The sequence below is a fragment of the Molothrus ater genome, chromosome 1 (genome assembly GCF_012460135.2).
Source record: "Molothrus ater isolate BHLD 08-10-18 breed brown headed cowbird chromosome 1, BPBGC_Mater_1.1, whole genome shotgun sequence".
Lineage (NCBI taxonomy): Eukaryota > Metazoa > Chordata > Aves > Passeriformes > Icteridae > Molothrus > Molothrus ater.
Window position 1 is genome coordinate 85,211,765 of NC_050478.2, and position 144,179 is coordinate 85,355,943.

The window sequence follows — 144,179 nt, forward strand, 5'->3', positions numbered from 1 at the left end:
TTGATAAACAAAAATTTATTATGTGATTAAGTTACTCCATGTTCTTCCTCTGAAAAAAAAATCTTAAGCAAATGAAAATTACTAAATTGATCTTCAAGTCAAGCCTTTAAAAATAATATGCTGAAATTCTATTTTTGGGACTGGTGCAAACATATATTTATATCACTGTATGGTGAAATAGGGCTTCTTGGAACTTCCACCCATTATCTCTTACAGATTAGTCTATGATGCAAAAACACAAAAGCTCATATTGTTATAAAAACCAATTACTACTTCAGGAAACTGACCTTGAGGAAACTATTTTCTCTCTTCTGTAAAAAAAAAATGGTCAAGATTTAAGTGAACCTGGTGTACTAAGGTGAGCAATTTGACAAGAGAAGAAGAGGCAGTAGTGGAGAAAAAGGCAACTATGACTATCCCATTCCCTCACTTCTGATCATCCCTGATTGCTAACTAGAAACTATCCATAAAAAAGAGAATGGAAAGTTACTCTCCAGTCTCAAAACTGGGACCTTAGTTGTGTAAATTGTTGTATAACACAGATATATTTTACTAAAACTTTTTTTTCCCTGTTACCATTAAATTGTTGTAGATTAAGCAAAACTTAGAATAAAGCATGTATTAAATGAAGATCCTTAGGCATTTGGCTAAAAACAACATTAGCTTCTCTCAGGCTACTAATTCTTACTGTGAAAAAGGTCAGTATAATGATATTAGCAAAACAGAGATATTTCTCAGCCTCCTACTTTGTCTACCACATATAAAATAAAGTAAATTGTACGTTATTCTTTGGCCAGCACAAGAGCATGACCTGTGAAGGAAAGCTGGGTTGGAAAGAAAGATTAAAATATTTGAAATGAATGAAAGCAAAACCAACCAAACAAAAATAAATAAACTTCTGGACAATCGTATTTTTATTCTCAGGGTCAAATTATTCTGTCCAGGAATGAGTGAGTTGATATGAAGAAAAAGTCTGAGCATTTCATGGATGAGTTTGGATTCTACATGTTGACAAAGTATCTCCTTTCTAGTCTCTAGAACCTGAGGTATTATCTTGTTTATTAACTGCCTACTTGTGGATCAAATGAAAAAGGTCACTTGCATTAGTCAAAAGGTCTGTAATGCTCTCAGGAGTCAGAAATTATCTGAAATTATATGCTTGTTCTTTATAAAACTACTCCTTAATAGGCAGCAACACACAGTAGGAGCAGAATATCATTTAGGTATTCCTACTTTACATGCTATGCACAGTTACAGTGCACTACCCTGCCAAATGATTTGGAAATTCTTACTGTAATTCTTTGAATTACAATAAACCACATACCTTCATGAGTATGTGGCGCAAAGTCACTTGGTCTGAATATTTTAAAATGCGCTACATAATTTTAACTCAGCTTTCAAGTAATACAGCTGTTCCAGCTACACAAAAATCATTCTTTTAGAAACAGCTAATTTGAGCTATACTGACACTCAGGTATCCTTCACAGACACCTTACAAATAGCCCATTGACTCTTCTCTAAGCTCTAGCTCACAAGAAATCAGAATAAACCAGATGCAGACAAGTACTGTAGCTGGCCTGGTGACAGAGACTTCACATCTTTGGATTTTCAACTCCTCAAAATTTTTCAAATGGCCTCAGCAAATTACACTTGCAAGTTTCTCCCCTGCCATAAGCAAGATGTGGGTGATAACTTTCTTTTTGCCATTTACTCTCCTTAACAGAACAATTGTTTTGCATTGCCTAGTATGGGACAAGATGTGGGGTTATGGTCCCATCTGCTCTTCCACATAGAAAAGAGCTGCCTGAAGGCCTGGACAGTAGCCCAGAAGTGAATGCTAACACACTCCCTGTCACATTTCTGGTTGATGCTTGGCCTTTGTATCTTTTATTTCCATTGACTGATGGAAAGGTACTTTACTAACCCTGCTTTGCTGGAAGGGCTGCATTATACACGTCAACCCAAGTATTAATCTTTTTTCTATATAAATAGAAACAATACATCTACATTGCCTGCAGCCCTGGAAGCATTTTTTGAGCAGAATTTGGAAATTTAGATTAAAGGAAAAAGATGTCATATTAAAGAGCAAGCCTAGAGCTAACAATCTTGTCCTATGGCATGGAACTTTTTGAGACACAAAGTTCATTGACAATAGAGCAGAGTACTACAATATTTGCAATTTCTTTAGAGGGTTACAGCACATAATGTGAATAGGTCATCCAAAGAGAGCTTTTCCACAGGAGTTCTTTATTATTACTATTGCTATAGTTATTACTGTGAATCTGTAATGATTGTTTTGTTGCTGTATATTTCCCACTCTGACTCCCAGGTACAGAAATGACAAAATGCTTCAACAGATGATAGGCTGTCCTTAGGGTATCTCCTGCTCAGTAAGAAGTGGCAAGTACAAGACAACTCACAAGAAAGCTTATCTTTTAGCAATTTATACCTGTATTGTGCACAGCCTGAATCTTTTGAGCAGGATCTTTGGGCCACTCTCTATCTCCTTCCTTGTTGTTCATCTTTTGTCTTTTTTTTTTCCCCTTTCCCTACTTCTTTCTATAAACAAGGGTAGCTGCAGGCTGCTTCTTTAGTTTCACTAGGGCTTTAGACTTCAGTATTAGGTCAGATCTGTGAACTCTCCTGTTATGTTGGAAACCATGAGACAAAACTTAGGTCCCTTACAACCAATGAGAATTTTGCCTTTGACTTCAAAAGGACATGATAATATACAGATATACAGGAAAGCAAGAATATATTTTCCTCCTCATTTAACTCTTTGGCACTTGATGTTTTTGGTCTTCGAATATTTAACGTCTTCAAAATAATAAAATTATATAACTCTACAGTGTAGACTTTCTCACACACATTTATTAATCCACTCTGCTGAAGGGGGTGAAGATCATTAGCTATACTTAACAGACATTAAAACTAAATGAAAGAGGCATTTACTTATGATCATCATTGTGACTGCTAAAGGGAAAAAAAAAAGCTAAGCCCAGGGCTTCTCATTTCAAGACCAGGAGTTAACCCTAAGGAGCCAGCCTGGACGAAATGTATTTACTGAGGTCTTTTTCATTGTGTTAATTTAGTTAGTGAAAAAATAATTGCTGCTCTGAAATAGGAGTCAAACTACTACTTCTGTGTCCAATTCTCATAAAGTATATCTCATATTGCAATAAAGACAAGGGCAAAACATATCTAAATTTCCCTCAAATATCAAGTCCACAATTGAACTCAACAGGTAATAGCTAGTAATAATTTATCAGATGCATTTAATAAAGAAACATCTTTAATACAGTCATGTTTAAGTTTCTGCATGGATCAGAAGTGGACCCATGGCTCAATTAAACTGAAGTGTCTAAACACTACAGCAGTAAAATGCTGCTGTGATTAATCCTGTGTCTCCTGGAAACTCATAATTTTGAAAACTAGGCCTTGCTACTGTAAGGGACTCCCAAAAGATGAATATCTGTAGATTCATCAACATCGGAAGTGCTGCAGGTGCTAGAACTGACTATTCACTAGCTAACCAGTACTGAAAGTTAAATAATTATTTAAACATGGTTCTGTAAATACAATAACAAATACTAACAGAAAGTATATCTTGCATCTTTCTGAGAGCAATTAGCAGCATGTCTCTGCTCAGAGCTGCCTTGCAGCATGTCAGCTTTCCACTTATCTGTCCTCTACTTTATGCTCTCTTTTGAAAATATATCAGTTGAAGATGCTCAAAGTTATGGTTTTCCAGTCCAGTACTGCAGAGCAAAAGGGGATATCACAGTTTAAAGACACACAGAAATTTGGGAGAATCCTGCTCCTTGTGGAGTTCTTGTGCCACTCCAGAAGGGCTTCAGAGGAAGTAAAAAAAAGGTAAGAATATTACTTCTGGTTTATTTTTATTGAGTTTATATCCAGTAAATGATACCAGTATGTTTTTTCATTGGCTTCTATGAATTTTGTAGAAGGGAAGAGGTCATGCATTTGGGAGCATAAGATAAGCATTGACAGAAGTAGAGAAGAGTATGTGACAGCATGGTTACAATGTTAAACACCGTAATTTACAGTATTGATTGACTGTTGCTGTGACTCACCACGGCTGTGCTGGCTGCACAGTGTGCTGCTGTCAATACCACACTATCCTGTGTTCCTGTGAGTACCCAGCTCTAATGTAATACTGTACTGAGACATTAGGAAAAGAAAGGCAAGCACACATATATTAGGAATACGGATATGGATTTTACAGAAAAGGGTGAGCTACTGGGTCAGATTTTGCCATTGGCTATTCACCTGTAACATCCACAGTGAGTGAAGAAACTGTACAGTTGAGGCCTGCTTATCTGTACACAGCATTTTATATTGCTGTTACACTTTCAGCCTGCACATTTCCACCTATAAAAAAATATGCCTGATTGCAAAAAGTTAATCTCTTAAATCCTCATATGAGCTGGCAAATGTGGGTCCTGTTTTACATAACTGTGAAGGAAATGCAGTCCTCACTTATTTCAACAGGACTTTAGGATGCTTACTGGAAAAAAAAAAAACAAACAAAACCGTGACAAACAAAACCATGACAAACAACCTAGGAAGAAATATGGATATGTTCTGAGATGTAGTCATACAATCCCTCTACAAGGCTGAAGTTCCTCCTGGTTTGCCCTGTTGGATGACAACTTCATGTCCTCAAAATCATAAGACACGGCATACCTGCACAGTGGGCAGACCCTGCTATGTAGCATAAAAAAGAGTAAGGACAGACCGGGCATAACTCACAATGCAGGCTCTTTTGCAATACTACAGATTCCCTCTGGCTCTGGAGAAACCAAAACGAAGAAGTATGGCAGGTGTGTATAAGTTCCCTGCATTTCATACAATGGTGGAGGAAAGCTGAAAGAGGGCCTAGGAGAGAGACTGGAATACTAGAATTCCTGTACTTTAGTTAATAAACATATAGTTACATTTATTTGATCTCCAAATTCTGTTTGAGTAAGATTAATAAAAAAGATTGCAATCAAAAATCTTAATGGTTGATTGAACTTCAATTTCACCTAGTGAAAGTCAAGATAAGTTATAGCATGAAACTGGTTTATTGACTCTGTACTGGACAAAGATCAGATTGCCCATGACGTAAGAATCATTAAGAAAGCATTTCTGATACTGTGGCTCTACAAAGTAATAAAGAACTGCCTCCAGACTTTCAAGAGAACAAATTATCTCACAACAACTTGTCATGATTCCTGCCTTCCTGTTTTAAGAAACAACTCGGGGTGGGGTGGAAAAATTATACAGCTGTAAAACAAGTCTTTTGTCAAGATTTTTGCAGCTTTCCTTCAATAACAAACTTCAAACACCTTAATTACATTAAAAAGCACACACTACTACCATATATCCTCATGTTATGTGCATTTTTTCAGTTCAAGGGAAATAATCAAGTCTTATCCATGGTACATTCAGTGCAACCACAGTATTTATCACAATGTCTTCTTTGAGCCTTCAGCAGAACAATTCTTGCTGAAGAAGGTGCTTGGCTGATTTTGAATAACCAGTAAGAAGAAGCTGCTTAAGACTAAAGTATAATAAATAAGGACAGGTATGTACCATAAGCTGGTGTACAAATGAGAAGGAAACGCTGAAAATATCAAGTAACTTGTTCAGTTTGAAATCTCAAGATTATTTTTGCTTTACTTTAATGGGAAAGAGTTCTGCTTGTGTGTCTGACTGCAAAATCAGGTTTTTTTAGTCCTACTGCCAATGAAGGAATTGAGCATGACAGTCTAATATTCAGAAGTGTAGAGGCAAAATGTCAAAACTGAGCTCACATTTCTGAGTAGAACTTTTTTGCATTTTTAAAGACATGCAGTCATGACTTTTGTACACAAAGGTGGCAGGTTGGAGTATATGCTCTATATTGTAAAGACATCATAGCTACGGGGTTTGTTAAAATAATAATTAAACTCTTAAAGTAAATTGAATAAATTAGATGACAGAATGGAAAGTATCAGCACCCGCTTATTTTGGAAGGGAATCAAACACTGGTTGGTATAAAATAAAATTAAAAAAAAAGTCCCCAGCTTGAAAATGTATTTATCTTTCATTTGAACTTTGTGATGAAACCATCCCAAATATTTTTCCTGGCCTCTTAATGCCACTCTGAACCTAGACTTTTAGAAGTAAACAGAATTCTGATATCTGCCTCTTGCACTATCTCCTTCAAATTCCTTTATGTCTGAGGGCAAATATTTTCAGTCTTTGTCTCATTCTCACAATGTGAAGAGCTTTGTGGAACAGCTTTTCAAGTAACATTTCAAAGAACAGAGCTCTAATGATTTCGTTAACATAATGTCTGTTCACAGATTTAACTGTAACTGAGCCAACGCATTGCCATTGCAGTGAGATTTGAAAAAATTGATGAAACCTGTATGTGTTTTTTATTACCCCTTAACTTAAATTTTAATGTAAGAAATGTTCAGGACATTAATTTACTTGCTAATTTGACAGTTTTCATATGTAAACATTTTCAGAAGGATTGAATAAATTTCTTTTTTTAGAAAAACTGTCTTACAGAGAATTGGTCAGTATTGTACATTCTTCATAATAACATATGAAAATCTAATGAAAATGGGGAAGATGATTGCTAAAATTATCTTTATTTTCTGTATCAAGTCTGTAGAGTTAGTAGCCAAAAATTATGCCATCTTCTGTTTTATTAACAAGTACAGTTTAGTAATTTATTCATTAATTTTATTAATATTAGCAGGGATGATTTAAAAAATACCAAAGAAAAATCCATCACATTTTAAAAAGGGCATCACCTCTTTCTGACTCAAATTGGATTTCATTTGGGGTAGATATCATACCAAACGTGGCAAGGAAACCCATTTATGTTACTGCAGTTCTTCTAACTAGACAGTAGATAAGAACTTCAATTGAAGACTTTAAATTGCTTCAGATGCTTTTTGCATTATAATTGCTTACATAGGTGGTCGGCGGAAGCATCACTCTAATTCTGTGCTTCATTTTTTACCCCTACACTTTTCTAAATTGTACCTGTTTCTAGTAATTATTCCTCCACAAATACATCAAGATTTTTAGAAAAGCACTAAAAACCACCTTGAAGACATGAGAGGCTTGACTAGCATGGCAGTTCAAGCTCCATGTTGTTTTCTTTCTGTAAAATCAAAAAACACTAACTGGCATCTGATTTACCATGGCATAAAGACCAATCTTCCCAATTTTAATATTTTAATAATTTTCTAAAATCTTCCATTGTGTGTCACAACAGGGATTTTTTTTTTAATTGTTTATGAACAAAATTTTGACAAGCATTATCTGAATTTTACATTGTTCCAATGGATCAGTGGACCCACCCATGGCTGCCAGCATCCTGCAGCAGCTGCTGGATGTCAGCCTCCTTCAGCTGCTGGCTGTAATGCACTACCTCTTGCTGTGCAATATCCTTGCTGAGCAGGTCAGAAACATGCTAAAAGGGTCTTGTGTCCTTTTAATGATAGCTCACACTGCAGCAGTTCAATGGTTTTTGCTATCCTCTTACTACACACTCTCTTCATCCATAAATGTCCTCTCTAACTCTTTCCCTTCTGCAGTCATTTGGAACTCCTTTTTCCACAAAATCCTGCTCATGCAGATTTTTGGGGGAAAAAAAAAGGGAACTCAACAGAAATCTCCTTTGAATCAATCTCATTGAATCAATCTAATTGGAACAGATTCTTGAAAAAAGTCTCATTTTCCCCCTTTTTCAGGAATCCTTTCTAAAACTCATCTTATAATTGCCTGTCACAATAAGGTATTATTTTTCTCTCTAGAGCTCAGAATAATTTTTTTTCCCCATTCATACATGTGGTAGATCCATGTTTAAACTAGCTAAAGAACTTTTCAAAATTTCAACTGGGCTTATATTGAAATTTATCAATTTGGCCGCCACATTTTCTACATCTTTTCATCACACTTTTACAGGTTTGTTTTTTATGTTGCTTCATATTCAAGCTATTGACAATAGTCATGGTATCTTTTTTGCAGGGTAGGATGGCTTAATGGAGCTAATACTGTTCAATCTGTGCAAAGAGAATCTCAGCAACTAGACAAGAAAATGGAACTAACCATCAGTTTCTCATAATCTAACATCTCATTGCAAAGTACTCATACTCTTTATACAGCAGGAAAATCCATTTCTGAAATCCCAGACAGAATCTTGACATCCTCATTACTCTAAATGTCACAGATCCTAGTGGCTTACATAGAAAAATGTCCTTCTTCTAATGATTTGGGTCCTCCTACTATTGCCTCCACAAGTATTCTGGGAAGTCTTGCATGCTATAGCCAAGGAAAGTAATTCTGCCATGTCTTTGAGTTGAGTTTGATGCTCAAAGTCCTCAGGGCTGAAATCCCTCAGGCATGCTTTGTCCAAACTTAGGTTTTGTTTCCTGGAGCTTTGTTTTGGCATATTTAGCTGCAACAGAAATTTCTCCAATGACCAGGTAGATATGCCTAATTTTATTTCTTACTTTTCTATGGTATAACCATATTTTTAATATATACAGTAGTAACAAACAGCTATTCTGGGTAAACTAGATTATCAAGACTGCGCCATAATGATGCAAGGTAGAGAAACAGAGACCTAGTAGGACAGCAGAGCTGTTGAAGTGGAGGACAAGGGATAGAATGCAGGAGAGAGCAGGCATGGGATCAGAAGAGAGAGGCTGGCATTGAAGACTCCAGAGTTAGAAACAGCTCACCCAAGGGAAGGCAAGGAAATGCAACCCATGGGATCTGGGTAAAATAAATCTAAGGGTAACAAAAAGAACAGCAAACAAGTACTGAACATCTCTAACCCACACTGTATACAGGAACTTTCAGTGTGACGTGGACTCGCAGACCAAGGAAGGCAAGGGTGTAAAGCATGCTACCAGTTAGCCCCATGTAGACCCTATAGTGAGGAAAAGGACATCATTGTCATTGATTTCACTTTTTTTTCTGAGGAATAAAATAATGAACATCATCACTGTCTTCCTCTTAAACAGTTTGGGACACTGTCAGATCCTTTTAAATAAAATGCCCTTCCACCTCCAGTCAGACTGAAGTTGCTTACCTAAGGATTCAGAGGGTTTTGGATGGATGAGTGTAAGAGCAGAGAAATTAAATCAGTACATGAAATGAAAAAGTGCATATAAATTTTTGAATTGTATTGTACTTATTGTACTTACTTATTTTTGTTAAACATTTTTTATGTTTCTCTTTCTCTTTTGTTTTTCATAAACTAATTAGATCTGTACTAACATTTATTTCATTAGGCTTTTAAGATTTCAATGACACTAGAGATAAATTTGTAGCTTTGCATGTAAGGTATGTTTCTGTTTTGCCAATATTTTGAGTGTAATGGGTTATCTGATTAATGTAGAAATATTCAACCAGAAATCTATATCTCAACTACCCACCTTAAGCTTCCTTTGGAAGCAATAAAAATCAGTCCATGATCAATGGAGTCAAAGAGATAATTCATCTTAAAGCAAATATTTAAATTATATTGTGTTTCTGGTGATTATAAAGGGATTTTCAATTTGTAGCTTTGACAGAACATTTACACTGAGGTCTTCTGAAGTTAGAGATGAATTTCATTGTGTTTAGTACATGAAAGTTAGCACAGCTTTTGTTTTTATATTGTGTCAGAAGCTTTTACTTCAGCTCACACTCAGCATAACAAAAAGAGTATAGCTTTGAAGTAGCTAATACCACGTTGCAGGGATTGAAGCAATCACACTGGTTCAGTATTTTAATCACTAGCACCAAAAAAATAACCACGGTGGGCCTTTATCTGCCATATACACCACCACAGTCTTTGGAGACTGTGTACCCACATAAGTAAACTTGGGAAGGTTGCTCTTCTCCATGTTCCTGACACCCTTTTCTCTCAAACTTTCCTGCAATTGTTTAATTCTTACAAGAGCATGTCTCAAAAAAGTAAATCATCAGATGTTGTAATCAGAATATGATTGTTTGCTGTAATGCTATGGGAATAATTACTAGAAACAGGTCTGCTCTAACATACAACATAATGCAACAGAAAAGGAAAACAGTTGCCCAATCTAACATTTTATTTCCCCTTTTCCAGCCTCCCTAGCAGCAGAGGTAAGAAGCAGTCTTATAGTTTCCCATTCATAAAATACACAAAAAATTATCATTCAATTGAGTGTGACACTGCTCGTCTCTCATATTTTTACTTCGGTAAGGGAGGCTTCCAAACCTCAAAGATAAATAACAAACAGCAATTTTGAAGTTAAAAGTAAAGATGTACTATCCCAAATATTTACAAAAAGATAATTGATAATTCTACTCAGCTCTCCCTTCAAGAAATAAATTAATCTGGATCCTGTATGTGCTAAAGCAATCAGCATCCTTTCCAAACAGGACCAACAAGAGAACACTGCAATTAGTAAGTGTGGGCACAGCCTTGATTTATAATGAACCATGAAATAAAATACTTTATATACAAGAACAGAGAAGACTTTGCATTCTTGCAGTGATTTGATCTTTAAATGTCAATTTTGTGCTTCTGAAAGAGTGGCTCAGATCTTTGACTGAAAAAATTTTCACAGGCGAAGACTTTTTTCATGACTTTCACTAGCTTTCTTTAAGTAACCAATAAGTGTTCCTTGCTTTTCATTAACAAATGAAAGATGAATATAAAAATATTGGTGAGAAGTGTATTTTGAAACCACTTACAAGTTGGAAATACCTAGCCTTATATGTATTTTATTACCAATTTGTTGCACCAAGTTACAGAAGGTGTTTTATTTTTACTGGTTAATTAGAATCAAAATCTTCTATGGACAAAAGGAACATACCCGAGAATTATATTGTCAGTCTGATTAAATCTTAACACAATAACCACAGAATTATTATTACTGTCCTACCCACCTACTCTTCTCTGCCCCTCTTACCAAGTCATGCCCAAACTTCTCTGCACAGCATTTTTAGCCAGGATCATAGGTAGCTGCTTTGCACAGAATAAGTGATTATTATTACAACCTCTATGTTATATGTCCATAAATGTGCATTAAAGATACGTATATTTTTGTATCTTAGTAACATATATACACCACAGAGTTGTACAAGAGTTTAAGACGTATGAGTCCTTCAGTCATTAGAGAATTGTTTTTAGATGCACAAACTAAAACATGGCTCCAGAAAGGCCCAGAGAAGTCCAAATATTGTCCAACAAACAGTGAAGCATGTTCTGTGTGCTTAATGTGGTCTGTTATTTTCAATGGCAACAGCATATTTACTGCACTTCAAGGCTATAAAGTCTTCTAAACTAAAGATTACTCATGGGGATATAATTTCAAAGAATTTTTTTTCAAAAAAATGAAAAATTTTCAATTTTTCTTGACCTCATATTGAGGCTATATTAGAAAGAAAGACCATTTATTGAATTATAAAACACAGATTTCTAGTAACAAAAAGAAGATTCATTCATGAAAAAGATCAATATTCTAAGCAAAGTCTCATTGATAAAAATTTCAGGCTTGTGAGACAGGGTGGAAAAGCATGAAGTTGTAGACACAGAACACTGGTAGTTTCTGCTGATGAAGAGGGTGGGGGACACTTCTTCATGCACCAGGCACAGAACAAAATGGAGCAGACTTCATTCAAAGGAAGGAAGTTAAATGTATTTATATTTATATTTATATTTATATTTATATTTATATTTATATTTATATTTATATTTATATAAAATATATACGTGTAATCACATAAAATTTCACAGTAAAGAATGGGAAACCGAATAAATTGCTTGAGACTGCCATTTCTGAATAGAGAAGCAGTCCAGAATATGCTGGAAAAATAATTAGATACAACACATTACTATATTCCTTGGACATAATTGTTGGAGCTAGCAGTCTTTAGGAATCCTTCTAGTTTTTCTCTCAGATTCAGTAAAGAAAATAATTATATTGTTGGTGCTTACCAACATTCAATGTTTCACTGTAAGAAACTACTAAGACTTGGGTTAGTATTGTTTATTTCCTATGATATATTAACCTAAAGGGGTGATGGCTCTTGCTGTTTTTAGAGTCATGCCAAGTTTAAGTAGTAACAGCACAAAAATGTTTTACTCATTGTGTTTTTTCACTACAGCTCTGCAGAATCACCATATGCCCAGTTTTTATTTCACCAGCAGTGCTTAAGTTCTAGTAATAGGACTGATTCCAAAGTATATATTCTTGGCACCCTGTAAGTAGTTCTTGTCATTTTCAGCATACGTGGAGATTCAGTGAAATAAAATTCATTATTCACTACTATTTTGCCAGGAATTTTTAAATTTTATTATTATGAAAACACATTTTTCAAAGCTTATTAAGGTGAATCCCAGAGTCTCATCCATATACAAATATGAAGCAGACATTTACTGGACAGAAATTTAAATGGCTTGTTGCTTTAGATGAATTCTTGGAAATATGTTGAGTGGAATGACATTTTCCAGTGAACTATTACATTCAAAACATAATTAAGTCACAAATGCATACAAGGTTCATTTTTTTCAAAGGAAATTGCAATGTATGTACCATAAATATATACACACATGAACATCTGCTTATGCTAGGCAGGAGAAAATGTTGACTCTTCACTCTGAAGAATCAATGTAGAAAATCTAAGGCTAAAAATACTGAGCTAAAGCATGTCATGTTAGATATTAGTGTTATGACAAAATATGCTGAATTATCGTATGCATCTGAACTGTAAGAGTAATTGGCGGGGGGGGATTATGTATGTGACATCATGAAAAAAATAAATTTGTACTCTAAATATAGTTTCAAGTGCACCATTAGTACATAAAACTCCCCTTCTTTCACAATCAATTGCTTTCTTAAGAAGAAGATAAGTGAAATGCACTGGCAAGAAATGCTTACCCCAGGCAGAGGGTGGGTCGGTGGTTAGCTGCTGATGATGTTTGTTGAAGCACTTACTATATTACTTCAGGGTTTGAGTGTGATCCTCTCCTTTATGGCAAAGCCAGGTGTGTTAATATACCCTGCAGTGATGTTGAAAGGTTTAAAGTGGTGATGCTGTCAAACTAGCTGTGTCACCACTTTCAAAGCTTTAAAGCACAGTTACAGATTGAAAAATATTTATAAAACCCCCATATTCATACCCAGTAGATCTATTCCCCATATGTAAATGATGTATATCTGCTTATTTTACTGAATAAAACAAAGGTTTTGTAATATTAGCACTGTGAAGCCAAGACAGTTTTCAAAGACTGCATGGGATTTCACTCTGATTCATATATCGCCACCAAACTTGACAGATGAATTCCAGCTGAAGAATATTTATTACTGATGATGATGTACAAGAGAAGAGCAGAATCCTAGTTTAATTAGGATTCTAAAGGCAGTTATAAAAATTAATCTTTTGACTCTCTTTCTCACACATACACACACACACACACATAAACCTTAAACAAATCAAAGTAAACAAAACCCCCCAAAACCAAAAAAAGCAATCAGGAAATAATTATGAGACAATGGAGAATATTTATCCGACTAATTTTGCTCTTGAATGTCAGAAGAATAAAAGTGGGGAGCTCAAACTCTCTGTCAGTCAATGACAGATTCACAGAATCACATAGAATCACTAGGCTGGAAGAGATCTTCAAGATCATCGAGTCCAACCCATGCCCTAACCCCTCATCTAAACCATGGCACCAAGTGCCACATCCAGTCTTTTTTTAGGCAAGGTGATTCCACCACCTCCTGTTTTTAGGGATGGTGACTCCATCCTCCCTGGGCAGACCATTCCAGAATTTTATCATTCTTTCCGTTCTTTCAAAACATTTCCCTAATTTCCAACCTATATTTCCTTTGGCACAGCTTAAGACTGTGTCCTCTGGTTCTGTCAGTTGCTGCCTGGTGAAAGAGACCAACCCCCTCCTGACTACAATCACTTTTCAGGAAGTAGAGATTGATAAGGTCTCCCCTGAGCCTCCTTTTCTCCAGGCTAAACACCCCCAGTTGCCTCAGTCATTCCTCACAGGGTTTGTGTTCCCAGCCCCTCACCAGCCTTGTTGCCCTCCAGTGGACGCACTCAATGCGTCTCAATGTCCTTCCCAAACTGAAGGGCTCAGAACTGAGAATAGATAGTTGTTTGTCTCTAAGAAATATGGTATGTATGTGTATTGTAAATGTGAATTCCCAGTTAGATGTTTATAAGAACCTAAATGTGGGATGTGAATTCATACCAACATTACTCTCCATCACTTCAACAGTCTTTTTGTGAAGTACCAAAATTGTTATGAATATTCCCAGGAGAAATTTCTTAAGTATAACCTTCCTTACCAAGAGAACTGACAATTTTTCTGTGTACTTAATGACATTAGTTTCTGAAGCTTTTTTTTTCAGGCAGTAGCACATATTGTTTCACTAACTAACCATCTACTTACCTACCTACCCACTTAACTTTAATTTGCAATTCCTTCTTATAACTTGTATCAGGCAAAAGCACTCTGCCATAACAGTTTTACTGGACTGTTTATTACTCTTGCCTATTTGTTCCTGCATGTTTAACACCATGGCCAGCTAAAGAGAGATAAAGGATATGGATGCTGTGCATGTCCATACGCAACTATTTCTGAAATTCTGGACAACACTGTGCAATACAAGTCTCAATACATGTTTGTGTAGGTTCCTCAAATTTGGGACCTCGATGCACTGTACACTGGCTTTTTTCATTTTGAACTATACCTCTGTACCTTAAAAGAACCTTAATATATTTCATTGTCAAGAACCAGGGTAAATCAGTAGCTCATTGTAGCCAAAAATCCTTAAGTTATATTTATATAGTCTGCTTTTCAACCCTCCTTAATGTGATAAAGTGCAGCAAGTTTTTTCTTGGACTGATGGAATCCACAATCCACAGCTGACACCCAAGGACTTTGTTCTTCCAGCTACTTCATTTCTAAGCAGTACCACTAATTGTGATATGAATGGATTAGATAAGAAAGCTACATAAGGCAATGATTCTTCATTTTCTCTTTATAGTCAAAAAAGAGATGCAATTTCTCAGTATAAACTTCTCTCTTAAGAACTTGTCAAATTTCAAGCTCAGAAGAAATAAAGCACACACAAAAAAAAGGCTGTAGATAACAAACGTTAGAAAGAAACCAATGTGTATCTTTAATCAGCATCAGTTGCTTTATCTCATACTGCTTCCATGAAGATGTAATTCCAGCATCTGGAATTCAGTCTGTTCCCAGTTTAAGGCAAATCTGCTGGTCTTTGGAGGGCTTTGTGAGATCAGATCTATTTCCCAGACATCAGTTCTCACAGTGACCGCAAGATCCCAGCAATAATGTTTTCTCACTAGAACAAATAAATTTGCTGTGCTGCAGGAAGAGGTTTGTGAATATGGATCACAGAATTTGCACAGGTGCTTGGCTGAGAAATGACCTTTTATTGCTTTCAGCACTAAATATAAAATTCATTTCTTTCAGCTGACACTAAATACAAAATTCATTTCTTTCAGCTGAGCTTTCTTCCATCAATTCTTCACACATGTAAATCTAATAACCCCTACCCCTTAGCTCCAAAGAGAATCAATCTTTCTCTCCCAAAGGATATAAAATAAAAAGGATTGTTCATTTCTGTTTTAAAATATTAGAAAGGTTTTACAGGAATCAGGACTCAAAAAGCATGAAGATTAAAAGAAAAAAAGACACTGAAGCAAAGGCTAGAATCATACAGAAAATTTAGATGGAACTATATGTTTTCCTAATGAAACCAGAAAAAATGCATGATTGATGACTATTCAATGATTTTTATTTCTTCCTTTTGATTTTTTCAGTAGGCATCTGACTTTTCTACTCCCATTTTATAGACAAACAATACAATGTGATACATGAGGGAAATTCAGTGGTTTATCTCTGGAAACCTGTTAGCTCACACTTGACCAAAAGTCCAGTAAAATTAAAAAAAAAACCAAATTCCAAAATGCAAAGCCTATTTCTCACTCTCCTAATTGGCTATTTCAGGATAATACAGAATCTTGTGGGTCTAAATATGTGCTAGACACATGAAAAAATCAGAAATAGTGTTCACACAATTCAATTTGGAAAAAAAGATTAAAAATATTTCCATCAAGATGACATAACTGGGAAATTTATCCTAAATCCCATGTACAAGCTACATCACACCTTTCCCTCTGAGGTATTTTTCTCTGTTTTTGATTCACTTGCCCAAAGCATCCATTTTTGTACGGCACCATCCGTTGGATGAAAAGGCATGATTGTTTTTCTGTGGGTGTCCTAATTTCTCTTTTGAAGTACATTCTGAGGCTACAGAAGGGCTTCTCTAGAAAACATAAGGTAATATGTGGAAAATATAGGGAGAAGATTCTCTTTCGTTAGTGGCTCTGAAACTAATGGAGTGCACCCATCAAAAAATTTTGGCAGATGGCTGGTGATACCAGGTGACTGGGATTTTACCAACTCCTTCAGCCACCATATAATTTGTCATTGCTAAAATCAACTGTTAAGACCTTGACCCTTAATTAAAAAAAAATATCTTGTCTTTGGATAGAATTAACCAGAAAAAAAAAGTAAGGTCACAATTTTTCTTAAGTTTTTGAGGATTATAATATTGAGAGCACAGTTAACTTAATTTTCATATTAGCTTGTATGCATATTCCCCACCTATGCCATGTTAAAAACACCCCCAGAGCAAGAAAATAAAAGCAAATGACAGACATGCAGAAAAAGTCACCTCTGTAGCATTAATTCAGTGTTGTGTTTTTATTACTTGGCCAATCCTTACACATGACCCCAGTTTTACACCCCAGTGTAAAAAGATGGATTACATTCAGGAAAGTAATGAGGTGCTCAAATTTTTTTTCTCTTCTTATTCTGTAAAGTATGGCCTTAGGTCTTGTTTGCACTGCATTATTCAAACTCTCCTTTGAAGCCTTTTGTTTAGACTTCTCTGTGGTACCCATAACTATATTTCATGAACGGCAATGCCTTTAGTTTTACAACTGCCTATAAAGTATGACTGCAATATTATTCTCATTTTACACTAGGTAGCTAAAGCACCAAGATTGAGAACCACTGATTTGGGGAACTCACTGTCTGGGGTGACTCTGACTTGATTGTTCTGCCTGCTTACCCATCTTGGATCTCACCTCCACAAGGCTGCAGCCTCCACATCAGTCCATCAACGCCAGCTGCTTTGCCATTTGGGGAGCTCCTACCACCAAGTATCAAAAGCAGGTCTGTTGCAGTGCATTTTTATACTTTGTAATACTTTGAAGTAGTTTTGTTTTGTATTCCCATATTTTTCCCAAATGGTTTATCCCAGACTGTACCCTCCTCCCTTTACCTGTGTTATCCCTCTCCCGGGATGAGATCATCCCCAAACCCCCACCCTGGCTCTCTGTCAATCACTCAGCCTCCCATCCCTCCATCCAGAAGTTTCGGTCCAAGTCGTCGAGTGAGTAGCCAGAGGCTGGGAGTCAGCCCCCCAAGCCTTGCCCCATACGCTGTCCTATATGTCTATCCCCCAGTACCCATCCCTTAGAGTTACTTATTGGTTGGTAAAATGTTATCTGCTTTCAGTTTCCACCTCCCTTTAAATGAGACCTTGGCACATCTCCCGGGGCTCTCGGCAGGAGGCCCCTGAGGTGCAGGAGCTCCTTCGGGACTCCTAATAAAACCTTGGATTGACCCCTGCTAAGAGTCGGCCCTTTCTCTTCTACCGATGTCTCTGGTGTCTCTTGTGCTGCACAGGCGACCAGCCCAGGTGCCCTCAGCACCCTCGGGGCACACAGAGAGTGTCTCCCTGCCAGCCCAGGTGCCCTCAGCACCCTCGGAGCACAGAGAGTGTCTGCCTGCCAGCCCAGGTGCCCTCAGCACCCTCGGGGCACACACAGACAGTGTCTCCCCGCTGTCGGCCGTGTCGGGGCTGCCCTCCCCGGTGTCTGCCGACTCAGGACTGGCCCAGGGTTCCTGAGAGGCTCGCAGAGAGACAGAGACACAGGTCTTACAGAAATAGGAAAGGTCATTAATCAGCACTGTAAAAAATGTATTTTAAGCAGCTTGCCTTGCATCAGGCAAAAATTCTGCAGAAGTATCAGGGACAGAAATAGAAATCAGCTTTTCAATGACCTCATCAGGAGGTAACCTTTGTAGCCTTCTTCATGCATGGTACAAGTTCCAGCTTCTGTAAGACAGAGGCAGGGGGCCCTGAGGAAGTAGCCTCCCTCAGGCTCCAAGGCATTTCATTCCCAATTTCCAGTCTGCCCTCTCTGAGATTGAAGTTGGGTCCTGTGGTATCAAAGAGTGCAGAGATGTGTCATTAAGTGCATAATGGGACCTATGCTGGAACAGACCAAAGGTCACCCAGTATTGTGTCTAACAATGGTTAATAAAGGTTACTTAGAGGAAAACTGTTAGAAAACGTTGAAATATGGACGGACATAACTTTCTACCTTGCAAAATAAGAAGATTAAGATTTCTCTCACTCATACACTTTTTTTTTCTTTTTTTCAAGGCAGAGTTCTGTCCACAGCAGTGTATTTAACAGCCACCAATGAACATTCATTAAATAGAGCTGCCTAATTAATTTCTAAACAATTTTGTTTCCTTCACAATATCTTACAACAAAAACATTTATAACTATAAAATATATTTATCCAAAATAGCTTACAGACCTGTTTAGCACGTTGTCCTTGTGGAGCAGAATGGAACATTTGAAACCCTTGGGTTCAGAAGAGAAATTATCCTGAATCCTGCACATTAAAGGATGATTGCTTTAACCCAAATGTACAAATCAAGATAGTGATTGCCATGTGTAACCTAAGACAGTGAATGTGTCAGGTAAGCTGTTTGAATGTATAGACTGTTCTGGCACTGCAACAGGGGGGAGTTTCTCTGATATACACTGTCTACAGGAATAAATCTTGATTAATGTCTTTTACAGTTCCCAGCTAATACAAACACAAGGTGTTCACAAATATTCAAGGGGCATTATAGACTTGAAAGCAGATGATATCAAGAAAGCTTTGCTGATATTGTTTAATAGACCTGAATGCCCAATAGGAATAGTCCTACCTACTTTATTCCCTTGTATAAAGATACACAGAAATTTCATGGCCATTTTAATACTAAAGAATGACTGATTTTGTCTCTGAAACAAAATTGGAAGATGTTAAAAATTCTTTAAAATAATACATATTTTTTCAGTCTCCTCTGCAGATACACCAGATACCATTTCACCATATGATGAAATGTAGAGAGCTTAGCCTTAAATTTCTTTTATGGAGTCCATGCAGGTTGCTAAACCACCAAATTCCAAATAAATTAGGAATATTCAACTCATATGATTAGAAAGGTTCTGCTATGTAACCTTGAAACAATTATATCTTGTCAGTATATCACAGTAGTAACCATACACCAAAACCATACAGATATCAATTAAATGAACCCCAAATCAAGGAAATTATGAATGACTGACCTTTGTCAGGTAGTCACAAAAAGGAAGAGCAATTATACACCACCCCCAAAAGCTTTGTTTTAAAATTTCAGACACTGTTCAGTCCACTATAATTATCCTCACTTATAAGCAATAAAATGATTAGTGGGACAACTTAGGGAAGCAGAATCTGAGAGAAATTATGCAGTTAAGGGAGAATTGCTCAAGTTACAATTTACTAAATATTGTTGTAGATTCCTCGTGTCAAGATGCAATAAAAAGAAGATGTTACTAAATTAATTTATACTGGTTTATTAACTCCTAGATAATACCTAATTATACTTTTATGCAATGCAAATCCAGTATTTTAAGCCAGATACCTGAGGTTAGACATCCAAAGTCTCATAGTAACAGGTGTTGTGCAGATCTTAAGCTTATGCATGGACTTAAATGGTTGACAGCAGACAGTATTTGAATATTTCTTTGTCACAACACTGCTGTACTGATTCAACAGTTAATACGATCTGTTAATTCATTCTGATTGTCCCGTGTATATCTGACATACTTGCTAAAAGATTTGTTCCCTGAAAAATGAAACAAAGGATGAAAAATGAAGACTGGGCTGTATGTTGGTTATTATAAACACTGCCCAAGAGTAAAGAGGAGCATAGTGAGTAGTTATTTATTTGAGTGGCACATATTTACTTGAGAGTGCTGGACATTCTTCAATAATGCATAGCACCTCAAGCTAGGAAAATGTGACTAGCTAAAGGCAGGGATGCAAATGATGCTGTGTAAGCTTTTTCTTCCTTTCTTCAGTCCTTTATTTGCAGTGGGGAGGGGGGCAGAGAGAGGTGGGTAAAAAGGATTTATAAGAAAAGGCTTGGTGTGCTACATTTGCTGTCTGGACTTGCTCCTGCTGTTTGCCTTTAAAGTGGTCTTACATGGCTGTTGCTCTAAGAATAAATAAATACCAATAACTTAAAAAAGGCCACATTTTCAAAGAATTTGTTTTGTGAAAGGCCTTGACAGATTTTTAGAGCTACTGTGGAAAAGTAGCAGGAAAAAAAATCACACCTGCACCCCAGATTCAAAGAGAATCCAAACCAAATTATAGTTAATATCTGAAAAGGTCAGTTTTGCCTTTTTTTTGGGCATCCATTTTCTATTCATTATCCTTCCAAAGTTTTGAAGAAAAAAGTTGCTGATAAAAATATATATTTTTTAAATCTTGCAGTTAATTCTGTCCCAGTGCATTTTTAATAGTAAGACTCTACAAGACACAAACTGAAGCAACTCACTCAAGCTGACAGGCCCGAGGATATCACTTAAGGTTTTTTCATGTTGTTCCTCTGACATATGGCATTCCCAGGAAGGGCAGTACCATGCCAGAAAACCTCAGTTACACCCTGACATTACAACATCACTCTCAGAGGAATTGGGCACAAAAAGTAATGACACAGTGCTACAGCAAGCAGGCCATTTTAGTGAGTGACCCCTGACAAGTTACACTTAGGAGCAATGCATTAGCTTTCATCTGTGAATTCCAGAGTCCTTTGGACAGAGTTAGCATCTCTAACTCAAATCTGGATAAAGGACTTCTAATTCTATGCAGCATTCCCAATGAAGGGAAAGTCAATGCCAGAACAGAGATCAGAGCTGAGCTCCTCTGAATTTAGGCCTGATAGGATTTAACCAGCTGGTTGGACTGTAGGGTTTTGTCAAAACATTATAAAACTTAATTTTGACATGTAGATAGTTCACTAGGGGGAAGAAATTCACATTCTTGGTTGGTTGGTGTTTCCTCTTGCTGGGCATTTCAGATCAATTTAGGAAAGGGGTGGAGGCTGGCCCTTTATTTTCTTTGTTGTTCAGTGATAGATCAAAAAATATGTATGATTTCACAAAGTCAGTTTCGCCTTCACCAGTCACAGTGCTAAAGTCACCCTGCTCTCTGCTCTCCATCCTTCCTGTGAGCTGCTGGTGGAAGGCATTTCTCTGCAAGCACCACTTTGTGCTTTTCCAGGACAAGGATGGAGCCATCTTTTTTTGTAAAGCAAAGGTAGTTTCTGCTGCTGGGCAACTTTTAACTTCCTTATTGCTCTTCACAGTACCTGCAGAAATGAGACCAGTGTGTTCCGAAGAAAAGTCCATCTTTCTTTATTTTGTGCTTTCACAGTCCTTTACAATTTACTAAATGCTCCCCAGGGGTCAACTTGTGTAGCAGTGCTGTGCATTATGTGGTAACTGCTGTGGCAGTACTTACACCAGCACTGGAGAGAATTACACCTGAAACGCTCCCTTTGGTTTTATAGTACAGAGCAGTGCCCTCTGCAATGCCTCCAACTTTACAGTACAAAGAGCTAGAATGACTCACTGTCCTACTTCAGATTCAAGAGAAAGCAGACTTTTGCCTTGCTATTAAGGAAAGAGAAAAAAAAAAAAAAAGCTTTTAGGCATCTCTTGTTCCAGCTGTAAAGATGTGGCAGGCAATGTAAATTGAGCATTCTTGGTAGGTAGCTTCTTCCTAATGTTTATGGGTCAGGTTGTCAGACATGAACAGCAGGGTCAGCCAACTTCTTTCCTACAATAAGTGACACACATTTTTACTTGTAGAGATCTAAATGATTTTGTGCTCTGGCCATCTTTTCCCTGTTTCTGTTTACCAAGTAAAATTTTAAATGAACTTTTAAACATTATTTTAAATTATCTGCAATCAGATGGGTGTCTAGATGCAAAAGACATTTTATTGTATATATTTCTGCTTCAGGTTCTGTGCCAATAATTCGTATTTTCTTAGCTTTACTTTGTAATAACACAAACCAGCCACCAACAAATATATTTACTGCTTGTGCATGTAATTGAAAACAATTAAAACAATTAAATTGAAAACAATTAAAAGCATTCAGTGGATGGGAGTTTCTTAGGAGCCTGTACAGGGGTGTGAAATCAAAGTTAATTTTTATCTTTCAACTAAAAATTTTTTCTTCAGTTTCTTCTGAAATTATAGAGTCAGGTTATTAGGAGTGCAAGACACCCTTAGAATTCATGGTGAAACACCAATGATATGACATCTATCCTGGCACCAGGAGGCAAAGCTTTTTAAAGTTTAAAGAGATAACTTTTTCATCCAAAACCCTACCAAAATCTTCCTGACGAAAAGAATTCTTATATTTCTAATCTAAGAGAGATGTCAGGTAGTATCACGTGACCTCAGCAACAGAAGAATCATTTTCCCAAAGCTTTCCTCTGTTACCAAAGCTTAATATCATGCATTTGGGGAGAGAACCAACAGCATTCTTAGAAAATATTATTTCCATAAGGATTTTTTTATTTTTTATAGATTTCTCTATCTGTGTTCTATCTTATGTTTTTTCATCCTTTAAGTGATTATATTAGTATAGATAAAAGTTAATGTCTTTCTCTTGGACATTTATTTTATGGAAGAATGGACAGAACCACAGAAATCTTATGAGTGCATTGGTTGCCTAAGCATATGTGCCTTGTATCCAAATGGCACCTTAGAATATCCTGACTCATGTCCAGCTGCACTCAAACAGATTTAGAATCCCCCACTCAGTCGTGAAACTGCCAACCCTATGCCAACACCTGGAATACTCTAGAAAACCTAGTAACACCAGTAGACACCTCTAGGATATGCAACTGCATTGCTCTATTTTCAAAGAAGTGTTTAAGATCCAAGAACTGCCAGAAAAACATGACTTAAGTTGTTACTTTCATAACCCTTGTACCGAGAGTGCAGTGGCAGAAACAAGGATGAAGCTCAAAACACCTTCTGGTTGTCCTTTTAAAATCCATCTCACGTAGTCAGAGGAAAGCCCACTGTGACACAAGCTAGGTCCCAGAATTAAAGAATTATCTTGGACAGACATCTTTTCACTCTTCCAAATGCTGTATTAATTAAATTCCCTTGTAATCTTCTGGAGTGGCAGCAAAAAGCTGCTGTTGTGGCAATCCTAGAGCTGTCCCTCATGAACAGGCTCATGCTGAAAAATTCAGTTTATAATAGCTTCTAATAGCTCAGATACTTGGCTTAAACTGGTATTGCAGTTTTCAGAGTAATTGTGACATTTTATTTGTATGACTACAGAGAAAAATATAAATATTTCAACAGAGGAAAGAGCCAGTTTCCATTTAGATCAATTAATATTCTCAGGTTATCCTTCTGAAATTTTACTAAGCCCTTAATAGATAAAATTTTATTTTACTTAAATGGACTATGAAATGGTAGTATTCTACAGAAAGTAAAAGTGGGGTTTTTTTGTTAAAATGCCTGTATCTGCAGTTTTCTTCAATTTTCAACAAATGCATTAACTTCACTTTTTTTTTTTTTTTGTACTTAATGTCATAATATGATATTGAAAATTCCAACCCTGGTTTCTCATTTTGCTGAGCTTTACTAGCATAATAATTCTTCAGGCTTCTCTTAATTATATGCCCCACCATGTGCTACTTTTCAACATCCTAAAGTGATACCACCTTACCACTAGGAATATTAAACAATGAAAGGTAACACTCTTTTGTTTGGTTACACAGCATGCTGTGTTCTGAATTCAGTCTTCTCTCATAGATCCCCCCTCCCATCTTCTGAATTATATCCTTTACAAGGTTTTAAAGAAGGGCACTTACAGTCATACTTGCTCTAAAATGTTAGGGTTTGTGTGTGGTTTTTTGTATTTCCTGTATCCCAGATATTCCCCAGTTTTTCAGAAACAAATTTAGAAATAAAAAAAAAGGAAAGAGAAGAATGTAAAAAAATAAAGAAAGAGACTACTATTCAGAAGGTTTATTTCAGGTAATTTTTTTCTTACCCTCTCAAAATGACAAGCTAGTAATCAAGGTGAAAAATAAAGCATTCAAAAAACTACTTATCTGCAAATGGTATTTCTTAGATATGCAATGTGTTTACCTTAAAGAATGGAAATACTTTAGAATTAAAAAAAAAACAAAGAACCCCAAAAAAACCCAGAAAGTGATTAAAAAGATATCAAAGTTCTTGATCCAGTTAAATTGAATCATAGAATCACAGAATCAGTTAGGTTGGAGAAGAACTTTACGATCATTGAGTTTAATCTAAGACCTAACACCTTCAAGTCAACTAAACCGTGGTAGTAAGTGAGTGACATATCCAGTCTTTCCTTAAACACCTCCGGTCCATCTAATGTTGAATGAGAGTTCTAATCAAGACTTTTACATCCCCAAAGTCTTTTCATTATAATCCAAAAGCACAGAACCTACTGACCACACAAGTGTTAAACATTGACAGTTTGACTAACCAACCCAGAAATGCTATTTTTAAATGACTGTGGTTTTTCCTGAGAATGATTTTAAAGAGTTTGACTTAAGAAACATATTGACAGTGTCCAAGCAAGTGAGACAAATGGAATTTTTATATAGTAAACACTCCTCTATATCATCCGGAGAAGCTGTAAATCCTTGGCCACTGAAGTCAAAAAAACACCTCCCATTATTTAAATAATCTTTTTTGTCAAACTGAAAATGAGGAGATATTAGAAATGTCACAAAGACAGAAAGCTATTTTAGTAGGCTAGACCAAATAAAGTAATTTTGCTTTAGTTTGTGGCTTATTTTCTTTCACAATATTCCATGTCATAATTCTAAAACATGACCTCTCAAAAACAAACAAAAAAGAAAACCTACCAACCAAAAAAACAAAAGCTCAAATTAAATCTTATTGATAAATCATCCTGGGAAAACAAAGTAACCTGTCAATCATTTCCAATCAACAAATCCTAACATTTAATCACAAGCATACTCACACTTCAACATGGATCCACTTCTGTCTTTAAGCTTCTAATTAATAATTGTGTTGTCAAAATGCAGAATCATGAATAGTCCTTAAGGTTTTTCCTGTACAGAAGATGATGAATACTTGTACTTAGCCAATCAAAAGTTCATTTAGTTGTTAAAGAATATTTGCCTTTAAAGTAGAATCATTTAATTATAAAATTATTATGATTGGAAAAAGCCTTTAAGATCATCAAGTCCAACCATTAATCCAGTCCTGCAAAGTCTAAACCATGCCCCCAAGTAGGTTCAAACATTCAAAACCTTCAAGGCTTTTTTGCCATTTTAAATATGATTTTGTATGGTGAGGAAAGTGAATATCTAATTAATGATTATTGGAAAAGGCATTTCTCTCTAGACTGTAGACAACCGTTCTGTGCGTCTTACTTAGTACAATGGATTTATTGTACCGGGGTGAATACTATGGGGCAAATTATGTCACCCACACTGATACTACATATCAAGGATGTATTTTTCTTTACAGAGTGTAGATGTGTGAAAAAACAGTGGGACAAATTCTAACTGATGCACTGGATAATGAAGGGAGTGAGAGAGAGAGAGAGATAAAAAAGAGATTGTTTCTATGGTGCATATGTCTAATACTGGACAGTTCCTTTCTGCTAAAACTCAGATGAAAATTAGTGTTGGATGGGTTTCTGCTTACCAGCTACCTTTGAAAGAAAAGCTTTCCCATTTTGCAATGATCTCTGGAGCTTCCAGTTCCCTTTTGGCTTCTCTTTCCTGCATTGCGAAGTACCTCCCAGTTATCAAAGTTGTCTCATAGGCAGACAAATGCAGTAAAATAATGCCCGAAGACAATGCTGACACTTGCTTTTTGCCTCTCCAGAAAATTCCTTTCACAGGCTGAAACTGCTATGGTAGCTGTTTCATTGATCTATATAAAAATTAACGCAAAGGAAATACCTGTAGTTAAAATGACGAAAGTGAATTTATTTACTGATAAAAATTGAATAATTTGGTATGCAAATATCTGAAGCTTTGCCATGTTTTTCATCCTTTCCTCTCTGAAGTTTTCCAATGTGTTGAAAAGGCATTATAGTAGGCATTTTGCATTGTCATTGGCTTACCTCAAAGGGATATGTAATATCCATTGTTGACAAAACAGCCTATTTTATTTTGAAATTCTTATATTTGCTACCATCAGCAGCATAATGAAAGATTACAGTTTTATTAAATCAGAGCTCTCTCCCTTTTCAAGCTAAAGGTACTTCACTACATTGGTTTATGAAGCATGCTTTTTTTTGTTTGTTGTTTTTAGAATTAAAAAAAAATGCATAAAGGTATTAAGGGAATAGCTAAAAGGAATTGAATTCCTTAGCTGAAAAGATTTGTACATGCCTTATGTTTTCCTGGATAAATAATCAGGAATAGTGATCTTGTCCTAGCTGATCACAGATAGATAATGATCAAATGGTACTTTTCACAGACTGTCTTGTTGCGGACTTGCACTGACTGTCTCACCTTCCAGTTTGCCAGTTTGCTGGGAAAAGCTGCAGTAATCTGTTCCTATCCTCAGCTTTCTCCTTCCTTAAAGAACCATCCACAAGAGGGCTAGGCATAGCACAGACTAAAAACACAAAACAAAATTCCTTGAAAATTTAATGACGACAGTAATGTCATAATTTAATCTCGATATGGACTGGGATTTTTCTGAAATGCAACATCTATAGTAGATATAAATTCATAAGACTGTAATATGGTTAAATTTGTATAACTTGTGGATGATCATAAAATTTACCTGACAATTGAAAATTACAACATAGCAAAAATGACCACAGAGCAGCATTGTTCATAAAGACTTATTTGACTAAGATTTTGTTCCAAAACCAGACAATCAGATAACAGATACCTTGAAAAAACAGAAGTATTTTCAAGTGCTAAATAAGGAGCTTGTCTTGCAAGAAAACAGTTTTTCCCTAAGGCTACTCTCTACTTTCATGATTTATTGTAAACCTTCAAAATTGGAAGAAAACAATAACAACAAACAAGCAAACAAAACCAACCAAAAAGCAAAACAAAACAAAACCACCAAAAAAACTCCAAAAAACCCCAAATAACCAACCCAAAAACACAAAGCCACCAAAAAAAACCTCAATGCAACATCTATTCTGCTTTCTTTCCTGCTTTTTCAGGGTTCACTTATACCCAACATGCCCGTGCTAGTGAAGACAGGAGAAGAAAGGGAAATTAACAATGTGAAAAATGAAAATACACCAGGATTTATCCATTTTTACTTCTTTAAGGAAACTAAATATGCTTTTTGAGCTCTATGACAACACTTTTTCCTTCATCAAACTGACAGGTTTTCCTAGGGTGACTTTTTTGATGGCTGTAAATTTGTAATTTTTCAACAAATGAAAAAATTTGTAATTCTCCTCCCAGATTTGCTCTAAACCAGGACACAGGTCTTAAGAATAAAGCAAAGTTTGTAGCCAACTCTATACACAAAAGAAAATAGAATTCTTTCATGGACAGAATGTGTTTGCTTTAGCACTATTCAAAGAAGGGAATGATTTTTTCTATCTGGCCAGCATGACAGTTGTCTCCAGCCCTTCCCATTTTTTTAGACATGGTGAGCACATCCCTCACCAACACTGCTCTAAATAGCATGGAAAAAACAGCCTAGTTACTGTCCAGCTCTCCAATGTGGCTTCCTTTCAAGAAGCACCCCCAACTTCTATTTTCTTTGGGATACACCCTCAGGGATACCAAGAGCTAAAAAAGGAGGAAATCAAACTGAAATATCAGTGCAGGTTGAATTCAGAAAAAATGCAGTTAATACACATAATTCAGGCAGTATAAAATCCTACCCTTACACTTCTGCATCTCTTTTTTTTTTGTTTGGTTTGCTAAAAAGTTCTGATCACATGATTTTAAAAAACTTAGGAACTCCAGGTACCAAAAACATTCTTAAGTCAAAGTGGATGTATCATACCACAAAGATACTTCTACATTATTCTGGGTAATATTCTGCCAGTAACCAACCTGGCAAAAAAAAAAAAAAAAAGAAGTTGAAAAAAGTAGGAGGTTCATAAGAAGAGTAATACAGCATAAAGGTTTTCTGCGTAAAAAGCTTAGTTTCACATGTTTTCTATAAACTCAGGGTACAGACTATGCTTAAAACAGAATTTTTTTTTTTTTGCTTTTCTCTTATAAAAGCTAAGAAAAACCAGGAAAAAGCATTTGGATTGATGCCTGAAGTTTCATTTTAAGGTTCTGTGAGCTTTTCTCCCAGCTGCCTAATGGTACAGAGACAATGGTACAGAGAGAGCTATAAAATGTTCTACTATACGTAAAAAGCTGTACTGAAAGACCATTTTTAAAGTTTCAAATCAAGTACTCAAGAGACAGCAAAGCAAGAATTAACTCCCTCTCTTCATATCCAAAAGCAATGTAGTCTTTAAATATACCATGACACAGGGATTTTTTCTAGATCCTCCCCCCACCTCATTATTGGCACGTGAAAAATGGAATTAAATTAATCAGCAGGTTTTCAACATTTGACTTATTTTTATTTTTCAGTGTGTGTCCCTAGGCCTCAACCAAGCACACCACTCAAACACTGAGCTGAAGACAGAATTATTCATTCCCTTCTGGGCTTCCCTATGGTGCTCATCATGCAAAGCTCTGAGAGCTTCCTGAAGGTTAATTTATCTTAACAAAACCTCTCTGAAGTGACAATGTAATATATTCCACTTTACAGACAGGCAGCAGAGACACATAGACAACAGCTAGTGCTGAACTATCCAGGGTCCAAGTCGTTGGATTTTGTCACATTTTATAATAATCTGCATCTTTAATCTTGGCATCCCTTCACTTTAATTGCAACTGTGACTGCTCAATGCTTCTTCACCGAGCCATCAGGGTCCTGAGTCCTAAGGTGGGCATTCAGAAATGAGAAGCACACTGTTATTGGCCCTGTGTGAAACATCTGATGTAAGGGACTGTGGGGAGTCCCTCAGGAACTCTGATGGTCAGAGACAGACCCTGCTTCTAGGCAGAACTTAACTGCCCTAGGAGGAAGGCATTCATTCTCTTCCAATGCATGTAAAGTATACATGCATATATATAGGATATATATATATCCTTTACTTTCCAGGCCTAAGCAAGAATCCATTCTTAGACTAGCAGAACTTTGTCTAATGAGTGAAGTATTAATCCAGGTTAAAAATAGGAGGGATTCACCTGGAATGAAAGGAATGGATTAAGATAACGGGCAAACTTCATAATATTTTCTAACTTTCAACCCTTTCATTGATGCCTCATTTTGTTGTATAATCTTTCTTTTCTCTTACCTTTCTGCTGTTTCTCCAGATACTAATTGCAGGGGATGGGGGGATTGTGCAGTGCAGCTAGATCCTCTGCATGTCTGTTCACTCTGTGAAAATGTCATATATGCGCTAAGTCAGCATTCAGGGCTCTGAGGAATTCAGGCACCATGAATGAATACAGATTCTAAGGGATGTGAGCTGCTATTGAGCATATGCAATACATTTTTATTCACATTTTTGATAATGGCGAAATGTGCAGGAATTTTCATAAGAGTTAAATGTCCAAATACAAATGATATCTCTGTAAAATACCATGTCTCTGATTTGAGGAGGAACAGTGTAAAAGTATTTAAAATAAAAGATCTTTAAAGTAAAATAGAACTAATTTCTAACATTTTTATAATACTGTCCTCTTCCACTGCTGGTTTCACAGATAATTGATATACACTTGAATAAGTGGAGAAAACCCAAAGGTAACAAACACCACTTGAAACCCTGAAAGGCAAAGCTAGCATAGAAACATGCTATACACCCAAATGAATAGTTTCACAATGTACAGATCTCCAAACTATGAGTATGGCTTGTGTTTATACAGAACAGTAATCAGGACAAGCAGTCTCATGGAAGTAACAAAAAGCATCACCTGGCAAGTGTTCTTCAAACTGGCAATTGTCTCAAATGCTACTAATTTTGAAGGATTCTGCATTTATTCTAGGTCATGAGTAAGGTTATGATGTTGCTTTCATTATGAAATAGCACTCAATTGTATTAAATTTCAGGGAGCCCACAGTGACATCATATACAAAATGTGAGAAATTCTTGTCCCCAAAGAACTTAAGATACAAAATTTGTTTAGATTTTCTCTCTTTAAAGATCACAAATCCTCTGAGCATAGACAAGGCTCTCATTGGATTGGGTAGTAATAATTCTATGTGTGTGTTACCTTCTTTAACGGCATAAATATGCAATTGTGTAAGAAGTCCTGGTACTCTCAGGTTTGATAGTTAACCCTGCACAAGCTGTTTTCCAAATTATTACCAAAATAATTACTACTGAGTTATGGTGCTACTTCCGACACATAATTGCATACTGTTGAAAAGAAACAACAGTGACATGCTGGGAGAACTTCATATGAGCACTTGGGTTAACAAAACCAAAGAGCAATTCCCAGTGAGGAGAATCAGCCTCCATTTCAACTTTTATAAGTCACAAATCTCATCAGACAATAAAAAAAATTGCCTTGAAATTGTAAAGGAATCATTGAAATAATGATGGAAGAGCTGAAAATATCAAACAGTCAACATAAAAATAATTTTAAAAATAACTTTTTTTGTTTTCATTTTTAGTTTGACTTGTTGGATAGCAACACAGTCATGGTCTCAAACATCAGCTGATCAGTTTCCTGCAGGGCAAAGCAGCCTATATCAGTCCATGTCTTTATGGGACCAAAGCACTCCAACCTTGTTGCTGATTAGCCAAAAAATAACTTTCATTTCTAAGCTTCACTGATCTTGGAATCTCCAGTTCCATAATCACTTTTTTCCTTAAGAGCTAGAACAGATGCATAGACCTGGGATCTGTAAGCTGGGCAGAGTGACAAACATGCAGAGCCATTAATGATTTTGAAGGAGCATTTGATATGGAACATGTATTGCAGTCAGAATAAGATACAGAAGACATCTACATAATTCAGCTCCAAGGCATCATAAATGGGTCTTCCATTTTTACATTTCATTGGCATGTTTGAAAAGTAATTCCACTGTGCATGGACATTTTTTTTCTGACCTGGGAGGATGTTCTGTGATGTCTCATCTGTTAGAATCATTGAGAGGGAGGAAAAAAAGCATCAGGAAGCTCACATGAGCCATATCATTCGTGTTATAAAGCACAACTGGTACTTCTCACTTAAGGTAGAAGATTAAAATATAATCTATATTAAAAGTCTTATTAAAAGTCTGTATTAAAAGACTATATTAAAAGTCTTTCTACAGTACAAAAGGCAGACATTTCACGCAAGGTAACTAGAGAAATTCACTGCCCAGATTCATACGGCATGATTGATTGTGGAGAAGTCACACCCATCAGGATGAATTTTAACATTGATATTGCAAGGTGGATTATTTCTGCTTTCTCTTTAAGGTATTTCATAGAATCATATGGCTTGTTGCAGCACATGAAAAAAATAAACATAATAAACGTGTAACCAAGTTAAAGGATTCTTTCCATTAAATCCTTTTCCTAATACATCCTCTGTTCTGATATTTTAATTACCATATATATTATTTTATATGTCCCTGGGACATTAATTTAAGATTTCATTAGTTCCATTGACTACAAGTTATTTGGGATAATTATTCTTCCTTTTAAATAAAAAATTGATAAAATTAAATTTACCTATCAAGTGTCTTGAATTGGAAGAAGCAAATAAAAGAGAAAAAAGTGACCTGTTTTTGTTTTCTGCTTTCCTTCTAAACCAGGTGATACTGCTTAGATTCTTTTTCCTCCTGTCTAATTTACATTTAACTTGGCTGCTGATAATATGTCTCTAATTTGTAATTTCAACTGATTACTGATGACGTACATGGGTTTGAAGTGAATCCTATAATCAGCCTTCATTTTCAGGAGTCACTTAGGATTTTGGCTACCCATCTGAAAAGGAACTGAGTTCTTTTATAGAAATTATTGAAACATTCACCATCTGAACCTGTAAAGATCTCTAAAGTGTGTATTTAATCATTGAATAACTGACAAACCTTGACTATTTCAGATAATTTAGGTCTACCACCTTTAAAGACTGGTGCTTCTCTTTTGTTTAACAGGCTTTCTTTGGTTTTGAATATATCCATCATGACCTCCTTTAGAGCAATTAAATCTCTGTGCTAATAGGAAATCTTTCATGTAACACAATTGTTTTCCCATTTGGAGGATCATTTTAATAATTTAAATTATATTTGATTTATTGTATTAATTTTTTACTCAGAATTATTGCTAAGCTTAAGTTAGGACATGAGTGGACTAGGCTAGTGCCATGGAGAAATGGCTGCCTTATTTTCATAAATAAAAATGGGAACTCATGCAATTATGAAAAAGAAAAAAGAAAAAAACTAAAATTGAGACAAAAAGATAACATTAGTCCTATGAACGAGATCTCTGCAGCTATGTCAGATGTTTTGTATGCATGCAATAATTTGGCTAGTGCAGTGAGTAAGGTGAAAGTTGAATTTTGTGCCATTGTGCAACTGCTGCACTCACATTGCCAGGAATGACAGAACTTGTCCTGTTCCAGAAAAACATACTGCCTGTACAGATAAAATTCTCTTAATTTGCTACCATCTTGTAGCTTTTTTTAGTTTGTGATTAGCAGTTAAGTTCAGCTATTTGGCAGAGTGATTATCAGGTGCTCTTTTCAGTTTCTATTTAATCTTTGTCTCAGCCTTCAGAAGGTACTTGGTGATTGCTTAGTGCAACAAGCACTTTCTAGATGGCTTCTTACTGCAAGCAGCAGGGCGATTTCAGCCAGAGAACTTCTCTCAGTGCAGATGTGTGTCAGGGTGGTTTGAATACCTAACAAAGTCAAGATTAGTCTCTTATCTGAACATTATTAATATACATAGGCAGAAAACAGGAACAAGGAAGAAAAGATTCACTGCAGGAGGAAGCATTCTTTAATATACTGTAAACACCTTCTCTAGTGCATATAAATATATGCATTAAGGTGAGTAATCTGTAAGATATGAAAATCCATTTTTATTTAGTTAAATATTTTCTGTAGAAATGTGTATAAAGTAACCTAAGTACACTCTAAGTATCATCCTCTTTATCTGTCTTTGAAGACAAAATGAAGTAATTTTAATGTAAGATGCTAGAAGCATAGTTATTTGGAGCAGGCAATAGCAAGTGCGACAGGATTACTGAGCTACTATTTCCCCCTCAGATCCTGTAAGAGGGAAAGAAAATGAAGAAAACAGAAATAGCTTAACTCACCTAAACTCAAACCACTGCATTGCCTCTTAGCCACTGAGTGTTTTGGGATGAAAGACTGAAGATTACATCAGTACAATAAAAGCTCCCTCTATCATAAGCAGTACACTATTCACCCCCCCCCCCCGCCCAAAACCCCAAAGAAACAAAAAAGGAAACCCACCAAAAACCCCGCAGATTTAGCCCAGCATCAGAGGCAGTAGAAGTTAGAAAGGTAGAGGTGTAGAGTATGAGGAAAGAGAGGGAAGGGTTAAAGGCATTATCGCATCCATTAGAAGGAAAAGTTGTAGCAATACAAGCACAGTAGACTTCTCTTCCCCCCCCCCCCCCCCGCCCCCCTCCTTTTCTTTCCCCTACTCCTCTCTTCCCAAGCTGGATCAGTGTGTAGGGAGGGCAGTCATCACGCCATCCTGAGCAGCGAGAGCTGACGTTGGATGAAACTGCCAGGTAGCTGAAAAAAGGCACAGAAGGCAGCTGATACCCACTTTTCAACGGTTTGTGTTTTTTTTAGTCTGTATCTGGACTTCAAGCAACACAGCGCCTGAGACAGCTCATCTGAACCACGCTGTATTGCAATACTCACTCTTCTCAAAGAAAAAGACTCCACTGAGCAGCAGAATGCTGCCAGTGTCGCAGCCAGGTCTACAATACAGAGCCTTTTTGTAACATTGCACATTTCTTTCTGTTCAGATATTTGAAATACATACATACACTTATATATCAGTTCTTTCTTTTCTGAGGACACCTTTGGCTTTTTTTTTTCCCTGATGTGACTTCTTCATCTTGGAATGATGGGGATCTTTCTAGCTTATATTGGATTCATTTTCTTTTCAGTTATGTATATTCAACAAGGACTTTCTACCCAAGGTAAGATCATTTATTGTCAAATATGTATGTGTTTGGTTTTCTATGATAAAACAGACAGAAAACAGGCTGGGGGGGGGGGGGGGGGGAAGGAAGAAAGGGGAAAAGAAGAAAAACAACAAAAATGTGTAAGAGATTGTAAGAGATGAGAACACCAAGCATCAGGTTTACATTTAGTTTGTACAGACAAGATTGCCTGTAAATAGGAAAAGAAGTGAGAAGTTTCCCCAAAGTAGAAATAGAAAAAGCTTCCTTTACCCAAATGTAAAGAGGGACATAGCAGGCACCTTGCAGAAAAGTGAAGGGGTGCTGGGGAATGGGCATGCATATGTTTGAGTTGTGCATGTTGTTATAGAGGCATGTTTGCATACAATAAACACCTACCCGTGCATGCATAATTATTGCATTCAGACCAAGTACCGGCTGGCTAAACCTACTGCTTCTCTTAAAATATTGCAGTCTCCTTCCGTGCTGCTTTCCCTTTCCTCTCTTATTATCCTGCAATCCTCAGAGCCAGACCTTCATTCCTATTCCGTGAATATGTTCATTTCTACCACTCTCACCCCCACCAAAAAAAAAAAAAAAAAAAAAAAAAGAGGGAGAAAAACACAAAATCGACTTCTTTGAACACCTCCCCCACCCCCGTCGCCATCCTCCCTCCCTCCCTCTCCGCCGAAAGGCGCGCCTTGCATTCCAAGCAGCCCCGGCGCTGCAGGAGCCGGTTGTTCGGGACCCCGAGGCTGCGGCGCCGCCGTCAGCACCACGGACAGATCGCGCCCGCTGCCGCTGCCCCTGCCTGGTCCTGCTCCCCTCCTGCTGCCCCCTCCACCGCCCGCTGCCCGCTGCCCCTGCCTGGTCCTGCTCCTGCTGCCCCCTCCCATCGCCCCTGCCCGCTGCCCCTGCCTGGTCCTGCTCCTGCTGCCCCCTCCCACCGCCCCTGCCCGCTGCCCCTGGCTGGTCCTGCTCCTGCTGCCCCCTCCCACCGCCTGGTCCTGCTCCTGCTGCCTTCTCCCACCGCCCCTGCCCGCTGCCCCTGCCTGGTCCTGCTCCTGCTGCCCCCTCCCACCGCCCCTGCCCGCTGCCACCGGCTGCCCTCCCCTGCCCGCAGCTCCCCATGGCTTCGCGCTTGGCGGTGCCACCGGGGGGATGCCGGCAGCGTTCCACTCCGTGTCCCCACGCCACTCACGCGTACTGACCAGGAGGGGAGAGAAGGAGCAAACGGAAAAGAAACCCCAAAACAAACTTACTATCACCAAACACACAAAATGCACGGTCCTTTTGTCAGTTTAAGTCGGTGACTAGCAATGGCTGGCTGGTGGGGGTGGGGGTCTGAAAAAGGGACACCGTGGAATTTAAAGCTAGCAGCTTTGAAAGTATTTCTTGCCAGGACAGATGTAAGGGTAAAGAGAAGTAACACTGGTTACCAAAATATCCCACCAATTCCAGGTTGGCTAGGAAGACTGTATATAGAGAGGGGAAGAGGGGAGGAGACAATGAGCAATATTTCTTTTGCATCACATTTCCTTCAGATCATTATGTGCTCTAGTCAATCTGTAGCAATTCATAACAGAAAGCGACATTGCAGAGTCTTTCCAATTTTTCCTCTTCTTGAAACACCGCATTTATTTATTAGATCGTTTGTCTGCAGTCCCCCTCACTTGACTATCATGATCATACGTTGCACAATTTTAAAGTGAGTGATAGGAATGATGAGAAGGAAGTAAAGACTGAGACTTAAAGAATTACTGATGTCTTGGACAATGTCTATCAGCATTAGCTTTTATATCAAGCAGTGGTAAACTGAAATGGGCAGATCCTGTTGAAGGACTGAGATACAAATATGAAGGTTAGTTCTAGAAAGTGTCTGCTGGGACTGAGAAACAGAAGGTGAATTGACTTTTGGTCTGATTATGCAAGCAGAGGTTCTCAGAATCTGAGTAACTAAGTCAGGTAAGGCCTTTAAAAAGGACATTTGAGGAGTGATTGTAACACTTACTCAGAAGAGTACCCAGAGGTGCCTGTGCCAACAGCTGCTTCAGCTAGCTGTGGAATGTTTAACAATTTACAGGTCTACAGCTCAGCCCTACAAAATACAATAAATCAGGCTGATGTTTTCCTCTCCTATAGTGGTCTTGTACAAAATCCCTCAGTGAGTCTGGAGAAATACTGCATTCTGCCCAAGGGTATTTGGATCTAATTATGTGAAACTTCACCAGCTCATGGGAGCAAGCAGGGGGATCTATAGCATTTCCCATGAGCAGAATTGAGAGTGTAAAGAGGGTGGATTTGTGCATAAGAGAGGAAAAACATACCCGGGCTGTGAGAAAAACTGGGGGAGATAATGTTTGGCACACTCGAGAGATAAAAAATGAAAAGAGTGGGAATAAGAAAAGAAAACAGAGAATTTAAAAGGGGGGGAGTGGAAGGAAACAATAAGAAAAAAAAAAAAAACCCACAACACAAGAAGCAGAGCATAAATGATTAGAAGGTAGCAATATGTTATGCATTTGTTTTACAGCAAAATTCACAGAGTTTCCCCGAAATGTCACGGCCACTGAAGGGCAGAATGTGGAGATGTCTTGTGCTTTCCAAAGTGGCTCTACTTCAGTGTACCTTGAAATCCAGTGGTGGTTTCTGCGGGCAGCTGAGGACCAAGAGACTGGAGCTGAGGTGACAGGAACTCAGGTACTCATCCTTTGGCATGGGGTCTTAAAACCATCTGGAGAATGCTACAGAAAGGATGGGGAGGAAAGGGGAGAAGGAAAGAAGGGAAGAGCAGAGGGAAGGAGCAGAGAGAGGTACTGCATTTCCCTAGAGACTTAATTTTGACTATGAAATGACAGAGCAGGAACCTGCAGAGAAAAATGCCCACCTCAGGGGTTGGTGCCTTTAGTGTCTGTCACTTCCACGATGCAGCTAGGGCTGTTTACAAAACAATACAGGTTTTCCAAAGTCTGTTTCCTCACACCCCCTTCCCCCCTTATTATTATTATTATTATTATTATTATTATTATTATTATTATTATTATTATTATTATTGCTTTTCCCTATTTAATTTTCCCTTGCAAAGCAGCTGTTCAAAGACTGCTCCTCGTGAGAATTTTATATTTCCCATGTGGCAAGATCCTACACGTGTCTTCCAATTTCCAGCTAGCGCAGTGGAGTTGGCAGCCCTAACTCCGTAAGCAGTTGCCACAGGAGGGCACACGCAGGAGTGGGAAGGGAGGCAGGGGGGTACCAATGCCCATAAAGAAGTTAAAACCCAAAATCAGTCAACAGCGTGATTTCATCCTTCTAAATGGGACAGGAAGGGCCATGTCCATTCACACTGCCATGCCGCTGCTGTCTCCTCATCGGGGGCGACAAAAGACGCCCATGCGAAGCGGGAGGGCGGAGGGTCCGCGGGTCCGCGTCCCTCGGCCGCCCGTGCCGGCTTTCCCCGGCTGTCCCCGGCTGTTCCTGACTCTTCCCGGCTGTCCCCGGCTGTTCCCGGCCTGTCCCCGCCTGTCCCCGCCTGTCCCCGGCGCGGCCCGCAGGTGGCAGGCGCGGCGCGCCGCTCCACGGGCTCCGCGGCGGGGCGGGAGCGGGAGCGGGAGCGGGTCGAGGGCCGGAGACCCACGGCGGCGCTCCTTTCCTTGCAGGTGGAGTTCCTGCCCGAGCGGGACCTGGACAACGACGGCACGAAGATCAGCGTAAGTGTCGCCGCAGGGCGCGGGCAGACCCCGCCGGCCGGGGGGCCCCTTCCCCAATGAGGGCCTCCTCATTGGAGGTGCTGTTCCTGCCCCGCATCTCCTCCTCATCCCACCGCAGACTGCGGGTGGCTGGCAGCCCGCAGCTCAAGGGTTGGACTCAATGATCTTAGAGGTTTTCTCCGACCTAAATAGTTGATTCTATAATTCTGTGACTACTTCCTTGACAGTCCTGGCAGAGGGTGTCAGGACAGCTTTTCCCCATGAAGCGCCCACACCATTGGACACGGAGGCATCGACCAGCATGGTCGAGGCAAAGTCCATTGGCAGACCCTGTTTGTACCTGTGAAAAATTCAGCCTGCACCAATCCTTGCATTTCTTCTCATTTACCCTGGGCAACTGCTGAGTCTTCCTTAGCAGACCAAAGTTGCTAAGGCTGAAATTTCAACCTTAAAACCAACCAAAGTTGTTTTTAAGGCTGAAATTTGTCAATGAAGCTGCACTTTCCTTTAGTGGAGTGTGCAGCTGCTTAAATGGGTGTTTTCTCAGGTCCATACCTGCTGGCAAAAGGAGAGCTCAGAAAGGCTTTGGACAAAATCTCTCCATTAGGAGCAATCTCAACTCTTCACCACAGAGACTCAGTTTTACAAAAGAGAGATTCTGACACCAGTTACCAATCTGCTGCTTGGAGATTAAACCAGAATATTATCTCAACAGAATTATAAAGCAGCGTTGCTCTATTCCCCCTGCTGCTGTTCCCTGCAGGGAGAGGATGCCTTCTGCATCCGACTCATGTCCTGAGTCAGGCACAGCCAGAAGGCTGCTCCTGACCTCAGAATAGGTCAGGTCCTCCTCCCTCAGCATCCCAAGAAATGTGTGGTGGTGGGATGATGGTGTGGTGCTCACTGCAGTGGAAAGACACAGATACTAAGCAGATACTGCAGCATGAATATTCCCTTTGAGCCCAGAGGGGTTTTCCCTTTCTCTGGCATAATCGCTTTGGAAGTGCTTTTTAGCTGCAGACAAGGCTTTAAGTACCAGCAAAGCTTAAAACAGCAACAAATAAAGGGGAATAATTTCTGACAAATCCTTTACTCAGCTGTTTTTTGTTGCTTGCAAATAACAAACCAGATAATTACATCAGGTCAAAGTACACCTAAGTATAGCTGAAGAGCATTTATAAATGAGGACTCAGGTTTCCTGTGTTCAATACAATACATATTCTAGCCGTGCAAACATTTTTGTGATACTTCTCACCATTGACTAGAAACGATTTGTGTGGTGGAGCATATCCTCAGTTGCATTTGTAGACTATCTTACAAATGAGGCTCACATGTGGTCCTTAGATACTATTCTACTAGACATAGGGCTAGCAGATAATTCATTCCTTATCAATACTGGCTCATTTGAAATCCCTGAAGTAATCCATAAGAACTGAGACACAATATAGACTGTAAAGCTTGTCTCATCTTTGAAGTTACAAATCTCTTTCATTATGTATAATATTAATTCATGAGAAGGTATTTATGGTGCTCCTATAAGCTTGCATAAAACATTTCTTTTATATTTGTAATAAAAACAGTCAATATTAGTAGATGTCTAAGTCTACTTTTTATCTACATTTTACAATGTAGCCTTTTTTTTTAAAGGCATACACAGCTCATTAGTACTAATATAAATTATCATAATGAAAACTAAAGTACATTGAATAAATATTTTTTAAAATTATAGGCGTGGGCTGAAATACACCATTTCTATCTGTTCTAAATGAGAAAGCAGCACAAACTGAAAACATGCATATGTGTTGCCTGCAAGAATTTCTAAATTTCAAATGCAAAAGTCAAAAAAATTCTGTTTTTAACCAGGGCTATGCAGCACTGTTAATTTTCTGGGTCTTGCATAGGAACAAATGAAGTCACAATATGACCTACCAATACTCTTTCCATTCATATGAATCTTCTTTAATCCTTTTGCTGAATATGAATTGTTCAGTAGAGATATATATTGTTATTGAATTTGATTTAAATAACTATCCAGCACTTTCTGTGCAATTAATATTGCATACATTATGCCAGTAAGTCTGTAATCTATACTTTCAACTCAGTTTGCCAAGTATAAATTCAGAGCTGGGTACAACACAACAGGCTATAAAGTCCATCCAGTACCTTAAAGCAATGACATATTCACGAGTATTGCTCTTCAATTTATCAAGAAGGCATAATAGGTGCCTTGCCAACACTGGTTACTACAGTAGGCCAAGCTGTCAGAAGCAATATATTGTACAGTTCCCTATAACATGTGTCTAGCTTCTATCTAGTGGTTCTCTGTTTTTGTGATCTACCATGTATTCATCATCTTCATGTCTCCTTATTAGCTGTCAATGATACGACACGAAGCAACATTTGCATTCATGTTTATGAAACAGTGGAAGTAAACCAGGTTCAGAAGTTCTTCAAAGCTGAAGATTTATATCCCATGGAATACCTTTTAACTGGCTTCCTGTGGGGCAAAAGATATTAATTCAGATAGAGACTAATAGAAAATTAATTAAACATAAATTCTCTGAAGTGATGGGCATACAGAAAGGAATCTGTGTTAACTTTTCCCAATGCATCTTAATACCTGTCACACATTTCTGGATGTATAATTTACTCATGTGTGTTTTAATTATCAGAAATAAAATATGTTATGTTGCCCTCAGATATTAGAAGTATTTAAAAATAAATCAGGAGCCTTTTTTTCACTGGCAACTTTTAACCTGTGCTTCTAATAAGTACACAGATCACAGATAAACAAGACAAAAGAAACAACCTGACACAATATGTCTTGTTATCATTAACAGAAAAAAATACCAAAAATTTAGACACACTTGAAGGAAACAAACTGAGTGTAAAATATAGTTTCAATATAGTGAAGAGTACAAGCTAATCTAATAAATAGTAATTTACATGGTTTAAATCTTCATCTTCAACAAAATTGTTAATGCACTAGTTTAGAAACTATTCAATGAAAATTCAATGAAGCCAACTAACTGGAAAGGTTTAACCAATTAACTACATGGATACTAGGTTTACATAAGAAAACTCATTAAGAATGTTCATGATCTTAAGCAATTAATTGGAATGAACATGGTAGTTTGGGTTTTTTTTCTGAGGCTAATTAAATTTCAGAGCAAACTATCTAAGCAGATTTGGAAAGAAGATGTCAGGCATCCTCACAGATACAATTAGCCATACTCATCCTTGATGTAACTTCCCTGCAGTAAGCACAATCACACCATTGAGTAAATTGGTGCTATGCACATAGAGTTTTTCCTAAGAAAGAACTCATGACAATGTTTTCTTTTCTTTTTTTTTTTTTTTTTTTTTTTTTTTTGTCCTGGAAAATTTGCAGACAGTGAAAGTACAAGGGAATGACATCTCCCACAAGCTGCAGATTTCAAAAGTGAGGAAAAAGGATGAAGGCTTGTATGAGTGCAGGGTGACCGATGCCAACTATGGAGACCTTCAGGAATACAAGGCCCAGGCGTTTCTCAAAGTCAATGCTAACAGCCACTCTCGGCGAATGCAAGCCTTTGAGGCATCCCCAATGTGGTTGCAAGACATGAAACCTCGTAAAAACATCTCAGCAGCTGTCCCAAGTAGCATCCACAATTCTGCCAATCAGCGTGTACATGCCACCTCCAGCCCCGAAGCAGCAGCCAAAATCCCCAAACAAAGTCCGCAATCAGGTATGGTAAAGCATTTTGAGCTTTCATTTGATTGCTTACCAGCATGTAAAAGGAGGCTAAATCAACAAGGTAACCAGGAATTGTGACTAGGAAGAGTGTGGTGCTCATTTGTTCCTCCTTCTCTCTGCTTCTATTCTTCCTGTTATCTCTTTACTTCCTAAAATCTGGAGAATAAGTTTCTGAGCAGAAGAAGCAAAAAACCTTAAACTTCTATACGTGGATTTTATCTCTACCAGTTTTACCCACCTAAGGCTAGCTCTCAAATCAAAGCTTAGTTTTCCCTGTAGTGTGTGTGGAGAGACAGGGGCATGTCAGTGAATGACTCATCTCATTTTAAGATGTCTGTGCATGATAAATTAAATAAAACACTCATCCAGATGTGTTTTTTCCTAAGTTATTTTACACCAGTCACCTAACTTATATCTTCAACATTTGTTAAAATTAATCTACTTTCACTGACAATCCTGTTTTCATAAGGAATTTGACTTCTAAATCTAAGCAGACCTTAGAGACACCAGATAGTTTCTCTGTTGTGCAGGCTTTAGAAAGACCATGGGTGTATCAGAGAGTGTGTGTTTGTCATCTTCAAGTGCTTGATCATTGGCTTTGAATCAAGGATTAAAATGACAGTGCCTCCATTGTCTGTCATGTAGAAATTAACATTCTATACATTTTGTTGGGGGGATATTGTTCATGACTGCATACATAACCTATAATCAATATAAATTTTAATTTTCTACATTGATACCATAAAATTCACAGTGATGCAAAAGTACATGAATATACAGGAGGTGCAGTTCTATATGATGACAATAGGGAAACAGACAAGATAAAAAACTGAGATGTTGTAAATGATTAAATATCCTCTGGAAAACAAATTGTCCAACTTTAAGGGTTTCTGAGTTATTTCTATTAAAACTGAGGGCCAATGTAAGACACAAAATCACAGCATACCTTAAAATATGTAATAGCAGCTAATTAACTCTGATGCATCATTTTTCTACTAGCATGTTGTTAAACAAAAACTGTGAATACAACAAATTTCACAGCACACCTATTGTGAAATTACTTCAAAGTTACAGGCAAGAAAAGTTAGAAAGACTTTTTTATGAGGAAAATGCATTTCCTTACAGCTTGGAACAATATGATTTTTCATATAAAAATTCTTATTGCTGTTAAAAAAGGTGATGCATATACTATCAATATTTTACCTCTGTATACACTTTATAAAATTTTTGTAAGTTACATTCAGTCTTCTTTCCCTGAAATGGAGCCACTTTCCTTTTTAAGCTCTTCCAAAAATATCTAAGCTCTTAGAAGAAAATAAATATTTCACTTGATTTAAAACCACCATTCTACCATGGCTTTCCTTTCAGATAAATATATACACTTATTTTCTATTGGACTCATGCACTTCAAAGCAGAAGACTTTTCCATAAAGGGAAAACTCTGCTTTCTATTCCATCTTATGTGAAATTAATTAAAATAGTCAGAGGTTTATGAAATATGTAGCAACAAACTGTACTGCATTGCAGCTGAAGTGTGCACAAAACAGCTAATCCACTAAATAATTTTGGATATATAATTTACTTTATAGTATTATGTCCTTAGTCCAAGCAATGTCTTGACTGATTACAGTACATTTCTTATTTGATATCTTATAGATTATTACATGGAAAGGTCTCTGTCAAAGATTAAAGATTTTTTTTTTTCTCTGAGAAAAAAAACTCTTTAATTTTTTACTTGAGCAAAGATTAATGCAGATCAAGTACAGACAATCCTAATCAAAAATAATTCAGAAATTGAACAGATAAAATATCATTTAGTTATTAGTTCATTTTTTATGACAAAGCACAGACAAATGCTACATTCATCAGAGGTGTAGCTTATCTACTGAAGAAATAAAAGTGTACCAGGAATTACTCATATGCCTAATTTTGATTTAATGGTCACTTGCTACACAAATTATTTGTGATATTTTTGACATCAGATTTTAAACATCAGTTAAACGTTTGAGAACCAAGATTTACTTTCCTTTACTTGAGAATATCTTGGCCTGGCTCTTCCAGCTGTGGTGAGATTTGGATTTTCATTCCATTTTACAGTTGTTCTACAGTAATAGAAATACCCACAGGAGCACAAGGAAATGAGGAGTTTTATCTTTATCTAACTTAGAGGAGGAACTGCAGTTGAGGGAGGGTATATGTCAGTTGTGAGACCTCAAATAAAGCAGAAATGAGGTTTCATAGATGTTAATAGTCTATCTTTTTAAAATACAGAATCAACACAACCTCCTCACCTTATCAGAGTCTTCTCCTCTTTAACATCATGCTAACCATATTTATGCATGCACAAGACTGCTGTGTGATTACATTATATGTAAGCAATGTATTCATCCAGCCTAGAACTCTGAAATACGTTTGAATACAAATGTATCATAATTAAGTACATATTTGTACTTGAAAGAAGTACAGGTTGTGATGTTTGTTCATGTTGAGTAAAACATTGACTTCAGCACTACTGCTTGAAGAGAAAAGTACTACTAACTCTAGGTAACTGTATCAAATATTCCCCAGTATAAAGAGTTGGTATGTAGTTATTGGCAAGCAATACATTTTACTGCCATGCTCACAGATTATTGTGCAATACATTTACAACAATGGGAAACATGACATTGTGGAATTATGGGGAATTCTGTATTCAGCTACTGCTGAAAAACTCAACTAATATATAAAAAATTGACTCTGATTATATGACTATTTTGTCCCTAAAAATTATTTTTAAAAGATAACACTCTACTCGACTTCTTCTATCCTGAAATACACTGCAGAATTTTGTTTATTTCTTAACAATAGATATTTACTTTGTAGCTCTGTAAAAACATTTTACAGTCACTACCATTTTGAAACATCAGCACTTCCCAACTGAACAGTTATTTCTGCTGTTGTCTTACTCTGTTCAAAAGTAAGAATTTCAGTGATAACTGTCTGATATAGCCACAGCTGAAAAATTAAAGTGCTACAAGGACCATTAGGTATTTTGCACTGCTCTGAAAAATATTATGTGAGTGTAAAAAAAATAAACATTTATTACTGTAAGCATAATGGAGATTCAATACAGGAAAAAATAGCTAATGAGAACATCTCCCACAGAGTCTTCATATAATATACTAAGAAGCACTAAATAACTATCTCAAAGTCAAAAAAGTCAGGAAAGCAGAAGTTAAAGCCAACACAGCTTGACCCTTTCATTTCATAATTATGGGCTGCAGCAAACGAAGTAACCCATCACAGCTTAATAGGAATCTGAGTAATATGACAGAGTAATCTGCATACATCCAAAAAATGTCCTATGCAGGTGGAGTGACAGACATATTTTTTCCTGAATTATTCATAACAATCTATCTTAGTCCAAAGGTAAAAGTATAGAGTTATAACAAAGCTTTGCAATTCTAAGGAATTAAATGGGGTCCAAGAGCTAAAATGAATTCAGGTGAAAGGAAGCTAAATAATCTCCAAGCTGCAGCAAATGTCATTGTTTCATGGACACAAATCTAAACTAACTCTGCTGTCTGCATTCAAATCACTCAACATTTATAGCAACAAAACCAGCTGAAGAATTTTTTGTGCTGAGAATGAGTATATCCCCCAAGCTCTTCCTGTTCTGCCAATGCTCTGTTAAAGCACTCAAAGCCATTAGTTGCTTTTCAGACTCAAGAAGATCAGTCTCAGAGAATTACAAATGAAGAAGTGACAATTAGGTCAATTTTCTGCCTGCTTATATACAGACTCTGCACATTTCTAGCAACTTCTTGTTCTTTAATGAAGTAACAAATTCATCTATTAAGCTATCTACATGCCAAAACTTCCTGTGATGATGGCAGAGTTCCAATGAATTACTTGAAAAGTAACTCAAAGGAGAAGGTGGTACTTACCTAGGCAGAATGACCTGGATTCTCGGCATCTTAAATCACACTGAGAAGCTTATCATCAGGCATGAATGCAAAAAAAAAGAGGATAAATTTTTTTTCTTCACTCTGTTCATCCTGATAAACTGAGGACATTATTTCCTGTCTCCATTTTTATCTAGAGAATCTAGGAAACGTTTGTCATCAACCTGTTTTAAGCACTAATTCTATGTCCAGTTTGGAATCTTTTAGGATATAAACCAGTTTCCATTTTGGGGTTTTTTTATTCTTTTTAATTTATGTTCCATCTCCTTTCAAAGCAGAGGAAAAAAATGTCTGCTCTAGCCTCCACCAATGTGACAGCCACCATTACTGCTTTCGTCCCTAAAAGAATCTTTGGTTTTCATAGTTACTGTTTTAGAAACCCTGAGTACCCATAAGTCTGGGAGGCAGCAGCCATTACTGTGATTGTGGCATAGCAAAATGTCATGTCTCAGTTTTCTTTGGACTTCATGAAAGCAAAAACCCAATACGGTTTTGTCCTTCTTGTTCTGAAACTTATTCAGCTGTTCTCAGAAATGCTTGCAAAAACATTATTCCAATTTACACCTGTATGCACTGCAACCTCTCTTTGTACTTGAAATATACACTTTGATTCCCTCTTCATGAAAAGATGCTGCTCTACTTCTTTTAGCTTCTCAAAATAATGGAATCAATTCAAACCATGTTAGTTGATGTAGCCCTAATAACTAGTTAGCTCTTGACCTTGAAACTGTAAACATCTTTTGAGAAGTGCTAATGTGCTCTGAATGAATTAATTGACAAAGCAACACCTTTAGAGCAGCTAACCCTTCACCCTTTGTTTTTTTTAAGGCCAGAATTTCCAATGCAAAATCAACTCAATAATGCCTTATGTTTCTTTTAAAAACCTCACATCTTAATTTCTTGTATGTGTACTTACTGATAGAACAAAATGCATACAAGTACCTAAAATCCTGTTCCTAGTGCTTAGTTCACCTAGACCCAGAAACAAACTCTTCTTGGTGTATCTGCAGTTCTAACTCCTGTCAGAAGCACACAATTATCAGCTTTTTGTAGCCATCCCTCATTGCCTTTGCCAATGACTGATACTATACCACTGTAAATTTCTATTCATTTCTATCCCTCTTATAAAAACACAGGTTTGGGAATTAAGAAGAGAGAGCAATTACCAGCCAGTACTTGTTCCTTCCCCTTGTTTTACATGTTTGAGCAGTTGTGCAATCCCACATGCCCATACCAGACTGAGTACTTGGGTATGCTTCATTACAAACATATTCTTTCTGAAATCAGAGATATTATTTTCAACCTTAGTTATGCCTATGTTTAAACACTAATAATGAATCACAAGAGAAAATAATGGTTTTCTGAAATATCTTGAGACAATATTTGGGATTTGCTGTTAAATACATGACAGCACCACTGTAACTCATATTTCTGTAAAAATGATGGTATTTGGATGCTGCATTAGTTATTTTTTTCTTATGAAGCTGTTCATGAAGTGAGAACAGACACAGTTGAAACTAAATGTACAAAGTCTAAGAAAATAATTTTGCCCTTTACCCATCTACATTGTAGTTAATATAATGCATATGTACTGAGATCTTTCTTATTCTTTTAGTAACATTACCAGTGTTTCACTGTCTGTCATTGCTACATATCACCTAATCATATATCTTCCTTCCTTTTAGCTGCTTAAAATAAACCTTTCAGACTAACCTCATGTTTAGAACAAAATTCACATACAAAGATCTGTTAAGAGACCACTCAAGAGGTCCCAGAGTAGCAGAATCACAGTAGTTCTGTTCTACATGCCTGATAAACTTTCTTTGGTAAATACTACTAGAAGTATTGCAGGTGGGCACACATTCAGTAAACAAAGAGAAGAAAATAAAGGAAGAAGAGGGGAAAAAAGGGTGGGGGAGAAGCTGTGTTGATTTGTTTGTCAGCTCACTCAAATTGCTTTTCATTGCTTCACAATCAGACAGATTGCACTGGGTCATCAGAGATTGCAGCATATGTGACAGGGCCTGCTCTTGAAATAACTGATGGGATTTCCTTGCTTCAGAACACAACCCATTTGTTACATGACAGATATACAGCAAAGCAGAGGATATTTTCATTTTTTTCCGATGAGAAGCAGGAAGTTTCCCTTCTATGGTGTCCTACTTCATTATGAAAATTCCTTGCATCACATAAAATGGAAAAGAATGGGTGCAATTATCTGCTGGCTGGAATGGATACAACTCTGCTGAAGTCTAAAGGATGTCATTCATCTAAAATAGCAAAAAATTTGGCTAAAGGATGAGGATGAAGATGAATTCTCCTCTACTCATAATGTGAGAGTGAATTACAAGAAGAATTGAAGCTTTGTTCTCCTTGTACCACCTGATAAAGTTTAGGACAGTAAAGGTTTCTGGGAACTGAATGAAGGGAAGAAAAACACCTGAAAACTGCTCTTTTCAGCTCATAGATTCAGGGGGAGAGGGCATTCTTGATGGTGGGTTTTGTTTCTTCAGTTTTTTCTGTGTGCTTTTTCTTCACCTTTGATCAACTTTTTTCTAGTGTTTCTCTTTGAAACCTTGGCCATTGACTAGCTAGAAAGTTCCTAGTGTTTCTCTTTGAAACCTTGGCCATAGACTAGCTAGAAAGCTCAACAATATCAGTATCTTCTTATTCTCTAGAGAGAGATTTTGTATTTTATTCAATCATTTAAAAGCTTCAAAGATATTCCAGAGATTGTTACTATATTTATGCTAGAGTTGTAATCAATTCTTCTTTGTTGATGATAAAGCTGGATGGTATTTGAAGAGAAGCTAATGATCTTGCTGCCTTCCTTGAGAAGATACTCCAAACTCCAATTTACTCTATCATAAGGAAGTTGCCACTGTACTTTTTTGGCAGTGCAAATTGTTATCTTGTCTGTGTGTGGGTGTTCTAGTCAGATCCATCTCACTGAAGTTTGATCCCCCACCTACTCACGACTGCTACTATCTTGGAAAAAAGCTGCCTAATTTTCTGTGAATAAAAATGTGAAAGTTATTTGCACAGCCCCATTTACAGTGCTTCAAACATTCAATCTGTGTGTTCATCAACCAACAAAAATACAAAGAAAAAAATCTGGATGCTACTTCTGCTGACATTCCTATTTTTACTGCTGTTATTACCTTATCTGCTGTTGTTTCCTGTGACACTGACTGAGGATTTTGGCCACCAAATCACAGCTACGGGCAATAAGGATTATAAAAATGACTTCAACAAGGCTACAGAAGACGGTGTATCCATCTCCAGTTCATTCTGTGCCACTGAAAGAAAAAGTTGAAAAGACAAGATATTTTGTCAAGGAGCAGCAATAAATCAATCATGAAGCCAAGAACTAGCAGTAGGTCTCACAGGGAGCTATACATTCAGAGGGTGCATGGCCCTTTAGTAGAATTATAATGTTAGATAATATGACTTCATAGGTTTGGGCCTGTCTGAAGTGTTGACAAAATAACAGGTCAATTACTTATTGTGTACTTTTCTGAATTATTACCACACATTCAATATTTACCATTCAGTGACCATCTTTTGCCTGAAGAGTCTTTGAATATTGAGTAATGATATTTCATGGTTATGATTGATCCCACATCTCAGATGTATTTGGCCAAATACTTTGAGTTTCATAATCACAGTCCATGATTTTCAAACTAGTGTATTGTGGTTGTAGGGGTCATTTTTAAATAATTTTATTTGGCTCTTGTTTTGTTTTTTTTTTTTTTTCAATTTGCAAAACAGAAATACCAAGGGTGAAGGCTTTGGACTGTGAACACTGATTTAGCTCTAGCAGTTTAAAATGTTGCCAAAGTATTTGTCTTGCTCCAATCAGCAGTTATTGCCCCAAATCTGGATGATAGGAGGAAATAGGTGTCCACTGCTCAGCTTTTCTAGTTCACAGTGTCAAGCCTCTATATTGCCTTAAAGGCATCAATGACAGCTGATAAACTAAAACAGGGCTCTTAAACTGAGAGAGGTGAAAAGATGGCATGAGGTTTGCTAGTATCACTTTTACTATTGGGGATTTAATTTCCATAAGAGGGGGAGGCAGAGAGATGGAGGCACTATCATCTTAAACTGCTCCAGCTAAAGCCATTAAAAACTTGTGAGTCATAGCTCTTAGACAGAGGCACCTTCTGTTAGTCATTGTTCTAATCTCTGTAACAACTGCATTATTCACCAGGCAAACAAAGGATCAGAGGAATGGTCCCTGCCTCTAAACACTTGCTATCTAGGAATCAGACAGAGGAAAACACACTCATCCAGTGGAAACATAGCTGAATTAAATGAATATAGTTCCTATATAAATGATATAAACAGAAGGAGACCGGGTTGACCGTATGTAAAACATAAGCCTAAGTGTTAGGTATGAAAAATGAGAAAAGGGGAACTGCATGTCACATATTGAAATATTGACAAAAAATCAGAATTTCTGATTATGTCTGTGTTACAATACCTTCTTTGCATATGTTTTTCATGGCAGTGCTCTTGAAGATGATAGTGTAATATTAAGTATCACCCACTTAAAGTTTCTTTCCAATAGATGAGAAAATTAATGAGATACAAAAAGCAAAGGGGCAGAAGGACAAGTGCAATTCTCTTTTTCTTCAAATAAAAGTCCTGTTGTAACTTTATGGTATCTTTTAAGAATGGCTCCATTTACTGTTTAATTAAATGTGGTGTATATCAAATATACACAAATTTACATACACAAAAATGCTGAGCAGTTTGTGTTGGAGGCATGTTTAGCTGGCACAGCACAAGCTGGCTACTAAAAAAATGAGTCAATTCAAGCATTTTGTTAACAGCCTAAATTCCACCTTAATTCAGTAGAGGGCATAACGATATGAAAGTATAGTAATGATATAAAAGTATGAGGATGAGTTACCACAGAACAGTCAGAAAAAAACTGCATTTGCTTTAGAATCAGCCATTTTGTACAGATAAATACAAATGCACTAGCTTATATATTTTCTGTCACACTTAAGAAAAGGTCTAAGATATTTTTTATCCATGGCTTTGAGAGATAGGATGAAAGAGAAGAATGAGAGGGAAAAGTGCCTGGTGTTGATAAGAGCAGTCAGAAAAACTACTGCCAGTTGTTCTGAAACAATAACAATTATCAATTGCATTTGGTTAGGCTTTCAACCCTCCCCTTCAGCTTTGAACTAGTGCAATAGGCATTGTTTCCTGGACTGCTTCTCACACAAGTTTTATTTAAATAGCTAACACTGATATTTCACAGACTATATGCAAACATCTCTTTCAGCAACGCTTTTCCCAAAAAGTACTCTTGGACTGAAATAGAAACAGCTGAAGTCAATGCTTTACTTACACATGTGAAAAGATTTTAAAACTTTGCAGGTCCAAACACCAGCTAAAGAAAGGAAGAGAAATAGGATGTCTGCTAAAAATGGCTGATGTTTGGACATTTGTGACTGTAGACAGAATGTCATTCTCCTGAGAAAGTCAGGGAAGGTGGAGAAACTGGCTAAGTCAAGTACACTATCCATTTAATCTTTCTGAAAAGCTGTGCTCAAACTCACAGTCACTTTTGGCTATTTTCATCAGAAAAGTACAAGCATCTATAAATGTTGATGAACTGCCCATTTTAATTATATGTTTAAGGATCTTACATCTCCCTCCTGTCTGTTCAAGGCAAAAGGATGACAGGGTTGAATAATTTTGGCGACCTCATTTTCATCTTTGAGAAAGACATTAGAGATTCTCTTAGCTTCTTCATAGTGCATGATGGCCCAATTAGGAAGCCTGGGTCTACTCATGAGGCTTAAAAATGAGATAGGAACAAGAGCACTTTTTTAGGAATTAAACAGGGAATGATGACACTCACATATGTTCTAGTAGAAAGACAAAAATGACAAGAATTAAATATTTCTCTAGGTAGGAGTTAATGTCAGGAATGATGTAGAAAGTAATCTGAATGTAAAATTCCAGTTTATTTCACACCAGTATACCCTTAATTCTACTTCTGTCCATCTTGGCTTTGCGAAAAATGAAGAAGTCTTTCAAAGTCCCACTCCTCTTTCCTTCTCCTTTCATGCTGCTATCTGTTGTCCTTTTATAGTTTTGCTATGGCTTGTTCTGGACGGCTGCCTGAAGCCAAGTATAATTTTTTCTACATGCTACCATATTTGAAGTCTCCTCTAGTATTTTTCTCTTCCAAGTATTTCCATCTCTAGTTTGCATAGAGCATGACCTGAGGTGTAGCTGGCAGCAAGGTAAAGGCTGTGACCTGCCTTAGCCCACAAAGGTCTCCAGAAGTTATTGTGGCGCAGATTTCTGAAGAGCTCTCTCCTCTGTTTAGGGCTGGAAAGTTGTAACTTCTTTCTGCCCCATTACAAGACTGAGCAGCTCTGGGTGCCTTATCTAGTAAAAGCTAAGGATTAAGCATCCATCCAGAATCCCATTTCTCTTTCTCATCTTCTCTTCTGGGCATCACTAACAGAAAAGGAATAGATATCAGATAAACAGAGCTACATGCTGAATGCAAAGTCTAAGTAGACTTTGGGGAAATTCAATATGTAACCTGTTCTAAATTTCTTCTGGTGTGTGAGACAAATTCATTTGCCCTCTGCAGTATGTGATGAGCAAATCACATTATTTTAAGCTGATTACTGTAAAACCAATGGAGAAAGATAAAGTAAAAGTGTAAAAAAAGGGGTCTCCATTGAATATGAATGATACTTACATCTTCATTCAGTCATTCAGTTCCCCAAAATTAAACACAGATGACTGAGCCCTAAAACACAGTTGAGAAGTCATTCCCCCAAAGAAGGAAAGGGGATTTTACATTTGTGGATTAGAAAATTTCTTCCTGAGTGTGGGTATATTTATCCCATCACTATAGAGGAGATATACACAATCGTGAGTTATGCAATTCAGAGGAATAAGAATGATAGCAATTGGTAGGCCAGAGGAGAAGTATCTATTTATTGAAAACCTGTGTGAGACATATTCAAATAAAACTTCAAATAAAATCAGTCATACTTGGTTTTACCTGTCTTTATGGAAATAAAACTGTACATATCATCCAAGTAATCTTATGGTTCATTTATGTCCCCAGTAAAATTAAGGCAGGTATCACATGAACTTTTACTTACTTTTCCTGGAAATAATACAAAATTATGATTTTGTCTGGGTTCAACTGGGTTCAATTTCAAATCTAACAGTAAAAAGCAAAGCTAAATGTTGCAAAACCAGGCATTTAAAGATGGAAAACCTCAGCACAAATTCCTGAAAAATTAAGCTTCCAAGGTTTCAACAGCTCTGTAATTTCAAATATCAGTAGAACAACAAAATTACCTCCTACCCAGCACAGTCCAAATATATGTCTCTGAAATATATGTGTTGATATTTTGGCCTAATGTAATCTTTACAGAGAATCTGGGATGAACTTTTGTGTGACTGGCTGTATTTCTCCTGTACTGGTCAGCACAAAGCCAGGACTCTACTAAGGCATTACTGTTAGTAATGTTGTGATCAGTGGGTTACTACTTAAAGGAAACTCTAGGATACCCTAACTAAACCTATATGTTTAGTAAAGTACTAAAGAAATGCTGTTGAATTTTCAGATTCCTTCTGTTATTTGTAGGAGAATACACTGTCCATTGTACACACAACTGTAAGGAGACAATTTTCAGAGGCTCTGACAGCTATTGAGGCTCAGTATTCTGGATGCTATTACATCCCAGAGAAATCCTAAACCTTACAAAGCACAAGGAATGCCAAGCTTGCTAAACTTCAATTCTGGCAGATGCAAACTGTTTGAGACCCAGGGTGGTTTACCGTGTAGGGTATTCTTACAAATAGCAAATGCTAAAATTGTAGTTCCCGAGGCAGCTGCTTTGTTCACAATTCAGTGTTTCATCCAGTTGTGAAAATAGATGGGCAAAATTATTCAACCAACCCTGCTTGCATCCCCAAATCCCATGTATCATACACAAATTTTGTCTGATCAATATCTTAGTGAAGGCAAGGGATCATGCCTGTTTGCATTCAGGCATGGAATGAGTAACTACCTTTTTGATAGACAGCTGCATTTTGCTAAGAATTTATAACTTCTGGTGGCTTTATTTATAATTAGATGCTCTAAAATTCATTTCATTAACACAGCAAAATTGATGCTTAGCTCTGGGGTTCATACACCATGACCTTTGAAATACAAGCAAGCATTTGTGACAGAAACTTTTTTTTATTTTAAACACTAGTGTCATAATCATTTATCACTATTTTTTTTTCTTTGTTTTCTTAAAATTTAGGTCAATAACAAATTCGAATAAAACACATTTTCAAACACTTTAATGTCATGAACTAATCTTTCATGCTGTTGCACAAAAACTCATCATCACATGCCTTTGGCAGTACAATATTTGTTTACAGGAGAAAGCTAAGTATTTCGGGGACATTTGCCCTTTTGGATATATGTTAGGAGCAGGAAATAAAAGACAACTAATGGGGATTTACATATCACAAGAAGAATTTAACTGGATCCCCATGGCTGACAGGTGAAACTGTGAAAGTGGTGAGAATGTCTGACCCACACATCAAGTGGAGTTTAACTAATAATGTAGAAATAATACACACATACATTACATGACAGTTCTTCTGAGTGAATGTCTTTGAGGATTACATAATTGCAGTTCAGCTTTACCCAGTGTTGTTGACCTGCAATAAAATTTCTTTTAGCTCTCATTATGTTAATTAGAAAATAATGCTAGAAATGGTGGGATAATGAGTAATCAGTTTATCAAATCCACAGTCAGATAGACAGCTTTTAACTTACATTAACATGCTCACAGTTCAGGTGATACTATTCAAGTCCTAGTCAGAATGGTAGACTAAAAACACACCTGCATGGAAACCTGAATTTGGATACAGTGCAATTGAGCCTCTGATTTAAGCATGCTATGACCTCCAGATTCTAAGTCAAAATGGAAATCTATGAATACTTTTTGTCACTTTTTTTTCAAGATGAAAAACAAAATAATAAAATATGGGCAAAAATGGCAGAACAGGAAGAGAAAAAATATGAAAAAGCTGCTTTTTTTGCTATGTTCTTGTTCTACCTTTGCAGCTTTGACTCTTGCAAAATCTAAGCAAATACTTAGGTTCATAAAAAAAAATACAATTCTTCTTCTCTGGAAAAGAAAAATGAAAACTGAGTATTTTACTTAAATTTTATTTCATAAAGCATCACTGAAAAGGTGAGAGCACACTCAATAGCCACATATGTCACTGTATATTTCAAGTCAATTTTGTGTGGGTTGATGTATGACCAAAAGTTTATCTGTTTGGATTAAACAGCATTTTAGAAACTATTAAATCAGATTAAGATCTAATAACCAGTTCCCAAAACCTTGCAGAAGATGCTGTCTGTTACAGTTTTTTTCCAATAATCCTAATAGGCCCTTTTTCACATAGAAACTGAATTTTTTTAGTTGTTATTTCCCCTATTTTTTTCCAATATGTTTAGAACTGGTTTAGCTTGCACCTACTGCATGTACTCTAGTCTAAATCCCCTGCAAAACAAACAAACTTGCTGTTTAGAGAAGAAAATGGATGCAGAACATGTGAAATTAATTGGAGGGATGTAATGATTTATTCAGAAACAGGATTTTTAAATAAAAAGTTTATGTGTATGCATTATATATTACCCCCTAATTTGGGGTTCCACACATTGCTTTATTGAAAAAAGAAAAATGAAAACAAAAATCAGAAAATATTTGTTCGGCAGATACGGTGCTGCTTTCCTCACTGTGACATATTTTAAGTTAAACTTATTTTATGTTATACTTTTTCTTTTCTGCACAGCTTTAAAATTCTCAAATTGTAACATCATTAATTATTATAAAAACTCTTTTAAAATATATTAATGAGATTCTTCCAAGTTCCATTATATGTATTTTGTGCAGAGAAAATTTATCTCAAAAAACCACTTTAGAGTTGTATTGAGACATATTTCCTTAGTTCAATTAAAAAAAAATTGAATAAAACAAGTAAAAATAATTCAATACATCAGGAAATGATCTAACACTAACAAAGATTCTAACTCAGTTTTGCTAACCTTGTTAGGGAAAGAAAAGCCTTCATAAAGATCTGTCAACTGCCAGCTTTTGCAGAGAGATTGAACAAAGTCATGCTGCAGTAAAACCAAAACCAGAAATTGAACTCTTGGGTTCAGGATCATTAATATTATCTGTGTGAGAACAACACACAGCAAAAAGTTGCAGCAAAATTGCTTGTGCATCTGCCTGTTTGTAATAGAACAAGTATCCTGAGAAGCACAGCAAACTACGGCAGTGTACTAAGAGTAAGGTTATCGGACAGGCAAGAGAACAGTAGGGCTTCCCAATCACGTCTTGTTTCAGTAGAAACTAAGCTCAAAGCTCCCTTGGACTTCTCTTGGGAAAATGTTATTAATGTCTTTGAGACAAGTTTGCATTTAAAAGTTAATATTTATTTAGCAATTCAGTTCACACATGTATAATTAAAATATCACTATTGCTAAGATATTCTTGTGTATATGACAGAGGACTAGGGATGCTTTATGGAAAGAGCCATATATGTAACATCTCACACCACATATTTAGCAAAGCAAGCAGTGTTTATCTAAAATCTGCGATTTAGTTTAATCCCCATTTCAAAAAACGAAAAAATTACTAAAGACAGGAACAGAAAGACTTCTTGCTTCACTTATAGTTAGCAGATACATAGAACAGTGTTACATCTGAAAACTTTAAAAAAATTGAGCACTTGTCTGGATTTCTTTTTGCTTTCATTGTGTATATTCTTTATGATAAGATAAATGTACTTTTGGGGGCTGCAATGAAATCCACAATTTAGTTTAATATTAAGTTCTTTACAAAAATATCTTATACATGATTAATAGATTAAAGAAAACCCCAACAGTGTATTACAAGTCCATCATTCATTATGGATTGCTTATAACACCATTGTTACCCTGCTATAGGACTGATGCCTGTAACCATCAATAATATTTATCCTTTTCAAATACATGACACAAATATAAAATCTATTAATCATGCATCAAACTGTTATAAGCTGAACTTCTACTTACAGTGCTACCAAATTACATTTATAGTTTTGACCTCAAGTAATTAGTTTCAAATTCTGAGTGTAATTCCAAATGATACAGGGAGTTATCAAGCACTGAGACTTGGCATGTAAGACAACTAAATACTCATGCCCTTAGTGTGTGAACATTTCAGTTTAATCAGTCTAGCCTGATTGGTTTCATTCTGCTAGCACACTAAAGTCGTGGGTTTAGAAATAATTATACAGACCACTGTTTTCATAGCTTTTTAAAAGAAAACAAAGTCTGGGATAATATAATTTCTCAAAAAATATATAGTCCAAACCTTTTGGCAGTCTGTTGCCCCCTTGTAAATAGCACAGTTATTTGCCTGTATCTCCCCCGGTTATAAGAAAACACTCTTTAGCCACTGGATAACTTCTTGTTAGCAGTCAATGATGTGATGCTGGAAATGATTTTGTAAAGAACACTCTGAGATGGAAGGTGTTTGGTTTTGTTCCTCTTGGTTTGTGGTTTCATTGGGTAATATTGTTTAAAAAGACAAGGAAAAAAAAGAAGCAAATCAAAACAAAAAAAAAAAACCTCCCTGGGACTGAAATACTTTGTATGTGTTGTTGTTTGCAGTGCATGCCAAGACATTCATGGGCACCAGAGCCAACCTGGCGAGCTAATTAAATAAATAAATGTATATGTTTAAAACAGCCTTATAAGGAGCATTGGAAATCTGCAAGATGAGCGAATATCTTATAACTTCTTCCGCAGGTGCGAGGATAGCTACAAGCCATGGACTTTCTGTCCTGCTTCTTGTTTGTGGCTTTGTGAAGGGTGCTTTGCTTTAATCTAAAAGTGCTGACTTTTTCCAATATCACTTTCTCTTCTTAAAGCAAAGAGCAAATCGCCTGTAAAATCCATGGAGCGGACAGCAAAGTTGACCCTAACCTCCAACCACCACTCTGCACCCAATGTACTCTAAATCTCTACACAAGGAGCACCTTCTTCAGGAAGTACAAACAAAATTACTAAATAAATAAAATAAAATAAAATAAATATTATAAAAAAGAAGAGGATACCACATGTTTTCTTGATATATCTTATTTTCTTTGGCTTATCACTGATACTTTATTTGAAGAGAACTGGTGTGATGTAATCAAACGTTTTGTAACAGCAAGACCTAGTTTCCTTTTCTTTTGGCAAGGAGAAGCCTCATCCTTAACTTCTCAGGGGTTGGCCTGTGAGTCCTCAGTTTTACAGAATTTACCATGGATGACATTTGGTTTCCTACGCTGAAAGAATCGTTCCAGCCTGGAAGCAAAAAGAGGCCAAATAATGAAACAAACTATAGTGATTGAACATAAATAGAATACACACAAACTTTATCAAAAAGTCTTTCTTTCTTTTCTTTTTTTTTTTTTTTTTGCATGAGGAATAGGAATATTCTACTAAGCAGCTCAGCAGACTAGGGGATGTTGTTTCTGAAAAACATATAAGGATATATTTTTCTTTTAAGATTTTTTTCTTTTTGCTTTCCAATATATTATTCTTTTCACCCTTTGAGGTTTTTTCCTGTCTTTCTGTTTGTTTCTTGTTCAGTGATGGCAAGTACCAACTTAGGCCAACCCCTGATGACTATGTGGAGGTTTATATATATACATCCCTTTTTTTGTGTGTGTGTGTGCGTTCTATATTTCAGTGTGTTTTCTCTAATTTTGCAACTCCTGTATATGCAAAACCAACTTAAATTCTGTAAATTGCTTACAGTCTGTGTGATATAACTTCAGAGTAGACATACTTTGGTCCTCATGCAAGCCAGTTTTTAATATTATCTATATGTCGTGCCACCAAGAAACATCTTTATTTCCTCTTTTGACAAAACACCACTTTTTAGTTTTTAATTCAGTAATGTGTGGATTTTGTAATGCATATCTTCACTTTGACTGGTTTGACCCCCTTCAGCCCTCTGTTTACTCTGTAAATGCACATTAAAATTTGTTATGGTCTCTAGAAAATGAATTCTTTTAGTTTGTATGTTGTGTTGGAGTTCAGATGCTGAAAGTTCTTTGAACTTGTGATGTTTATAGAAGATGAAGTGATTCAATCACTAGAGACTGTAAAATGCAGGTTTGCAGTCAAATACTGCACATAAAGGAAGGTTAGAAACAGAAAACAGACAAATAAACCAGAACATGTCTTTAAAGAAGTTCTTTTGGTAAAGAGTTTTAGAAAGTGAATTTCTTACACTGATAAAATATATTTGCATCACAGCTCCTTCTACATGGCCAAAGAAGTGTCTTTCTTTGCTTTTTCTGAAAGTGGATTGTCATTACTCATTGATATTCTTAATTAAAATACTTTTTGTCTGTGAACTGAATGTGAGAATTTTGCTGTTGAATGATGTAATATGTGTTACATGAATTACATTCATTAATGCAGGAAGCAAAAATTGCTACCATTTGCAGCTGCAATCAGGAAGGTTTTTTGCTTTTTCCCGTCTTTCCACTGATGCTGAAAAATTCACACCCTTTCATTTATCAGCACAGACAATCACATACACCACATGCTTATTATGATCTATTTATAGCAGCATTAAGTAGCTGCAGTGTGGTCAGCTGTGTGATTTCTCCTCACTTTGTAAGTACTGCAGAAGAAATTTTAAAAGTATGTTTATAATCTCACCAGTCTGTGGTCTACAGGCCTAACATTTTATTTCAAAATGCTAGTAAGTCTGATGTCTTCCCCCATTACTTTCAAAGGATAAAGAACAAATAAAGGCATAGAATCAACATTTTGTTAACCCAATGCTTCAGAACAGGGTAACATATTTGTGCAGATCTCATTTTCCATAAATTCTGTAGTATAAGCTTGACTGGGAGTAGTCAGTCTTCAGTTTTAGACAAGTCTTAGCAGTAATAAAGAGAGCAGAAGTTCGGCATAATAAAAAAAAAATCAGGTGTAACCATCAGTAGAAATAAAATTTCTTTTATTTCAACATAAAATTTATGATCCACTTAGAATGTTGTATATTGAGAAAGTTTTTCTCCATAGTTATAACAGTTTATTAGGCTACTGACAAAGAAATTAAAAACTGCCCCCATTAAAATGTACCAAATCAAAGTCAATATTGTGGATCAGAGAGGAAACAAGGAGGAAAGAAAAAGTCAAGGCTCGGAGCTTTTTGAAGTCTCGCTTTCTGAACACACCTGTGGAACCAAACTTTGAGGGTTCTGGAGAAAAATCTCCATTTTCTTTCTGAAATGGATATCTATGACTGGATTATGTGAGAATCTCTTGCTTGGAGCTTGGAAACTTCAGTTTCCATTGGTCTTAACTGGAACCAAATGCTTAATGTCACATTACTGTATTGCTTACTGTATCCATATGTCTTGTATGAATATTCCATGTATGCACATAGAGACTACCCATCATGGCATATGGAGTTTGACAGCACAGTTTAACCTCACATTGCTTAAGTTGTTACTATGTAAAACTGATACTGTGTTTTGCTTTATGCTGTTAGCTGCTTGGATATAAATCACCATGTACTAGGAATTTAAATTAAAGAACGAGCTGAAATTAAAAGCAGAATTCTAGATCACTTGGATTAGTGTGATGCAAGCCCAAAAACAATGCCATGTTGGGATCTGCTATTGTACAACTGTGTCAGCAAAAAAAAAAATGGACAAAAGAAATCTGTAGGACTTTTGAAAAGCCTTTACGACTTCCATGAGATGCTAATAGGACACAGAAATTGTCCTCCTTTCCCTCTTGAAACAACATACCCAAATTCTTTAGATTAGGCTGATTGAGCCCTTCTGATTGCAGATCTAGAGCACAGCTTTAGTTTCAGCCAATCTGTGTGGATGCAGCAGCAACAGGAGCAGGTATTACATTTTTATGTTTTAAACTGTGTCTTAACAGCTATTCTTCAAATTAAGAATCCACCTGGATTTTCTCAAAATGGAAGTTAAGATACAGTAGACACCCTTGTTTCTAAGAATTCTGTTTTGAATAATATTTGGCATAGGAATGAAACTACTACCATTCTCTGCCAGGTGCAGTTCTTGTTTAGACTTAACACAAATAGATTTTTAAAAAGGAGCTTCATTAAATCCTGAAAAGCTCCTTGTTGAGTGGGGTATCTAGAAAGGGAATTTGCATCTAGCATTCTTAAGATCTCTCAACTCAATGTCCTTATCCCTTTTACAAAATGAGCCCAGTTTTGAGGTGGTCTTTTACATGACTCATGCTTCTCAATTTGTGTCCCAAAGCCTCGTTGCATATGGTGACATTCTTCAGGCCTTTCCAACAGGTTTTGCTTTTTATAGAAGAATTAACATGGGTGAGTATGAAACGCTTTTGTATTCAAGGTATATGCCACCTACACTCACACACTTTGAGATCTGATGTGTCATCAGGCTGAAAGAAACATGTTCCAGCCCCATGAGGTGTCAGTGACAGCCCTTGTATTACATGGGAAAAGGATCCATGGCATTTTGGTACTGCTACCAGGGATTAGTACTGCAACAGAGCCTGTCTCAAAAATTCTCCTTTCCAATGGTTACTAAATATTCTTTTAAGCTCTGGAACCTCATGCATAGAAGTTGCTGCATAAAATATTTGAATGTCTCTTTCTTAATTGTATTTGGTAAACTTTGCAAAGAAATTTGTGGAGCATGAGAAAGCTCAGACCATAGATTTAAAAAATCTTGGCAGACTAATTTAAGATTGAAGTTCCTCAGGACTTCTATTAAGAAAGGTACTAGAAAATTTGAAAGGTAAACACAGAATCTATCAAAAATAATTGTTATTTCTTTTTCATTCTCAATATTAAATATTTACATTTCAGCACTACCTGAAGGCAAAGATCAGAAGTAGGTATAAACATGAGACACCATGGCAAAAATGATAGGACTCTTTGGAAGTTCATACTTTTTCATCTAATTCAGTGCTACTGTGATTCAAGACCAGAACATATGCTGAAACCAGTTTTTTTCACATTGATTCTTTAAAGTACTTTCTCTTTGTTCAAATAAAGTGAGGAAACAGTGGCTAGTGAAAGAAATCTTAATGCTTGCCTGGTATTTTTTAACTTTTAATGATCTTTAATTTCTAATGACCTTAACTTCTAATGATCTTAAGTGATGTCATCATTTAAATCATTATTTTAAAAAATCCAACAAAATCCCCCTCCCTCCAAAAAACCAAAACTGACACAGCTAACAAACTTAAATTCCTTCCTTAAAAAAAAAAAAAAAAAATTCAAACCTTTGTCATTTACAGGGTATGGGAACATTTTTCCATGACATTACTACTGGTAAATGTCAAACGTTGTTTATAGAGCTAAAAGCATTAGGAACCAAGATTGGGATCATCATACTTTGTAATATAAATTTTTAAAGGTTAATCTTACATTATTAGCTCAGCTAAACAATGCTAAGCACACAGTAAATTGATTAATGCAACTCGCTATAAATGCCTTCAATCTTTTGTTCTGAGCTTCCTAAATATTGATTTATTTCATTTCACTGTCATAAAGTTTGCACATACATTGACATAACTGAAAGATTATACATAGTTTTTCTACTGTAATTCATGCAAAGAAATGTAAGAAGAAAGTTAAATTTGTCTGTAAATGAATTACAATCAGCTGGAGAAGATACTTGCAAAGAAACAAATGTGTGCTTTCTTGAGAGTCAAGTTTCATTCCAATTCATTACTTAAATTCTCCTTTTTGTGCTTTTTTTTTGCCAACATTTCAATCAACTACTAAAACAATAGTATATATCTTATTACTCCTTACAAGGTGACAGGACAAAATAATGTCACCTCTGTTTTGAAAAATCTAGGGGGAAAAACAAATTTTTACATTCAACAGCATTTTAAACTCTCACTGTTTACAGTGTCCTATCACATCAAAATATCTTGAGATATATTAATATATATATATAGAGAGAGAGAGATATACATAGATATAGATAGATATAATTTGATTTCCAACTCTATCATGCTGATAATAGAGATGGCCTTCAGATGGGAGCAAATGAATTTTTCGATTATTGCAATGCTCCTTTACAGTGATATTACAGCACATAAAGAGGTCTTATGTGTATGTGAAACTATTTACTGAGTGACAGCTCATAAGGAAGCCAAAACATACATAATAGACTATTAATTCCTTTCTTTTTTTATATGCCATGAACTTGAAAACAAGAGAGAAGATTGCTTCTTAAAACTAGCTGCTTAAAATAAACTATTTCATTCAAATCTTTGAAGAAACAAATTCCTTAATAAAATGACTTGTATAACTATAAACTTTTAAACTATATGGGGCTTAGATTTTTAAGAAAAGTTATATATATTATATATAATATCTTTGTACATAAAATTGGGAAGGAAGGAGATAATAACTTCTTTTGCTACTTCTGACAGAAGATTATGTTTATTGCCGCTGATTGTCTTCAATACTAAATGATTTAAAAGACCCTTTAAATTACTGATAACCATACTTTGACAAAAAAAAAAGATTCCAATTTTTCTGATCATCTACAATACACTTTAGTTTCTGCATATTAACCAGCACTTGTTCAGGTTTTAAAATGTTGTTTTTTCATCCTAATAGAAAAGAAGTAATCCGTATTTTATTAAAAATAAATGTCAACATGTTTATGAAACCACCTTAATGTCTTTTTCTTTGGTGATTCATGCACAAGATATATTTGTTCATATATTCAAACTGCTCAATGGGGCTAAGGACAAAAAAAAAAAGACAGAAGAAAGTTGTTCTTAGTTGTTCCACCTCCTAATTGAAATGCTGTGCAAGAGGGAAAACCGAGGTGTGACTCTTTCTGTTTCCCTACAACAGCCAACAACAAAGAACCTTCACAGGGTCTAACAAAACAAATCACTGCTATAAAAAATAACAGTTGTAGTTCACCCTTTAACAACATGAAAAACAATCAAATTGAGTGCAATTTCTTCAGCAAAATGCAAAGCATTTTCTTCCAAAATTATTACTCTCCCCACTGATATGAAAGAAGGTCTTGCAGTTAGGGCTTTGAATAGGCAAAGTATTTGTCCACCTCTTGCAACTGCACAATGGCAACCCCAGAGAGACTCAGCTGTCTCCCTTTCACCATCTCTGTCCTACGTATGATTATTAATCGTGAGAGCACTCAGAAGATGAATATATATTGCAGAATAATAACTTTCTATACTTACACCTTTTTTTAAACTATTTTTAACAGAAAAATCTTTTTGTCTCAGTTAACTTTATGTTAAAAAGCAAGGCAATGTTTATATAATTCATAAGCACTGTAGATAGTTTGTTGGAGTTTTATTACTGAATAGTTCCCAGCATTCAAGATAACAGAACAGGAACAGGTTTAAAAAGTCTCCCAGTAGTATTCTAAAGCTGTTTACGTGTCAGAACTACCTGCATTAACGAAAAAAAAATGAAAAAAAAACCCAGTTAAAACCCCAAAAATCACAAACAAAAACCTTCCTCATCTGGAGTTGCTGAGGAAAGAAGGTCACCAGAAAAGCTCTTGGAGTGATTCCAGTGATAGTGACCTGAAGTTTACCTTTAACCTTTCCAGTATAGTTCCTGGACTTAGCAAGGGAGTAAATTTTGAAAGAACTTATGATGCCTGTGCAGCAGCAGAAATATGAATGCAATGCTGCTGTCATTCTTGTGTGAACCACAGGACCTACTGAGTTTACATATGAGCACTGGGCACAAGGGCAGAATACCTGGCCTTGTCTGGATTCTAGAAATCCTAATGCCTGGAGCTGCTAGATACAGGCTACTGCCACCTCTGGACAGAATTTGTGTAACTAGAAAATCTGTTTCCTTACTAAAGCTCCCAACCCATAGGACAAATATAATATAGCATATTGAAAAATAATGAATATTGAACAGAATTCCTCATGAGTCTCTCTTACTCTCTGTGTTTGTGATTGACACTTCTAATGCAGAAGTCCAACAAAACTGATCTCCTCAACAATAACCTTCACACATGGACTTGGAGAATACTATTTGATCTGAAGTTTATATCCCAACTTTATTTCTTCCAATTTTGAAAAGGATGTCAACACTGAAATAGAATATAGGGAAATAGAAACTAACCAAATGACATATTGTGCCAAAATCCTCAGTCAAAAAATATTAAATATGGTTTATTAAATTAGATAAAGTATATCTAATATTGAACAAGACTCTTTTATTAGACATTTTAAAGAACCATTGATTTGTAGTCAGGACATTTAAGGAGAAATCTGGGAATTATGCATTTTGTTTCAAAAAAATAGCAAATTTAGAGCTAAAATTAAATGCTATTTAGTACAGTTATCTATAGAGGTAAAAAATATAGATGTTTAAGACATTTGTCATGAAAATGTACATAGAAGACACAGAACTGTAGAGACAGACCTGCTAATGGTAACATAGAGTCTTTTCTCAGCAGATGGATGAAGCAGATGGAAGACCTGTGTTTTCTTCACACTTTTCCTACTGATCTGTAGTTGTCAGCAATAATGTCAATTCTGTTCTGGAAATATGTATGCAGTGCTTTTTTTTCATATTAGCCTCATTTTTTACAGCAGACTAGGCTTTTGGTAGTTTTTGGATATATGTAGCACAGAAAAAAGACAGGGCAGTTGTATAGAAGTATGTGGGCCTTCAAGTATATTCACCAGACAAATACAGTCAGATTTTTCTTAGGAAAAGAAAGACAAAATATTGTACTGTAAGATGAATTTTTTATATAAAATTAATATTTGAGACAATATTCAGAAAGATTTGCCCTTCTTATATGTGTCAAAAAAAGGAGGATCTACTTGAAAAATTCCTGTTGCAAAATTCTAAAATATTTTATTTGTCCCTATTTTCTTGTGGATAGCTGTATTGTAGTCTGTATTCTGTTTCAACAATTTAGGATAATAAGTTGCACAACCTTGCTGAAGTGGATGAGAAACACTTGTACAATCTGTTCCACCAGGTCATCTCTGAAGGCTCTGACTGCCCAGCTGTAAAATGGTAACAAGCAACTGGCGTGGCAGAAATGTTTTAAAACAATCATAGCTGTCAGATTTCAAAAGAACATACCTTCAGGAGAGGGACACAAGATCTGCTAATGAACCAGCATACAAAGTTCCTAACATTGGAATAATTTGATTCTGTACTAACTGTAGATATTCCAGAGAAAGGCGAATGTGCTCAATGTGTCAGAATCAATGAAAACACCATTGTAGTAGTTAATGGGCAAACAAGCAGAAAATATATTATGACATATATGAAACAAGCTACGTAATAAACTCTGAAAGTAATAAAATGACATGACATATGTTTGTGTTTTAGGCTGCTGAAGAAAACTACCTGCAGGTTTAAACTCATTATTCCTGACAATACTGATGCCAGAATGTGGCAGTGAGATAAAGATCTAACTCAAAATGAAGCTGTGATGGCTGAAAGCACTGTATCCCAAGAGCTAACTATATGAGTACTAAAGATAAATAGTAAAATTCTAAGTGAAACTGGACACATAATAATAAAACCTACAGATCTAATAGAAGAGTGTATTAAAAGGCTCATGGTTGTGCAGCAAGCAGGACTGAGGAACATTTCATCCTCCTGTACTTGGCACTGGTGAAGCCACACCTCAAATCTCTCTGTTCAGTTTTGGGCCCCTCACTACAAGAAAGATGCTGAGGTGCTGGAACATGTCCAGGGAAGGGCAACAAAGTTGGTGAAGGGTCTGGAGCACAAGTCTGATGAGGAGCAATTGAAGGAGTGGGGGTTGTTTAGCTTGGAGAAAAGGAGGCTTAAAAAGAACCTGATTGCTCTCTACAAGAACCTGAAAAGAGGCTGCAGTAAGGGGGGGGGGGGGGGGGGGGCAGTCTCTTCTACCAAGAAGTAACAAGCAACAAGATAAAAGGAAATTACCTCAATTTTTGCTGGAGGAGGTTTAGTTTGGATAATAGGAAAAAATTATCTCACCAAAAGGGTTGTCAAACACTGGAGCAGAGAAGTGATTGAGTCACCATCCTTAGAGGTATTTAAAAGACATTTAGATTTCTCTTTTAAGGACATGATTTAGTAGGAGATTTGACTTGTTAGGTTAATGGCTGGACTCGATGGTCTTACAGATACTTTCTAAACTAAATTATTCTATGACTCTGTGTATATAAATCTTCATGTTTAAAAACTAAATATAACAAACACCTACTGCTGGTGGGGAATGAAAGAACTTTTCAACATATAATTCCATGTACAAATTACTCCAGAAGAATAGTTCTGCTTATCTCTGTGAAACATATAGATACAGCTGCCCCTGAACACTAGATACTGAATAAGGTGGACCTCATTACATTCTGCAAAAAATGGACAGTGCAGAGATTTCAGAGATTTTTCTGACTGGGAACATGGCAGAAACACAGAAAGGACCATGGCAGTTACTAAGACTGTAATGCCTTTTTAAATGACTCTTCCAACAAAGTCTTCTTTCAAAATTTTTTTTGTACTATAGTTCCTATTTCCTTTGAATAGAACGGTGAATATATACTTTTTCATAGTCTTCTCAATAGAAGTTTTTAATTTTCAAAAGGAAGACACTGGTGGTTTATGATCAGTTTACTGCCAGCAATTCTTAGTAGGAAGAAAGGTAGATATGGTAGTTACTTCAATGTATTACAAGTAGAGCATTAGTAATGTCCTTTAAGGCAGAGTAACTGAGACTCTTATTTTTAAATTCATAAGATTTTGTAATGAAGTTGATTGACAATATTATTTTGCTCTGGTTGGAAGTACAGGCAGACAATTATCACATGCCAAGAAAAACTATCAACTTAGCCTAAGATATTAGGTCATTCTGCTGACTATCTAGAATCCCATTTAAAAGAAACATACCTTGTATTGATTTTTAAACTGGCTTCTATCCCTATTAACCAGCATGTATTTTGGGAGAGTCTAGCCTTAATCCTAATGCAGTTACAGCAATCTTTCTACTGATTCATTTGAGCAAGAGTGAATGGGACATGTATGAAAATGAAGGAATGTAAAATTAATGCATAAAATTTAAACACACATTTGAGATTAGCATAAAATTTACCATCACTACTGGCTCATGTCTTTCTGGCAGCATCTACCATAGAAATATATTTTTGCCTTTTCCTCCCCTACCCTCATAATTTTCTGGTTTCTTCTCATGCATCTATTGTAAAGGAATGTATAAATAAGATGTGCTCAATTATTAATCATGTATCATTCAAGCCTGAAGCAAGCAGCTTCAGAAATAAAAATGCAGAGAAGACTTAAAATTATATCCCACTTCAGGAATTTTACCTAAAAATAGCTGGTTCCTATATGAGCCACATCCTGTTGATTTTTATTGCAGAAGTACCAGGCTGGAATTCTAAGTATGCACATTCTGTAAGACATATTTGCTTTAAAAAAAAAGAAAAGAATGTGTCAAGCTATCTCAATCCAAACTCAGGTACTTTTCTCTGCTGCAGTGGTACAAAGAACCTAACAGGAGCAGAGAAAATGAAAAGTAAGGAGTGGCTGGAGGAAACTGCTATGTACTGACTGTAACACTCACATACACACACACACCCACACACACTGCCCCAGCCTTGCATGGTGCATTGCCTTACTGTAGGGAATGAGTGCAATCTATGGCAATAATAAGGAGGAAACAGGAATTTGGAGTGAAGCTGAGTGTGGAAAAAAGGGGAGGAAAGGTGTTTTCTTTAAGTGTGTAAATGTTTATTGTCTTCTTCCTTCCAATACCCAAATGAGTAATTCCATATTTATTTTCATTGACAATAAATTTATTCATCTCAAATAAAGTCTGTTTTGCTCACAATGATGATTAGTAAGTGATCTTCCTGACTCCATATTCATCCAAAATGTTTCTCATTCCTGTTTTTTCTTGTCTTCCCCTGTCCTACTTAGGAGGGAGAGTGAGGGGAGTAGCTGAGTGTGAGATTGCCTGCCAGCTGGAACCAACATATCATACCTTTCCCTTTTATGGAAAAGAGTGGAAAAAGAGAAGTAAAAAAATTAAAGTCTTCTCACATATTTTTAGTTGCAGACTGCATGGGATGATGTGTCTGATTTTTCTTTAATTTCAACAAATCCTTACTGGTTGTTTCTAATCTTCTGGAGTGGATTGTTGGATCTCAGAGGCTAGTGACCCAAAGGCAAGTATAAGACAGTTCATAAGCTGTGTTTCCCTGCCTGATTAATTCCAGGAAAATGTAGGAATTGTTTAAGCAGTTCTGGAATTTGCATTCAGATGCAATCTCAGACTGAGCTAATTCTCATTCTGTCAGCAACAAAATGGGCAACTCCCTCCTTCATCAGGGTCAGAGGTTTAGAGCACTCAGCTCTAGACCACACAAAGTGAAGATGCCTCAGGTTCTGGGTTCTTGTTTACTTACATTCAGTTATAACAGCTTAGGGTGGGGGAAATGATAATTCTTTTAATCCTCCTACAAAATCTCTATAATTTCCTCAAGAGAGTTGCTGGTGTCAAAATATACAAGGTTAAATATCAGAAGATGTAGAATGAAGGTTAGTTAACAAACTGGTCATCTGTGAAACTCAACTTTTATAGGGAATCATCACAGAAGCAAACTAACAATGTTTCTCCAGATGTCCTTGCCATGTACTTGCCATGGGTGACTACCTCAAACAAGTAATTTTTTTTCCATGATCACTGCCTGCTGGTAAATATGATGGCTCTTTCAGCTTCCTTCTCTGCATTGCTTTCCTCCTGGGTGATTTGTTACTGGATCCTCTGAATGCTTATTTATTCATGCATTTATTTTTCATTGCAGTTCTTTATGTCTCTTGTAGGAAGGAAGACAAGGAAAAGGGAAGAAGAAGATTTGATGTGTCTCTTGACTAGAAATATTTGCCCCCAGATGGAAATGAGTAAGGTTCTTTGCATGGGTAGCTGGGGAAAACAGTCAGTGCCAGGCCAGAGAGACAAATTAAGACTATTTTTCTTTAGAATACCGTCTTTTAAAAATGAGAAAGTAGCAGTATCAAAGAAACCTCTCAAGTACTAAGATTTGGTGAGCAGGGAGCTCCAAAACCAGATAGAGGCTGGAGCTTTTTATCAATGAGGGCACCTTGTCATAAAAATCAATACCTGAATTAGATTCATGAGAAGAGGAAAGATATGAGAAAGAAGAATTATGTTTCTAGTCTTAAAAATAATAGTTACTAAAGCCCAAAAATATCACTAGTCAAGAATGAGCATTCAGAATAAATAGGAAATTGAATATATTTAGAATTTGGTCTTGAAACACATATTCTCATGTCTTTGAATGACTACTTGTGGTACCGTTTTCTCTCAGCTAGCTAAGGGACTTCAGCAGTGATAAAAGTTTTTAGCTGGTAGGAGGTTTTTCAGTGTCAAATTCTTCTCTTAGAATTTTTTCTAAAGCTGATTTTGTAGTGAGAAATGAGAGGTTTTGAAAATTGCCTCCCATAATGCTTTAACAGGAGGCTCAACTTTTCTTCAGAGTCATTCTGAGCAGTGATAATGATGGTCTTAAATAGCATAGAGGGAAATCACTAAAGATTTCTGATGACTTAATCAGCTTCAGACCAAGGGTGAAAATGTTTGAAAAGAAGGAGTTGAGACTGTGTGAAACAGGGAAAAGAAAGATGGTCTGCAGTGAAGAGACAAAAAGAAGAAAATAGAGAAAGTTCTGATAACAAGAAACCTATTACAAATGGTTTAGAAGAGCACAAATAGTAAACACAAAATATTCCAGTTTATCTTATGAGAAATTTGAGTAGCTCAACAATCAACTGCCTCTGTTCTGTGGCACTGGTTCAGCTATGTAACAGCAAAGGAAAAGAGAGATAAAGAGAAAGCACTCTTCATCACTTGCTCAATTCTGCATGGTAAAGGAACAGAAATTATCACATAAAACTCTACATACAACCAATAAAATCAACAGAAGTATATTGATCCAGCTAAATCTCTGTGAATATATCACATCTCCCTATTATTTTATTTGGTGAGTGCTAAATTGGTAATCACTCAATACAATTAATTATATTTTAAGTTTTCCTATGCATTTGAAAACTTCAGAACTTTATAGATATTTTAATTTCATTAGAAAATGTCTCAGTGATTTCTGTATACTGACCTATGAAGTGACTTGTCACATTTTCTTGTGGAAAAGAAAAAAATGAAAGGAGAAACTATAGAGGATAATAAAACTACAAATGGCATAAAGTAAGATGGACAGAAATTGTTCATTTTCTTTTCCAGTGCAGGAAAGAGGACATGTCAAATTGAGCCAGTAGGAATACATTTCAGGACAGAAAAGAGTAGGTGCAAGAGACCTTGTAAAAAATAATGTGGATCCAAGAAGTTCATGTAGGTTGGTTGATTGGGAGACTGAAAACGTTTATGGAAGAGAAATTCGTAGTGGGTTGCAAATTAATAGGACCACATAGACTCAGGAGATTTTCAATGTGAAAATAGCTGGAGCATGAAATTAGCATTACACAGAAGTGTCATTTTATAACCTTGTCCTGCTCTTCCTTTTTCAAGCCATTCACTTGTGGATGTTGAGGGATACAGAACACAACTCAGCCTTTGGCTTGAGCCACTACAGCTGTTAAAAGTGTGTTAGGTTCTATAACTGCTGTCACTGATGTCTCCAGGTGAAACCATAAATGTGTCTTCAAATTTATTTGACTCCATGAACATAATATAGTCTAAATAACTAATATAAGAATTCTTAAAACTCTTTTAATAACCTTCAAGCTTTACTTATATTCCTACTGGATATTTATTTATTTATAGCATTTTTTGTTTATTATCCACAACCTCTATTGTGACCATATTTCTTCCCTCTGTTTCTTCTGACAAAGTTTTCCCTTTCTATTATTCCTACCACTCCCAGTTTTTAAGAGTGCCTGATGTACGTGCGCTGAGTTTTACAACTGAGCTGAAATAACACTCTGTTCTGTTTTTTTTCTTCTTCTACCTGTAAGTTGAAAATTGGCAACACTTTAATTTGTGAACAGTTATTCTTGGATTCAAATTCTCTCTTTAATCCTGTCCCCTGCATTATGTAGAATAAATTTTAGATTGGTAACTAAAGGAGAATCTTGTCCATCTCTACAAATATTAGAGAAATATTTTAAAGATTTGATGGCTCCTGAAAAATTCTGCCAGTAAAATGTTAAAGTTCTCACTTTTAAAACAAAAGTTTTATTTCCATAGTTTTATCTCCCAACAGGAAGCAGTCTGCTATATCTGGCTTGTTTATACAATATATCCTTGCTTAAGAATTTATCTCTTGCTGGGCATATACATGAAGCTATCTGTCTTGCCAGTTCTTTCTCTTATGCAGTCGTAATGTACTTTATAAATTCTACATCAGAAGCACCTTATCCGACACTGAATTTTATTCACATCTCAGCTGAAGCATAACTGTCTAGAAACATTCTGCAACACCTTCACAGCAAAAGAGATCAACAAATAAAGGTGAAAATGCAAGGATAAGTTTTCAAATATACATAAATAAGTAACTAAATTAGTGTAATGATCAGTATACTATCTTTACACTTAAGGAAAGCACCAAGAAAAAATTATTAATCTATAATAAGCAGAAGTCTTAATATTATTTGGCATTTTACTTTTATCACTTAACATTCAGTAAACAAGCCATTTTTAAGAGCAAATATTTACCACTCATTTATAAGATGTCATACTTATTTCCTTCTTCCATGTTGGAGAATTATGATGGTATCAAGATGCTGCCTTATGGTAACTGAAAATACTTACTCATTCTGGTAACAGAGCTACTGCACCAGTTTCAAAACAAATCCAGCTTTCAACATTAAGGATTGAAGTGGCAGGCAAGACTTGTTTCCATTTGTGTCCTCTGAATTCTAAGATCAGAATGAAAAGATATTTCTTTAATATTAAATTAGTAAATAACCTATAGCCTTGCTTTATACAGTGCTTGCTTTATACAGTATGAAATGACATCCTTTTCACTGACAGCAACCAACTGTATATGCTATGGAAACTCAGATTTTCCTGCTTCCTTCCTTACTTCTAAATGCTGAAGAATACAAATTAAGTTGTTATACCAGCATACAGTTAATAACAATGAATGAAGTTCACCACATGGAAAACCAGCTATAACAATTTGCTCCTCCATCTTAAAAAACAGACAAGCTTTTAATTAAAATAAACCTAACACATTGGAGTATTTATTAAAATTATTCAGTATGTCAAACTCTAAGAGGAAAAAAAACCCAAAAGTTATTTCAAAAACCATAATCCACAAATATTACAATCACAATTTCTACTTCCTAATTTGTGCAATACTATGCCTTAAAAGCATGTATCCATTGACTGCTCTAAATGTATTTTTTCCATACTGTATCTATGTACCTAAATAGCAAGACTAGACATGGTTCAATGAAAAGACTGTGCACTATACAGTGAAGGCTTCTCTAAATAATTATTTACCTGCAGAACTTGGATAGTTTAAAGCCCATTTCCCACAGTTTTCTTTTGTTTTGCACTGATTTATTGAATGTGATCAGAGAGTCTCTTTCATTAGAGGCTTTAAGAAACAGATTAGACAAACAGTGATCAGAAATTTTGTTGTACAATTTGTCCTGTATGGGAGCAGCGAAATAAAACTGGTGGCTCTCAAGGACCCTACAACTTAAGTGCTAGGCTTTTACAAAATTTAGCAACAAACTCAAAAGTAAAAGAAGACATTGACATTTTTGAGCATGAGCAATCGCCTTGTCATATCAACAATAGCTTTTTCAATAAATTCCAAACAATACAGGATTAAGCAATACAGCACTGATCACTCAAATCCATGTTTTACAGTCTGTAATATCTTTCATTATTAGATCATAAGTTGACAAAAGTATGAATTTAATAGATAATGTAAATACATTTGAAGGTATTTGGACCCACACATACGTTAAAAGTATCAGACAGCAATGTGTAGTCTAAGTTGTGAAATATGTTTTGAACACTATGTTTATAGCCCAGAGAGTTGCTCAATGATTTGTAGAAGGGCAGACATCTGGATCATTATAGTATCTGTATGAACAAAAAATAGAGAGATGATTTCACAGCCATTTTTGACCTCTCAGAATAATTTCAATCTGACTTTGCAAAAACTCTTCCCCAAGCAGACAACAGCATTGTACCCATGTCAATTATTGTAGGCAGTCAATGTATGGCTGCTGAATAAGTGATTCAGTCCTTAAAGAATTGGTATTCAGATCTGGCATCTGTTTTTCTTGGCTTCTTTCACTGCTGATTCTGCCAGCTTCTTAATCTGAGTCCCTTGCTTTCTCTAACATGCATAGACATTTTTCCATTGCCTTTAAATATTCTGCAGCAAGCAACAAGTTGACGTGTCTTCTTTTCTGTGATCCTGTTTTGTTCAGACACAGTGTGCAACACATTCTATAATCCTATCAAGGATATTTCAACCTTTAGCACATTGTGATGTTCATTTCCCTCTCTATTGCTCCATACACAAAGGACTGTGAGACAAAATAAAGAAAGATCTGAATACGTTGTAAAAGGCAAAATACTTGAGGTAATAATAGGGATTTTTCCTCCCAAGTACCTATTCCTTAAACAGAACAGAAAAAAAGTAATAGGACACCACAAAAGACATTCAAAATCTGAAAGGCTGCAGAGGAATCAAAAGTCTTGCTGATAACAGATTTCTAACAGTGTTTTCACAGCCATGTCATCACTTCCTTCTCTTTAATTTAGAAGCAGTAAAGCCCATTTCATCTCTTTCTATCCTGAGAACCTTAACAGCTATCAAACTTAGACACACCAGCTTCCTAAACATTTATAGGTAATGTCAAATCTAGCCATGGTACAGAACAATATGAGGCAAAACAGTGTATAGTGTGATATAGTGTAATGCTATATTACACAGTGTACATATTGTATAGGTTAACTCAATATAGTGCAATACTGCTTGAAGCTGCTCAGGATCATCTCTTAACCCACCCATTTTCAGGCATGTTATTTTAAAATGCAAACACATTGAGAGTGGCCAAGGTCAGAGACAAAATGGAGTACTAAAAATCCCTCAGCTATCACCCTGAAGGGCATTTCTAATGTTAATCCAGAAATCTAATTAGGCAGCCTGACTAAAAAAAAAATCCCACTTGAAAAACCAGTTAAGGTCATTAAATTGAATAGATTCCAGCTACCATGTGGAACAACACTAATCATATGGAATGGTTTTCACTGCTTACTTTAGCATTACCAAGCCAAATATTTGCATGCAATGTAAACAGAAAAATAAAATAGTGCGATATTAAGTCCTTGGAAATGGAAAACAGAAGAACAATTGGTAATGATGGCCAATATGACCAGCATTTCCTGTACAGATGTACATGCAGGTGGCTCACAGACACAAGTAGATGAGCTTAGAGCACATTTTTGGGAGGCGTTTCAAAGATGGTTGAAAGACTGCTTTCCATGATAATGAGAGGATGGAAAAGAATTTCTAGAGGCATCTGTTTTGCAAGGATCTTATGTAATATTCATTCCAATGCTATGGATCTCTTGCTGCACCACCAGTGGCAACAAAAGGGACTTGGAGAAAAACAGAATCTTAAAATAGTAAGGGAGGTAGTTCGACAGAAATATTTTATTACTTCTCATTTGGCATTGTTTCAAGAAAGGTCACAAAGCCCTTGAAAATATGCCTAATTTTCTGTGAACCTTTCAATAATGCCAGGGCAAAAATAAAGAAAACCATGACCTTTATGATTCTTACAGATATTCAGAAAATTACCTCCTCATTTCAGTGTATGCTTGCCTCCTGGATTTTTATAAAAAAAAAAGAAACGACAAAAAAGAAGAAAAGCAAAGGAAAAGCAACAAACTTATAATCACCAGAGGTATATAGAGTATATTTTATTTTTCCTGTAGTATTCATAAAATTCCACCTAATCAGTCACTTACTCATTAGTCCTTTTCATAATCCCTTCTAATTTATTTCATATTATTGAATGCTGAAGTACAAAGGCCTGTTGAAGTACAAAGGCCAATTGTAATTTCTTCTACTGGACTGCTCAATTAAACACCACTACTTTTCCTTGTGAAAATAAAAGGATTATTGTTTCATCCCTTCTAATTTTGTGGAGCTTTTTTCTCATGTTTAAAAACTTGATGACATTTGAAGTGCTACATCATTCACCTTAAGATCTGAAAGTAAAGTAGCAAGGCTGACTTTGGGAATTCCATCCAAATCCAACAATTGAACTCTTGAAGTCTGTGTGAGCTCTGCTACTCGACACACAAATGAGAGCTTCTGCAGATGTCTGCTTCACACAACCTCATGAGGTAAAGGTGTGGTTCTCCCCTCCTCCTTCCCCAGGCAAAATGAGTCTTCATTATTTGCCCAGGATAATTTGTCTCTGTGTGACTGGTACCCCTTGCTCCTTACCCCTGGTACCATCCTGCCAAGGAGCCCTAGAAAAACCTGTCTGTCCACATAGTGTATCTGTCTGCTGCAGCTCAACTTTGAATACTGTGGGCCATAAATTCCAACACTTAATAGAACAATTTATAATAATTAGTGCATGCTTTTAGAGAAAAGTGGAACAGTTTCAGAGAGGTTGGTAAGAGAGGAGCATCAAGTAGGCACCTAGGTCATTTGGCTCGACAGACTTAAAAATTTTCTTCCTTCTGCCAAGATAGCTGTTAAATAAAATAAAGTTAATTCCTGAAAGCATATGTCAGCAAAATTTTCCAGGGCTTTTACATTCTCTTTAATAAAAACATTTCTTAGAGGCATGCCATTATTTCCTACCCTTGAAATGAGTTATTTACTGACTTTTACTGACTATGAGAAATCCTAGTAACATTTTAAATACTAGTAGAATATTTATTTTGTTAGCCAGCTCTACCTTTTCCCATATTTCTACTATATATCACCATACAGGAAATGAAACAGATAAAAACAATATACAGAGAATTCTTTTTGAGAAGTCATATCATATTCAGATGACTGTACTCAGGAGAAATAGCTTTGAATTTAGGGGAGAATCCCTGTCCTCTTCAAATCTTTCTTTTCTGTCTTACATATACTCCCAACACTCTTGTGATTCTGTACTGAATAATACTGATAAATTCTGTACTGAAATGATATTACCCTTTCATAGGCAGTATACTGATGAGAAAGAGAGAAGATAGAAGGATCATCATTCACATGCTGTTTTCATGTTATGATTTCTTTAGGGTGACTCTCTAACTCCTCCACCAGTGCTATTCATTAAATAACAAGAGTAATTAATGAGAAGACCAGTCTGTTTTACCTTAGCTAACATTCCTGTATGGTTCGTCTGATGTTTATGAAAGTTTCATATTAAAAATATGATTCCATTTAAAGAACTCAGTCTTCTACCAATATGCAAAGTTTGCTCACCTACGTCTCCATTCATAATTAAAAGGACTTCAACAGTGCTTGTTCAAAGAAAAGAGATTTTCTTGTAACAGATTTGTATCTTCTATATGTGACAACAATGGGTGGAATTATTTTACCTGTAAAAATATCCTACATCTTATCCTATATTATGTCTGTGCTACTTTGTGGTTTTTTTTTTCCTGTGGGTTACACAAAAGCACATTATTAAACTGATATTGTGGTCTGTGAGTCCCAAGCCTGGTTCTCAGCTATAAGCAGGGGCAACTCTGAATCCATTTGAACAATATCAAATTACCACCTTAGGGTCTCATTCTTTCTTAATCATTTAGAGTTTAGAGTGAGACTGCCTCCTGAGAGGCCCAGGTTGATTTCAAGCTCTGATTTGCTTCTATTATCTCTGCTTTTTTGTGGGCTTGCAAGATTACAGCACCTAGATGCATAGGTGACAACATCACTGCAAGCAAATCCTCTTCTAATGTGCTTTTACAGCTTGGATTTTGCAGACACTCAAGGCTTTGGTAGCATTGACTGCATATGCTAGCACTGGCTGAGCCAGTTTTTAAGCCTACCTATGAGTGTACATTATGAAGCTGTTACCATGGGCAAGGTCTGCTGAGTTGCAGCCATTTACAACCTTCCACATAACCTACCAGATCCTTTTTTATAAAAATGAAATATATGTCTCTTCTGTCACACTACAAATACAGCTATTTGATTTTTTATGTTACTGAAGTTATATTACTCATCTTAAGCTATGCATCACAAATCTTAGAACAGTGTATATCTTGCATATTCTGTAACATATCTTCTCTAATCATTCCTTTCTACATCTGATTTTTATCTCTGATTTACATAGTGCTCAAAGTTTTGGTGGCTTTTTACTCCCTTGGATTTACATATTTTAACTTGATTAATTGAATTGGTATATTGCTGGTAAATCTGAACAATTACAATGAAGCACAGCAGAAACAATATTCATTTTTTCCCTAGTGTTCTTGACTTCAACAGGTCCTACTGCAACAATTAGCTGGTATGCTTCTCTTGCTGCCTTTTAAAAATATGCTAGCATTCCAGGAGTTTCACTCAACAGACAGACTCTTAGGAAAAAAAGTCCACCACATTTTCACAAAAGCTTTCTGTCTTTCTTCTGATGCTGTGAAGACTTCTTCTGTGCTGCTTTATGAAAAAGGAAGCACCAGGAACCACAGGTAAAATAGAATAATTATTTATTTTAAGCAACTGCCTACAGATACTACAGTAGAAGGATATCACAACTTCTTCTTTTATTGCCTTGTAATTTCTACAGAAACAAAAGTGTGTTATAAAAGTCAGTGTGGTTTTTCCTGCACAGAAGCATAAATGGAAAAAGCAAGACATTTTCTTAGCTGTTAGGTGAACTCTAAATTTATCATTTTAGCTAGTAATAAAGAGTTTGGGATCTATAGATACATTTAACTTAAACGAGTTTCTGTTCTTTTGCAATAGAGGAAGCAAAATATTCAATTGATTTCTATACTTTGATATGGCAGTCACCCTCCACAGAAATGCTGGACCAGAACATGCATCAAAAAAAGAGGCACTTTCCATAAGCTATGGCACCTGCCAGTGTCATTTTGGAGGAGAGCTTGGGAGAAAGACCCAGGCTATTTGACCTACAATCACAGAAACCTGGAAGTAAACTTAGCTAAAGAAATTCAATCTAGTTGCAATTATTGACTATCTCACATGAGTCTATGTGAAAGATTTTCACTTACTACGGATAGCAGATGGTGAAAAAAGGATTAAATTTCTTGAAAGAGAAAATTTGGTTATTTGATATTGGCATGGAATTTACCTATTAAATTATCTGAATTTTCAAATGGCAACAGACATTAGTTTGCACACAGTCTTTAAAAATTCAGAACTATTTTATAATTTTGATATATCTATTCTACTCATTCTAGCAGAACAATGAAAAATATGAAAGAGAGAAAATGAAATTGAATTTTTCTTGGTCAACTAACATACGGTGAATTTTCTGTTGATATCACATGCAAATCCATTGCAGTCACTCTTGAATAGTGGTTATAGAAGCCCCAAGGCTGAGCAAATAACATTTTAAAAAATAAAACAAGAATATATGAGGGGATATAAAAGAATTTATCCCACTATTTGAGCAGTAGGCCAGTACCCAGTGTGTCCAGTATAGTCACAATGAATATCAAATGTATAACAAGCTTTATTCAAAACATAGGCTATAGAACAATTCACTAGATTGCTTTTTCCCTTCCTCAAGTTCTTCATGATCTCAAGCATTTGAAGACATTTAAACCCTTCAGACAAAGAAAAAGTTTAGACACAGAAGCACGAAGTGTTTTCATAACTTTTTTTTCTAAAAGGTTTGCATGTAATTTATATATTTGCTTAAAACTGCTCTTCTGCTAATCAGTTGCATCCATAGACAACATTTCCTCTTTCTTTGTTGTAAATGATTTGACTATGAATTACAGCTCTGACACATTCTATTCAATGTGACAACATTCTTAATTCTAGAGACAAGAAGCTTTGGCAGTCTTCTGATGATCTATTCATACGAGGTTCTTTTACATACTTTTGCATTTTTACTGTGAAGAAAAATTAACTCTTTGAATCGGAGTATCTACTCTCAAAGAATCTCCCCATCAAGAGTGAGGTTCCCCAAACTCTGATTCTTATTCTGGTAATTCTCTTCTCTTGGAAGAATTTCTACTCTTTTATAGAAGACACCCCCAGTCTGAATGGATGTACTGGTGTGAAGGAAGCACCATCATACCCAGATTCCACTAAAGGCCACCATGGTCGTCGTCAGCATCATGTTATGGGTAAGTAGATAAATTAATATCTACTTCTTAGGTCTTGCACTCCCCTTGTGATCATCAATCTATTCAACTGGTTCACTTAATTCTGTTGGACAGAAGGAAAAATTTCTTTTGTGGTTGACAATTTTGCCTGTTTTTCTGGAGAGAAAACTCCATGTTGATGTTCCATTAACAGCTGGGGTATGATACAGAAATTTTTACTAGAACATATTAATTTTTTCAGGTGTTTATTACCATTCCTACAGACTTACATTCTGTGAATTCTGTGACTTCCTTTTTAGAATATCAACTTAATTTGCTGGCAATAGCTGCCTGAATATGAACCATAAGCACTGACCAAATGAACAAGGTTGTATAAAGTTTAGGGGAACCAGCTTTTTGATAATGATGAACTGTTTCTGCACAAACATGGGATAAATCACAGAGCAACTACAATGTCTCAGGACCCCTCATGATGGTGTGTTTCCCCATTCAGAAATTCTGTAAAAACAAATATACATATGTATACAGAATATGTATATGTACATATGTACATATGTATTCAGAAATTCTGTAAAAACAAATTTACGTATATGCAAGGTGGAAAGATCCCACACATTTATAATAGTTTTGCAGTTCCAGAAGCTGATGTTCCAACTGGTAAAAGTAACAACTGCCTCATGTGTTGTGTCAAACTAAATTTTAATTTATATACTGCATTTTTTCTTGAGAGTTCAACACACATACACAGGGTAGAAAGATCTAAAATGTTCTCTAAAGCTTCTCTGACTCTTTAGTTATTGTCCCTATCTAATGGTTCTATGGTCTAATTAACATATATGATCTATCAGTAAAAAAACAAGAAGTTTTCAGGTTTTCAGGATGATTGTATATATAAGGTATACATTATATATTTCATATGTATGGCAAAATCACGTCAGCTTTAAGAGCTGTGAAGGGAAGATGTGATGTCATGCATTTCACCCACAAAAAAATCAGCTTAGTATACTGCACAGCACAGAAAAAAACCCTGTCATTCCTATGTAGGTGGCACATACTTATCATGTCAATTAGCACAGAGGGGCTTGTGTGCAGATGACAAACTGAGATGAGATACATGAGATGATGTATCTCTGAATGTATAGAAAGGAAACAACACATGTAAATCATGATGTAAATCATGAGAGTGAACTCAGCCATCAGTCAACAAGCAAGCACAGCCTGTAGTGACAATATACTCATAGTGATACTGAGAAGGAGCACAGCTCTCACAACTGTTTCTTCAAAGTCAGCAGAACAAGTTGTGGGTCCAAAAAGAATGCAATACAATCATGGGGAACTAATAAATTATTGGAAAAAAATTAAGGGGTTTGGCCCAGAAATGAAGATTTTAGAGTATTATGCAATTTTAAATGAAATATACTATCACATCCAAGCAAGGATCTTGAAAAATAATCTAAAAAAGACTCCTACGTGTTTTCAGTGTCATCATTCAAAGCAATCTTCACTTAAAATGAATCAGAGGATAAGTAGGATACTGTCTAGATCAGCAATCACAATTACTATAGTGGCAAGGAATGGAAGGTCATTGGGCAAGTTCCCCAATGTGCAGCATATGCTATGGTCATGAAAGCTGAAGCCTCATGACCTGCTATGAACACAAGCTGTTCCCAACTAGTGGTCGATAATTTTCTGTATCATTTACAATAAATATTAAAAACCACCAACACAGTGTGAAATTATGTCCACCCATTTTCTAGGACATATTTGCATATTTGCTAATTGAACAGGCATTAGCAAAGAATCACTCTGTAACAGATTTTATTGAGAGATTCTAGAAGCATTTAAGCTTAAGAATTAAATTTGGACCTAAAGTTCAAGAAATACAGGTTTTTAGAATGCTTGTCAGCCTTTTCTATAAAAATTTTTCTTCACAGATAAATCATGGGAGTTTTGTCTTTGTCTCTAAAAGAAGTAAAATCACACCCTACTTTCACAACCTCTCAAATATTAGACCATAGGGAATTCAAAACTGCTTTTCTCCTCATGCATAAAATCTTCAATTATATATAAAACACTATTTTCCTGTATACTGTAGCTTTTTGACTTGAACACCTGTGTTTCAGAAAAACTAATTCTACCAGTTTGTATTGAGCTATATGCTTCCTTTTAGCTTGTTCCTGACAGTACTAGACCTTAACAAAATATCTCTCTACTGATTCAGACTGGAAAACCATTATATGTCAAATAGTGATTTATATAATTATTTGAATGACCAAAAAGAGGATTTGCATCCACAAATAAGATCTGCACAGCATGTAATGCAAAAACATATTTGGGGTTAATCCAATGCTGCATAAAAGCAGGGGTCCCAGCCTCTGGAGGGATACAAGATTTACGTGCTGTCTGCATTCCTCTTTTTACTCTATCTTATTAAAACAGCATTTTTTTGAGCCATTTGTTGTTAGATCTTTCTTACCAAGATCCAAAAGAACCCTGCACCATCTCGCTCTTTCACACACACTCTTTGCCTTGGTACAAAACTATTTTTCAGGGATGCTCTTAGCTCATCTGACTTTTATATTTTTCTGTTCTTCAAACAAAAATGGATTTGCAGTGCTATGAGGTTGATTAATCCTTTCCCCCAAGAAAACAGCCAAATTGTCTACAGTTGCAGAGCTTTAGTTCTGAGGTAATTTACTCTCAGAGACCATAGTTTGAAGGCTTTTAACTTTTGGTGAAAATAAGGTTTATTACTACACTATTGCTGAGGGGCTACTACATAGTCTAACTAAACCTGATTGATTAAGTATCTTCAAAGACACCCTAGTTGAAAAAAAACTCAGTTAACTGCAGAAAGTCTTGACAGTGTAGAAGTTAACACCCTTTTGACAGTCAATGGTCAGATGACAAAAAGATCAGGCAGTATTACGGAATACAGATTTCAAATCAAACTACTAACTGGTTATTAATAGCTTAAATATCCAGCTTCTGAAATATCATAGCAAAATACACAACTGACAAAGTTCAGGAAGGCTGGAGAATGAAGACGGCTAAGCAAAATCTATCAGCAAACTCCTTCAGATTAACCTAGCACTCCATTAAAAGTGTTCCTTGGTTAGTAAAAAGACATTTCAAAAGAATTATTATTTGGGGAACTTCACAATCAATCATGCTGATAGACAGTTTCATTTGTCTGGGAGAGGACTGTTTCAGTACTGTGACAGGGGAAAAAGGAACAACAGCAAATTCGGCTGTGAGCCACTTGGCACAGTGTTTTAGCATATGCTGCTCTGCATCACAGTTTTGGAAGGACAGAAAGCTCTTAGAAAAGTAAGTGGACAGAATCAATCTCATATGAGGCAGCCAAAGGCATAAGTGCCATTTTCATCTGAAGATTTCTTACATAAAAAACCCTGATTCTCTCCATTGGGCAGCAGTCTTTGCTAATAAATGTAACTCGTTTTGTTGAAGCATTCATGGAGTAATATTGAAGCAGCAGATTTCTTTACTGAGAATGACCTGAGCAAGTAAGTACTGAATTAACTGCAGTTACAGACTGGGCCACAAACTCTTGCACATAGAAGTATTCGGAGTTAGGCTACGACTCAACTACACAGTTTTCACTCAGTACAAATGATGATGGTCTTTAGCGAGCAGATATTCTTCATCGGACAATCTGCTCCATGGCCACTCTAATGCTAGTGACACTGGTCTTTAATGAAGCCAGTGCCACTATAGGATCCATCTGGAGTGATGAAGGTCAGCTACATCTCTCTCAACATGCCTCCTACCAGCACAGGACCCGAAGGGGAAAAACTAATGGCTCATCAGTGGCACAGATGTGCCTGCAGGAAAATGTTCCTCTGGTTATTTATGGTTGGATAAAGTCATTTACAGAGTCTCAGTGGAGCCAAAGGGCCATAACCAGACTTGAGAATCTATTTTCTTTTTTAATCTCCACAGGAATTTCCATATACTCAAGCTACATTGCATTCATAGAATGTCTGCCTCAAAGAAAAAGCTGTTTCATCCCAAGTCATAATTTGAAAGAGGTTTCTGGAGGGGGTTTTCTACAGAATATTTCCCACTAAAAATTAAGGGTGAAATGAAAAATTTGCATGTGTTCAGTGTAACCTACCCATTTAGTTGGGACAAAAGAAAGCAGGAGCTATAAAGGAGAATGAGATAAAAAAGACAGTCATCAGAAATACCTGGTAACCATATTTTATTATATTTTTGAATGCATAAGTAAATAATTAATAAGTTAAAATGCAAACATAAATTCCAGATCTGCCCACAATTGTTCAAAAATATTTTTAAATTACTTATTATTTTTGAAATAGAGCAATCTAATCACTGTTTCAAAAAATCACAATAGTCTTCAGGATTTATTGAAATTATGTAGAGAATGAAAGTGTCTGTCATGAACATATGTGCTACATATAAAATATGAACTATTGGTTCCTCTGTTTTATGCACACATATATCCTGCTTATGAATAATTTTTTCTACTTTTTGTTTGTTTGTTTGCTTGGTTTTATTTGTTGTATTTGATTGTTGCTTTGTTTTGGGGAGCATTGTGACTATAGATCTGCTTAGTATTTTCGGACTAAGTAGAAAACCTTCAATAAAATCAATAAGCATAAAGAATTTAAATAACTTCCAGGACTGGGGACTACAGGGTACCAACACTCTCAATTTGGCAAGGCCAGAGTGCTTAGCTGAATAAGGAGTTCAAGATATACATAAAGTTTAGCTGTAAAATATTTTACCAAGTATGGCCCATAATGATGAATTAAGTGAAAATCAAGAATGTTTCTAATCTTTCTAAAGTATTTTTAACTTAAAATTAATTAAACTTCTTTCACAACATATTTAATGGCAGAGACTTTTTAATTTTATTTCTTCCCTTGCAATCTGTTCAGTCATTCGATAGAATGTGATTTTAATATTTGGTTCATGTCTTGTAAATTGATCTATGAAAAATCAAAAGTGTTAAAGAGATCAGTTGTAGCCTAAACAAAAATCAGATATTAGCTCCTGAAGAGTGTTAGATGGGTTTTTCTACAATATAAATTGTAACTTGCAGTATTGAACTCCTTGTAAGAAATATATTGATAAAATGCTTTCACTTTTAAATTTTCCCTATAAAGTAAAATATTTAAACATGTTTAAATATTTTACTTTATAGGGAAACCTAGTGCCTAGTCCACATCCTTATTTAAAATGAATATGGATTTTGACACATGTTCACAGAGGGTTACTTAGGAAACTTTAGCATGCTTTGGACATAACTGAAAAAAGTTATTTTTAGAAGCATTTGCAATTTCAGGTGGCTGTTACTTGAGAAGTACACATGCAAAAAGGTGAAAAGACTAGCTTCTGTCACCATGGACGTGTCAGTGTCTCCATTACCCAGATCAAATTTAGCTGTAGTTTGCATAAAGAGGATGGGTGATTCACCTTGGGTCAAAGATTCAGTGCTCTGTAAAAGGGTAAAATTTTCAGTGACCTTATCTATTGCTGGCTCTTGTCACTGTGGGGATCAATTTAACTTTACAGCAACCAAAGCATCTTTTATTCCATTTTGCTGCCACAGCACAACTCCACACAATTCCTTCATTGAGTGCACTTAGGTCCCAAGTGGGCACTTAAGACTCCCAGGGTAATTGTGTAATAGAATATTATCTGACTGGCTGGAACCTACTGCCTTTCTGACACTCCACAACAAAAACCAATCAAAACAAATCCCTAGCATCAAAAACCTCCTTCACTCATTTACTCTGCAAAGCATGATCATAAGAGACTTAAAGTTTTGTTTGTTTGGGTTTTTTTAAGAGGAAAAAAAAGGAAAAGGATAAATGTGAATAATAGGAATATCTACAGAATGCTAACAAAAATCAGAAAAAAAAAAGAGTTGGCCACAGCATTCAGTACAAAATTGAATTCATTGCATGCAGAGTAAAGACTGATTTAAATTCACTCATAAAAGCAGCATTAAGGAGAAATCTAGGTGTTCAGACAAGATGTTCTGTTGTAAGATAAAATGCTATACAAGGTTATACCATCCAAAGCCTCAGGTTTTTAATATATGTTTTTCTTTAGCTCACCTGGTAAATCTGGCAAACAGAATTAGCTATGTAAGCCATCTACTCAACATCCCCTCAAAGTCAAACAGAATAAGTAGTTACAGCAGATCTTCATCATATGCTCTTTTAAAAAGTTATTTCTTATTTATTATTTTTATTGCATACAGGTAGCTGCTGGTATACAACAGCAAATTAAATATGTTTTATAAAAACAGTTATAGATCTCAAATTTTGTTCAGTAATTAATAACATTTTCATCCACCTTCTTTGCAACCTAAAAATTTCCAGGGGAAGCTGAAGAAGAGATGATGAACCCTTTAGCTCTAAGAAAACTCCTACATAAGAGTCCTTGCTATTTTGTCTTTGAAATTATTTAGGGGAGGGAGATTAACAGTAATAAATTATTCAGTAAAATGTGCACAATTAAATGCCATTTAGAATATTTTAAACATGGATTTTCAAGCTTTCTTTTAAGAAGGTGTAGTCACAGAAAAACAGGGCTAGCAAGCTAAGTCACTTTAATGCTTTAAAATTATTACCTTCAAAGGGACGCAGTAGCTCTAAATGTTTTATCTGATTTGATTTCAGACCTCAAGGTCTGTATGTTCTCATGCTGCACCCAGAAATTTTGCAAACATGAATTTATTTCCCACATTCAGTGAGGCTGCTCAAGCATTTAACTACATATTTATATGTTTTTTGAGGAAAACACATAAATCATCCATCCACTGTTAAGTGACAGAAAAATTAAAGGAAATACTCACTGGTTTAGTGTCTATATATATATATATACACGTGTGTGTGTGTGTATGTGTGTGTGGATGTGTGTGTGTATGTGTGTATATGTATAAATTTGTTTACTTTTTTCACCTCCACTCCCAGTTCAGAGACTTAAACCAATTCAAGGACCTAGGTAGGTATGGAAAATGTGTTGCAGAGACAACTGGTCTCTGAATCAGCAGATTATACATCACTGTACTGCAATCTAGATGAGCTTTCAAGATTAAGACATGTCTCTCTCACTAACACGAGTAACTCATGTACTGATTGTGGTGTTTTAAAGTACACAGTCTTGTCTTTAAGTATCTAATTACAGCATATGTTTTGAGAGAAACTGAAAGTATAAATAATGGGCTATTTCCATCTAAATGTCCAGCTCTTCTATTTGAGGCAAAGAACAATCTCTCCTTACAGCAATTATTCTGGCTAAACCCTCTTGTTAAAGAGATAGATCACCAAGACACTTAAACTGTTCTTAATCTTATGGATGGAATTGCAAGCAAAATAATGGATTTTCAATACTGATTATAGAATGTATATTTCAATACTGATTATTGAGAGAGTTAGAAAATTGTAATGCATCTTTTCAACTTCATTTCAGCTCTGTATGAATCATTGTGAAATATAAGAATCACACAATTTTTCCTTATATATATGTTACTCGACAAATACTGGAAATATTATGATTTGGTGTGTACACTGTGAATACACAGGCCTGTAAATACAAATTGGTCAATTCCATCCTTTAAAAGAAAAATTAATGGTTTTTGCCTTATTTATTTTCTAAGATGTTTTAAATAAGGAAAAAAATTATAAAATCAACCTTGTCATGGATTTTATGGTGTATTAAATATTACACAGAAGACTTTTTATTTACATGCAACATATATAAAAAAAATAGCAGCTTAATAAATTCAAGAGGCGTCTTAATCAGAAGACAAGTAAGGAATATGAATGCCACATCTAAGGAAATGAAAGCTGCTTGGTGCTACATATATCTCATCCCAACAAAAGAAATTCAGGAAAACTTTAGAAAGACAAACAAACAAAAACAACCCACAGACTTTAAAAACGTGTAAGAGTTCTGTCTTTTCAGAATATGAAATTTTCCTTTACTGGAATTCAGAAACTGCATTCTTCCCCTCCAGGTGCACTAAATAGAGGGCAGTATAACCCCATAGCCCACTAAATACAGTATTGCAAAGACTAGGCCATATGTTTTGTACTGATGTTGCAAGGACTCAGAAATTAGCTTTGTCAGGAATAATTTGTACTTTTCTTCACCTGCCTGGAACTTTGTTTTAGATTGTTCAGCTATAAAAGCCTGACCAGGTGTCTATGACTAGTTTTCTTTATTTTTGTACAACTCTGTATTATATAACTGTAATGCTATACATACTCCTGCAACAAGTAGAACAAAATATTCGTGGCTCTAACATAATAGTGTAAAGCAGAGAAATACAGGTTTGTTATGGCAGTGGAGGATTTAAAAGTAGGTTGAAAACTGTGTGGAATGTAGAGGAACCCAGGCATGGAATGGTAAGAGAAGTGACCCAGGGTTGGCTCTGGAGAGCCTAGATCTCTTCTAACTATGGACAATTAAAGGAATGCAGAGTAACTAGGAAAAAAGCAAGAAGTGCCCAGTATATGCAACACACTTTCTATAAACTAAATTCAGCTTTAACATGGACCTACAGACCTGCAAAGAAAGAGCAAAGTTTTCATGGTGTGTTAGAAGAACATAGAAATGACCCTAAGCAGCTCCTACAGTGAGGGGGAGGCAGTTACCATTAACATCATATTGCTTTTGTCAATGACCTCAGGATCCTAAAAACTTGCATGTCCAACTGAAGATGTCAACTGCAAGAAGCCAAGGAGCAGTAGAAGGTTGAATATAAATGCAAGGGAAGCAGTAGATAAAATGAAGTCCATGTTTAATAATTTTACTTAATTACCATTATACTATTTACTTTATTACTAACGCTATTAATATTACTATTACTGATTCTTCCACAATACAAGAGAGTTTGTTCTTTGTTCATTTGTTTTTTTCTTTATTTTCCTGTCACAAATTTGAAGCAATAAATATTCTTTAAATAGCTATTTAAGATTTAAATTACCCAAAGAAAAAAATATTTGGTTTACATATATAAGATTTGGGGGATTTTTGCCTTTAGGAAGATAGAAACTTAAACTTAAATCCCTGAAAAATGGTACTGAAAGATTTTTTAGTGTTTCAACACAAGGAAATAACCTTCTAGTTCAGTTAAACACATGCAACCTGATGTTCATTTGGAACAACTTCTCCTACAATCTTCCACACATTGTTTTGCCTTCCACATACCCTTCTTTCCAATTTGTATGTACCAACCTTTATATTTAAAAAGAATCCACAGGGCTGTATATATTTGTTCAGGCATTTGAAGAAAAAAGACTTTTATGATTTTCTGTCTACGTCTAAGATATTTAATTCTAACAGAATGCTATTGGAATAACATTTTTTATTTCAGTTTCAAGTAACATGGAATGGAAGAAACACTTGATATAATGCATTTATTCCTATAACAACCTACTCTGACAAGACTTCATTACATTCAGGCTATCAACTGGAGCATCTGTTCACATATCCCTTAAACTGTGAAGTGGGCAATGTATCAGCACAAAGTGCATGCTAAAACATCAGAGCGATACTAAGATCATCCTTTCTCAAGTGAAAATGAATACTTTTAGCCAAACTTTTGCATATGTCCTTTCCAAAAAACAAAACAAAAAAAAGGGAGTATAGGGAGTATATACCCCACACATTACCAGAATATATCGGCTGCTACCTGCAAAAAAGTAGCATATAAGTAAAAACATTAGAAGAGACTACACAGAATATGGATTCCCCATGGAAATATTTCTGCAGGACAAGCAGCCTATGGGCAAAGTCGGTTGAAGCTATTCCAGCACCAGGTAAAAAATTTCAAGCTGAAGGCATCCATAAAGCCACTCATTCTTACTTTTTTTGCACACATGTTACAGCTACTTCAAGCAGATCTCAAAATCTGGAAGACTATGGGCTTTGATTGAAACAAGTGCTATTTCCTTACTAGCTGTGCTAATTCAGCAAAATGGTAGAGCTGGGCTGAATCATCATGCAACTCTGAGAAGGTTTAAAATACTAGCTGCAAAATGAAAACAAATTTTACATTTATTCATAAAGACAAGAGACTAAAAATCTGAATCTTTCTTATGTATGCTGAACTTTACAATAGACTACAGAGCAATAACAATAATATTAAAAATTTAAAAATAAACCCCAAACCTAGTATGAGGTACAGTCACAACCATTTCGAATAGAATTGGCTATCCTTTATGTCACATTATTATAATGTGCAGAAAACACACATTTCCTGATAGAGACATCAGTTATGTTTATGCTCCAGTACAAGACACATGCACAGCATGCTTCATTAAAAAGTAGCTTGTAAGAGAAATAGGCACACCATTTGCATCAGAATTCTAGCGGCAGAGGACCCTAAAAATATCTACAATTGCACTTCCAGCTTCATGTTCAATTTTCAATCTCCTATAAACCAAAACACCTGAATAATAACATGAAGTTGGCCACTATTCTGAAACCCATTGACCACCTTTTCTCACAAGAGAGCAAATGTGGTTGAAGCTACACAATGACATTCAAGTGTTGTCCCAAAACAGGTGACTACATGCAACCAGCAAGCTCCAGAGAAGTTCTGCAGCTTTCAAAGCATGCAAAAAACTGATAAGCACCCTCAGCCTTCCAAATGTCAGAGAGCATCCAGGCATAACTCCTGAGACAAGATATCCTTGTTGAAGATACTGCTCCAGAAAACAATTCAGAGGAATTGAACTGTCTTCTACCTGAAATTGATCCACAGAATTCCTTCTTCACTAACAGCACAAAGAGATTAGCCTTCCTTGACTTTTCTTCCTGGAAACTATATTTTGTCTGCACAGGCTCTGCTTCAGTAAGGAAATATGCCTAGAAAAATCAAGATAAGCATCTTCCATTGCTGCAAATTGTTGGTCCAAAAGTTGTGACTGACCAGAAGGCACTACAGTTACACGCCAGCATTTCAAGGGTTGTGCTTGCATGCACAGCTGTTGAGCAGGATGGAAACAATGAGGCTGCATACATGTGGTCACAATTGATCCCAAACTCCTTTGTCTGCTATTTCCTGTCTGCTATATGTCTCACTGAATACTCAAAATCAAGAATCAAAACAGTTCAACAGAGTAGGAAGAGAGAAATAGTACCCATAATTTTTAATGGTAAGAAAAAAATTAAAGTAAGAACAGTTAAGGGATCAGTTTACAATTTTTCTGATCAAAATTATGGCAGAATCCTTATTTTGGTTCCAGAAAATTTAATTAAAATGTGGTGAGATTTGATGTAGATGAGTTGTCGTCTACAGGAGGACTCATTACTTCAGTAAGCCTAAGGACAAGAAGCTTAAGGACATCCATGGATTATATTTCCTGGTAAGTTTATTATATGCATCGAGGAAAAAAAAACTGAAAAAGAAAATGTCTCAGAAAAGTGCAATTCTCCAAAACGTATGGAGAACCTTATTCTTTCTAACAAGTGACTTATTTTCAATGTCTGAAATGTCTTCAGTTCATAATTTATTTTAGGGATTAGAAATTTCTAAAAGTTCAAATGAGTCCCAGTTGTCATGTTATGCCAATGTAATGACATTGTTATGTGTAATATATCATCAAACTGACAATTTTGTAGTACAAAGGGGAATGAAAGATAATGGATTGCAATGAAGGACCTTGAAAAGGTAGGTTTCAGAGTTTAACGATTTCAGTTTAGGAAGAAATCCTTTCTCAGGGTTATTCATCTTGTTATTGTATTTTCTCCTTCATTTAAACTTCAAATGCTGGTAACAATCTAATCACTACCAAATGTTTCCAACAACTGTACTTTTAATAGTGGCCTTGCTTCAAAGCATTCTATATTGCTGCCAATACCCTGGCAAAGTCTCTGAAAATTACAGACATTAAAAATGGTCATTCTCTATATATAATGTTTTGGTCATCATCCAATTTTTTAATACTAAATGAACAAAATCCAATAAATGATTTTTCCTCAGGCTCAAGACATTCTTTCTCCTTAGAATTTATGTGAAAAAAGTATGAATGATGAAGAAAGTAAAATACATTTTACCGATTGTGGCATGTACCCAAAATCATAACAGAATGCTGGAAATGTATAAACTTTCTAAATATCTTGGGATAATGTCTCTCCTTTTATTTGATAATAGACATACACAGGAATATATCTTTACTAAAAGTAGAACTTCTACAAAAAGGAAGGAAGGACATAGACTGCAAAATAGCCCACAGTCTTGTACCAACTTCAAACTGCAATTAGAATTGGAGTTTGTACCAGACTTTCCCACATATCAAGTGCATATTCTAGCAATTCTGAATTAGTTGCTCAATTTTTCAATCTGAAAATGGTCAGTCTGAAATGTTCCTAAAGGAGAAGTTGATTCCTGTTTTTAAATATCTTCATAATTTTGTATATCAGGAAAAGTATTTGTATTGGGGCAAGCTGGGCCATCTCTGAAAGCACTGAACCATCCATAGAATAGTGTTACTGGAAGAGTTTCATTCAATTTAAGAAAACTTTGCTCACTCAGTGTAGCTAAGGACTGAGAATACATCCAAAGTTCTTCCCCTTATCATAATTCCATGTGATTTGAAGCCATTGCTTCTCAGGGATCAGTATTGGGACCAATACTGTTTAATATCTTTTTCAGCAACACAGAGTGGGATTGAGTGCAAGTTTGCTGATGACACCGAGGTTGTGGTCTGGTTGAAATACTGGAGGGAAGGGATGCTGTCCAGGTGGAACTTGACTGGCAGAAGTTGGCCCATGTGAACTTCATGAAGTTGAACAAGGCAAAGTGCAAGGTGCTGCATCTGGGTCAGAGAAATTCCAAGCTCAAATATGGTCTGGGTAGAAAATGGATTGTGAGAAGCCCAGAGAAGATGGACTTGTTGGTTGATGAGAGGCTCAATATGAGCTGGCAGTGAGTTTTCAGCCCAGAAAGCGAACCATGTCCTGGGCTGCATCAAAAGTAGCATGGCAAGCAGGATGAGGGAGGTGTTCTTCTCCCTCTCCTCTCCTGAGACTCCACCTGGAGTGCTGCATCTGGCTCTGGGTTGCCCAGCGTAAGAAGTGTGTGAACCTGCTGAAGCACAATCAGAGGAGGACCATGAATGGTGATCAGAGGGCTGGAACTCTTAATCTGTGAGGAGAGGCTGAAGGAGTTGGGGTTGTTAAGCCTGGAGAAGAGCAGATTCCAAGGAAACCTTATAGCACCCTTCCACTACCTTAAGGGGACCTAGAATGCTGGAGGGACTTGTCAAAAGGACATATAGTGATAAGACAAAGGGCAATGTTTTTAAACTAAAAGAGTGTAGGTTTAGACAGAAATTAGAAAGAAATACTTTTCTGTGAGGGTACTGGAATAAATTTCCTAGAAAAGCTGTGAATGCCCCATTCTTGAAAGTGTTCAAGGCCAGGTTGGATGGGGATTGAGACACCTGGTCTAGTGGAAACTCTCCCTGCCCATGGCAGAGTTGTTGGAAGGATATGATCTTTAAGGTCCCTTCCAAGCCAAAGAGTTCTATGATTCTATGGCCAAAGACATTGCATGTCCAAATTCTAATGGCTGCAAAAAGCCTGAAAAACTAAATCCATCTCTGAAATTCCACTTGTATTGTGTGTAGGTGGCAAGACTTTGAGCAACATGAGGGCTACAGGGATGGCTGCTTTGGCAGGAGATCAGAATGAGTCTTGTCCCAGACAGCTGGTTTCAGCCTTCTCCACAATGGATCCACAACAGGACAAAGTGGAGGTTGTTGACCATTTGTGCATTTCCTCTGGCAGAGTGTATTTAAAGAGATAGGAGAAAGGAGAAACTGTGAGAAACAATCCTTCAAGCAACAACATCTGACAAGGACAGTGAGGATGTGCTCTAGGTGACATACCAGACATTCCTTTGTAACCATTGCTGAGCAAATTATTTCCCTACAGCCCATGTACTTGACCGCATTGGAATAAATATCCATCTTGCAGCCCTTGAAAGACTGACCTCTGGAATGTTTTGGTTTATTTCCTTTTAAGATTAAGATATAAAAGAATGTATATTTTGTGAATATATTTTCAGATTCCCAGACCTACTATTTATTAGTCGTAATGCATCACAGTGGTCAAAGTTGCTTTCTAATGCAAGATTCATGACGGTTTTGAGTTAAATTATTGTATTTCCTGGAGTTCTGAATGCCACAGATATATAGCACAAGTTTAGGAAGATTTACTTGCTATCAAATATCATACACTAATTCAAAAATTTATATATTAGGAGATTAGACGATTGAACTCAAATCAAAAGGAAGAGATAGCACTACTGTTATATGTCTTTTATGAAAAATTACCTTTAGATTTTTCACACTCATTTGTCTAGTTAAATAACAAATAATTTCTGTACAGGGATGTACAAACGTGAACAGGTATACATACATAAGATAAATGCTTAAGTACTTTCGTGTATTACAAGCATACACCTGGGTCTAGCCCTTGAGACAGCATGCTGAACATCTGGATTTCAGATTACAGCAAACACTTTTGATTATTTGCATGTACAAAGCTATATTTGGCAGTACATTTTAACTTCTTGTAGTTAAGTGAGGCTCAGGTGAGAGATTAAGATACCATTGAAGAATGTTAGTTCTCTGACAATAAAGAGATTGACTCTTGATTTGCAGTGCCGTGTCACTCTTGTCACTTCTTAGCATGGAGCATACTGGGAAGCTCAAGACTGTTCCTGAGTCAGACTGGTTCAGCCAGCTCGACCCACCTCTATACATTCCTGTCATTAGAAAACATTCTAATTCTATCTGGTTCAAACCAGCAGAACCTATTCAAACTCAGAAGATTGCTTTATTGGTATACAGGTGTCTTCTCTCCCTTTAAGTCTGCAGAATATTTCCACCCAAGAAACTTTACCAATAGCTACCCATTTGATCTTATCAAAAACTGATGCACTTTTTGAAGAAAAAGAATTTTAGAATCTTTGCCAACCTTCTACTGCCATTTCACCACTACATTGGAAGTATTGGAAGGCAACAAAACTGTGTAGAAAATGTTAACTCTTTAGCAATTGGGTACCATTTATCAATTTAAATCCATGCCACCATGAAAAAAAAAAAAAACAAAAACAAAAACAACAAAAAAACCCCACCACACTTGCTAAGAACTCAATATATCAAACAAGAATGTGCTTTAAAGGGTATGATTGCATATCAATTTATCACAAATGGAAAAAAAAAAGGAACTGGATTTCCATTTTTCAAAGTTTTGGTTGTCAATAGCACAACACTATTTCCGCAGAAAGAAAAATATGGACACCTGTTTTTATTGTCACATGAATAAATCCTGCCAAAGATTGACATGTTCACAGAAGTGTGTGGTTTCTTCCATTCTGTTTTATTTTGGCAGCTGTGTATACTTGTTTATTTCCTGTGGTGAAAATTTAGACAGAACAGAAGGAATTTATTAGGGTAAGACAGAAAGGGAAAAAATAACAGAAGAGAAAGAAATAAAAGGCCTATGAAAACATAGAAAGAAAGCAAATAGGGAAAATGGAGGGATGATGGTGTAAACACCCTGAAGGAGAAAAAGGTATGGAACTGAAGCAAGCAACAAATCAACATAAAAGAATAAATGCCCAGATTGAAAGCTCTGAAAGTCACATGGAATGATGACACCCATTTCCATTATAGCCAGTATACTCTGCTCATATGAGTTGAATTTCTATGTATTGTAGCAATTGTGGGTTTTTTTCACTTTCTGATTTATTGGTTTGGGAGTTCTTTTTCTCTTCTTCCCACCATGACCAAAAAGACAGAGGAACTCTTGCAGTGTTCTTGGTATTTCACATAGAGGAAGCAAATTGAGCTTTAAAGCTATGCAACAATATTGGTTCAGTTCCATGCTCGATAATAGTTCAATCACAGTCATAGCCCTGTTTTCCTCAAAACATCTTAGTGATTTCCCAACCCATTATTACCAGAGCCAGTTATTGCTTGTATGATGAAACCAGATGCAACAATATCTAGGGTACTGCAGCTGCTTGTGACAAACTGTTCTTTGGCTGTAAACTCTCCCTGTCTTGTTAGTGATGTGAAGAAACCTTTTTTTGCATATACATATGGTCATGCAAGTGAAAGGGTTCCATTCAACCTGTTTTGTACATGAAATTTTGAAATACTCAGAGGCCCAGACCAGAGAGTACCTACAACATTCCTGCTATTATATATTCCATTATATCTGGTCCCGTTTAGCAATAGGCTACCCTGGAGTAAAACTAAATGGTTCTGTTCTAAATAAAATGTGCATTAATGAAAAGATGTCCCTGAAGTCACAATGAAAATTTGATAAATAAGCAATACACCAAAAAAACCAAGCAAACTACTTAGTTGTTCAATGAATAAAATGAAATCTATTTAATGAAATTGGTAATATTTTCCCACTGCAGTATAATGTAAAGTAATTAGGAGATTTTCATTTAATATAATATGCTACAATAACTATACAGTTCTGATTAAAACCAAAGAGGGACCAAATTATGAATGTATTAATAATAATGCTCTCTTCATGAAATCCTATAGCATTTTTTTAGCTCCCTAAGGATGTCCCAGAATACATCAGAACTCCCTAGTTATCCAATGATGTGTAGAGATGATACATTCTGTGTAAGTTTTTTTAGCAAATTAGTACTTACTAAAAATGACATGAATGAAACAAAGAATTAGAATTTAGGAAAATAGTACTCATTAAATTGGATGCAAAAGGGGAGGATGCCAGGGAGGAAACAACCCTGGGATATGTTTTCTGTCATTTCTTCAGCCATTCAACAGATCTTTTCTGGATCAATGAAAATGGATTACACCTTTTCACAGATGCATGCTAATTTCCTGTTCTCTCTCATGCTTGTAGTGTACTTTTTCAGGAAGACAGCATGACTGATCAACTGCTTTCCATGCACACTATTTGGTTACTGATATTTTCTCAGCTGAGAAGGAAAACAAAGACTGCCTTGCTTTAGCAGCTTTGCACTGACTATTCATTACTAACTAACATCATTACCAGGGAAAGAAAGGTAAATTCAGGGAATGGGAAGTACCACCAAACAAATGAGGTCCTGAGAACTCTAATTCCTTCCCTTGGCTCCTAAGACAGGAAGAGTGCCAAAAGAGAACAAAGCAAGGTCAGCAATTAAATGAAGCATTCACGTAAGCACTTGAGAGGAAGCACAGTATAAGGGACAGTTGCAGTCTCACCAATTAAAGATACCCTGAGGTCAATACTTACTAAACCATATGAAATGGGCTGAAAGACTAATGACTCAAATCAGCATACGCAAACTTAGATTTTAAAATGGTTGTCTTTACTGCTGTGACAGCTGCTTTATAGACTATTGCATTGTTAAATGGATCAGTATTCCTTTGATGCTGTGGAAAATCTGAGATACACTCATGATCGGAGACTGACTAAGACATTAAATACAAAACTCATTTAGGTAACCGCTCTCTTTCTTTAAGGACTTTATTTTGAGCTGGTTAACTTCCAGTCCGATAAGGGAATATAATTGCCTGTTACTTTTCTGTGTGAGTTATTCCCTGCTATGGGCATAAAAGAGAATGGAGAATGTAGATGCAGCAAATCCATTGCTTTCTCCACAATATAAACAATCAGAAAACAGTCAAATGCATAAAGAAAAAGGAATAAGGAGAGTAGATCTCTTAATCAAAAGGAAAACCCTTTATAAGACCAGTCGTTCTTTCAAATAAACAAACTCAAAGTCATGATGCAGTCAGGGAAAAAAATAAACTGTTCTCAGTATTCAAAACTGTTCTCAGTATTCACTAGCAACATGCAGAAGAAGCAGGCTTAAATTGCTGTCCAGAAGTTTTAGAACGAATAACTAGTAGAAGGTGGGCTAACAACATACGGTAATTAAAAGTCAGATTTACAAAGCAAGGACTGAAAGCCCACTGAGTTCTGCAGTCAAGAATATTTATAAAATAATGATAAAAATCTGGTGAATAGAGAGGGGATAAACCTGATAATACACTATTCAAGGTCATAAAAATAAAGGTTGAACGTGAAGAGCTCTAAAATAACTTTTCAAGAAAGGGCAGTATGATAGCAGGTAAAATTCAACAACCACTATCTATTTAAAAACATTAATACATGCAAACTGATTCAGATGCTTCACTCAAGCCTTTTTTTTTTCTATAGACCATGCTGCACCACCATAAAACTAATGTTCTCTGCCAATATGTAAAATCTGTAAGCACTTCTGGTAAACAAGAATAAAAAAACCCTTCAAAAACAAGGGTTTATTTGCTGACACCATCAGCTTGAAACACTAACCCCTTTCCTACTATGAATACAGCCCAAAGCCTTGTTCAGGCCACTGCCTCTGTAGACAGAGGGACTCCATTTTCATATCATCTTCTCCTTCAATTGCTAGGGCTGAGGGAAGCAAATATCTATGGTTTATGTATATGCCCTAAAGTACTAGAGAGGATGCTCAGAAAGGAGAAATAACATTACAAAAATACGAGCAAGAAATGTATATGAACATGAAAGTGTAACTATTTTTTAAAATCATCTAGTGTCTCGGTTTGGAATACACTGATTACATTTAAAATTATTAATTAAATACAGAAATATGTTGTCCTTTTAATTACTTAATACTCTTAGAAAAGCAAACTCAGTATTTAGATGTAAAAATATAAACATTTAAAAGAATATTTATACAAATTATTGCAAGAAAGGAAACCCTGCAGTTAAGTTCTTCCTGGCTGAACAGGCTAATCTAGCAATGTTAACAGGAAAGAAATGCAGATAGAAAAATCTTCATTTTCCACTACTAGTGGAAAAGATTTTAGTTGATGAAAATGTTATTTAAAGGAATGATTTAAGTTTGAAACTATTACCTTTTAAATAACTTTCGTCAAATATATCTCAATTTAGGCTTCTACAAAACAGCAGGAATTTGAAGCGTTCTGATTTCAATGGTTTGATTTAGGAGGAAACAGTTGCAGTGAATTATTAAAATTTACTGTAAGCACTTGAATAAATTAATATAGATTTGTTTTGATAGCAGCAGTTGAAATTTGGCAGGGACTATAACGATATGCTGATTTGCTTCTGTAAGAGCTAATGCTGATTCATTTGAGATCTTCACAAGGCCTTTTATATAATCTTTCTTGAGTATTACATTTTTTTTTTCCTCCAATGCAGTATAGTTTATTTTAACTATGGATGGATGATGCAATTTGATAGGAACATATTCCATATGAAGTTGAACCTTGAGGTCTTTCTCCTTAATGTATTTTTGAATTACTGGCATTATGCTCATGTTCTGCTAGGTTCTCTGTTTCTGTTAGGACAAAAAGAACAACTGATGGTTGTGATGGTGCATGCCACCCACATCCTTTCCTTGTTCCCCACTATGATTTCAGAAATGCTCATTAGGCCTTGGCCTTGACAAATAGCACCAGAACTAAGCTCCACTTGAGCCTCTCAGAAACACTGTCAGCTCCCAGGAACTAGTTCTGTCTAATGAGCTCTTGTTTTTTGACAAACAGCTTTGGTAACTTAAATTTCTTGCCTGAAAAACAACCCAAGTGGAACAACATTTTTGTTTTTGAACTTTCAAAGAAAGTTAGGGACCCAAATTGCTGGCAGGATGGAAAATTACCATGTCTGAATCCAGTGCTCTTGCAACCATATGAACAGCCATTCTAAGTGAGATGCTCTGAGATCTCCTGGACCCCAGTAGGTTGTGACCAGTAACCTCCCTCTGAGTGGAGCCTCTCAGAGACAGTGAACTCTCAAGTTTGCTGTGCTTGGAGGACAGAACAATGACAAGAGAAACTGAGCTGATACCCCCACTCCTTGGGGCTCTACCTTTTGCCCATTGTGGAGATGCAAAGATGTGAGTACTTCACTGAATTTGAGGGGAATTTTTCACAGTTATATATCTCATGCATGCTCCTTTAGGTCTGTATGTGTGTGGCTGTGAATATGCAATAGGAAATGTATTATGAACATTGCTCTCGTAGATTCTTAAGTAACTTAGATTCCTAAGTAAGATAGTCCTATAAATGAGTTACTGTTGTGCTTATAATAAATTCCATAAAATCTTTTATTAAATTATTTAAAATAGGCTATAAATTTACTGCTTGCTAAGTTGAAGTGCTGCTAAAACCTTTGGGCCTAAACCATTGGTCAAGTCCAGGGTGAAGTTTGGCAAGGAGGTCTACTCTGAACTTGTGACTCAATGGGAGAGTCTTTTATTCCTTTTTATCCTTACCCTTTTCCATCCTCACCCTTCTTACATCCCCAGACTCCAAACAGACCATTTTTGGTTGATTTAGTTTTAGATTGATTGATTTTTCTCTGTGTGCTTTAGTAAGTAGTAGAGTGAATTTTACAACAGATCTTGTCACTCTTTCACTTTAATACTGTACCTGGTTTTGCTGATGCATTTGCTGATCCTTTGAACAACCTAAAACACTCATTTGCAACAAATTGTCAGAGGGATGATTCTTTGCCCTCTAGTGTAAATGACTTAATACTCGAAATATTGCAAGGAAAAACAATCCTCAAAATTGCGATGGTTTTTCCAGCACAAGAATTCAGATAAGTCAATATTATTTTAGAATAGAATTTTTTTCTACAAGAAACATATGACTACTGTCTTTGGAACCACCAAATGCTTTTCAAAAAAGCAGTTTCTAATTGCATGGTACATGTCATAAAAGATATGAAAACCTAAGCAAAATCATCAACTTTGCAAATTGAGCTTTCAGCTTGAGGTGGTGAAGATGAAAGTTGTTCTGTTTCTCTAGCTATTATCAAGAAAAGGTATGGAAGACCTCATCATGACAGACTAACACAAATGTTATCTGCTAAATGGCTATTTTTCACACAATTGCTAAGCTTTGATGTGAATTTATGCAGCCTGTGTGAAGACACCTTAATGAAATATGACTTGAGTTGTCTCTCTGTACTTTAGCAAGTGATGGCATGTGTTCAGGCTGGAGGGCATGCTATAGACCAGCACTAACCATGACTTTCTTTGGTGCCAAATTCCTACATATAAACACACCATGCACTGAACTTAACATCTGTCACAGGAGCTGAAATGATGCAAAGACCCTAAGAAAGAAGAGAAGATTTAAAGATACATTTGATCCAAGAGAGAATGTTACTGTTGGAAAATAGCAGGGAGAGTAACAGTCATGGTGTACAGACTCCACAGAAAAGAAGTTAATTTCCCCTGGAAAATTATATATAAAGTGTACTCACGATATATAAGGGTGTACAGAGTTTTCACAGGCTGAAAAATTGTGATATATTTTGGAGCCAGTGTTTGGCGTTAAGTTTTTATTCCATACTACTGAAAGCATTAATTTAACTACTGCTTAGATGACATTTATTTGTCAAATTATCATTGTCATTTCAAGAGTAATTTTGACACATACAGCAGTTAAACATTTTTCTGCAAACAGTCATAATGAGGGAAAAATGAGGGATTGGATATCATAGAAATATAGAGTACTTTGTATTGAAAGGAATCTTTAAAGGTCATCCAATCCCCATATAATGATCAATGATACCTTCAAATAGATCAGGATTGTCAGCACCTCACCCAGCTTAAATTTGAATGTTTCCAGGCATGGAAAAAATTCAAGATGCCACATTTTTTTGGGCAACCTCTTCCAGTGTTTCGCCACCATCATGATAAAAAAAAAACAACCTCATGTATATTCATATTTATTGTTATAGTGAAGACTTCAATGTCTTAATATTTTGAAAAACTAGATCTATTCTCCCTTTAAATGCACAGTGCAAACTTAGTGTGCATTAACTTATCCTGCATTTTTACTGGAGTTCTTCCACATTCTTCTCTATCTTTACTAAAGAGAAATAATGAATAAAATTCCTAATCAAGAAAAACGGGTAACACCAACCAGCAATTTTGTATAGTAACATAAATTGTAAAAAACCTCACCACTTCAGTACCAAAATGCTGCAATCAATTATGTTTTCAAGTAATTATGGCTTTTTTTAACACTTTAAATCAAATCAGTTCATGCTACCTATCAGGTACACATGGATGCATAAGATGACCATTAACGCTTATTTCTTTTTCCAGCTTTTCCTAGATTCCAGCAATTCATGTTTTTGAGTTGGAGTTTTCTTGATTCCCATTGGAACAAAACGATTCTGTCATTAGCAAGATACTTGTGTGACCTTCAGAGCTGTGTCTCCAATTTCTTCCTAGCCTCTTGTTGGTCTATTCAGCCTGCAGTCTTTTGGGACAATGATGAGCTACATATTTCTCTAGAACAAAGTAACAAAATAATGTGCTACTCTCAGTTGGAGTACAAATATAATTCTAACATAACTAATAAAAATAATAAGCCCCAACCACTTATAAAGACCATATTAAAGGCTGTAAAACGGGACAAACTTTGACTTGTTCTAATCTACAATGGTAGATTATTCTATATAGGAATCTCCATAACTTATGCTTTATCAGAGGCTCTCATATGCTTTTCCCTGGATTTATACCTTTTATCCTTCGAAAGAAAACCTATTAAAGAAACCAGTATGGAAAAAGCAGAATTAATCTTTACCACAATTCTTGCTTGCCATCCTATACTCCATAAGAAAACATTATCTGGTTTCACAATAGTAAATTTTCCTTGAAGATACTTCTTTACAAACCCATGACTCACAAACTGATTGAATCTTGGAGCATGAGCTGCAGCAATAAAAATACATAAGAATCCAGACATAAGTAACATGATTTTCTCAATTTTTTTATTTTTTAAAGTGAACAAGAGAGGAGCAAGTATTTAAACATTTCTAATTTAAGTTGAACTTCCAGTTTCTTCAAATGGACAAAGCATGCATAGTAAAAGTAAAGTCTACACGAAGATGGGTAAAAACAAAATATTTGGGTCCTCTTTAGTGTCTTAATATGGCTTCAAAATGCCATAAAGTAAAATCAAATTATGCTTTGTTGTAGCACTGGTCAAAAGAGAATTTAGAGAAAAACAAAACAAAACAAAAACACAAAAAAAAACTTTTTTTTTTTCTTTTTTTTTTTTTTTTTTTTTTTTTTTTTTTTTTTTACTTAATACAGTAAATTGCAGCTTTCCCCAAGAGTCCATTTTCCTAGATTTTCTTATCGGCTATTTATTTCATTGATCAAGCAGGATAGAAATGTTATTTTTTTCCTCACACAAAATTATGCTGTTATTCAAATCATATATCTTACCTCTTATTTCTCAGTCTTTTTAGTTCCCTCATGATAAATCATTACTTCTCTTATTTGCTTCAATATTATTCTTAGTTTATGTTTAGGATGAAATTTATGTCACCTAAGTTTTCTAATCAAATGCCCAATCCTTTTAAATTGCCCAGTATCATTAACCACACAAAGTCACTTCCAAGGAGCAGTTAAATTCACTGCCAAGATAGGAATTTTCCTCAAGTTTTATTTTTCTCCACTGCTTGTGACACTGCGACTTTGGCTCCTTCTCTTCAGGTAATTTACACTAGCACAGCTGCAGTCTTGCCATCACTCCTTCCCCTTGCTCCTACCTCCTCTCTTCAGCAAACAAGTAGGTTGGAGGAAACAGATCAGCAGAGAACAAACCACAAGGCACAGTTGCAAGGGGAATATGGCAGCCTGAGTTTTGTCTAACTTTTAAAGCACTGGTTTTTACTAGTAAATTAACTCTAGTTCTTGAAATTCTGTCCAGGCCAGGTCTTGAAAGGACCCAATCTCTTCAGATCTTCAGAAGTAACTATTCTACGCTGGTAAGCATTCTTTTGCCAATTTTTTTTTTTTGTGTTCATTTTCCAGACAACTGTGAAATAGTGTCCTGTTGGCATTCCAAGAGTGGCTAACTCCACTTTAATCTGCTCCTGATACTTGTTATGCGCCTCCAGAACTGAAAACACATCCAAATTGTTAGTATTAATCATTTGCTAAAGTAGAATACCTTTCTAACTGCTTGTAAAAATAATGGTGCTCATACATTGTTGCAGCATACAATTTGTAGCATAAATCGTAGCAAGTTATTTTATTGATACTTACAGACAAATAAGACTGTCAGGGGAGTCCAACATTCTACCTTGTTATGCATTGAGATGTCACTATTATTGCTGCAAAATATCTGTTGCTCTATCAATTCTAAGACTTTTTAACGTCAGATAAATATTTTTGAGGCATTTCCACAGATGTACAAAGTAGCTGATATGTACACTTAATTTCAATGGAACAAAATTATCTACAACATGAGCTAGATTTTACAGATTTCTGTCTCTCCAGAGGCTTGTAATCATAGATAAGATTACTAACATTGATTGGTAATAATTTCAAGTCAAGAAAGATGTTTTCTCTCTTGGTGATGAGGTCAAGGTAGTCTGGTTTGAATGAATAAAAACAATACCAGAGTATCAGTCCTAAAAAAGAAAGTAAATTTGTTTACAAATAAACTCACACATAACAGAACTGCATTTACCCCAATTCCCACAATACTCTTACCAGTCAGACACAGATCTCGATTCCAAAAAATACAGATTCAAGAAGATCTTGAGAACATTGCCTAAACTGCTGCTGATTGCTGCAAGATGTACTGCAATCAATGCTTACATCAATGACCCAGATAGATGGGTTACAACTAATTTTCTTTACAGTGCCTAGCATGAAGCTGCATTTTGGACAAAATGATGATGACATAGAGATGTTTTCCCCATCACTGAACAGGACTTACACAGAGCCAAGGTATTTTCCACTTTTTTTACTGTCACACTACTGAGGAAACTGGGAGTGCATGGAAAATTAAGAGGAGACAAAGCTGGCACAGGTGACCCCAGCTGAGCACAGGGGTATTCCAGACCATATGACATTATGCTCACGTATAAAGTGGAGAGAAAGAGAGAAGGTGTTGTTTGGAGTGATGGAATTTGTCTCCTCAAGTCACTGCTACATGTGATGGGGCCCTGCTTTCCTGGGGCTGGCTGAAGCCCTGCCTTCCCAAGGGAGGTGTTGAATGAATTGCTTGCTTTTCTGTGCTTGTGTGCACAGCTTGTGCTTTCTCTATTTAGCTGTCTTTACCCCAGCCTGTGAGTTTTCTAGCTCTTACCCTTCTGATTCTCTCCCTGACCCCACTGGTGGGGGAGTGAGAGAGCAGCTCTGCAAGGCTTGGTTGCTTGCTGGGGTTAGACCATGACAGTCCTCTTTGGAATCCAGTGCAGGGGCACAAAGTGTTGAAGATAATGTCAGATTTGTAACCTAACTTTATCTCCAAGACTTAATTAGAGTATCTTTGTTTCTCTATACTTAAATTTTCTTTTTCTGCTACCCATGCATGACTGACATACATGACTCAGAGTCTCATCTCAGAAGCAGTTTTGTCAGCTAATAACCCAAAGTTCCTTCTTCAGTTCTATACTGTGAAAATTAAACCATTAGGAGATTCATCATGGATCGGCATTTGTGAATATGCAGACATTGGCTAATATGTAAAAGTAGCATGCTCAAGTATGAATTAATGATCTTACACTAGCTTTTACCATCCTTAAGGAATGCTCATATAATATTATTTTCTACCTATATAATATTATTTTCTAGCCTACAGTTAGATTAGCAATTTAGCCTCACTTTATTGAAAAGAGAACAACATCTGGGTAATGCCATTTTCCTTCGTTTCTGAGAGTGAGAAAAGCATGTAGAAAATTAAACAATTCAAAAGAACCTACAAAAGAACCTTACAAAAGAACCTTACAAAAGAACCTCAAAAGAACCTTACAAAAAAGTGTGTGGAAGAGCATTTTTCTATACTTTCTCATTTTTATTCATTACTTTGTCTACATCATTCGTAATTGTTTAAATGGTAAATGGAATTAACAGTGAATTCAGATATGTGTCAAATAGTCTGAGAATCTTTCTTCTTCTGCCCTTCTAGTTTGTATCATATACAATAACCTCTGAAAAGATGAGCAAATACTAGCATCTTCCTTTCCTAATGGGTAACAGAGATAGATGAAACTCAGAAATTTAATTTTGGAGTTTAATGTTGTATTCGATATGAAAACCCTTCTCAAGGAAGCTGCAGATGAAATTGTTGTAGGAAACTAAATCTACCCAAGAGCAGGTGGAGTACTATTGAAGCATATCTCTTATGCAGGATGTGGAAAATATGCAATTATGTCACAATCTCTCCTCACTCAAGCATGTTTCATCAATAAACTTACACATCTTGGTATCTATCCAGAAAGAACCCCAAACAAGCCTTCTGTAAGAAGATGCTTTTGTATACTGCCACAGATGGGAGAGCATGTTCTCCACAGTCAAAACACCTCCTACAATCATCTTTTAGCTTATGAATATAAAAATGGTAGAAGATGAATGTAGCCTCCAAGGAAGCTAGCAAAAGGAAGAAAATTATCAAATCAGATGGGTTTTTTGTCATATGTTTATGAAAAGGAGAAGTGTGAAAAAAACAGCTGTAAGTAAGAAGTAAAAGTAAAAAGAAGGGGAAGATATTTAAAACATTTCAGGTCATATTTATTAAAAAAATTCTATTAAAACCTACAGAAATCTGAAGGTCTATTTTGAATTAGTTCTGGATATGTATTCTGATAACAATGTCTTGATTTTTAATCCATCCTGTAAACACTGTTGTGTTTGCTATTTGTGTCCTGGCTTTCCAGATTGGATAGTCACATTTAGAAATTTTTGGCTTGTGCATTTACATCCTGAGGAAGATTAAGCTAAATTCAGTGGGAACCTTTGAGTGATATTTCAAGGATTAGGTGTGCTGTTCGCATTTTGTGCCCAGGTTACAGTGTCTAGCCTGAAGATATTTGAATATTAACTGAAAAATGAATTTTTGATAACTGAAACACAGATGTATTTAAAGGGAAAAAAAAAAACAAACCAAAAGGGTCTCTTTTGGAAAGGAATGAGAATGATGTCAGATGAAATTAAAAATCCACTAAAAAGTTCAGAAAATCCACTAAAAAGTTCATGTCTTGGTCTTGTAACCCATGACAGAAGGATGTAAAGGAGCAGTGAAGAGTCCCCAGGAACAGAATGCTATAAATAGTTATTTATTTGAGAACTAATTGCTCAAAGAGATTCAAGCAGAAGCTGTAACAGAGTATAAGTTTAAAGAGTAAGTTGGTGATATGAAGGTAGTATGGGAGTAGGTAGTATGAAAATATAACCTAGATTTACCAGAGATGATTATAATACTAAAAAGCACCGCCTCAGGGAAATTTGTATATGTAAATGATAATATAATGAACTATCAAGAGTAAGATCAGCATTAGGAATTTTGTCATAGGCATGAGTGATCAAGCATGGGTGTCCAATCAGCTGTGTTTGTGGAAGAAGCCTGCTTTTGGGACAACCAGAATTTAGGGTTGAGGGCTAGACTGAACCACAGCAGTGGATGTGGAGGTAACTGTACTGCCTCAGGAAAACAATTGTGTTTTTCAAAAGGCACTTTCTTTCTTCACTTACTATTTTCATATTTCTTTCAGGGGATGAGGCAAAGTGGAAGAGGTATTAGTCCTAGACTAATATTCCTGCAGAAGCAGTCAGATGATGTTCCAAGCCACTACTACTTGAATGTTCAAATAACCTGCTTCTTTTGTCTTTAGACTGCCTAGGGAGCTGTTCCCTACATCTCCCATCCACTGCAGAAAATCTTTGTTTCCCACAAAACTTTCCCAGTTTACCACATATCTCTGAGTTTCAGTTTTTCTTCTGCTTTGACTCTCCTAACCATAGCAAAGTTACCATTTCCTTCCCCTTCAATTTTTCCACCTACTCATTTTTCCCCATGTCCACATTCCACAGAACAGACCCTCTGTAACAGCCAAAGCTGCTGAGCTGTCCTTGCTTGTTCTGCCTCCACCACTTCAATTTCTGGCAGGGCCCATGCCACCACACCTCCAGCAGGTACCTATTTTTTCCTGGGCACTACAGGTGGCACATCCTAATCTTCTTCCAAACATGAGCCACGGACTCATACACTGAAAGGCATGGCAGACATTTCAGACAGTGGAAACAACATCCTCAGGTGACATTCTGAGGGCAGAAAGAATGACAAACCCAGAAAAAAATGAGTGTTTTCTGATCTTTCCTCCTTCCTATTTTATCAATTAATTGAAGTGCTCTGTATACCACTTTGCAGCAGTTTCAGGTCCCTCTTGAGTCAATCTAGACATATTGGCTACCAGTCTTTGATCCTTACTCTTTCCTGCCACCGTTTGGCCACTGCTAAAAAAATAACAAATAGCAGCTAGACATTTACTGCTTCTATCCCATTTTCTCCTTCTGGTAGAAGGCCATGCAAGAAGACAACTGATAATTTACTCTCTTCTAGGATACAGATGCTGAACCACAGTCTGGCCTGGTACACTTGGTATCGCAGCACATCACAAAGGATTTACAACAATACATTTTGATTAATCAGTCTCCAGAGCTTCATCTGGAATTAATACTACACACAGCTACATTTAGAATTATTTTTAAATCAAGTGTGCCAGTGTACCATTTTCCCCTCACTCAGTCTTTGAATTTGGCAATAAAACTGGATGAATTTTTGCCAAGGTGATTAATTTCATCCAGACCTCTAATTATATTTGGGCAATTAAGGCAAGAGATGGGGGCAGTTCAACAAGTCAAGAGGATTTTATAAATAAAAATTTTTCAAGTACAACAGAAAGCAGTAGCTACCAAGTAAAATTACATAAATAGAGAGCTAATGTTTGCTGAAGAAAAATAAAACAAAAACTGACCTTTCTGCAATTATGCAGGTTGATTTGCTGGATGAGAAAAATGCAGAATCTGGAATGAAACAGGAATGGGATTTCAGAGTCATAAAATCCAAGCATACAGAACAAGTAAATTCTGCTACTCTAAGACAACAAAAACTGTACCTGGAGTCCAATACATACTGAGAGACCACATTTGTCTTTAGATGTTTCCCATTATGCTGCTTTACCTGGGTTCCAGTTACTTAGTGCACTAGGCTACATTTGGCAAGGGTGATCAAGGACATTTCAAAACCATCAGCATAACAGTGAACTCTAATTTAAACTTTATTTATCTTTATTTACTCTTCTATTTCTTCTACTAACAAAATATCTCTCTTGTGAAAATCTCATGAGTTTCTTAATATATCAAATATTATCTCTGTTAAGAACTAATGCACAGTAAACATTTCAAGAAATCAGAGCAGAGCTCTGTACAGACTGAGCCCTATATTCTTTAGGAAAGAAAAACAGAACTTAAAATCAGCAGGTGTTTAGATTTACAGAGGGTACAAATCTTACATTTCTGGTTTAAAAAATGAAACATGATAATCATCCCTTAGTTTTCTTTCAAGCACTTACTTCAAATAAATAATGCTAGAATAACAATTCACTTCCTTAACTTTATTGATGCAACACCACAAATCAGGCATAACATTCTCAAAATGACCTGAGAAAACATTTTTATATCTGTTTTTCTGATGTTGTGAGTGATGTTTCTCCATATTTTGCTTGAACTATTCATTTCCACGAGAAGACATTTGAAGACAAATTGAATCATTTTCTGAGTCATGTTTAAAATAACTGTGAGGCCGATCTTCCATTCTCCTGAAGTGTGTATAGTCATTTCAATGGTGCAGAATGGTCCCACTTAAGCAATCTACTTAAACACATGCCTGACTAAGTGTGTGAATCGTCCCATTGATCTCAAAGGAAGTATTTATATCTTTAATGAGAGGCACACTTGGGAAAGTCAGGCTGAATCAGAGCTGTAGCAGGACTCAGTCTCTCTCCAGCTTGTACACTGACCCTTCATGCCACGCATCCACCTATTTGTAACACTTGCCTAGGCTGAGTGAAAGGGTGACCAGGCTGCTGCATCCAGGTCCCAAACACAACAATACAATCTACAATTGGCTGTCAGAGAGATGCAGCACTCTTTTGGACAGATAAACACCCTTACTCTAGCTGGTGGTATGTGTATGCTAACTCGCTCCTATACAACATCATTGTAAAAAACCTCTAAATGTACAACATTGTGCAAAACCAGTCAGCTAAAAAATGAAAGAACAAAATGAAAGAACAACTGCAATATTTTGCATGTAATTAATAATGTAACACAAGATTTATTAGTAAGGTGTAGAAACAGCTGAAGCATGACTAATCTTAGATTATATCTTTGGAACACCATTTCCATGTTCAGAGGAGGATTATTCTGTTTCTACAACCAAGGTTCCTGGAGAGGCTAAAGCTAAACAGCATTAAACACCTTAAACAGACTGAATTGTATATCAGATCATTTTGCATTTCAAATTTGTGTGTAATCAGCTGTGTTCACTAAATTTAGGTGCTAGTGATTCTTACAAGATATACACAAAGAGCAAAGACAAATGAAGGACTGGTAGATAAAGTAGGTTTAAATATATTCTAACTGAATCTCTAATAAGCAATACTAATAGCATTTGACAGATTTATTTGCTCTATAGTTTAGTTACATTTCTTTTAGTTTCTTCTTACAGGTGTTTTAATTTCATATAAAGCAGAATATAGATGGAAAAATATGTTAAAACTGTATTAAATTTATGAGTTTTGAATATTTTTTAACTAACTTTTAAGTCATCTTCTTGTAAACCTTTTAGAATTCTAGGTACACAAATGATGTCTTAAATAGCAGCCCTGTTTACCTCTCCACACCATTAAGTTGCACTGGGGTACACAGATCTAACGAATAGCTTTGACATTCTCTGCTCTTTTAATATTACTCTCTGCAGTCCCATCTCTCTTTCATCACATGTTCATCACTGTGCAAAGTTATTTTGCTGCTTTTATGTCATGAACTCAGCCCCACAGAACTGAAAACAGGGAACCGCAGGTTGGCTGAGGATTGTCCGGGGAAGGATCTCTGCTTCCATCTATTGATGAACCGCTGGAAGAGAGGAAGAAGGCTTTACTCATTTCCCTGTTTCCTCTATTTTCAGTGGGAGTTTTCTGCACAGAAGTCCTCTGGGCCCAGAGTTACCCTGCTGTCCTCACCTGTCCCACAGAAAAATGAAGTGAGACCTTCTAAATGAGCTAGTGGGGTTTTCCAGCTGCTATATCCTAGATATATCAATCTTATTGCCAGGCAGAAAATATCAACTAAAGAGCGTGTCCCATGGCACAGTCCAGTCACTGGTAAGGCTGAGGGACACCAGGCAGCTTCCCTGGGACCAAAATCACAACTAAAGGCAATATCACCACACAGAGAAAACAGTATCACCTGAAATATTGCTCTAAATGTAAAGGTCCACCAGGAGAAAGACAGAAAGCAATGCTCTACATAGACTTACCGCGAGCAAAATAACCAAAAAGATATTTACTATTCCTAAATTTTGAAGTGAGAGCACAAGTCAGTGCATTGAACTCAAGAACTGCTAGACATTTAATCCTTGTTCTTCTTGTTCAAATCTTACACTGACATAGTATTGGCTAATATGAAATCAGAAGTTCAATAACATTTCTTTCCTAGTACTACACGTAACCACTACATGTTGCCTTTTCTAATGACTCTTTTTCCTTGTATGTATCATTGTCTCTTAATATCTACCTCCTTAATATTTTTTCTAATAATCTTCTTAATTATCTTCTGGTTTTTATGTCTTTTCTCTGTATTCAACTTTATTTATTCCACTTCAATTGCTATTATCCCATCTCCATCAGTATTTCCTTAAATATTGTAACCACTTGCCTATCACTTTATTTTTTCTCCTCAACCCACTGCTGGTATCCTTTGAGTTTTTTCTTCTTGGCATTAGTTATTTGCTGTTTCAAGAGAGTCCCTTCACACACTTGCTCCTTTGAATCCCTCCAAATATATCTTCACTTGTTGGGCCACCATGTTCACTTCAAGTAGTTATCCACAAGGGCAGTAGAAATCTTTCTACTGCCAGCAAAAGGAGTATCTCAGTGTTCATGTGGTATATGGGTCTGTATTCAAGCTAGTACTACACACTAAATTAGACAGAACATTCCTACCATCTGTTCAGAGTAGCTGTAAAGAGTGCACAGACACCGGTTTGACTGCACAGCGACAAATTTTACTGGTCTTGGTAATCCCAGAGATTATACTACACAGTGAGCACCATCTACTGGCATTCAATTATTTATACATGTATGCAGATATAAAGCATTTCTCTATTCTTGAACTGAAAAATATTTCTTTTTTAAAGATTCATAATTTTTTTTTGTAGATCTGCAATTAGTTTTTTGTTCAGATCACTGCATGATAATAGTTCCAATTCTGGCTGGAAGGGAAAAAAACCCATGATATTTAAAATACATTATTTTAAATTAATGTAAACATACATGTAATTTAACACACACAATTTGTGGATAAATATACAAACACACACATAGTAATGGTAATCTTGGCTTTAAATCACTTCCTCTCCACTTTTATCTTAGGAAACCTACCTAAAGAAAAAAAAAAGGTGCTTAATCTCACAGTAATAACTGCAGATATTGCAGCATGAATATAAGTATTAATATTCTGAAAATCTCTTAACTACAGAAAGACTCTGAAGAGGAAGAGATTTTGAAATACAAATTTAATTTGGACAAGTATTTGGTACATATACATCAAAGGAAGAGCTGGACAGTTTTCTAATCAGAATGATTTTGTAAGAAATGCAGTTTTCACAAGCTCAGAATGTTCTGAAGGAAGCTTTGATTTTCTTCTAAGCCTTATACTTTCTGCGAGTAAAAACCAAAAGTCTATTGTAGAAAAAGGAATCTATTCTATTTAGTTTTCTTCTTATTCAAATAACATTATTTCATGCCATTCAATTAGCATGGTTTAACATCAAACTGGCTTTACCAATTATACTTTTTTTTACATAATAGAAGTAGTAGAATTTGAATTTGATGATGTTTGGGGTCTGTTTATTCTCAGTTGCTATTGTTTCACTCTGCAGACAAATGGTTTAATTTTTATTTTAGCAGTAAGCATACAAGAGTTTTAGTCCAATTTTACTAATGGAAAAGTTACAAAACACTCTTATTTGGATCTTATGCTTTCCAGAAATATAGAGGTTGCAGAGATAAGACTTCTCTTTCAGTTTCTTGCATAAGGAAGGCTGTCAGGACACTGTCCATACTATGATACTTGACTGAGTGTGCCCAGGAACTTTCCCCAAGTATGAGTAGCATGGAGTAGCTTGTTGGATTTATGGTATTCAAAAATTATGGTAAAATTCCCTTATTCTCCACCACAGTACTTGCTGCAGGGAGCTTAACATTGGGAACAACCCTTGGAGTCATATAAACCTCAAGCTGTGCCAAGAAACTGTTTAGGATTCACTAATTTGTATTTAGGGAACATAGGAATATTTTTATGGACTAGGCAGTCATATTTCAGTGTGTAGAAATGCTTGTTGATTAATCTGCTAGCATAGACACAGCTGTAGAGGTTTAAAAAATTAAACTAATCCTAGTGACAGGCTGATTGAGATGTACTTCCCAAAGCTGCATATTATGTCACAGGAAACCTGGAATAGGTTTAAGGTGCATTAATTGCCTCATTTAAGGCACACAGGGGAGATCTACAGGGGTTTTATTCAGTGTTAAGGAAAAATTACATCATTGTGCTTGACATCATTAACATGTATATGCCAATCATCAAATTAATTCAGAGCAGTGACTCTGGACTTTATAAATATGAATCTCAAAAGAAATACATTCAAGGATATTCTCCTGATATTCATCACCAATTAAACTGTGAGTTTCAATGTATTTTGTCATATCATCTTATTTCAAGAGATAATAATACATATCAAACCAGTTCTGTTAAAATTCTGGTAAAAACACGCTGGTTTAACTAAAAACTTTCACATACTTTTAAATGGATGATGACACTGAAGAATACCTAACCTTAAGCTGGACGAAAGAAGTCTATGTATTTTAGCATAATATTGAATCCAGAACAGTAAAGGCTATGGTTTGGAAATAAAAACAGCATGGTGCATAAATATAACCACTGCCGGGCTTTCTCAACATTTGTTTCTCGATGAAGATATTATTTCCAGAGCAAAGATTAGTTTTCCTCCCTAAATGCCAGTTATCTTCTGAACCCTGGAAGACTTCTGTGGGACAATATGCACAAGGACATTTGGACTAACCCTGTGTTACCCCTACAGCTGCAGTCTTACAGCTATTCTTCCCCCCTGAATTGAGATAATGAGTTAAGCTTGCATCCTCTCCTGGCATTCGATCCTTACTAAATTTTTCTCAACATAAAATATTCTTTTAAGTAAAATATTTTGTTGGTCTAAAAAGCTATTTAATTATACTGCATTATACTAGATGAATGCAAATGAATTATGAAAAATGCTACTGAGATTTAGCAGTGAATTTCTATTCAGCTCTATTACTTGTGCCAAAAGTAATGAAGACTTCTGTTTTCAATTTTAAGTTTATAAAGAGAAAACACAAATGAGCATACATATTTTATACCATACCATACCATACTCTTCTCAATTAGCTAGTGAGAATAAGCCTTTCTCTCACTGATAATTCTTCAGAAGATTCTCTTTCCATGCTTCCACATAAGATTGTGTGTTTTTAAATTGATTTGTGCACGCACCCCAAAGCTCTGGCAAGGCAGATTAAAAAAAATTGCAATAGAATATACATCAATATTTAAACACATTAGATACTCTTGAACTTTTACCTTGAGCAGTTTCTTTGATTTGCATAAAAATATATTTCTTTAAAGGCTGAGAAGAGACTGGAACGTACACACTCTAGATACAGGCATGCTTAATTCTTACTTTAAGGAACATTTTAGCTAGATAAAAAGTTTCAGGTTCAGGACTTGAACTAAATGGAATATTAGGGGCTAGTGCCTCAGTAAGTGTAATACATACAAGAAGCAGAAAGCAAGGAGAATTATTTTATGAAAGTTTAAATGTTTTGCAGCAGTGCAATTTTTTAAATCTGAAAACTGCATTTTTCAGTTTTCTTTCAAAGTTTCTGAATGAAGAACAAGAGTTACTATGAATATGAAAAATTAAAAGTAGTTGAGAAGCCCTGCACCTTCACCCCAGGGGCACCATTACCTTAGCTAATCAATTCTATTAATGCTCAGGTAGCATGACAAACTGCCTGAGCATCAAGAGGCTAAATTCTACTTGTAACTCTATTGCTTGCCAAAATTATGCAGGCTACTCCTGGCACGTCCTTTCCATTTCTTAAACTACACCTTCTCATCTCCACTGGGACTGAAATGGCTCAGGAAATGCTAGATTTCTGTGGAATGACAGTGTATAAGTAATTTCTTAGACATAAAAAAAAGCCCCTTGGTATTACCCATAAGCAATGACTGCAAACTTCAATATTAGTTGATATAAAATTCTCATGTAGCTTCACAAAACAAATAGATCAGGCATATATTGTTAAAATACAGAATCTGACTGGTTTTGTAAAACTGTTTTTTACAGCTACCATAATTCCAAATTTCCCCCAATTTTTATTGCCAGCACACTCAGCAACAGACTTGTGTTTCCTGTTGGAATTTATGAGATAGCACTGCCACACGTACTTTTCATACCTCAAGACTGATCGTACAGATTCTAAGTTTTATTTTCAATAAACTAAAGATGGCTGCTGAGTTAACGTGTACAATTCAGAAACACAGAAGACAGTAGCTTGTGAGAAGAATTAATTTCACTACTGATGCATGCACACTTCAGATGTAGCTGGGAAAGAATCAATACGAGAGCCATAATTAAAACTCTCGGTTATATTACACAAAGTTGGAGCTTAATTCACATTATCTGGGGTTTCTACAAGCTGACAAAAACTGGCATTGTTTTGAATAAAGAACTCAAACAATACATGCTAGATGCACCTAAACTGCAGGTGAAGATGTAGTAGCACAATGTACCACACCTGACTGTCCCTTAACCTCTCAAGGTAGTGACATTAGAAATTAACCTATCAGCAGCAATTGTCTCAAGGCTGTAGGCTGGCAGTAGCACTGTATCTTTATATTGTGCTGTTGGGAGGGCAGTGTGATCAAGTAAAAGAATAAAAATTATCTTCTAAATTGCAAAAATGGAAAGCTGCCAGAAAAGAGAGATCTCTCTTTCCATTCTAATGTATTGCTTAAAATGCAATTATTCTCAAGCTTGTAAATCAGCTAGAGGACCCCCAGATTATTTTGTGGGAAATCCAGATCTGTACTCCACAACAAAAATAAATACGTGAGACTAATGAACCCCATAAAACCAGATTAAAAAAAAATTATTATTAACATTAGGTTTAGTGACTAGTCTGATCCTGCATAACATGAAATTCAAATTTACTTATTTGATCTACAGGTCTGTTATCTCACTGTGGAAGCTGGATGCTGAACAAGTTATTAGCTAGTCTGGTCAGTTTGTTTGCAGACACAGGACAGTTCCCCATAGCTTTTCTATTATGCAGCACTTAGAATCCAAATCAAAGGGCTTTCATTATATTCACAACACATATTATTTCAGCATTACAAATTGTCCCTGATACTCATTGTCTCCTTATTTTCATCTCTCTCTGTTTTGTAACAAACTCTGTACCTAACATAATTTTCTTTGCTCCAGGGTTTGAAAGCCACTTGGTATAACGTGGGTGTTCTCAGCCAAATGCTGCTAATACTCACTGTAACCAAATTTCTCTGCAAAAGTGAGCTTTACACATTTTGGATTGAAATTTGTCATTATTAGGAGTGAATATTAAAGTAATTTGACCCTGTAATGCTATTGGAAATCCAGGGCAATTAGAGGTCTAATTAACTTCAATGATTTGTGACTAAGATCTTAGGAATTCAACTTTTTCTAAATCGCAATGATAGGATTTCAGAAGTTTTTTTTTACTAAAGCCTGTCACAGTTAAGGTGGACAGATTGAACTTTTTTGAGCAACCCCAAGTATCCAGCTGTCAGGTAATATTTTCTTAATGAAAAAATTATGCATAAAAATAAGTATGAAAATCACTGCTATATGTCAAGTTAGAGTTGCAAAACCCCACAGTATACATTTATAATATGTGCACTTGAGTGTGAAAGGAGAAACCTGAATTCACATTCTGGATGTGTTTGCTCAACAGCTTCCTACCGTAAGTGCAGCTACTGTTTCAACACCCTAAATTTTAGAAAAAAAATATAAAATTGAACTGTATTTGTTAGCATATTATTCAACAAGGCTTAAGAGAATACAGGAATTTTGACTTTGAAAGAAATTAGAAAATAAGGTTCACTTAAAAGTGCTGTGGAGATGTAGGTGGGTTTCCCATTGGTGATGCCAACCAGAATCTAAGATACCTGAAAAATATGCAGGAAGGTCATAAGCAAATGGATGAATCCAGAATAAATTAAAGCAGGTGCAATCCCACCATGTACTAAGAAAAACAGAAGAGATGGAACAAATATTTGTATTATTTATCTATCTCTAGGATTGAAACTAATTTGCTTACTGTTGATTTGGTGATTGGATGAGAACCTAGGGAAATTTGCTTGAGGAACCTCACATGTAAAGTACATAGCACTAACCAAAATGTAATTAATTCTATAGCACAAATCCTAAGATTTGTGAAAGAAGAAATCATAACTGCGCTAAAAAGCACATTTGGAAGTGATAGCACATCTTTCAAAGAGTGCAAAGAAATCAAAGGTCAAAACGTAAATTTTTAGTTCAAAAATCTCACCTGCTATGTCCTCTTCCCATCGCTGGTGGAGAAGATCAGACCCTGACCCAGATGCAGGATCTTGTTGAACTTCATGAGGTGTGCATGGAACTTTCTCTGAAGCCTATGTAGGTCCCTCAGGTTGGCATTCCTCCCCACCAATATGGCAACCACACCACACAGCTTGGAGTAATTGTGAAACTTGCTGAGGGTGCACTCAATCCCACTGTCCATGTGGCTGACAATAATGTTTAGCAGCACCGGTGCTGATACCAACCCCTGAGGAACCTCAGTCAGCATAGGACTTCCTCTCTATGTGTCTATTTAAGATGACAGTTTATTGAGAGATGTAAAAGTGTTTTAACCCTTAATATTCACCAGCTCAATGGGTTTGATGTTTTTTGGTTCCACTGGGATCACTCATAGCAGTAGAGCTATAACAGAGGAGCATGCAGTGTGTGTGAATAAAGCAGATAAAACCTCTTTCCCTGCTTGCAGCTCTCTTTTCTCATCACATCCTTCAGCTGAACTCTAGTTCCAGGCATCACACACTTTTCTATGAGGCAAAGAGCCTGAGCTCCATCTCTGCTGCTTCCAGCAAATTTGTGTTTCATGACAAAAGTAAGCTTACCCAAATCTCGAGCATAGTGAGCACTGGGAATTTTACTGACAAGTGGTTCTTGTGCTGTTCGCAGGTTTACTGGTAACTGTGGCTAGACTTTCTGCAACAGACTGAAAGGTTTCTAAAACAGCAAAGCCCCACAGATTATTTGAATTAAAAATTCTAAACTTTTAAATAGACAAAACACCAGCCAATACAGGGAAACAGGAGGGTTGACAAGTACTCTACACTGCAGCCTTGGAGGGAAGGCCTTTATCACAGTCAGTTCAGGGATATTTTTTCAGAGTTGCAGACACTTGCATAGCTCATGTCATTCCTAGTCTGGTTCTCAGTTCCCAGTCTTGAAAAGTTTCTTGATATCCATGAGGTTCAGGCTTCAAACTGCAAATAGAAATTCTTCTCTAGCCTTACCCTTTAAATTCTTAACTACTTTGCATATTGAGCAACCTCAACAGCCTCTAAAAGAAGAGCATTTTCCCATCTCCTTCCAGATGATTTTATTGGACTCTCTACAATAAATAGGATCAAACAAAACCAAAGGGATATTAGGACCATAAGCCATATTTGACTTGAGTCCTGGCCCTCTATACCCCTGCATTGTCACAGACACATTTTATGAAAAATCCTTTTGCTAGGATTTTTTCTCCTGAGAATCTGAGAGGCCTCAGAAACAAAATGTAAACAATAATTATCTACTGCTGTGGAATGCAACAGGTGGATCTTTGATTGGTCCATGTTGATTGTTTCTAATTAATGGCCAATCACAGTCCAGCTGTCTCAGGCTGGTCAGTCACAAGATTTTATTATCATTCCATTCTTCTCTTTCTTTTCAAGCCTTCTGATGAAATCCTTTCTTCTATTCTTTTACTATAGTTTTAACATAATATATCATTAAATAATAAATCAGCCTTCTGAAACATGGAGTCAGAGCCTCGTCTCTTCCCAATTTCTGGGATCCCTGTGAACACCACCACACTACATAGCATCAATTCATAATTAAACTCCTGGGTTGGAGCAGTAGTTATTACTGGTAGATCTGAATAACTCTTTAGTATTGTATTTTCTTCTTAACATGTGCCAAAATAGGATAGACTATGTCATGTAAATTCTGATTCTTTTCCTATTACTCCATCTTTTTCAAGTGTTGAGTGCATCACTTTCTTTTCCTCAACAACACTGTCTAACCTTCTACTGTCCACAATTACTGCAACCCCATTTTATAAACTGAAAGCTTGTTCTGTGATGCTGGAACACCTTTCCATCCCTCAGGATAAATTCTCCAAGTCTTTTACCCCAAACAAGATACCTTTTGGTCCATGAGTTCCCAAGTGGCTGGCAAGGGATACCTTCACAGGTATCTTGACCAGACAACAGAGTAAGTCTTCATGTCAGAGCCTGCATAAACGGCCCCATCTTGCTCAAACTATGTGCCAAAGTACCAGGTAGAAAATGCTGTCTTGAGCATAGCCACCTAAAGGTCAAAGACAGAGCTCTTGCTTAAGCAGGTACAAGTTCAAGCCTGAAGGCAAAGGTGGTGGTTACTGGTGGTGTGTGCCAGGCAAGAGGTGGAGCACACCTCACAGAGCAGCTCAGCTGCTCAGCACTGGGCACTGCTGGGATGCACCAGCATCACACTGCCACTGCTCCCAAATGGGAGGACTGTCTCTCAGCATAACATTCCTCCTTTCCCTGGTTCTAACGGGGAAACTGTCCTAGAGGTGAGGAGCACAGAGAGGCTGGTGCTCCTAGCAAAAGAGGAACATTGCCAGTCAGGCCCTGGCCTCAGCCGGCAGTGTTGCTTTGTCCCTGGGCTGAGCTGCAATTGTTGCAGCACTACTCTTCTCTGCTGCTGAGAAGGTCACACAAGGAGCTGCAGTTTCAACTAGAGCCCTGCCAGAGCAATCTGTTCCCAGGCCTGGAACAACAATGTGGCCCTGATACACCTCAACTCTGCTTGCTTCCCATCTGAGGATGCTGGGAATACCTTCTGCTCTGTCTCCAACGCCTCTGTCCACTCTGCAAATCAGAATAGGAAGGCACACTTCTGAGCCTTTCTTTCTTGGGGCAGGTCAGCAGCTGCACAAAGCCTAAATGCCCCCTGACTCCAGAGATGTCTACTTCTGTGCTCCTGTGTAAAGTAATGAATAAGTCAGTCACCAGAAACTGTAGCAGATCTGACCAGGTCATACCCTGTTTCTGCTCTTCACCCTGAATCTCTGGTCTCTGTGTCACTGTATAGTCAGATAGTACATGTATTGCCAGGGATGATTAAACCTATTTCATAAGGCACCAGCATGACTCACAGTTATAAATCCTATTATAAGGATTCAATAGGAGATAGAAATCTGTGCATCCAGACTCTCTTGAAAATATGCAGCTCTACACTTTTCAAAATGTAACCCACAATGCAAGCTTAAATCACTGCAATTCATTTGAAAGTACTGGGTTTGAGTGATGACTATTTTACCCACCTGAAGGACCGGCCAAAAAATAAATTAAACTTATTTATTTTACAAATGCCATTGTGACAAAAACCTTATACACTGTATAAACATGTAATTTAGTTACCAAATCGGTAGAACATTTTAATTCATCTGTAAAATTCTCCACCATGGGTAAAAGGAGGAGGTTAAATTGCATGACACAATACTGCCTATGAACTCTGAGACATGAATAGTGTCTAAGTTTACATTATTGTTCAGAATCAGTGCAATACTACAGAAGATTTGGGAATATCTTACTCCTCTTTCTCTCTTTCTCCAACACTCATTTTTTCAATTTAACCACAAAATCTTTTCAAAATTGTTTCTGGCTAGTTCAATTAAGAAATAAGAATTGGTTATACATATAATAATATACCTATTATGTATTATATATATCATATTTATATATCTATAAAATTCATAGATTGTATGAGAATTTATTAGAAATTTCTGTTTCTCAATTGGAAGAATAAAGTGAAACATGCCATTTAATTTATATGGTATGGCTGTATTATGAAAGAGTGATGTTGCAGATATTTAAGAAATTTATATTTAAACAATAATGCACATAAATAGTATATATTTACAACATAATGAAGCACTAATAACATAATGAAACACTTAAAGAAATTCCAAATCGGTAGCAGATTATTTAATATCTTTTCCTCTGGCTTTGCCTTATACTTTAAAGAGTTCTCTCATTCTCCCAGCCTATCTCATAAGCTTTGTTTAATTAATTTTGTAGGCAGATATTACAGAATTGTTACAGGGAAATTCCTTCTAGAAGAGGTGTACATAACCAGAAAAAGTAACTTTGCTGCTTTGATTGAAATAATGTTGTAAATGCACATCTATTGCCTCTGGCTAACAAACAGCACGAGCAAAGAAAAATCTACATGTTGCCAAAACATGACTCAGGATTTTTCTAAAGCATGACAACATTTTAAGGTCACGATCAAAAGAATTTCAATCTAACTCTCTTATTAACTTCAACTGAATAGGAAATTATTTTTTTATTAGCAAAATAATATTCATGTCTAATACTTGACTAAACATGTATTTGCCTTCAGCTGTTAGCTCCCAGCACAATTCTCATGAATTTTATAATTATTCCTCATGAATTCCTTATTTTATTATTATTCCTTGTGAATTTTATAAGTGCAGAAACCAAGCACATTTGTGTGTTAAACTTGAAACTTACATAATATTAAAAAAAATTTCCATAAATAAAACCATTTTTAAGTCATCTATGCAAAATATTCAGTTTTCAAACACTTGTTCTTTTTATTACTGCATTAATTCTCAGAACAATAGCAGACATTATACAATTTAAGTGAAGTAACTGGAACTATCATGTAGGGGTTTTGTGAGTCAAGCGTACAGAACAAAATTTTCCTTATGAATTTCATGGCAACATTTCATGACAAATCATACTGAGAAGTAATTGTAACAAAGGCAAGTATTGAAAGATACTCTTCTATCCTGCCAAGTCAATAAAAGGATAGAGATAGTGAACCAACATTTTGTGTTCATGACGCCTAAGACTACAGAGTAACTAGGCTTAATAGATGTAACAGATATGGCTATATAGTTTGTACAATGATAATCAAGAAGAAAGTGCTAATGCAGTAGTAGGAATCGCATACCAAATCTTAGAGCCAGACCAAAATTTGATCTCTGAGAGTGCTTATGTTATCAAAGAGACTAATACTGGAACTGCTTTGTCATGAGAAATTAAATTCACAAAATGCTAATGGAATTTCCTTATCAGTTTATCACAGGGCCAAATTCCTGGAAGGATGCAACAACCGATTGTTAATTGCCCTTGACAATATTTTTATAATGACTTTGACAGCTAAATAATACAAGCCAGAAGGACAGGTCAAGAGGATTGAATGCAGTTGTGACTTCATTCCATGAGAGAAACCCCAATAAATGGAATTATCTACTGTAACCCAGGGCCTCAATCTCATATTATAAGGAAAAAAAAAATAGGAAACTAAGTCAATTATGTGAGCTGGACAGAGAAAGAAAGGGACCTCAGGAATCAAGGAACTCAGACCTGAGAAGTGTTTTTCTCTTTTCTTAACCTTTGGTTAAAAGATAGGAACAAATCTTCTGGGTTAGCATGGCTGCTAATGGGAGAGGTGCAAACAATATAAACTTCTAGAAACAAACATTTAAATTAAACTACTCCTAAACAAAAGTGTCAACCTGAAACTCACACAGAAAAGATGAATTTCCTAAAGTCTGCACCGGCAACTAGAGTCACTTCCCAGTATCACTGTCAGATAATAAAAAGCACATCATCACACCTGAACTTGGAGAAGCATAGGGAAAACTGTAATGTGAGATTTCAGTGTCTTTTACTTAAATGGTGTGTTCATTTGGCCCACATTGCCTAATGCCAATATATTTTGAGTCATTCTCTGTCTGTTGCCCTCACTGCCCAGTAGTGTCTGACTGGCATTTTCAGTAAGCCCTTGCTGAGTCTTTACACATCCAGCCAGTCAGCTGGAACTACTCTTTAACTTCCCACAAGACATCGAACACTACCCATATATTTTGGGAACAGAGGCTGCAGTCTCTGCTCCCATATCTGATTATGAAGTTTCAACTGTCCAGGGGTTCCAAAAGGCATAACTTGGTCCATTGTTTATTCTCAGTACACCTGGTTCATATATGCTTGAAATAATTTTACAACAAGATTCTGCAATGTCTAAGATTTTCTTTGATGCAGTATGCAACAATATTAAAGGGTTTTCCCCCTGCCTTCTTCCAGTATTTATAAATAGTCTATATATCTAGGCAAAATATATGAAAATTTGATTGTGACTTCTATTTTTTCTTTCCCTCTCATTCTTCTGAAATTACTTTTTTTCTTATTACAAATTCCAGGAGTCTCAAACTCTGACAAGTCATCTTTGGCTAGTATTTAATTTTTGGAGCATTCACAAGCTAATATTTTATTGCTTTGGTTTCATTTTAATTTGTTTCAAACTTGAGGAAGTATGGCATTTTATATTTACTTTACCATCTTGTATCTTACAAAAAAAAAATATGATGGACTAAAAGATGCAATGACATTGCAGCTACATGTCCCCAGGTTTGGCCAATAGTGAGGATGACAGTAAATATATGTAAAATTGCACTTCACGTACTACCCATATGTGGCTCCACATACATACGCAGTTGGACATGCAGCAAATGTTACTTTAGCAGAACATGCAGGAGAAAAAAGTAACATTCCCACAAATGTGAATGGCACAGATGGGCTGTGTTCCTGTTCCTCCTGTCCATCTGTGCAGTACTGAGGTCAGCTACTGCACAAAAGTGAGCAGACAATATGGATCACTCCAGAGGCTGAGTGGCCTTAGGCACTCAAGTCACCAGTAGCCTTAGACACTCAAGTCTATCCAGTGGCTTTCCCCCAGACATCTTGAGTCTCCTTGGCCACACCCACCAGGACATACAAGAATTTGAGATTTGCAGCCCCACTGCAGCTGATGGTATTTGGCTTTCTTGTCATTACCCACATATACATAGACAGTGCATTTACACTCCCTTCCCTCAACAATTCTCTCCAATAAGTTATCCAGACTGATGATCTTTGCTATTTCTGACCTTCAGGTCCCCTTGTCTTTCTGGGAGCTGTTTTGGATTTATGGTGCCTGCAGCAGCTAACTCTCACATCTCTCTCTCCATTACTTCACTAGTGCTGTGAAAACCCAGAATATTCCACCAAGAAGGATAGGGTTTAAAAAGAAGACATGACAAAGTACAATCACAACTACAGGGCATAATGTGGATAAATTTTCTGGCTAGTCATCTGCTTACAGTCAACTGGCAGTAACATTTTCTTTTCTGCCTTTTCATATTGTTCATGTGCATGTTTTCATGTGCTTGTTCTTTCTTGATCTACCTCTGGTTGTCCCTTTCCCTGCCTTTGCTCCCCCGCTTAAGAACCCCATATTCAGTTTCCCACTTAAAATATCCTCTAGCAAATTTTACACATTCCCCAAATCTCTTTCTGCCCCATACTGGCTACTGTATCAGTAGCTTACTGTAGCCTTCAAGGCATTCCAGGAAAGACATTTCTTTCATGGAACTCTCTAGGTGGGTCACAGTGGGGCTGACTCTTCTCCTCTGATAGCCTTAGGAGAAAGGTACAATCATTCCTTCTAATGTGTCTGGTCATCTGATCGTCAATGGGTCTTTTTCTTTGTTCATTATGACCAGACACTAGACATACAACCTAAATCTAAAGTTTTAAACTAACGGTACAGATGGAAATATCAGTCAGAGAATTACTGAGGGAAAAAAGCCTTTGTCTTCAGCCTTCAGAGAGAAGTTGAAATATAGATACCAGAAAATCTGTTTTCATTCAGTTGTCTCTGGATACAAGAAGAAAAAATTTTTAGTTTTTCTTTGAACTATCAAACCCAGGTATTTCCTGGCCTAGATTAATAAGAAAAATAAAATTATTAATTAATAAGAAAAACTCAAAGCCTATTAGAGTTTGATTTTTTTTTTCTCAATGAAAATGTAATTGAATTTATTTAGGGGAAGCTTATTTAAAGGAAGTTTACACTCACATCCCTTTCTCTCTTTCAAGGAGGTTCAACATTCAAAAGGAAAAAATGAGACTACTTGTCCCACAGAAATAAAATTGCTGGAAGAAGCAATAACTAAGCATACAGTCTCTTTATCATATATTTTAAAGCAACTGGCCAGTTAAAAAATAAATTAAAAATTGTAAGAGGGCAAAATTATCCATTATATAAATTGTCCTAAGTCATGTTGCATCTGTACATAAACTGAGTGCCATTTCAGAGGGAAAAGATGCACTCCTCTGGTTAGTACTACTTAAGTAGGTGGAGTACACAGGAAGAGGCTACTCTTTCCTCAGCCATTTTTACATTCCTGACAATTTCCCCATTGTGATATTTTAGTCCTTTCAGATGTAGTTCAGCAGCTGATGTAAGAACTTTAAGAAGCTGATGGAGTCATAAAAGGGTTGTCTGAAAAGGGTCTCTGGAGGTCACCTAATTTGATTTCTACTTGAAGAGTAACTTTTCTCAGAACTAGGTCAGATCAGCCATGGCTCTGCCTACTGAAGTCTTGGAAATCTCCAAGGAGGTTCCATGACATCTCTAGGTAAATTGACACAATGCTACATATCTATATCTATATCTATATCCATATCTATCTATATCTGTCCATGTACACACATACCTATATATACCTATAAATCTATATATATCTGTACTCCCATCCCCTTCAACTTGGTTAGGAAAGGATAATATCTAATATGCCAATATTTAATTCCAAGCTGCAGCTCATGGCCATCGTTTTATCACTTCTCCTGCCACTGCTGAGAATTGTCTTTGACCTTTGTAATTCCTCTTCAAGTAGCTGCCAATTACCCTTAAACAAAAACTACATCAGCTTAAAAAAGTCCAACCTTCTCACCTTCTTATTCTAGTTAGTTCTGATTATCTTGATTTTTCCACCACTGGACTTGGTTTTCTCAATAGCTTTTTGAACTGGGAGAATAAAAGGCATAGGAAGTATGCAGCCTCAGTAACACTGAACAAAAAGAGCTAATAACTTCTTTTGATCTGTTAGTCACAGCAATGTAGCTCAGTATGTAGTCTGCCTTCTACAGTGAACACTGTCCACTCATATTCAGGTCAAACTCCATTACATTTCTGCAGGACTGCTAACTCACCAGTCAGTCCCAGTGTGTGCAGCTGCATGGGGTCATTCTGCTTCAGAACAGTGCTCATCTCCTTCTTGACCTACATCATATTTCCAGTGTCCTGATCAACCTGCTGCTGTGCATGTGTTAAAATAAAAATACATTAGGGAAAAAAAATCAACACCAAACCACAAATAAAACCACTTCATTTTTCCTTCTCATGCCCAATTCAAAATTTCAGGCTAAATTTCTCTTGGTGTCTATTCAGAAGAGCTGTGAGTTAGTCAGAGCAACTGGCCAGGAAGGGTTACTGTGCAATCAACTTGCAGTCCCACATCTGGATATTCAACATATTGAGCATTTTGCATTTATCTACCATTGCATTCCAGTTACTAAATACCTCACTGAGTTTATTGGCACAGCTCTGACACCTATAGCATCTTGCTAATGGCAAAGCTTTCTGCTATGCACTTCTTTAGGAGGAAAAAATTCTAATTTTGGTGCCCATATCTCACTGAAAATCAATGTGAGCAGACACTAAATAGAACATGGACACTTAAAAAACTCGGGCAATTTAGCTCTTATTAAAGGGGTTGTGGTCAACAGCTTCATATCCTGATGGACATTGGTATCATGCCGTGGACCTGATGAAGCAAATCCAAGGCAGGTGATGGAGACTGTTAGAGGCATGGAACATCTCTCCTACAAGGAAAGGCTGAAAGACTTGGGGTTGTTCAACCCCTGAGAAGAGAAGGCTCTAGGGATACATTATAGCAATCTTCCAGTACCTAAATGAAGCCCGTAAGAAAGCTGGGGACAAACAAACACAACTCAGAAAAATCACAAAATTACTTGAAGCTTTCTGTTGAAGAGGAAAATCTTGTCTGTATGCAGGCACCATCCATCAGAACCAATTTCAAAGCAAAATACTTATCATTTTTGTCATGTTGTAGAAAAAAATGACGATTTTGTCAGGTTATTAGGGGTAAGTTTTAGAGTTTCCACATCATTTCACCTTAGTATCAGCCTTATTAAAATTCTCATATCTTCTTGTATTAATTTTAAATCCCATTCACATATAGGAATCATGGTTTAAATTAATAGAATGAGAAAGATTTAACCTCGTAATATTATTCTCAGATAATTCTTATATCAGCAAAAGTATTTTCATTCCTTTTTCTTAACTTCCTTAGAGATTCCACTCATAGCTTTAATCTATGAAATAGTACAGTAAAACACGGTGATTTTTCTCTCAGAAGACCCGTATATTTCCTATTTTTACAGGTGTATGAGTTGTAGCCTCATGATTCTTTATTGAATGCGGATGATTGAATTTTGAGTGCAAAAAGAAGTTCAAAGTGACATAAATTGATGCCTCATACTCCATGTTTCTCACACCTTTAACACCATCTAATGTATCTCTGCTCTGCCCTTCCTTCCAGCTGTGACCTGGCATATCCCTCAATTCACATCTTCAGTTACATGGCTTGCAAGGATAGAAACCCCACTTCTCTGACAGTGCTTCTAAATGATGTGAACCATACAGCCATGTCCTTTAGCACACACCAGATCCAAAACATCACGTCTGAACTGCAGCTAAATGAAACCAAACTTGCAATTTTTATCTCAGTGATGGCTCAAGCAGGTGAAATGCCAGGAAACAAAATCTGCTTATTCTTCTGTCGTTGTATCCCCAAACTTCCTTTAACAAAGTTTAGTATTGTTTGGCACTGCATACGCTGGAGATTATGGAAAGGAATCAATTAATGGTTTGCACAGGAGTTACTAAATATTAATGAAATTTGCCAAGATATATAGATTACTGTAATTCACCTGGAGAATAATTGATGACAGAACATTATTTCAGAATCCTACCACCTAGTTTTGATATTGATGATAATGCACAGTGCAACCCTTAGATGTCAAACCTGGAAAATAATTTCAGCTGTTTCCTCGCTGAGCGACAAATGATGCTTATGCCTTATCACTGATATCAGCTATGCAAAAGTCTAGTAATTTTTGAATACCACCATGCCCCACAAAGTTCTTTCTTTCATGGTCTTGGGAACAAGTGAATGACTAAAGATTACTATATGAAAATGCAGCCCTTTGGAATGGCAGCATTTATAGTGAAAGCAGATTTAATTCTTGATGAGTCAAATTTGAATTGTATTTACAGGTTAAATAAAAATTTAAAATTCTGTATTGAACTCAAGGAATATTTGCATTCCTTTTTACTTGAACACCTGAGAGAAAAAAGGATTGAACAGATATCTTTCATATTTTCCTTAAAGAAAACCTGGGAAGAAAATAAAAAAAAAAAACAGGAATTTTGCCATTTTAATACCTCTTCTTAAACAGACCTTAAATGATTTAGTAAAAAGACTTCTATGTTCTCTCCCTTTGTATGCATTATCTTCAACATAAATGAGACATCACCTTTCAGGTTCAATTATTGTACTGTGTTACTATAGCAACTCCCAGGAGAAGGCTATTAAGCAACCTTCAACAAAAAAAAAAACAACAACTCTACTTCATTTATAAACACTTTCTAAATTAAGCAAAAGGTCTTCTTATTTTAGTGGTTAAATACCTGATTTAACAACTACATGAAGCAATAAAAGATCTTTGCCAGGTATCATGAAGCCAGTGCTGCCTATAGAGCTCAGGGGAAGGACAGTCAAGGCTGGAGTTAGGGCAACATTCAGATGAAAGAATAATTCTTCATTAAACTTTGTGATTGAAGACCTGTTTGAACGTAACCTATTCTGTAAGTTAAAATGGCCACATTTCCAGTCATGGAAACTGACACAGTTTCACTGAATTTAATGGAGCAAAGCCAATTTACACCTGCTGGGGCCCTTCATATTGTATGAAATGAATAGTACATTCTTTCAGGATGAGAGAACTTTTTGATCACACTCTCTGAAGTGAATGGGCAACTCTGAAAGCAAGATGATGGCAAATGTTTAAATCAATATTAACCCAAGTAAAATTGAATTTGGATCATAACATATTTTCCATTGAATGTTCAAGATGAAGTTCCTGTCCTGACATTGATAAGTTCACATCTACACACTCAGCTTTCAAACTGTGATCTAAAATATTTTATGCCAAGGCCAATTGTTAAATATATGTTAAAAAAAAACAAAATCAAAAAACCAAAAAACAAAACAAACTAACAACTACTTATTTTATATTTTATGTTGAATTGATTATAATTAACCTAGAACCAACATTCCTTCTAACCGGTATTAGGACATATTTTTATGCCTTGCTGCTAAAAATAACTTTCCTTGGGAAAAAAATCTATATAAGAAATGGGCTTTAGTATCAGCTGTGGATTCTAATTCCAAACACATAGTACTTCAATTACAGATTTGGGATTAGTTTCCAAACTGCTGGCAGTCCAAGTCCAATGCAGAACTTTCCAACATTACCTTCAGTGGCCTAGGAAAACTGAAGCAAGTATATTTACACAGATGTCAAAAGTGATTAGGCCAGATACTGTGCATTCTGTCTTTTTAATTTCCAGCTTTCTTCCCCTCTTAGATATAGTGGAATGATATCTAAGGTAAGAAAAAGAGAGCTGGAAAGATACTCACAAACCCATCCATTTTCAACTTCTGTCTGAAATTGTTTGCAATATTTAATTACCATTTTTATCATGTTCCTTCTTACCTGTATTGGTTTGATCTAAATGTAGCTGAGAGATGACAACTTATTTTATTTTTCTTTTTGAATATAGCGTTGAAGAGAAAGAGAGATGGAATGAGCATAACAGTACAGCTTCAAAATTTCATTAGCAATGTATTTTGTACCTTTGTGAAAAATTGATGCAAAATTTTTTGGGCAGGAAAATAGGCAAGTGATTTTGACCTGAGTAGCCAGTTGTGAAGAAGAATGTTTTACATTCACAAGTTTAAATGCATTGAGAAAGACAAAGGGTCTGACATGAATTTTTAATAAACACAAAAGCACAATAGAAGGGGATCAGGAACAATGAATGGAGACAATGCTTCCTGAAATTTAGACAGATCTGGTAGTTTTCCCAATGTATTATTCGTTTCTCCTAGTATTAACTGGAGAAATTTTAAATTATTTATATTATAAATTAGTTATAATATAACTTTATATTATTGGTATTAAAAACTCAAAATCTTCTGACTGCCATGAAACCTTTAAATCAGACTATACCAATGTTTCACTGCTGAAACCCAATACGAGCTTAAAAAAATGACATTCAGAATTAAATGAAAGGGATTTTGTTCTGAAAGTTTTGTTCTGAAGTTTCATCGTACACTAGATGAAATTTAAGAAGCTAAAGACTCTAAACCATTAAACAGTCTTACAGCTGAGAGCATAGCTTCTTGAAATTCCATCCAATTTCTGTACTTTCTGAAGGCACTGCAACTCACAATAGTAAAAAGCAAAAAAATTGAACACAATCAATTTAATTATTTCATAAACAACAAATAATTGAAGATTAGCTTCCTCTGTGGAATACAGTTAATCTTCCATATTATTTAATTTTTAGTAAGCTTGTTATGCAAGTAAGCATGTCATTTAGAAAGCTTTCTCACTTGTCTCTACATCCTCCAACCTGGTGGGATGGGGGAAAAATGAGGGTAAAGAAGTAACATCTGTGAGTTGAGATAAGAAGAGTTCAATAATTGAAATAAGGTAAAATATAATGACAATACTTCTAATAACAAGTGATGCACAATACAATTTCTTGCCACCTGTTGACCAATGTCCAGCTTGGCCCCAAGGAAAGATCAGCCCTTTCCAGGTAACACTCCTAAATTTGCACTTTGGGCATGATGTCCTATGCCATGGAATGTCCCTTTGGCTAGTTCAGGTCAGTCTCTTGTGCACCTCCTCACTGACAGATCATGAGACACTGAAAAATCCTTGATTTATGTACATTACTACTCAGCAAAAGCTAAAACATCAGTGTGTTATCAACATTATTTTCATACTAAATCCAAAACACAGCACTGTACCAGCTAGTAAGAAGAAAATAACTCTATCACAGTTGAAACCAAAATAAAGCAGTAAGCTCTGTCAGCAGTATCTTTGTTGAAGCTTCTCTGACAGCCCTTTAATAAAATGTGCTGGAGCTTAGTCTTCAAGACTAAGACTATCCCTTGTTCAATTCCATCCAGACTGGATACTTGAATTGAGAAGTTACAGAAGAATAAGTTCCATGTTACAAAGAGAGTGGAACAAAATTCATTTATTCAGGAAATTTTGCTGTAGTAACTTCTTTTCCTAGATATGCCCAAATATTTAAAACCATATGACCATATTTTAATTTTAAATACAGAGTCTTCTGGAATTTTGCCTCTCAGAAAACTTTTGTTTCAAGAGAAAATTTTAAAAGCATATGCCTGTTCAGAACATTTCTAGAGAATATGAATGCCTTAGTTTCCTCAGTTCTTTCTGCAAGAAAGGTCCTTCTGTCTTGCTACAGGAATTCTTTTAGACATTCTTTTACTTAAACCAAATTGTTTATCTTTAAAGTACATCTTCTCAGTCTAAACTTCATTATTTTATGCATAACACAATAACAGCATTATCTCAATCACCTTCCTATTTCCTGTTAAATTGAAAATATGAAGAAAAAAAAATTTCCTGGAGTCAGAGCAATATTCAGATTTATGCTAACCAGACCAACTGCAGTGGAAGCTGCAGGGGAACATTTTTCACCTAAGTGAAAGAAATGAAAAGCCAAGAAACGAAGTGAGTGAGAAGAAAAAACAAAGAAACTAACACACTAGTGAACTGAATAGGGTAACCAGTGTTTTCTCCAAGACGACTGGTAAGCAGATAATTTCAGTACTATTAAAAAAAAAAAAAAAAGGGAGACTGGGACAAATAATACTGAGTTCCCTACAAACTATTTACTGAAATTCCAAATCACAGGTAGGATCTCTAGCCTTCACAGCTTGAGTGACTTCTATTATTATCCTACATAAACCAATTTAAAAAATGCAATGTGCTGGTTTCAAGGTTAACGAGCAGGAGGAATTATCCCCACAAAAACACCTTAGATAGATTCCAAGTCAGAGCTACAATTTCATAGAACAATTACAAGAAAGACAATAGCACAGAGACAGTGGCTTAAACTGCCCAAGCCAGAATATGACCTGACAATCTGTTGGTCAGTGTGGTGGTAGCAGTCTGATTGAAGGGTGGCTGCAGTCCTGTTGGAGTGATGGAATGTGATCTGTTTGAAGCAGTGATTCTGTAGAAAGGTCTGGCTCTTCTCTGGAGGTCCAGTGGTTGTTGACAGGACCTCTTGTCCTCTGGATATCCAATAGTGGGATCTTGGTGTCCCAAGCCCCACATTATCTACAGGTGGGAATGTTTGGTACCTCCCCCAGGGTGGGGAATTTCACAATGGGGTGGTGTAATTCTGCGAGCTGTTCTAGGGAGTCCTTGGTGGTCCATTAGCAGAGATGGCCCCCTCAGAGCGGCAGCTGCTTTCTCAGAGGGAGATATCACAGTTGAGTCATGGCAAGGATAAAGAAGCAGTTCTCCACCCATTTTAACAGCTCATCAGAAGGTAATAAAGATGGTGGTAGAATACATACTTTCGTTACACCTTACACTGTAACCGAAGACAACAGTTTGACAAAAAACCCAAAAAAAAGCCAAACACCGAAACCCCAAAATGAAAACAAAACCAACAAAGCCAAATAAAAACACAAACAAAACCAAAAAAACCCACCCTCTACCCCCCACTCCCCCTTTAATAGCAACACTTCCACTAAAACTGGTAATTTTGTTGCTGCTGTAAAATTCAACACTTGAAGACAAGTATTCCTCCATAATCTTATCAGTTGACACATATGCAGATTTCTGTGGGACTCCTATCTCATTCAGAAAATTTTCAGAAATTAATTATAGTTAGGTAATTAGAAATTATCACAGTGCCCATGTGTACATTTTGAAACTGAAGATCAATCTGAGAATCCTGTTATTTTTTACTATGCTTTTTAAACTTCATAGATATAATTCCATATTTGTTGGTTGATATTTTTCATTATATTTGCTGAACTGTCATAAGAAAGCAAGACAGGTAAGTGAATTTTTAAAAACATACTAGTCATCTATACTTTATGTTTGAAGTGTTTTATAAACATTGCTATTATGAGATCTTTTGCTGCATGTTGCAAACTATAAAATCAAAGTTACAGCTAGCAAGTCAGGCAAATGTTTCAGCATGCAAAATTTGTTGTTCATATCACTCTTTAAAGAACTAGTATTTATTTACAATAATCTGTATTTTAAATATTTTCAAATTTTCAAGCTATTCCAATTGTGTCTTTCCCTTCTATATCTGAGGAAGTACATAAAAAATATTGCTTTTGTAAGGCCCAGTAACCTTGTTTGAAACAGTTCCTTATTATGTGTAAGATAGATGCTTAGCAAATAGAGTTTATTAAAATTAAATACTCACATTACAAAAAGAAAGTTGCTTAATAGGAGAACAGATGGCTAATGGGCTGTGACTAGCCACAAATGGATTGTGAATATTACAGCAAGAATCTATCAACAGATAGGAAAATGATTCTGGACAAGGACTGATTGCCTGGAGTCAGAACACAATCTAATTTTAAACCCTCTCATTTTGATTTTTACTTTTTTTTTTCTTTCAAATAATACGAACAATATGATGGAGTCACTTTGCTGGAAACAATTGAACAGAACTGACAAATTCATAATGCTTCAGAGCATGAAATCCCAATTGGTCCAATCACAGATACATTTATAATGCCTGTAGAGATATTATTGTAGTTACAAGTTATAGCCTTTCCCACTGTGATAACTACTTCTTTGAAATTGGCCAGTTTTTCAAAATAATCCACTCAACTTTCTTCAGAAGACCCAGAAAAATCATTTTTAATCAGAAAGTTCTTTTGTAATTTACTTTTTTCTTCTTAAAAATGCACTTGAGAAGCACTCTAATAGAGTTTTTAACATAAAATAGTCCACCTAAAAGCTTTGTTCTCCGTGTCTGTTTTGACAGTTTTTTGTACCCAAAGGTCAAAGCAAATGTGACTAAATTCACACATAACCACCATCTGCATAAAGAGCTTTCTTTTATACAATGAACACCAGTCTGCTTTGTTCCTATAAATTTTTGTAAGGATTTAAAATGTTGGCACAGGAATCCCTGACTATTTTATTCTTTCTCTCAGTTCTTATAACCAAGCCTAAGATACAAAAGCCGTCCAGGACAATAAAGTACAAAAAACACCCCAAAAACACAGTAAGTTAAACAGCTAGATTCATTATAAATATTTATATGAATTTATTTAAGCCTGGGCTGAATATTTAATTCCTGGTGCTATTTCAGAAGCTGTCTTTCACTTTAGAGGTGTAAGAAACTGTTAATATTTTTCTAGTACAGAGATAAACAGAAGAGTTTCTGTAACAGGAATAAATCAGAAGTAATTTCTCTTTGGACTAAATACTGTCCAGCAGAGGAATATCCCATCTTCAGTTATAGAATTTCAATAATGGGGAATCCACCAAAATCATACTTAATCCATGATTCACAGTTAAAATGTGTTCATCATATTTATATTTCACTTCTACTCTGTCTTAGTCTAAGTTTAACTTCCAAACATTGGCATTCACAATATTTTATTGCTATCTAAAAGATCACTTCACACTGAGCTCCCTGTAGACCAATCACTGAGCGGTTCTCTCTCAGAAAAACACCCCAAAAAACAAAAAAAAAAAGTAAAAAAAACACAACCAGGAAGTTGGAGCTCAGCAAGTTGTTTTTGGTTTGGTTTTTTTTTTTTCCATTTTAACTAATGCCTCTTCTCTGTACCTTCTAAATTTTCAATACAGTTATTTTGAGCATAGACACAAAAAACCAAAGCATTTCCATTGGAAACAGAATAGCAGGATACACAGAGCACTCAGTTTTCTTACTCAGCTTACCTTAGTATTTACTGGTTTTTTTAACAAACAGTTTCATAGTACAAACAACTGTTCCAATAAACACCTGACTATCTTCAAACCATTGAGAGTTGGTTTGGTTTGGTTTGTTTTTGTTAAATAGTCACTCCTATATTTTGTAAATGCAGCCTGTAAAACTTTTTTTAATGATTTAACTTTATATTAGGGAGTAGTTCAACTGCATCTCATTTTGCACATTACAAAGTCCAGGGAAAAATATATTAAAACCAATCATTTTGTTATTTTATCAAATTCTATTCACACCCATTTCCCCATATCCAAAATTTGGGTACCATACAACTACAGATATCTATTGCAAAAAAAGTCCTTAATTACAATTACATGTTTGAGAATTTGAAATTTCAAGCTAAAAAAAACCTGAATTAGGAATTTTTTCTTTAAACTCCTTGTCCTCAAAACTCCAATTTGTCTTGTGTGACAGCACTATTACAATGTGAACTGTCAGGATATTGTTTTCTCTTTCTTTAAATCATAGAAGATCACTAATTGCATTAAATGCTGCTAGCTTGCAAAATCAGAATATGGTGCTAAAATGAAGATGTAATAATGACGCTTGAGTGCTTATAGCTATGGCATCACTTGCAACTTATTTCTTCAAGAGTCTGCAAAGTCCAGTCTAGTACTCAGTGCTGAAGTTTTAAAGACCTTCTACTGATTGAATCTCAAAATTATAGTTAGGTAGTTTGCTTGCAACAAAACCCTTATAAACAAGCAAATAAACCAATCAATCAATCAACCAACCAACCAACCAACCAACCAACCAACCAACCAACCAATTTTATGAATATCATGTGTATCAATAGTCTGGATCTTTTTTTCCTCACAGAAATGGAAAAATAGTGCACTTAATTAAGTAAATGATTATCCAGAAATGTTATACCTTCATTTTAATTTGTGTCCCCTAGCTGGGATCTTTTATTTTCTATTTATTTTTATTCTAATTATTCCTTATACTCATGGGAAAATATTAGATAACCTGCTGCTCAGGTCTGTTAGCAGCCAAATAAAATCTCATGAACACAGTAAAATACATAAATCCACTCCAAATAATAATAAATCACACAGTTTTACTCAGTTAAATGAGGGGTGAAAGTCTGCCAGAAGAAAGAACTTGGGCTGTTTTGAAAATCTAGATAATTCAAGACTTCTCATACATACTCGGTGCCTGCCTAGTTAATCACAGATGGAATAGTATTTCCTATCCACCAAGCAATGCAGTCTAGTTTATAGATTATCTAATTATATTTGTCCTTTTAATATTTATTCCAGAGATACTGCTATTCTATGTCCTTCATCTTAGAACCCTTCTCATTCCAATAAGAGAATCAAGAGGTCCTTTTCCAAATATTTGTTAAATGCAGTTCTTAGGTAGCATTCTCCTATACTTATAAATATCCAAAAGGTTCTATTTGGTTTGCCCATGGTTAGCAAACCTGCAAAAAGAAGGTTTCTTTGAAGGCCAGCTCACAAACAAGACTTTAAACTTTATTATCCAGAATGTTCCAACACGGTCCAAGGAAAAGGAGGATTAGACTAATTGAAGGTAGCACTTAACAATCAAACTGCTTCTAATCTTCAAAAGTGACCTCTGCTTCTTCATGCTTATCCATGGGTTTAAGCTAAAAATTTTTACACCCATTGTGTCAATGATCCCTTCCTATAAAGAGTAAAAACACATTCTCATGAGTATTGCAGAGCTGCCCTCAAAGCAGGAGCCTTATGTGAAGTATGGGATGGAGGAGAAAGAATCTCCTTTTGAAGACTTAAGGGTGAATCATGTGCCTTTCTCAGCTCACTTGTCTGAAGCAGCACAGTGGGAGAGGATTAGTAAAACCTAGCTCCTCCAAACTTTCTCTTTGAAATTCTAAGCTGCTTACTGTAAGAACCTTAGGAGTAGTCTTGCTCTCCTTGATCTTCTGTACTCTGCCCCCAGATGCACATGCTCAAGAAAGAGTTAAGAAAAACTTTGGCCATAAGGATACCTCAAACTTGCAACTAGCTTGACTTTTTCTCGCTTAGAACTCTCTCAATAGGGACTCAGAGTTCAGATTAGTAGTTGCTTCCAGTCTGCTTTCTTCTACAGCTGCAGGTATTTCCTGGAGCACACAGAAGTTGATGTTTCCAAGTCATAGACCAGGACAACTCTGACTGAAATAGAAAAAGCAGGCCAGGGGTTACAAGTAGAAGATTAGCTTCCCTTTGTACACCTGACACTGGCCGGAAATCATGAGAGAACAGATTTCTACTGTTGACACTAGGTGCCATTCCCTGCTCAGAATTATTGTAATGGAAAAATACTTCAGACACACAGGGCATCATAAAGGACAACTGTGGTAGTACTATGAGTTTGGTTTTGGATTTTGGTTTGGTTTGCGCTTTTTGTTTATTTTGGTTTTTGTGTTTAGTTTTTTATGCGTGTGGCTTTGGGTTTTCAGGTTTATTTTGTTTTGTTTTTTTTTTTGTTTGTTTGTTTGTTTGTTTTGTTTGTTTGTCCTTTTTTTTTTAATAAAAGATCTTAAATCACGTGATATTCCTGCTTTTGGTATATCTGGCTAGTTTTTCTGGATATTCTGGTTCCAGACTCCCATCTGTGTTTTTTGCAGAGCCTACCTGCATGAAACTTGTAGGAGGATTTTGACTCAAATTCTCTGGTCCCTATACATTGAATTTTCTTCCTACTTCATAAAAAGAAGTATCACACATGCAAAACATTGCTTCAAGACCTTGACTTCACAAAAAAGGCAAAATGCCCTCCATTGCTTCATGTACAAAACCTCTTAACACAAAATGTTGGCTCCTCTGCCCTATGGACAGACACCCAAATTAACTGCTTTAATTTAAAGTCACATAGTCTGATGCTCCATTTCCTTCCTTATTCTTTTGTGACCCATTTTATTCTGTTGACTGAAAGGTGAAGCTGATGGTAGAGGTCCCAATCTGAAGAGAGAGGTCTTCATCATTCTTGGCATTTTGCATCTAAGGGCTCTAGGTGTTTTTTGCTCTGTACATCTTTTCAGTTTTATAGCACATCATGTGATTGCTTTCCAAGGAGCTTCATGTATTAATCACTGTCAACAAGTACAGAAAATCAGGTTGTTTTTTCTGTCTAGATATATGGATGCACCATAGATTTCTTTTTATTGTAGCTCTACAAGCTGCTTTTGTTATGAAGTCGCACAAAGCCTGTGAAACTTTTGCTAAAGGATAGTCAGAAAAAGTTGGCTTGATAAGTGTTTCTCTTCCCATAGTTCTTTGAAAACTAAGAGAGTTTTAATTCAGTAAAAATTTTACTAAATTCTTCATTTTAATCACATAACAATGGTTTGTTCTGCATGGACGCCCACCCATATGAATTTGGTGTTCAGAACTGTTGTTCATCTCTTATATTAACTTTAGTGGGCACATTTGTTCCTGTCAATTGATAAATATTTCAACAGATTAATGTCAACGCTTTAGCATAACAGTATGAAAATTAATTGAAACATCCCAGGTGGTACAATGCAGGTGACAGATGCAAAAGTGACATTGAATAGGAAGGGGATAAAGAAGACAAATAAGTAATTTTTCACTGCATGATTTTCTTTTCAGTTTTGATTGGATGTTTCTTAAAAATCCAATAAGTTAATTATATATTCATGTAATTCAATACATTTATTTTAATTAGGTCAGAAATAAAAGTAAATCAGTAAGTGTAGCCAAAGGATTCATTATTCAAAAATCTATATTTGGCTTATTTTATTTTTCAGGTTCAGAATTGATCTCAAATCCATTTTCAGCCTATACCACTTGCAAGAATTTTTATTTCTAATGTACAAAAGTTCTCCAGGTGCAATAATCAGTTGTCTTAGCATTAGAACATAATCCTGGCTACACTTCTCATTAGTGAGCATATCTCACATGATATAAATCTCTGATGTCTCTTTCTTATTACATGAAACTATTTGAGATATATTTACTTCATTCTGAAAAGTCTGTTTAACTTGGGGATATTCTATAATATTTCTTAAATTAATTGATCTCTACTCCTTTGCGAGTTCATTTCAATTTCCATCTGATAGAGTTACAAGATAATATCAGACTCCAAAGTAATTTGTATTTCTAGTACAGTGGAAAAAATGTGGTCTGTTTTTTGAGAGCTTTTGGAATGGTTTGTTGTTGTTGTTTAGGGTTTTTTCAGCACAAATATTGAAGTAAATAGTAAGTAAATGAAATAAAGAAGAGAAATTAAAGAAAGTAAAGTAAAGAAGAAATATTTGTAACTGTTTTACATGGTACAGATCATTTAAAATGCTAAGGAGAAGTACTCTTACATTCCTTTTGAGCAGTTTTTGTGGTTACTCCATAGGTTCCTTTAATGATATTTTTTCAGTTCATGGTCCTGTCATGTGTATGCTGTTTTAGGATGGCTTCGTAGATTTTTTTTTTTAGTTAGAATGATTGTTCTGTCAAAAGCTACTTTTGCATGTTCTCTTCTCTTAGGTCTGCCACGTATTATCTTTTACTAAACATTTTTCTATTTCACTTTGGAAAGAACAGTCCGTTGCCCAATGCAAGATATAAATGTTGTAATCCTTTAATGACAGTCAGATCCATTCTGATTTAGGATATGTATTGCATTAAGACTGACAATGCAGCTCAGAAGACCTTTCTAATAAACCACATTACTTTGGGATTGCATGATTTAATGATGATCTTTTTTCTGTGTTGGTAATTGGCATATACCAAAGTGACAAAATAAAGGATTAAAAAAGGGATAAAAAGGATAAAGTATTAAAACCAAACTCAGTATTTTGAATACTATAGCACATGCTATACAAAGTAAAAAATGTTGTTTTTACCGTTTGCTTAAAGCAAGGGAGCTTTTTGCTTAAGAGAAATAAGAGAAATAGTATGGTTGTGAACACTTTTCTTTTTGATATATGGAATTAAAAGAACAATGGCACTGAGTTTCAGCTATAACTTCCAGCTGCCTAGTTCCCACCCCTACCTCTCTACAAATCCATACAGTGTATATTCAAAGTGCAAGCCATTCATTCATTTCAAGTACTGAAGCACATTAGTGATTAATTTATTTTCACTACCTAGCACCTGGTAAAACAAATTAGTCAAGAGTAAAATGTTTCCATTCTTGCTTCATCTATTTGCTTTTTTTTCTCCCCACTGCATTTGCTGCAGGCTGCATATGTGAAAATTATCAGCCTGTTACTTTAGAATGACAGGGTATCCTGCACAGTCCTTTCCCAATGGAGAGGACTTCAGATTCTTCAGTTATTCCTTTATCAAAGATATTTCATGTCTATCACCTTGATACTTTTTCACATGCTTCTAGAATTTCCCATATCACTGAGAATGAAAATATCTCCATGAATACAGTCTATAATCTCTGCCTCTGGTGAATGTTTGACTACCCTTTCTGCCAAAATGCAGCTTTAGGTATAAGGTGCAGCAGGATTACTGTGACTTCTAAGGAGTTTATTTTGGATGAATAACATTTCAGAATGCAGTCCTGCCAAAGTGTTATCTGTGAATTCTGACTAGCATCACTCCATATATCATTTGAGTCTGTTACAGTTCTCAACTATTGTAGCTTGACTTTGGTTTCCAATTTTAGTGGCTCCTGGGACTTTTTATTTATTTTTTCTTCTCACCAGGTGTTTGTTCTGTGTCCTTTGTATCAATTGAAACAATTGTCCTCCCACTAATGTTTATATGATATAGCTTTTACCAGTTTCTTATTCCTTCTATTTACTCAAAAAATTGCTTTTCTTCTCATTACTTACTTATTGATAGCTGTATTTAGTGTAAAACAACCTGGGGACTAGATTTTTTTTTGAGCTGCAGCTTGAAAGTCCAACCATATAGGAGATGAAAATTAGAAGAGTGACCTATATTTGTATTCCATTATTGTTTTCCTCTCTATAGTAAAAGTATAGTAAATAAAATCTGAGTAGCTAAGCTTTCTATAACAAATATATTTCAAAAAGCTAAGGCATTCTCGGGATAGTACAATATAATATTTGTAATAAAAGGACTGAAATAGGCTTCTATGATCTCACCCAAAATTCTATGTTCCAGGAACAATTTTTTCAGCTTTACCTCCTGAATGGAAGATGTTCAATTCATATCACGATGACATTCATGCTTTTAGCACAAGAAGCACACAAATCAGTTTCATAATTTAGATTGGAATGCAAGTCTGTTCACATAAGAGTATTGAAAACACCAGAGGGGAAATCACTATTCTTTTTATTTTCTGATGCTGACAGAAAATCAAATGGTGTAGGACACTTTTTATTCTAACAAAGCTGTTGAAAACAAACACTGATCGACTCATCTAGCATTTCTGCTTGGAATTTCTTCCAAAAAAATCTCAAGAAGACTTGGGAAAATATTATACCATTATACCAAACAGAGGATACAGTCTTTTAAAATCTCCAAAAACTCAACTCCCACTAAAAGTTAGCTGGAAAGCTTTTGTAAAGTGTAAGCAAGAACAGGGTAAAATTCCAGACTGATTACTTGGTTTTCCATATATTTTGAAAATATTTTCCAGCATGAAAATAATTTTTACTACACTCAAGACATTTAAATCTGGAAGCAAAAAAAAACCCAACATTATTTTGATTGTGATAAATTACACATTCCAGATTTATAGCAACTTATCTGTTTAGAAGTGCATATCAACAACTCAGTAAATTGTCCTCTAGTAAAGTGCAAATGTGGTCATCTCTATACTTGTCTACCAAACCTGCTTCATATTTTGCTATACATTCCTCTGAAAAGATGTTTAACATTTTCTCTACAATTTTCTAAGTGATAAGTCAGATTCTTGTTTCTTCTTCTTCTTTTTCTTCTTCCTCTTCTTCTTCTTTGTACTTATCCTGGTAAAATGTCAACAGCTAAGATTTAGGGCACACCTAACCTAAGCATGGCAGGAGTCAGCTGTTTGGGTTAGATGAATGGATGTTGGCTTCTGGAACTATCTCTGTTTGGTCAGGTTTTTGTTGCTCTTTTGGGGTTTTGTGGTTTTTTTTGTGTTTTGTTTTTGGAGATTTTTCTGGGGGGGGGGGCGGTTTCCTGTGGGGTTTTTTTGTTTTTGTTTTTGGTTTTTGTTGTTTGTTTGTTTGTTTTGGTTTTTTTGGGGGGGGGTTGTTGTTTTGGTTTTTTGGGTTTTTTTTTTTTTGGGGGGGGGTCTTTTTTGTGGTTTTTTTTTCCTGGGGTTTTTTTTTGTTTACAATACCAAAACAGTTCTTATATTGTTTTATTGTTTTAGGCACTATAGACAAATGTCTCTACATCAGGTCAGATCACTTGTCAGCCTAGACCTTAGCAACATTTCTTCTGCACAAAATTCCACTAAGGGCTGTTGGCAAAGCATATTTCCTGGGGTCATACATTCTAAACTTTAAGTCTTACATTTTCTTCTTACAAAGTCCTAATTCTTCCACTCTTTCTCAATCCTATTGGGCATAGGTTCCTGCCTACCCTATGTATGTTGTGGCTTAGTGCTCGTCTTAAATACAGAGCTTTTTTCCCATTTCTTTACACAAATTACTGCAGCTAACATTCCATTCAGGGGCAACTTTCTATTTTTTTCCATTAGGTGTAATTTTCAACTTTTGGAATTGCAATCCACGCTTCTTTTTGATTTTTGAATCTTAACATGGATCGCTATTTTGATAGGATTCTTCTAAACATAGTTTATACCTGAATCTATTTTGTCTGGATTAGTCACTGAAGACAGTTTAAAAAAATGTTTTTCTCTGTCTCTCACTGAATACAAAGACATCGTTTGACAATTCTTGGAACTGGGAAGTGTCAACAGTGGGAGAGACTTTTTGTTGCTAAATTCCATGGTGGTGGCAAACTACAGGAGAAGACAGGGACTCCTTGGGTTCTCTTAACTGGCTTCTGAGCAGCATTTAGCTTTTTCTCAAAGGCAACAGATCCTATTTTCTTTGGAACTGGTAACCTAGAAAGAGCGACCACACTTAACACTCATGTCTCAAGTTACTACAGATCTTACTGTTAGAAGCCTGTTCAACCTTTCCATTTCCTGCCTTTGGCAATTGCACCATGGGATACTCTTAAAACCGAACAGATGCAATAAAAACAGGCTTTTGAAAGTGCACTATACAGAACAGCTTTAGAAAAGATGTAGGAATAACAAGAAATCCTAGTCTTCATAACACTGAAATCAAGTGCATCTTAAGCATAAGTGGCTTTCCAATCCTGATCTGTAAGGGTGTAATGTAATTGCATCCTCTTAATACCATTTCAGAATCTTGGCTAAGGAAGTTTCTAAAATGGGAAAAATAAGCAAATAGTTGGAACAGTGACAGCAGTAGAATAAAAACTCATTCTGCACTACTTTTTTAAAACAGAGCCACAGGAAATGTGTCCAAAT

The 144,179-nt window shown here is 36.0% G+C and overlaps 1 protein-coding gene and 1 long non-coding RNA gene across 5 annotated transcripts; both read left to right on the plus strand.

The window, feature by feature from the left end:
- The first annotated feature begins 33,953 nt into the window (after nt 1-33,953).
- Nucleotides 33,954-63,588, plus strand: VSTM2A (V-set and transmembrane domain containing 2A). Of its 3 annotated transcripts, none has more exons than XM_036401306.2 (5): nt 33,954-34,444; nt 36,960-37,126; nt 38,083-38,133; nt 41,525-41,861; nt 57,542-57,672. In XM_036401306.2, exons 1-5 carry the CDS (start codon nt 34,366-34,368, stop codon nt 57,586-57,588), a joined length of 681 nt encoding a protein of 226 aa, XP_036257199.1. In that variant the 5' UTR covers nt 33,954-34,365; the 3' UTR covers nt 57,589-57,672. The 3 variants fall into 3 exon arrangements, with proteins under 3 accessions (XP_036257199.1, XP_036257190.1, XP_036257186.1); XM_036401297.2 differs by lacking the exon at nt 57,542-57,672 and adding an exon at nt 57,680-63,588 and having other exon boundaries at nt 33,955-34,444; XM_036401293.2 differs by lacking the exon at nt 57,542-57,672 and adding an exon at nt 57,802-63,588 and having other exon boundaries at nt 33,956-34,444.
- A 3,214-nt stretch (nt 63,589-66,802) lies between these two features.
- Nucleotides 66,803-95,570, plus strand: LOC118698199 (uncharacterized). 2 transcript variants are annotated; one of them, XR_004981856.1, is made up of 4 exons: nt 66,803-80,229; nt 89,588-91,373; nt 91,464-91,583; nt 92,873-95,570. It is a non-coding gene; the product is annotated as an uncharacterized LOC118698199 (long non-coding RNA). The 2 variants fall into 2 exon arrangements; XR_004981855.1 differs by having other exon boundaries at nt 89,588-91,583.
- Nucleotides 95,571-144,179: the final 48,609 nt, after the last annotated feature.

What these genes read in the sequence shown, in the direction of transcription:
- VSTM2A (XM_036401293.2), top strand. Translation starts at nt 34,366, where the DNA reads ATGATGGGGATCTTTCTAGCTTATATTGGATTCATTTTCTTTTCAGTT. An exon ending in ACGACGGCACGAAGATCAGC is followed by an intron (nt 38,134 to 41,524) that starts GTAAGTGTCGCC and finishes GAAAATTTGCAG; the next exon opens with ACAGTGAAAGTACAAGGGAA. An exon ending in CAAACAAAGTCCGCAATCAG is followed by an intron (nt 41,862 to 57,801) that starts GTATGGTAAAGC and finishes CTCTTCTTAAAG; the next exon opens with CAAAGAGCAAATCGCCTGTA.